General features: G+C 43.2%; 2 protein-coding genes across 2 annotated transcripts; one reads left to right on the forward strand and one right to left on the reverse strand.

Annotated features, from left to right (window-relative positions):
• Positions 1 to 20,278: 20,278 nt before the first annotated feature.
• On the forward strand, positions 20,279 to 50,061 carry LOC145350439 (tryptophan 2,3-dioxygenase-like). Its single transcript, XM_080199658.1, has 12 exons — positions 20,279 to 20,313; positions 21,475 to 21,574; positions 27,414 to 27,504; positions 27,635 to 27,705; positions 32,792 to 32,919; positions 37,639 to 37,825; positions 40,693 to 40,800; positions 41,364 to 41,475; positions 45,616 to 45,673; positions 47,893 to 47,972; positions 48,339 to 48,429; positions 49,908 to 50,061. Exons 1-12 carry the CDS (start codon positions 20,279 to 20,281, stop codon positions 50,059 to 50,061), a joined length of 1,215 nt encoding a protein of 404 aa, XP_080055784.1.
• Positions 50,062 to 51,862: 1,801 nt separating this feature from the next.
• Positions 51,863 to 105,151, reverse strand: ctso (cathepsin O). Its single transcript, XM_080199660.1, has 8 exons — positions 104,874 to 105,151; positions 92,232 to 92,349; positions 90,854 to 90,990; positions 86,524 to 86,691; positions 81,949 to 82,070; positions 69,921 to 70,084; positions 56,388 to 56,480; positions 51,863 to 52,794 (listed from the first exon to the last, which is right to left on the reverse strand). The coding sequence occupies exons 1-8, from the start codon at positions 105,075 to 105,077 to the stop codon at positions 52,760 to 52,762; spliced, it is 1,041 nt and encodes a 346-aa protein (XP_080055786.1). The 5' UTR covers positions 105,078 to 105,151; the 3' UTR covers positions 51,863 to 52,759.
• Positions 105,152 to 144,179: the final 39,028 nt, after the last annotated feature.

Here is a 144,179-nt window from a genome sequence, read left to right on the forward strand (position 1 = left end):
TCAGATGAGGTGTTAAGGTGAATCTCTCATTATCCTCAATTGCATGTTAAAGATTCTATGGCACTATTAGCCAATAAAAAAAAGTGTTGCTATTTTGCTTGAGATTGTTCCACTGATTAAAATGTCAATGTTGGTTCATTACTATTTTTATTTAAAATTATCCAGCTCTCATTCTTATTAGAGTAAGAATAATACAGTTAGTATTTACACTTGTGTAGTGTCTTGAATCTAATGACCAGGGAGAAGAAGTGACGGAAGATGAGCTGAAAGAAGAAGGTTTAAGTTGAGAGTGAAGGAGGAAATCTGAGGTTTAGGATGAAGTCCAGGTACAAGTGGCATAGTACAAGTGGTACAAGTGGACTAGTACTCTAGGGACTCAGAGTAATGTGCAGGGATCTAGGTTCAATTCCTGACCGTGGCAAATGGTGAACTTTGAATTCAATAAAATAAATCTGGAATTAAAGTTTAATAATGATCATAATTGTAAAAACCTATTTGATTCACTAATGTCCTTTTACAGAAGGAGATCTGTCATTCCTACTAGGCCATAGAACTATCTGTAACTCCCAATCCCATTAAATCCCATGTACTCATCCAGAAGTCTTTTAAAAGACCTCAGCGAGTCTGCCTCTACCACCACCGATGGCAGCTGATTCCACTCACTCACCACGCTCTGAACGAAAAACTTACCCCTAACATCTCCTCTGTACTTGCTTCCCAGGACATTAAACCTGAGTCCTCTCGGCCAGTTCAGCCCTGGGAAATAGCCTCCACCCTATCTATTCCTCTCAACATTTTATAAACCTCTATCAGGTCGCCTCTCAACCTTCGTCTCTCCAGGGAGAAGAGACCTAGCTCCCTCAACCTATCTTCATAAGGCATGACACCTCAATCCACGCAACATCCTTGTAAATCTCCTCTGCACCCTCTCAATAGCTTCCACATCCTTCCTGTAGTGAGGCGACCAGAACTGTGCACAGTACTCCAAGTGGGGTCTGACAAGGGTCTTATAAAGTTGCAGCATCACCTCCCGACTCCTAAACTCAATCCCTCGATTAATGAAGGCCAGTACACCATACGCCTTCTTGACCACATCCTCCACTTTCTTTTATCAAACAAAATTTATTTAAAAACACAGATCAAAATGAAGTAGCATAACATTTACCAGTTACAATACTTAAATAAGACGAAGTGCAATACTTAATACTTGTGATCTCTATTGTTCCAATTTAGCCATATCTCCCATATACATGAATCCCTTCTTTAGAACTAACTAGGACAGAAACCAAAGAAACTTATGTAGGCACTAGGTTTCTAGCCTTCTGATATTCCTGGCGAATATTTCGAACAGACACTTGTCTTCTAATTCTCATGCAGCAATTTTCAGAGAAAGCTCCACCTCCAGACAGTAGAATCTCAGAAGAAAGGCTTATTTCTTGGCCAATTCCAGTCTCTACTTCAGACAGGGAAAATAGCCTTTCTCTAACAATTCTAAGAACAGACTGCTTTGAGTTCTCTATACCCAGTTATATGACCTTACTTGCCAATAAATGTCATCAATCTAGGGCAAAATGCAAACCAACAGAACCCAGCATTAATTTGGATCAAAACAAATATTGCAACAATTAAGATCAAATATGTTGCTACAATAACAATACAGTTGCTGGATCCAGACAAAACTACTCCGATAAAATGGAAGGGATGAGTAAACACATTCAACACTGAAACATGACTATAATACATTTCACAAAGGCACAGAGTCTGTGCGTATGGAACACCTACCCCAGTGAGATTTTGGGTGCGTGGAATCTTATCCCGGGAAATTCTCTGGTGATTTCCCTGCTGATGTTTCTCCCCCCTCTTTTTCATGCCACAGTAACTGCATGATAGTATTATAAATCTTTACAGGCATATTTGTAAAATTACAATTTTACAATTTAAATTAATAGAACTGGAACTTAAAATGGCTCTTCAAGAGTTATGAGACAGTTTTATAGTTAAACCAATTTATCTCTCAAGAGGATTATGATACCTTTTCTGAAATTGATTCACCGTTATTTTAACTAGTGAGATAAATAAAAATCTGCTGACACCTTCGTTATCAAAATGCAAATTTGCCTTGTCAACCTAAAGGCTTTGGCTTCCTGAAAAAAACATATGTGGGAGAAGATTTTGGATTGTTCACTAAATTACCACAATCCTTTGTTTGGGAGGATGATTTGACACTGGGGTGAGATAGTGAGCTTCTTGGTTCCCTGTCGAAGATAATGCAGAAAATTCATACTGATTTTTGGAGATACAAACAGAATTCTTTGCTTCAGTCTTCACAAAGAAAGATATGAATAATGTATCAGAAGTGCTGAGAGAACCATGTTTTAGTGATGAGCTGAAACCAATAGGCATTAGTAGAGAAATGGTTTTGGGGAAATTGATGGGATTGGAAGTGGATAAATCTCTAGGTCCTGACAATTTTCATCCTAGAGTACTTCAGAAAGTGGCCCTGGAAATAGTAGATCCATTGGTGAGTATTTTCCAAAATTCTTTGGACTCTGGAATAGTTCCTACAGATTGGAGGGTAGCTAATGTAAACCCACAATTCATAAAGGAACGTAGAGAGAAAATTGGGAACTTTAGATCAGCGAGCCTAATGTCGGCACTGGGGAATATGCTAGAGTTTATTGTCAAGGATTTCATAACTCTGTATTTGGAAGGCAGTGGTGTAATGAGACAAAGTCAGTATGGATTTACAAAAGGGAAATCATGCTTGACAAATCTATTGAAATTTTTTGAAGATGCAACTAGTAGAGTTGACTGAAGAGAGCCAGTGTATGTGACTCATTCAGACTTTCAGAAGGCTTTTGACAAGGTCTTACATAAAATACTATTATGTAAAGTTAAAGCACATGGGTTAGCAGATAGGAAGCAAAGAGTTGGCATAAATGGGTTTTCAGTTAGTGACTAGTGGGGTCCCACAGAGATCTGTACTAGGACCCCATCTGTTCTTTTTTAATTCATCCATGGGACATGGGCTTCACTGGCTGGAAGCATTTATTGCCCATCCCTAGTTGCCTAAGAGCAGCTGAGAATCAATCACATTGCTGTGAGTCTGGAGTCCCACATAGGCCAGACCAGATAAGGATATCAGATTCCCTTCCCTACTGACCCAGATGGATTATCCTGATAATCAACAACGGTTTCATGGTCATCAGTGCTCTTAATTCCAGATACTTTTCATTGAATTCAAATTCTGCCATCTGCCATGGTGGGATTTGAACCTAGGATCCCAGAACACTGGCTGAATTTCTGGATTAATAGTCTAGTAATAATACCACCTAAGCCATCACCTTCCCCTGATCACATTATATATTAATGATTTGGAAGAGGGAACTGAATGTATTACTTCCAAATTTGCAGATGATACAAGTTAGGTAGGAGGGTGATCTGCGAGGAGAATACAGAGATGCTCCAGCGTGATTTGGATAGGCTGAGGGCATATGCATGACAGATGCAGTATAATGTGGATAAATGCCACTTTGGTAGCAATAATAGGAAGACAGATTATTACTTTAGTTTTGGTGCTCTTATCTGAGGAAGGATATTCTTGCTCTCGAGGGAGTGCAGCGAAAGTTTATCACACTGATTCCAGGGATGGTGGGACTGATGTAAGAGGAGAGATTGACTAGATTAGGATTGTATGCACTGGAGTTCAGACGAAGGAGGGGGTATGTCATAGAGACTTATAAAATTCAAAAAAGGACTAGACAGAGTCGATGCAGGGAGGATATTTCCAGCGGTGCAGGAGTCCAGAACTAGGGGTCACAGTCTGAGGATTGGGGTAGGCCATTTTGGATGAGATGAGGAGACATTTTTTCATCCAAGGAGTGGTGAGCCTGTGGAATTCATTACCACAGGAAGTAGTTGATGCCAAAACATTGAATGTATTCAAGAGGCGGCTAAGTATAGCACTTGGGGTGAATGGGATCAAAGGTTTTGGGGAGAAAGCAGGATTAGGCTATTGAGTTGGACAATCTGCCATGATTGTAATGAATGGTGGAGAAGGCTCAAAGAGCCAAATGGCCTCCTCCTGCACCGATCTTCTATGTTTCTATGTTTAATTGAATGGGTGTAAATTGAAAAAGGTGGACAAACAGTTGGACCTTTGTCCTTGATGTATGCATTGCAGAAAATAAATGTGCAGGTGTAGCAGGCGATAAAGAAGGCAAATGGTATGTTAGTCCTCACAGCGAGAGATTTGAGTCCAGGAATAGGGACATTTTGCTGCAATTATATTGGGCGTTGGTGAGGCCAGACCTGGAGTATTGTGTGCAGTTTTGGTGCTCTTATCTGAGGAAGGATGTCCTTGTTACAGAGGAAGTACAGTGAAAATTTACCAAATTGATTGCTGCAGGTCTGTCATATAAACAGAGACTAAGTTAATTAGGATTATATTTATTGGAGTTTAGAAGCGTGAGAGAAACTTATAAAATTCTAACAGAGTTAGATTCTGAAAGAATGTTCCCAATGGTGGGAGAGTCCAGAAGTAGGGGGGTCATAATTTTAGAATCAAGGTGAGGAGAACTTCCTTCACCCAGAGGGTGGTGAATGTGTGAAATTCACTACCACAGAATGTAGTAGAGGCCAAAACGTGTGATTTCAAGAAGAAATTAGATATAGCTCTTGGGGTAAAGAGATCAAGGGATATGGGGGGGGGTGGGGGGTGGAATCAGAATATTGAATTCAATGATCAGTCATGATCAAAATGAATGGCCTACTCCTGCTTCTAATTTCAATGTAATTCCATCACGGAAAGAGGTCCTGCAAAAAAAAGGCCAATGACCACTGCAGCCAAGTAAATACAGTATCTTGTATGAAAAGCAGGGTCTCTCTCTTTTAACCTGTTATATTCTCAAGTCTATTTGCAAAGTTAATTTTCAGGCAGATCAATTCACAATCTCTCTATTTTTTGAGACCTTCACCTCAGCTAAAGCAACAACAAAACATCCAGGTCTGCACCAAATAGAGGCAGATTGAAATTCCATTTCTTTGTAATTGGTGTTTTACCTTTAACCGTATCTAGAATTCGTGTGTTGGCAAGTCATGTGAGTGAGATGTTGGACTTGATTTTTCCAGCCATTCACACCCTGTTGCCACTGCTAGCGAGGGCAGAGATTTTGGTGCCTAGAAAATCTCACCAGCGTGCCTGGCCAGAATTTCCCAACTGTCATGCTTTACTTGATTGCTTGGGCAGGTTTTTGTGAGAAATAAACTAACCATCTGTATTTTAAAAATAAAAAAGCTTACTGCTGGATTATTTAAGTTGACTCAATCATTCTCACTCAGAGGGTGGAAAAATACTAATATTCACAAGAAATAAATTTGTTCATGGAAAATAAGAGATAAGGCCTTAAAATTGTCGGTAGCATGCTATTTGGAAATCTATAGAATACCTCCAGTAGTGTGGATACACAGATTAGATGGTCTAGGCTATTATTCCCTTGAGCATAGAGTTCAATTCAGGGGTTTAAGATTTGGTAGGATAGGGAAAATAATTAATCTGGAGGGGAATAACAAAAATTAGAGCTTGGTGGTTTAAAAATGATAGAGGGAGCATTTTCTGGAACTCTCTGCCCCAAATTGTTGTTGACCTAGACCTAGCTGTGCCATAGTCTTTGATAGGCCTGTGACAAAGGGTGGTAACTGGAGTTGTAATGCATTTCAGCCATAATCTAATTGAAAGGCAGATGAGGTTCATGGGGTTGAATAGCCTACTCCTCTTATCCCATTCAGGCTTACCAAACAATGAAAAGATTCCTTGACAACTTTGTGAGCAACTGCCAGTGTTCTCTTCAGAAGCAATGAGGCAAATAGACAGACTGGTGAGGCCGCAGCTGGAGTACTGTGTGCAGTTTTGGTCGCTGCACTTGTGGAAGGATATATTGGCCTTGGAGGGAGTGCAGAGAAGGTTCACTAGGCTGATACCGGAGATGAGGGGGTTAGCCTATGAAGAGAGATTGAATAGACTGGTCTGTACTCGTTGGGGTTTAGAAGGCTGAGGGGGGATCTTATGTAAGATAATGAAAGGGATAGATAGGGTAGAGGTAGAGAGTTTCTTCCTGCTTAGAAAGGATAGCAGGACTAGAGGGCACAGCCTCAAAATAAGAGGGGGGAGGGGTGCAGTTTAGATCAGAGTGGAGGAGGAACTTCTTCACTCAAAGGGTGGTGAATCTCTGGAATTCTCTGCCTGTTGGAGGCTACCTCGTTGAATATATTTAAGTCACGGATAGATAGGTTTCTGATAGACAAGGGAATTAAGGGTTATGGGGAGAAAGCGGGAAAGTGGAACTGATCCACTTCAGTTCAGCCATGATTTTATTGAATGCAGGCTCGAAGGGCCAGATGGCCTACTCCTGCTCCTATTTCTTATGTTCTTACGTTCTTATGTTCTTGTGTATGTTTACCATCCATTTGAACTACAAAGTTGCAATAGTCGTGTTGCAAACAAGTAAAAATGACACAACTAAAAAGCTGCATCACATGAACCATAGTGAAATGATAGGAGTACCTCCCCCTTTTTTAATTATTAGCTATCCATTTTCCAGGTGGGGATTGTTTTGAAGACAGTTTAGTGAATTTATTTACTTTTGTGTGTTTATTCATGGAGTGGACTAGATTTTATTGAACAGCCTATTGCGTCTAAGGGAACACATTTGCGAGTAAATAATCACATGATAATGGGATCATATTTTATTATTGCCAGTACCAGGTTCCAATTTATATTCTTTTCATTTTCATTTTGTCTTATGTTGTTCGTAGCTTCCCACTTCACCGTGTTGAAGTTTCCATTTGCAACAAACAGTGAATATTAGCTATCCCTCCCACTTATACTGTAGGTTGATTGGTACACTAACTGAACTTTCATATTGACCTTTCAATGTTATTATGTTCACGTTATGTAAACATGAACTTAGTATCAGATTTTGTACCATTTTGTTGTCCTTATTGTCAGAAGATCAGTGGATTAGGACAAGCAGGGATCTGACAAATAATGACATTGTTATTAATTAATTTAAACCATACCAATCCTTTTTCTGAAATAGTTGTATCTGTATCAAACTGCCAGTTATCCATGCTGGAAAGATACTTTTTGGCACTTAGTGTCAAATCAGTTTCAATCAGATCTGTAATTCCTTGGGGTTGGATGCAAAAGAAATTAAACTATGCATCATTAGTTGGAAAAGAATCATCTTCAGTGGCTTGATCTTCAAATCATCGACCTGGGAACGCCCATTAGATGTCCACAATGATCTGACTTGATAATCATCATGTCAGATCATGTTCATATAATCCCCACAGAAGAAGTCATTCAGCCCATTGAGTCTGTATCGACTCTCAGATAGACTACACTAACTAGGCCCTATCCCCGTAACCCCATAAATTTCCCATGGTTTATCCATCTAACCCATGCATTTTGGGACACTAAGGGACAGTTTAGCATGGTCAAACCACCTAACCTGCACATCTTTGGACTGTGGAAGGAAACCAGAGGAAACCCATGCAGTCACAGGGAGAATGTGTAAACACCACAAAGGCAGTCACCCAAGGCTGGAATTGAATCCAGATCCCTGTAGTTGTGAGGCAGCAGTGTTAACCACTGTGCCACTGGGCCGACTTGTTATCCTGCAGAAACACTGCTCATGGTGGTGTATAGCTTTGTTTTTGGAATGGTATGAAGAATTACATGAAAGCCCAATGAGAATGACCAGTCCAGTCCAGTATAACAATTATTAAAGACTATTTATTAAATTGAAAGGCAAATACACACACAATTAAATATATGAATCACTCAACACACACAGTTTATGTAGGAATTCCCTGGTTCAAAAATATATTTACAATCCTTGAACCCCTTAAGACTTCCCTCTCCTGAACAACATCCAAATTAAATAAATTTAGAAATCAAATCTAGCTTATAGTTACAGCACAATACAAGATTGAGAAACGTCTTCTCCTGACCCAGTGCAAATATTTAAACTGCCTTTATGAAGATTTCTGCACTGCCTTCATTCTGAGTTAGACGTGGGCCTAGCCTCCTGGCTGAGGATTCTGGACTGGCCTCTCAGATGAAAACTCGCTTCTCGGCAGCCAGATGTAAATTGGCCTGCCTGCTTCTGCGTGTGCTGGCCATTTTTACTCTTTGATTCTTCTTTTTGTGCATTTGGCTGTCTGCATCTCTCAAATCCCTTGACTCTAGAAATTAGCATGTGTATATACCTCTTGTGATCTTTCAATCGACTGGATAAGCTGTTTCCTACTGATAGGCAATTTATACCTGGTCCTGTCTAGAATTATAGAATCCCTACAGTGCAGAAGGAAGCCATTCAACCCATTGAACCTGCACCAACACCAATCCCACCCACACCCTATCAAAGTAATCCTTCTGACACTAAGGACAATTTAGCATGGCCAATCCACCTAACCTGCACATTTTTGGACACGAAGGGACAATTTAGCACGGCCAATCAACCTAACCTGCACATCTTCAGGCTGTGGGAGGAAACTAGAGCACCTGAAGGAAACCCACATAGAGACAGGGAGAACATGCAAACTCCACACAGACAGTTACCTGAGGCCAGAATTGAACCTGGGTCCATAGCGCTGTGAGGCAGCAGTGCTAACCACTGTGCCGCCGTGTGGTCCCACGATGTTAATCTCATTACAGGGAAAATCACATCCTTTAGAAGCTGGCTACTGCTGTTGCTCAGCAATTTCTGCTACCTGGTGCTGGGCAGATCACATCCCATCATGCCTTGTTAAATTCTTGTTACTTCTATTCCTCAATAAACCCATGCAATAATACTAATTGGACCGATTGCCAAATATTAGGTGCATTTTGGTGTTAAAAATTCATTTGGTTGATTCCCCTTCTTAGCTCATAGTTAGGTATGTTGTCATTTCCAGTCTGAAATCTCCATGCTATAGTTACCAGTCGTTGCTTTATGTACACGCTAATGGTTGTATTAGACTATGGGGTGGTTTCAGTTAGCCCAGAATCAGTTGCATTGCAGGCATTGTCTGAACAGTGCAAAAAGCTGCTCGTGAAGTTTATCATGTGTTCATCTACACAGGATAACCAAAAATTCTTTTTTCACAGTACACTCTACATTAAACTGAAAGCATATTAATAATAATGTTCAGTATTTTACAGCTCTTTAATGTAACACCCAACCTGTCACACCAGTAAGTTTTCAGTACAGTTATAGAGATGCAAGAGCTCCCAGAGGAAGAGGAATTCTGGCAGGACCCAGAATTCTGTGAACATTAATATTGAAGCCTGGAATTGCAGGAAATCTTTTCAGTCCCAAAAAAGGGCAAAGGACACGAGAGTGGATGGAACTGAAGGAAGGGATTTCCCACAATTAGCTTTCCTTGGCTCCAGTTTCTCTACCATATTTCAACCTACTTTCAGAACAGCAAATCTTGCCATTCATTTGGCAGAATCTTATAATATATTTTCAGTGTCGTCTCCAGTGAGAAAATCAATGTGAATCTACTGGTGGCAGGAAATCATATGGAATATTAGAAAAAAATTTCTATCTGCATGAATCAAGCCACATTTGTGGCAGTCTGACACTGATGCACTGGGACAACCTGGGACACCTTCAGAAGGCTTTCAACAAGGGCCTGGGTGGAACTGTGGTTGGTGCAAATTCGATGAACTGAATGTCCTCCTTCTGCTCTGTAGGGGCTCTATGGATCTCACATAATAGACTACAATGGAAAGTTAAAATGCATGGGATTGCAGGTAATGTCTTGAGATGGATAGAAAGCTGGTTAGCAGATAGGAAGCAAAGGGTTGGCATAAATGCCAACTAATTGGCAGTAGTGACTAGTGGGGTTCAGCAATGATTTGTGCTAGGACCCAACTGTTCACACCATATATTAATGATTTGGAAGAAGGGATTGCGTATGTTATCTCCAAATTTGCAGATGATGCAAAGTTGGGTGGGAGGATGAGCAGTGAGGAGGATGCAGAGATGCTTCATCGTGATTTGGACAGCTGAGTATAGAACAAAGAAAATTACAGCAGATTACCAAGTCTGCACCGACCGCACTGCCTGACTGAACTAAAACCCCTTCCAGGGACCATATCCCTCTATTCCCATCCTATTCAAGTATTTGTCAAGATGTCCCTTAAATGTCACTATTGTATCTGCTTCCACTACCTCCCCTGGCAATGAGTTCCAGGCACCCACCACCCTCTGAGTAAAAAACACTTGCCTCGTATATCTCCTTTAAACCTAGCCCCTCACACCTTTAAACTTATGCCCCCTAGTAATTGACTCTTCCACTCTGGGGAAAAAGCTTCTGACTATCCACTCTGTCCATCCCTCTCATAATCTTGTAGACTTCCATCAGATCGCCCCTCAGCCTCTGTCGTTCCAGTGAGAACATACCAAGTTTATCCAACCTCTCCTCATAGCTAATGCCCTCCATACCAGGCAACATCCTGGTGACTCTTTTCCGCACCCTCTCCAAAGCCTCCACTTTCTTCTGGTAGTGTAGCTACCAGAATTGAACATTATATTCCAAGTGTGGCCTAAGTTAAGATTCTATAAAGCTGCAACATGACTTGCCAATTTTTAAACTCAATGCCCTGGCTGATGAAGCCAAGTATACCTTCTTGACTACCTTCTCCACCTGTGCTGATACTTTTAGTGACCTATGTACCTGTACACCCAGATCTCTCTGCCTATCAATACTCTTAAAGGCGCTGCCATTTCTGTATATTTCCCATCTGTACTAAACATTCCAAAATGCATTACCTCAGGATGCATGACATATGCAGTAAATAATGTGGATAAATATGATGTTATCCATATTGGTAGTAATAATAGAAAGGCAGGTTATAACTTGAACAGGTGTAAATTGAGAGAGGTGGATACTCACTCATAGAGACCTTGGTGTCCTCATGCAGCTGAAAGTAAGCTGCACACGTACAGCAGGCAGTAAAGGCGGCAAATGGTACAGAATTTGAATATAGGGATAGGGATGTTTTGCTACAATTGTATAAGGTGTTGATGAGGCCCCACCTGGAGTATTGCGTGCAGTTTTGGTGTTCTTATTTGAGGAAGGATGACCATGCTATAGAGGGACTACAGCGAAGGTTTACCAGGCTGATTCCTGGGATGGCAGGTCTGTCATATGTGGAGGCAGTCAGTTAGAATTATATTCACTGGAGTTTACAAGAGTGAGAGGGGCTCTCACAGAATCTTATAAAATTCTAACAGGGTTAGGTAGGATAGATTCAGAAAGCATGTTCCCAATTGTGGGAGTGTCCAGAACTGGGGGTCATATTTTGAGGATAACCTTTTAGAACTGAGGTGAGAGAAATTCATTCAGAGGTTGGTGAATGTATGGACTTCACTAGCACAGAAAATGGTTGAGGCCAAAACATTGTCTGATTTCAAGAAGAAATTAAATATAGCCCTTGGGGCTGAAGGGATCAAAGAATTTGGGGGGAAGGAGTTATCAAGATATTGAATTCAATGATCAAAATGAATGGTGGAGCACGCTTGAAGGGCCAAATGGCATACTCCTATTTCTAGTCTCTATGGCAATTTAATCTCTGCAATCAGTGGGGCGCTCCATATCAATGCCTCCCCAGCACTTGTTCCACATCGAGTCAGGGGAATAGCTGCCAGGAAGCCTGCAACAAGAAACTCCTGAATGATGTGGAGAATAAACGTGTCTTATTGCCTGCGTTCCCACAGATGACCTTCCATCATGGTCACCATCCCTGCCTGGGAGACTGTGGCAGCCTTGGTGAGAGCCACCTCATTCCAGAAGAGGAGGTGACAACTGTACTACAAAAGAATGAATGATCTTCTTTGGACAGTTAGGGTAAGCCTGCCTCTTCGTGTCTCCCACAGCAACCCCTTGATACACCCTTCACATCTCCATTGCGATGCCTCACCTAGCCACCCCACGGGTTCCAATACAATTATGTGGATCTCAGCACCCATTCCCGACCCCCATCTCCACTCCGCATGTTCTCCCCAGTAGATAATATGTTCCTCACATCCCTGCTCCCACTCAAGTCCCACACGTGCCAAACTTCATCACTATCTGAACCAGTAAGACTGCCACTTTCATTTGCCCTCTCTGTCTCATTGCAGGATAAACTTAATAAACTTGAGCATAACGATGAGATGGCACAGCCAGCCGGAGACATGTTCAAGCTCAGGTGCCTCATGTCCTTTGGGAAGTAACCCTTGAATTGGCTGGTGAAGAGCAGGAACACACCTTCGCAGAGGACGAGGTGAGGCAGCCGACAAACGTGGGAACCTCAAGGCATGCAGTCATTGTTCAATCCTCAAGTGAAACTTGTCTCCATCAGTTGTCCTCCATGATTCACGAATGCCATCACCCTTCCCTTGCAGAGCAGTTCAAGCCCTATCCTCATGCCCTCTGGAGACCAAGACAAGAGCGGCTCCAAGGGAGGTTTCTCAGAGACCAGCATAGAAAAGGTTTCTGTCACCTGTACTCTCCACCAGTGCAGATACTCACCAATACATGGACTTCTGGGTCACTCACTAGTGAGCACCTGAAAATAGAAGATCTGTAGCAGGTAGAGGCAGGGACATCCCAGGGAACTGGCACTTAGAGAGATGCTGGAGCCCAGTACTCTGCTGAGCCCTGACCGATTATGTGTTCCTCTGTCCTATCGTCCCAAAGCTGCTAGGACTGTAAAGGCAGAGTCATGAGAATCAGGAAGGGAAGGTAGCATCCCTTCTTGGAATGTAAGGCCAACTGGAGGAGTCTGCTATGATGAGGCCCACGCTGCCACTTGATCCATCAGTGTAGATGCAGTTCTGCTGCCTGGACCTATCTGGTAGGCCCTTCAGTACAGGCCCCTGAGGATTTCCTGCATTCTGGTGGTCTGCTGAGTGCTCCACAACCTGTTGCAGAAGCAAGGAAACATCAAAGAACAAAAAAAGGTAAGGCATAGGAACAGGCCCTTCAGCTTTCCAAACCTGCGTTGGTCCTGATCCCCTAACTAAGCTAAATAAAAATCTTTCTGCCCTCTACTCTGTCTGTATTCTTCTATTCCCTCCCTATTCATGTACCCATCCAATGTGCCTGCTTTCACCACCTCCCCTGGCACTACATTCCAGGAACCCACCACTCTGCACAAAAAGCTTCCCTTGCACATCTCCCTTAAACTACCCCCCCCCTCACCTTGAACGTGTACCCCCTTGTAATTGACACTTCTACCCTAGGAAAAAGCCCCTGGAGGAGGAGGACCAAGCAGATGTCCCTGGAGAACAAGGCCAATGAGGAGCCAGAGGATGGAGGAGAAGTGGCTGCAATTGTCTAACTGTCATTTGGTTCTCCCACCAGGAGGCATGGGATCAAGCAACTCCAGCCATACTCCCCCCCCCCCCCCCCCCCCCCCCCCAGTCCACAGTCTTTTGAGTCTCACATCAGTGGTGGGGCCAGTGACCTCATAATCCTAAAGGCATTTTCGACTGAGCACTTGGAGTACCACAGCTGTCAGGGGTCTGACTCTAGAGCTGGCACTGGGATTTTGCACAACTCTGGCAGTAGGTATCTTTGGTACACACCCTGTGAGCAGAATTGCCTCCCTCATGCAGAACAACACACCGATTCTCTCTGGGTACAGTCAGGGTATAGAACTCCCTGTGGGGGGTGAATCACAGAGAGATGAGTAATAGTTGGGGGTACAGTGACATTGAATATTGATTATTTATGGTGCATATTTCTCTATCCCTGACTGCAGTGCATGCTTTCACCCCTGACCATACAACTTCTTAATTTTCCATGTTCTACCGCTACATCAAGTGACACCCCAGGATTCACATGAGGTGGAGGTTGTCAGCTGGTGGTTTTGTGTCCTGTGGCCTGTGATGCCCTTAGCAGACATCCCTTAGAGAGCCTGGACATGGAGGGCCCCGTCCGATTTTTGGATTTCATGGATGTAGATATGCCGTTCAGTCCGCTGCTCATGAAGTGCACTAGTGTCAGGAAGGGGGGTTTCAGAAGGGGTTGTGTCTCCTGGGTGGAAAGCCTCGGTGTGGACTTCAGGCTCTTGAGGTGCCCATAGATCCTGGGACACTCCATGGGACAGAGGGGCAGCTGGAATGAGTGCCAAAAGCCTCTACATCACCTGGTTCTGCCAGCTTTGGAGGTCCAACATTGCCTGCGCCATAACGTGCGAGCCCTCAGTGATAGCCCCCTATGACTGGGCCAAGTGCTCAGACCCCTCTGCGTTTGTCCACTGTGACTGGGCCATGTTCTCCAAGGCCGCAGCCATGGCCTTCTGTGTCTCCAGCATGCTTCCAGGCCCTCCACTATGGTCCTCTGAGACTCAGCCATGCCTTGGACTCTACTACCCATGGTGAACATTTCCTGCCACAGGCTTTCCACTGCAGTTGCAATCCTTGCAGTATTGGCCTGGGTACCATGCAATGTCAGCACCGTCTCTGCACCTGAAGATATGGGACTCCTTCAGTTGCCGCAATATTGCTGACAGCCCCACTTGCAATCCCCAGCTCTGCTGCTGCATTTCCAGCAGCTTCTGGAGAACTGATGCCAGCGGCCTGGCAACTGGCTGGGACCTTGTCCTGGCAGACTTCCCCCTGCCCGAGCCCTGGGAAGTTTCTGCCTCCACCTGATGTGCATCTGTGCCGTGAGCACCAAGAAGTGAAGTCTCACAACTAACACCTCCCGCTGAGGTAACTGTATCTGTGCTATGGATGGTGTGTGTGGTGCCTATGTCGACTGGTAGGATCTGTCCTGAGTGCTGTCTTTTCTCAAAACTGTTGTGCCTGAACCATACTTTATAGGAGCGATAGTGATTCACACCAGTGTGACATAATACTGGAGAGGTAGGAGCAATCTGGGAGGGCTGGGTTACATACCCATTTCACTAATGATATTGGAATGCGGTCAATTTCATGCTGATCACTCTCATACCCTTTCCGGGTGAGAATGGGTGAGATTTGTGCCATTAGAAAAGGGATGGCAGAATTGCAAACTGTTTGACGGAAGGGAAAAAGGGAATGTTAAGCTCGCAAACTATTTTCCGGCATTGGCGCAATCAAATAATGGTGCGGTGAGGTCAGAGATTCCCTCCATGGATTCCAGAACTGCACACAATACTCCAGCTGTGGCCCACCTGATGTTTTATATAGTTCCAGCACAAACCCCCATCTTAAATTCTGTCTCAACTAATAACGGCAAGTATACTATATGCCATCTTCACCACTTCATCTAACTGTCCAACCAGCTTAAGGGTACGTGCACACCAAGATCCCTCTGACCCTCATTGCTTCCCAGGATCCTATAATTCATCATGTATTCCCTTGTCTTGTTTGGCCTGCCCAAGTGCATCACCTCATACTTCTCTGGATTGAATTCCATTTGCCACTGATATCCCATCTAGGATCATAGGATCATAGAACCTTACAGTGCAGAAAGAGGCCCTTCGGCCCATCGACTCTGCACCGACCACAATCCCACCCAGGCCCTACCCCCATATCCCTACATATTATTACCCGCTAATGCCTCCAACCTAAGCATCTTAGAACACTAAGGGGCAATTTTAGCATGACCAATCAACCTAACCCGCACATCTTTGGACTGTGGGAGGAAACTGGAGCACCCAGAGGAAACCCACACAGACATGGGGAGAATGTGCAAACTCTACACAGACAGTGACCCAAGCCGGGAATTGAATCCAGGTCCCTGGAGTTGTGAAGCAGCAGTGCTAACCACTGTGCTACCGTGCCACCCCAGCTCTGACCAGCTTGTCGATATCCTCCTGTAATCACTATTGCCACCCTATCAATTTGCATATCATATGTGAATTTACTGATCAACCCTTCTATATTCAAGTGTAAATCATTTATATATACCACGCACAGCAAGACCCCAACACTGATCCCTGTGAGACCCCACTGGACATAGATTTCCCGTCAGAAAAACACTGATCAACCATCACCCTCTGCTTCATGTCACTCGGCCAATCCTGGATCCAATTTGCCAAATTTCCTTGGATTCAAAGGACTTTTATTATCACTATCAGTCTCCCATATGACATCTTGTCAAAAGCCTTGCTGATGTCCAAGTAGACTACATTATATGCATTGCCCTCATCTACACCCCTGGTGGGCGATTCTCCCATGTCACTGCGTTGATTTTTTTTATTGCGGTGGACCCGGACATTTCAGCAGGGCTGAATTTGTGTGTTCCGCAGAGGGCGTCTGGCCCCAAGCACTTCTCTCAGCACCAGAAATAGGTGTGGAGCTGCACTATGTATTCAAGAGAACATTTTAATGTCATTTAAATATAATTAGTGGGCCTGGAACTGAGGTTTCTGAGTTGGCTAGCTTCTTCCCTCTCCCCACCCCCTGCCAGGGGTATTTTATTCCATTGGGAATTACAGTAGGTCCCCACAAATGGCTAGCTGGTGGTCCAACCCTGCTGGAATGAATGGGGGGGCAATCAGAGCCCCCCAGAGAGTTGGTCGGTGGGGGGGGGGTGGTGCCTCTTAGGCATCGGCAACTTGACAGTGCCAGCCTTGACAGGCCCTGCCCAAGATGACACCTTGGCACTGCAGGGGGAGGGGGTTAACACTACAGGGAGGGTTCGCATTGTTGGGAGAGGGAATGGAATCAGGAGATGGGGGTTATAGAAGGCAGCGGAGATTGAGGCTGGGCCCTGGCATGTTTGTGGGGCCGGCAATCGGGCTGTGGGGCTGGCCAGTGATTGAGCAGGTCAGGAGGACTTGTGCTGTGGAGCATGTGGGGCTGGCCAGTGATTGAGCAGGTCAGCGACTGGGAGGCCAGCAGACAGGGGCAATTGCACATGTGCTGATCTCAGCACTGACAGATTGGCGCAAGTGTAGTGGCCCACTCAGTATTACGCTGTCAGTCTCTCCAGCGTGAATAGGCCCCACCCACCGATTTCCAACTTGATTTACAATGGTGCACTCAGCAGTGCACAAACTGTGGGAGATTTTTCTCCACTCGCACTGTAAAAACCAACATGATTTACCCCACTTTCCACATAAATTCAACACTTAGAATATTTTTGAAAAAAAATCAGTCAAGTTGGTCAGACATGACTTCCCTTAGCAAAGCCATGCTGGCTGTTATTGATAAATCCCTGTCTCTCTAAATGCAGATTAATTGTGTCTCTCAGAATTACTTCCCATAGTTTCCCCATCACTGAGGTTAGACTGACTGGCTTGTAGTTTCTTCCCTCTAGTTCTCTAGCACCTCTCCTATGGCCAGCAAGGAATTGAAAATTATTGTCAGTATTCCTGCTATTTCCCTCCTTGCTTCAATCAACAGCCTGGGATACATTTCATCCAACCCTGGAAATATATCTACTTTTAAATCTGCAAGATCACTCAAAACCTCTTCATAGAGTCGTAAAGGTTTACAGCATGGAAACAGGCCCTTCAGCCCAACTTGTCCATGCTGCCCTTTATTTTTTAAACTATTAAGCTAATCCCAATTGCCCATATTTGGCCCATATTCCTCTATACCCATCGTACCCATGCAACTATCTAAATGTTTTTAAAAGATAAAATTGTACCCACCTCTACTACTACCTCTGGCAGCTTGTTCCAGACACTCACCATCCTCTGTGTGAAAAAAATGCCCATCTGGACACTTTTGTATCTCTCCCCTCTCACCTTAAACCTATACCCTCTAGTTTTAGATTCCCCTACTTTGGGAAAAGATATTGACTATCTAGCTGATCTGTGCCCCTCATTATTTTATAGGCCTCTATAAGGTCACCCCTCAGCCTGCTACGCTTCAGAGAGAAAAGTCCCAGTCTATTCAACCTCTCCTTAAATCCATCAAGTCTCAGTAGATTCTAGTAAATCTTTTATGCACTCTTTCTAGTTAATTAATATCCTTTCTACAATAGGGTGACCAGAATTGTACACAGTATTCCAAGTGTGGCCTTACCAATGTTTTGTACAACTTCAACAAGACGTCCCAACTCCTGTATTCAATGTTCTGACGGATGAAACCAAGCATGCTGAATGCCTTCTTCACTACTCTGTCCACCTGTGACTCCACTTTCAAGGAGGTATGAACATGTACACCTAGATCTCTTTGTTCTGTAACTCTCCCCAACGCCCTACCATTAAATGAGTAAGTCCTGCCCTGGTTCAATCTACCAAAATGCATCACCTTGCATTTGTCTAAATTAAACTCCATCTGCCATTTGTCAGCCTACTGGCCCAATTGATTAAGATCCTGCTGCAATTGGAGATAACCTTCCTCACTGTCCACCATGCCGCCAACCTTGGCGTCATCTGCAAACTTACTAACCATGCCCCCATATTCTCATCAAAATCATTAATAAAAATTGATTCCTCTCTGTATTTGTCAAGAGCCCCTTGACAAATACATGAATAGGATGGGAATAGAGGGATATGGTCCCCGGAAGGGTAGTTCAGTCAGGCAGCATGGTCGGTGCAGGCTTGGAGGGCCGAAGGGTCTGTTCCCGTGCTGTAATATTCTTTGTTCTTATAACGTAGGCCCATTCAAAAGTCTGATGGCAGCAGAGAAGAAGAAGCTGTTCTGGAATCAGTTGGTACATGATCTCAGACCTTTGTATCCTTTTCCCGACGGAAAAAGGTGGAAGACAGTATGTCCGTGCTGTACGGGGCACCTTGATTATGCTGGATGCTTTTCTGAGGCAGCAGGAAATGTAAATTGTGTCAATGGATGGGAGGTTGGTTTGCATGATGGATTGGGCTATGTTCACAACCCTTCATAGTTTCTTGTGGTCTTGGTTAGATCAGGAGCCATATCAACCTGTGATACATCCAGAAAGAATGCTTTTTATGGTGCATCTGTAAAGATTGATGAGAGTAATATCTGACATGCCACACTTCCTTAGCCTCCTGAAAAGAAGAAGTGTTGGTGGAAGTTAATCTACTGCCTCTACCCTCTCTGGCAGTGAGATCCAGGCATCCATCATACTCTGTGTAAAAAAAATTTTCTCGTACATCTCCTTTAAACCTTGACCCTCACACCTTAAACCTATGCCCTCTAGTAATTGACTCTTCCACCCTGGGAAAAAGCTTCTGACTACCCACTCTGTCCATGCCCCTCATAATCTTGTGGACTTCTATCAGGTCGTCCCTCAACCTCTATCGTTCCAGTGAGAACAAGCTAAGTTTCTCCAACCTCTCCTCATAGCTAATACCCTCCTGGTAAATCTCTTCTGTACCCTCTCCAAAGCCTTCTGGTGGTTTGGCAACCAGAATTGAACACTTATTCCAACTGTGGCCTAACTAAGATTTTATAAATCTGCCACATGACTTGGCAATTTTTAAGCTCAGTGCCCCAGCCGATGAAGGCAAGAATGCCGTATGTCTTCTTGACTACCTTCTCCATCTGCATTGCTACTTTCAGTGACCTGTGTACCAGCATACCCAGATCCCTCTGCCTATCAATACTCTTAAGGGTTCTGCCATTTACCGTGTATTTCCTATCCGTGTTAGACCTTCCAAAATGCATTATCTCACATTTGTCCAGATTATACTAAGTTCATCTTTCTCTACACACTAGCTATGACTGTAACATTATATTCTGCACCCTCTTCTTTCCTTCTCCCTTATTTACCCTATGGATGGTATGCTTTATCTGTACAGCATGCAAGAAACAATATGTTTCACTGTAACCCAATATATGTGACAATAATCAATCAAATCAAAGGGCCAATATTAGTTATGGATCTTGAATTACTCATGAGAAGGTGGTGGCGAGGCTGCAGTCCAAGGAAGTTCTAATACTTTGACCCAATAACAATGAATGCAGTGTGAGAAGATTCCAGGTTAAGATAATGTGGGGCTTGGAGGGGAACATGCAGCTGGTGGTATTCTCATGCATTTTCTTCCCTTTTCTGGCCTAAGTTCACAGGTTTGAACTTAGAACAGAAGAGAAGGCTGATCATGCATGTTCTACCTATGTTAAAGTATCTGTCAATAACTTTATTTTTGCAGCTATTCTGGGTTATGACTGAACTTTGTGTAACTTGTCTTTCTCTTAATAATTGCCTAACAAATTTTACCTCCATACACAGATTTCAGTTCTGCCGTTGATTGGTCAGAACAGATTGGCAAGCCCCTTTTTTAAATAGAAGAAAGGAATTATTTACACAAATCTGTTGAAACAGCAGCAAAAACGAGAAGAATCGGTGTGGGACTAGGTGAGAAAGCGAGATCATGAGTGGTTGCCCATTTCGAGGGAGTAAATCGCTGTAAGTTTTATTTTAAGCTTAAACATTCAAAACTATAATTTTAAAAACCTTTAAAATCTATCTGCTTAATTTTAACTCTATATTTTTTGGGAATTGTGAATTTTTGGACCTCAATGTTGATGGCTATTGGTATATTTTTTGAGGAAAGTCAAACATGGAAATAAATCATCATTAACTGTTTTTGATTTGGTTCTTTTCAATTAAGGGGCAAGAGTTGGGCACCTCTAATTTGTTGTGTTGGCACAGACAATCAACAAAAACAACTTATATTTATTGAGTGCCTTTAACGTAATGAAACATCTCAAGCATTATGAAACAACACGCGACACTGAACCAATGGCAACAATATCAGGCCAAATGACCCAAACCTTGGTCAAAGAGCTTTCTTTTAAGAACTGTTTTACAGGAGCAAAGTGAGATAGAGAGATAGCAGAGGATAGGGAGAAAATTCCAGAACTTGGCAAATTCATGTTTAAATATATAATCAAGTATCAATTGGTCTTGTCACTCATCTGAGCCCCCATAATATGCTGTTTGCGTTATAAAATAGTTTGTGCTCACATTCAGGCATGAATAGGTAGTGGCTTTTAAAGTTAATTCTTCTAGGGATGAAAAGGAAGTGGAAATGGGGCCAGGTCCCCCAAGATAGAACCTACCCTTTCATCCAGCCTGACTTAAGCACACCACCTCAACTCCTGAACCACTCCCCCCAACTTGGTGAAACCCTCACGGCATGAATCCACTATATGGCCGTTTCCAGGGATCCATTGGGCCTTCTCTTATTATTGTGTAGCAGTCCGGGCTGTACCCACCAATGTGCTCTTGGTACCACTGTGACAGAGGGAGCTGCCAGCCAACTGGATTAGCTTGCAGCTTCCATGGATGTGGTAGTGGTGGGAAGGTGGGTGACACATCCTACTGAATGAGGAGCAGAAGTCCCACTCTGTTGTGAATAGCCCATCTACAACACATTGGGAGGGCCAATGTGGAGCAGATTGGCTTCAAGAAAGATGGGAATGGGTTTATGAGACAGCAATATCTTTAGGAACTTGAGCGGAAAGGGAAGTCTAATTATTTGAATAGAATACCCATTTCTCAGAAGAATATCCCATTATGAAATGGATCACCACATTATATTAATTTGTGGCAACTTTCTTTCAGACATGCGTTTCCTTCAGACCTACACGATAATTGTGATGGATCACAGGATGGAACAAACAAAGCCAGTAAAGGAGGTATAATATACGGTACCTATCTGCAGGTATGTTTTATGGATTCACTCCTTTTAAGTCAGAATTTTATTAATTTTCCTGTCACTGAAATGATGGTGACGAATCTATAATTTCCTGCTATGTTCTGCCCCCTTCTTAAACAGGGGAATTGCAGCACTTCTGACACTAAGGGCCAAATTTTACCATTGCGCGCGCCCATTTTCAGGCGCGAAAACATCGTAAAGTCATGCGTGAGGCCGTTAATGTGATCCGCGTCTGCGTTCGCGCAGGTGGCCACTTTACCGAGGTCCAGGAATGGCTGCCATTCAATTTGCACCCAAAGTGGGCACAACGGCGATTTAAATGTATTTGCATGCATTTCAAATAAATTAATGAACTGTCGCCCAACTTTATCAGCATTTCCCCCTTTGCCATTGCATTTGCCAATCCAGAATTGGGCCAAAATGGACATGTTAAATAAAAGTCTGATTTGGGTGCTTTATGGTTGGTGAGGAACTAAGTGCATGGCGTCTGATGGCTCTCTCATGTTGCGGCCATTTTCTATCTCAGGTTGGTGGTGGCACTGTGAGTGTATGGGGGAGTGAGGGGGCGGTTGCTCTGCAGGGTCTCTGATGTTTGTCTTGCAGCACGGACCCAGGTCTCAGTACGGACCTTGGGTCTTGCAGTGTTGCTATGTCCTAGCACACTGAGCTCTCTTCAGGCTGAATGTTGCGCACAAAGCCCTTGCAGATAGAATTACTGCAGCCTCTCAACTTTACTAGGAGCTATGATTGTGGGGAGCATGTGGCTGAGGGGATTGGGAGGCATGGGGGGGGGTTTAGGGGGGGCTGTAATTGTGGGGACCCTGTGGCTGAAGAGATTGGGAGGCATGGGGGGGGGAGCTGTGATTGTGGGGACCATGTGGCTGAGATGATCGGGAGACATGGAGGGTACTGTGATTGTGGGAAGCATTGGGGATTGGGGAGCATGGAGGGGCTGTGATTGTTGATGTGCTAGGGGCAAGCAGCATTGCATGGCTTCCACATTTGTTCATCTTCACCTCAATCCCTGTCCCCAACTCTCTTTAGGGTGACAAGATGGCTTTTGCAATGCAACCAATTGATCTTGTTGTTCTTTGGTTGCTGCTGGAGCTGAGGAGGATGAACTAGAGGAAGAATTGTGGGCCCAAGAGGCCTGGGCCTTATCACTTGCAGGATCAGAGGGAGACGACCACCAGAGGCAGGAGGTAGTCACCATTCACCCAGAACGGGGGCATAGAAGAAGGAGGGAGCAGAGACCCCAGCAGTCCCATGCATGAGTGTCCTCCGAGGAGATGTTGCACACCATATGCAGCTGACTTCTCCGACCCTGAAAGGATACCTGTTGCAGACCTGGCACCTAGGGGAGGGGGGCGGGGGGGCACCCACTCTCGGTGGCGGTCAGATTGATGGCGGCTCCGAACTTCTATGCGAGCCCGATGTGGCTAACACAGGTGGGCCGGGGTGCTCTGTGTTAGTGAGTTTTTTTGCCAGGCAGAAGGGTGATGACGACTCGCGAAGCACCATTCTGATGGGCCCTGAGCTCCCAATGCACACTGGCACCTGGGCCCACGTCTGTCTAGAGATAAAGGATCCAAAACCCCCGTAGAAGGCTCTGGGACAGGAGGTAATCGCTTGTGGGATATGAAAGACCAATGGCTTCCTTTTCTTAGTGACACTGCATTGAGGGGCCACCCCATCTGATATCACCATGAGGCATCCATTGAGTAACCATCAATGGGGCAGGAATCGTATTTGAGATAACTTGTTTGTAAGTGATTGTTGAGAAAAAAAACATTCATTTACAATAAAGACGTTCTGATAAGCTGTTGTAACATTAAAACTTGTGAAAAGAAAATGTTGGTGCTTACAATTCTTTCCAACTAGTGCAGCCCTTCACATGTACCATCTCAGTGCAACCACAACTTCCTATCACTATGTCTCAGTGACTCCCCAGAATGTACATCGGAGGTGGAGGGGGCCAGCTGCCTACCTCACTCTGTGGCCTGTGATGCACGTGGCGGGCATCCTCTGGAGGCCCTGGACCTTGAGGACCCTGGCCTGCTTCCAGCTGTCTGGGATTTTTCCACGATACCCTCTTCATCCTGCTGCCCCTGAGATGCGCTGGTGTCAGGAAGGGGGGAGTCAGAAGGTGTTGCCATAGCCGCAGTCTCTTGGCTGGAAGGCCCCGGCATGGGCTTGAACCCTTCCTCCTCCCTTGGGGTCCCTTTTGGCCCCTAGGTCACTCCATGGGACACTGGTGCTTTACATCACAGGAACAGGTCCTTCAGCCCTCCAACTCTGTACCTACCAGGCTGCCCATCTGATTTGTTTGACTCTACCCTTCTGAGGGCCATGTGCCTTTATTCCCATCCCATTCAGATAGCTGTAGAGATGCTCTTTAAATGTCTCTATTGTTTCTGCATCCATGACCTCCCACAGCAGTGAGTTCCAGGCACCCACTACTCTCTCTATGCAAATAAACAAGCCTCGTACATCTCCTTTACACCTTGCCCCTTGCACCCGAAACTCGTGCCCCCAGAAATTGCGTCAAGGTGAGTGTAGGAATGACAGGAGCTCATGTCTGGACGGCAGACAGACCATGCTGTCGCTGACAGCCCGTGTTTCCCCTTCTCTGGAGAGCTCCAGTGCTCGGTCCTCGAAGGGAATGAGGATCTGAAGGTTTGGTTCACCATCTCCTGTCTTCGCCCCCTCACGTATGTTGTCCTCGGTCTTCTTTTGTGGAGACAGAAGGAGCCATGAAATAAATGGTGGCGTGACTCATGCAGAGATCCTTAGAGGGCAAACAAGTGGGGCTCATTGCGGGGGGAAGGAAGGAGGTGCTTAGGGGTCAGGAACTGGAAGCATACAGGGTGCTGGGAATGGGAGGATCAGGGGGAGATATGGGGGAACGTGCTAAATGGGGTTCAGCACGCACTCTTGCTGCACGGATGAGGTAATTGAGTTTTTTCCGGCACTGCTTCACCGTTCGGGAGGGGCATTGACGGAGGTGGCGACTTTCTCCCAGGCTGCATTGCCATCAACCCCCCTTGGGTCTGCATCTCCCCTGGGAGGAAGAGAGTGTCCCACCTCACCTCTGCTGCATCCAGCAGCCTCCCCAAGTTGTCCTCAGAAAATCGGGAAGATGGTCGTGAGCTCGTTTTCTCCCTGCACTGCCCGTCTGCCGATCCATTCTGGAGTATTTTATGGAGCTGGTCCTTGTTAGGCAGATCAGCTGCAGGCAGTTTGACAGAGCATTCCAGCAAGTTCCACGCAGTTTGCTTGTTAGCATCGAGGGGAAACAAGGCGGGGGGGGCGGTTTGTGGATGGGTAAGGGGGTAGATGGGAGGGGGGGTGTGGGTTGTGGGGGGGGGGGGCATGGGTGGATGGGGGTTGTGGTGGTGGTGGATGAGTGCCTCGATGATTAGTGAAAGGGGAGAGAGAGAGGGCGGTGTCACGCAGCCATCGCAGCCCAGAGGAGATGGGGTCTTGTGTGGGAGGATCCGGGATGGGGATGAGGGGGATCACTCTGCCTGGTATCTGTAGGGAGGAGGGTGAATCGCTCTGTCTGAGTTCAGTGGGGGAAGGGGGGGGGGTCCGCTGCTACTCTGCTTGAGATTGGTGGAGGGGAAAGGAGGATGGGGTCCTGATTGTTCTGGGTGGCGGAGGGTGGGGCGATAGGTGGGTCTGTAATGTTGTGGGAATGGGGCAATGTCTGTGGGGGCTGGGGGGAGCATTATCCGGCCCGGGAGCAATGTTACAGGAGCGCGATTTTCACGTTTTTTTCTAACTGCCCATGCACAGTTCAGAGCTCCGGTTGTTTGAGGCGCGCCAAGGCCAGCAATTCAGACTCACAGTTTCTTTTTCAGGCTAAGTCCGTATGGGAGTGCCTGAAAACAGATTCCCAAGTTGGATCTGAATTGCGCCCAGGTTCAGCACTTAGAATGAAAATGGTAAAATCAGGCCCAGGGGTGTGATTTTCGCAGCTCACTGCGCTGCTTGAGTAATGCAGTGGGCCAGGAAATGCCAGCAGGGGGGATTGCAACAGGATTCACGGCCGGCATCCAGCCAATTGTGAATTTCCCAGACTCTTTTTTTCCAACATAATCAGCCTTGTGTTGATTTCCAGCATGAAGCTGATTACAAAATGGAAATCTCAATTTTCACATCATGAGTGAGCCTGGGACTGTATCACCCGGGCTTGCTAATGTTTCTCTCTGCCAGGAGAGATTCACACCAGCAGAGATTAAAACAGATCACATTGCTGGTGGGGACAGAAGAAGTTGAAGCTGATCCAGGTGGTTGAGGCAGAGGGTGCCCCTTTGGTAGTGCCAGCCTGGCACCCTGGTAGTGCCAGCAGGGCCTGAATGGGCAGGATCTACTGGGGGCGGCAGCAATCAATGATGGGGGGGGCATCCATTGCCACTCTGCATTAGGGATCAGTGGTCATAGGAGGGAGGAGAGCCTCTGAAAAACCTTGGCCAGATCCTGCCTAATTATGTTAAAATCTACCCTCCCCCAATCCAAAACCTTTTTCTGCAATGTGTCAATTTTTTTTATCCATGACAAATTTGAATTGAACCATGCTGTGGTGGCTATCATCAAAATGCTCCCCCACTAACACATCAACCATCTATCTGGCTTCATTTCCCAGAATTAGGTCCAGTACAACTCCTTCCCTTGTTGGATCCTCCACATATTGACTTAAAAGGTTTTCCTGTATACATTTTAAGAACTCTACTCCATCTAAGTCCTTAACATGATGGGTATCCCAATTAATGTTGGGAACACTGAAATTACCGAATATAATTACCTTCTTATTATTTTTACATCCCTCCGTGAATTGTGCACATATTTGTTCTTCAATTTCCTGTTGACTATCTGGAGGTCTGTAATAAACACCTCGAAATGTAACTATCCCTTTTTTATCCCTAAGCTCTATCCACAAAACTTCATTTGATGGCCCCTCCAATATGTCATCTCTCCTTACTGCAGTAACTGCCTTCTTAACTAATAATGCAATATCTCCTCCTCTTTTACCCTACTCTGCTGTCTCGCCTGAAGATTCTATATTCTGGGATTCTATGTTCTGGGATATTCTATATTCTGCCAATCCTGCCCTTGCTCAACCATGTCTCTGTAATGGCTATTATATCATAATTACATGTGTCAATCCTCGCCCTCATCTCACCTGTTTTACTTTTAATATTCTAAATTAAAGCGGAAGCCCTCCTTGAAACTTGCTGCCGTTGTATTCCTTCTGACCTGATTGCTTTCCTATGTTATACTGTGTCCCTATTCTGCTAACGGTCTGGGTTCCCTCCCCCTGCCAAACTCATTTAAGCTCTTCCAAACAGCACTAGCAAACCTGTCACAGGGGATTCCTGCACTGACTGCCTGCCCTTTCCATTGGTCATTCATCTATCTGCCTTCTCTTAGGTGTGACCAGGTCCCTGTAACTCCTGTCGATGACACTTTGCACCGTCTGCATCTCCCAAGTGCATCCAACTGCTGCTCCAACCGAACCAAGTGGTCTTTGAGGAGCTGCCATTGGATGCACTTCCTGCAGATGTAGCCAATCGGTTCGTTGGAAGTATCATGGACATCCCACATCTCACAGTTAGAACACTGCACCCTGCTGACTGACATTTTTAGTGTTAATTAATCAACCACTTCAAAATAAATAGTTTAACATAACAATTAAAGATTATAACTAGCCATTTGAGTTTACAACTATAACAAAACAAAACTACCAGACCTATGTAATCAGAATGCTTGTTATTGTTCAGTCTTCTTGTGCATGTACAACCTTTCTCTTCGTGCTGAAGTTCAAATGTTTTTTCTTTTACAGTTGGATAAAATATTACAAGCTCAAGAATTAGAGAGTGAGAAGAAGGGAAATAAAATTCATGATGAACACCTGTTTATTATAACTCACCAAGGTGAGCCACTAACATTATTATGTCAATACTAGAAAAGCAATTGACATTTGCAAATTATTCACACAATAACTTGACATTAATGTTGTAAATTATTGGTAATTTTGAATGTTTTTGCATATATAAATTGCAGCTTATGAATTGTGGTTCAAGCAGATTCTTTGGGAGTTGGATTCAGTTCGTGAAATATTTCAGAAGGGTCAGGTGAGTATTCATCGCTGGTATTTAATTTCAGTAAATCGTACAGTGGATGAAGGAAATGTTTCTGTAAAACAGTGGGTGAATTTTAACTCTACCCATCCAGTTTCTATGGCGGGTAGGCAATTAAAATGAATTAAGTAGGCACTTAACCTGCTGGGAACAGGGAATTTGAACTAAATAAAAAGCTTTCTCAAAGACCAGCACAGCCATGGTGGATTAAATGGCTTCCTTCCTGCCCTGTTTGATTCTGTGATGTTGCACTAGATCCAGCTGCTTCATATTTTCACTCGCACTTCTGATCAGATAGTAACCAGAAACTAGCTAAGCCGTTCCTTCAAATACACAGACCAGAATCCATTGATGTCACCAGCCTTGAATTACAATTTTAATTTCAACCTGAGCAGCAAAGTGAAGCAAAGTTTTCTGCCCGGTTTGGGCCTTTCAAAAGAGGATTGAAGCCAAGAGATCACTCTATAAACTTTTCCCTCTCATTTCTTAGGTTGTTAGGAGTGCTCCTCAGGGCCTACCTGATTGTTAACAAGTGGCCACGGCTACCCAATGTTGTAAGAATTCTCACAACACCAGGTTAAAGTCCAACAGGTTTATTTGGTAGTAAACACCACTAGCTTTCGGAACGCTGTTCCTTTGTCAGGTGAGTGGAGAGTTCTGATCACAAACAGGGCATATAAAGGCACACACAGTTTACAGAATGCTGATTTAGAATGTGAATATTTATAGCTAATCTGCTATTCAAGTCTTAAAGGTGCAGATAATGTGAGTGGAGATAGCATTAAGCATACGTTAAAAAGATGTGTATTGTCTCCAGACAGGACTGTAAGTGAGATGTTGCAAATTCAGGCAAGTCATGGGGGTTACAGATGGTATGACATGAACCCAAGATCCTGGTTGATGCCGTCCTCATGCGTGCGGAACTTGGCTATCAGTTTCTGGTCAGCGACTCTGCGCTGCCATATGTCGTGAAGGTCGCCTTGGAGAACGTTTACTCTAAGATCAGAGGCCGAATGCCCATGACCACTGAAGCATTCGCCAACAATCCTGTTATATAATCCATTATAACACTAAATATACTCGTTTAGAACGGAATAATCTCATTATTGATAGACAGCATGGTTTTGTAATAGAGAGGTCATGCTTCACAAATTTGGTGGAGTTTTTTGAGGAGGTGACAAAAACAGTTGACGAGGGTAGAGCCGTGGATGTCATCTAAATGGATTTTAGTAAAGCATTTGACAAGGTCCCTCATGGCAGGTTGGTGCAAAAGGTTACATCTCATGGGATAAAAGGAGAGTTGGCTAGATGGGTAGAGAACTGGCTTGGCCATAGAAGACAGAGGGTAGCAGTGGAGGGGTCTTTTTCTGGCTGGAGGTCTGTGACCAGTGGTGTTCTGCAGGGCTCTGAACTGGGATCTCTGCTATTTGTGATATATATAAATGATTTGGAAGAAGGTGTAACTGGTGTGATCAGTAAGTTTGCGGATGATACAAAGACGGCTGGACTTGTGGATAGCGATGAATATTGTCAGAGAATACAGCAGGATATACATAGGCTGGAAAATTGGGTGGAGAAAAGGCGATGGAATTTAATCCAGATAAATGCAAAGTGACGGATTTTGGTAGGACTAATGTAGGGGGGAGTTATACAATAAATGGCTGAACCATCAAAAGTGTAGACACACAGAGGGACCTGGGTGTGCAAGTCCACGGATCCTTGAAGGTGGCAGTACAGGTGGGGAAGGGAGACCTAATGGGGATGTATAAAATTATGAGGGGTATGGATAGGGTGAACAGTGGGAACCAGGTCGGAGGTGACGATCATGAGGGGTCACAGGTTCAAGGTGAGGGGGGAGAGGTTTAACTCAGATATCAGAGGGACGTATTTTACACAGAGGGTGGTGGGGGCCTGGAATGTACTGCCAAGCAGGGTGGTGGAGACGGACACGTTGGGATCGTTTAAGACTTATCTGGATAGTCACATGAGCGGAGTGGGAGTGGAGGGAAATAAAAGAATGGTCTAGTTGGACCAATGAGCGGCGCAAGCTTGGAGGGCCGAAGGGGCTGTTTCCTGTGCTGTATTGTTCTTTGTTCTTTGACACCATACAACCCTGCCACAGCAACCTCCGCCGGATCATCGACACGGATGCCATCATCTCACATGAGAACACCATCCACCAAGTACACAGTACATACTCTTGCAACTTGGCCAACATTGTCTACCTGATACCCTGGTATCTCCACATCACTTCTTTCTGTCCCAGTCTCTGGTTTATGCAAAATTCTAATTTTCCTTGGGTCCTTCTCTTTGTAGCCCCATCCTGCCTGTTCTAGCATCTTCTGTGAAACAGTGCTGTTTCACTTTGTTTTGTCCTTTCCTTCCTTGCGTATGTGCAGGAACCATTTTAATCTGAAAGAAAAAAAGAAACAAACTATATATGTGTGCAGGAACTAATTACAGGCCTGACAACGAAAACAGATCTGCGCATGTGCAGCCGTTGTCTAACTGGTGCTTGCTCAGACAGTGTTTGGGCTACTGGGAACTGTAGCTCTGAGCCTTAATCTCTTTGAAAGGTTAAATTTTAATTTTTCTTCTTGCATTACTCACAATAGGAAACAAATACTCACCTTGCTGTGATGTCAATATGTCCAATATCAATGGGATCTTGATCAATTGGGCTAGTGGGCTGACGAATGGAAGATAGAGTTTAATTTAGATAAATGAGAGGTGATGCATTTTGGTAGATCGAACCTTGGAGTACTTACTCACTTAATGGTAGGACGTGGAGGGAGTTATAGAACAAAAAGATATAGGGATACGGGTTCATAGCCTTTTGAAAGTGGACTCACAGGTGGACAGAGCGGTGAAGAAGGCATTCGTCATGCTTGGTTTCATCGGTCAGAACATTGAATACAGGAACTGGGACATCTTATTGAAGTTATACAAGACAATGGTAAGGCTGCACTTGGAATAATGTGTACAGCACTGGTCACTAGAAAGGGTACAGAAAAGGTTTACTAGGATACTACCGGGACTTGATAGTTTGAGTTATAAAGAGAAACTGGATAGACTGGACTGTTTTCCCTAAAGGATTGGAAACATGGGGGTGATCTTATAGAGATCTATAAAATAATGAGGAGCATATATTAGCTAGATAGTCAACATCTTTCCCAATGGTAGGGGAGACTCAAACTAGAAGACATAGATTCAAGGTGAGAGGAGAGAGATACAAGAGGGGCCAGAGGGGCAATTTTCTCAGATGGTGAGTGTCTGGAACAAGCTGCCAGAGGCAATAGTAGAAGTGGGTATAATTTTGTCTTTTAAAAAGCATTTAGACAGTTACGTGGGTAGAATGGGTATAGAGGGATATAGGCAAAATGTGAGCAATTGGGACTAGTTTAGTGGTTAAAAACAAAAGGGGTGGCATGAACAGGTTGGGCGGAAGGACCTGTTTCCATGCTATAAACCTCTATGACTCTATCCCATGAATGAATTAAAGGAAATCTGGATCAAAAGGATCAGACCTGAGGAATTGTGCAGAATGAAGTGTAAGATTCCCTGGAGGAAAGGTCTCACTGTTAATAAGTTGCTGATAGTTTGGAAGATTGCAACTTCTGCATGTTTTTAAAATTACTTTTATTATACTTGTTGCATTATAAATTTAGAATCATAGAATCATAGAAACCTTACAGTACAGAAAGAGTCATTTGGCCCATCGAGTCTGCACCAACCACAATCCTACACAGGCCCTACCCCCCTATCATAAGAACATAAGAAATAGGAGCAGGAGTAGGCCATCTAGCCCTTCGAGCCTGCCCCGCCATTCAATAAGATCATGGCTGATCTGTCGTGGCTCAGTTCCACATTCCCGCCCTCTCCCCATAACCCTTAATCTCCTCTCTTATCAAAAACCCATCAACCCGCGTCTTAAAAATATTTAGCGAATATTTATTTTTATAAAATATTTATAAAATATTTATCCCTCCGTATTTTACCCACTAATCCCTCTAACCTATGCATCTCAGGACACTAAGGGGCAATTTTAGCATGGCCAATCAACCTAACCCGCACAGTGGGAAGACACTGGACTGCCCGGAGGTGCTTCCATGATAGATGTTAGAGTTAGTGAAGGATCAGCATGACCATTCAAATGAGTTTTAAATGTTTTTGCAAAATCAAAATACTATGCTTGCTGGAAATTTGAAAGGGTAATCAAAAATACTGGAAAATCTTAGCAAGTCTGGCAGCATCTGTAGACAGAGAAGCCAAAGCTGGAATACTCTAGCTGTTCACATTGGCAGTATCTTCTAGTCTTGCTGACCTGGCTCCCACAGCAGCGTGGGGTGTAGTCAATGGGAAATCCCATTGACAGCAGTGAGACCAGAGGACCCCTATACCAGCAAATAGCATACCACCTCCCACCTCACTCATTTCAGGGAGGCCAGAGAACCTAGACTTAGGATGGGATTTTCTGGCCAGAAATTCCCATCCACGGTCATGAATCATAGAATCATAGAACCCTACAGTGCAGAAAGAGGCCCTTCGGCCCATCGAGTCTGCACCGACCACAATCCCACCCAGGCCCTAGCCCCATATCCCTACATTTTTTACCCACTAATCCCTCTAACCTCCGCTACCCTGGACACTAAGAGGCAATTTCTTAACATGGCCAATCAACCTAACCCGCACATCTTTGGACTGTGGGAGGAAACCAGAGTACCTGGAGGAAACCCACACAGACACGAGGAGAGTGTGCAAACGCCGCACAGACAGTTACCTGAGATGAGAATCGAACCCAGGACCCCGGAGCTGTGAAGCAGCAGCACTTACCACTGTGCTACCGTGCCGCCCACGTTAACACAGGTCAATGGAGCTTTGTATGATATGTCCCAGCCAGCTATGATTTCCTGTAACAAATGAGGCAGGAAAACTCCGCTCTTCACAATGTTTCCATTTGTTCTTCGTAGGTGGGAGATTGAGCAAAGGTGTTATTTATTGGCTATCCCAAGTATCCTAACTGTACTAAGTCTTGAATAGAACAGATATTGATATGTAATATATGAAAACTGTGTTCCAGGTGAGAAATGAAAGAAATATGTTGAAAGTGGTCTCAAGAATCCATCGAATTGCAATGATTCTTAAACTCCTGGTGGATCAGTTTGCAGTTCTTGAGACAATGACAGCACTGGACTTCTTCGATTTCCGGTAACAAAGATTTGAAGTTAGCACAAACAATGGAAAATTATTGTGCAATGCACCTTATATTGAAATAACAATTTATTATTGTTGACAAAAGCTATAATTCCCCTCAAATTCCACATAATGGTAAGTGCCGCAATAAATATCTCTGTTTAGTGAAACTGAAGATGCAACTTTAAAGGTTGGATTTTCAGCGAGTTAGGATGACTTGGGAGTCTTTAAAAATGTCAGACACGTCCCAATTCTGGGATTCCTGACCTCATTCCCAGGCTGGTGCTGGCTGTATCAAGTCACAGGTAAGGCCTCTGTACTCCTGATCTGGCTGATTTCATTGCAGGGATAGGCATATCTGCACATCTCTGCAATTTGTGTGGAGTCATGCAAGCTTTTTAAAGGATCGTGACTCACCGCATCTCAGAAATGTTCTGAACTATTGTCTGCATGAGGGAACCTTTTGAAAGATAAGTTTAAAAGGCCCTCATCATGCCCCCTAAGGTATGTGCCCCCAAACAATCTCTATGCTCCCATGACAAGATATGGCAATTCCATGTCCATTCATGCACAGTACACTATACAGAACCAATGGATCCTTGGGTGACAGTTAGATACTTTTATAAAAAGTGCCGAAAAATAGTCATCATTGATAATTTTGCATTTTCTTAACAAAAACCTTTTTTCCTACAGTGTAATGAAGTGTCAATCACCAGTCGCTTTAAAATATCAATGGTTGAAACCACAAGCACTAGAACCTGGTAGTCTTGTGTAAATAAACATTTCCCTGGGTTTCAGGTGTTCTAGTGCTGCAATGACTGTCTTGACTCTCAGCTAATCCTCACGGTATATTCTTAGCTGAGAGATCAAACATCCACTTGAGCATTGGCTTATCTACAGTACCACAATCTACTCAGTTACATGTCACTGAGACAGGAGGGGGTGATTTGTTTTTTTCAGTGGTCCTAATAGGCATTCCCCCAGCTATGTAAATGCCTGGTACAGGAAGTCCTAGTGACCTGCTGTTCCTCTTGAGCATCAAGCATGTGTTAGGTTGAAGGAAAAGGGGTGGGATGGTTGGGGAAAGTGCAGGTGGATGGGAGTGAAGAGCAGTAAAATTTGCAACCAAAGTTTTTATGATCTATTACAGATATCCAGGCAGACAAAATTTTAGGTATTAGAGACAGAAATTCTGTAGGGTGTTCAACTGTCTCACTCAAGTTTCCATCATTTCACTGCAGTTTCTGTCCATTTCTTACTGAAATTCCAGTGACAAGCAAGAGTAGCTTTCAAGGAATTTCAGCCCTACTTTGCATATTTCTGTGTTTATATGCAGCACCACCAGACAACACCGTGATACAATGACATTTGATGTGCACCTCACCTGAGATGAACCCCCAGTTTCCCTTGTGTCAAATCCTCCTGTCCCCCAGAACCATCAAACCCCAAGTCTTCCCGAGTCAAACACCTAGTCTCTCCTGGGTCAGGCTCCCCACCCGCACCCCCAACTCCCTCCCTGGCCTCCCCCGGGCCAGTCCCTCACCTGGCCTCCCCTGGGTCAAATTTCCTGATCTCCCAGGAAATCCCCATCTGGGTTTCCCCTGAGTCAACCCTCCTCTCCATCCGCCCAGGCCTTCCTCGAAGCAAATTTTCCCCAGTCTCATCCAGTCAAACATCCTCCCACCCCTCCAGTCAATGTCACATCATACATTGATACCCTGGGAATCAAACCCTGGTGTGCTCAAAGTAATGTCTTGGTACCCTCCAATTTTACCCTGGTGCCCTTGACTCTTCCCTTGACACCCCACATAAACCCTGGTGGCCCTCAGTCAGTGCCAGTACAGAAAGGACCAAGTATAAGTGGCAGAACCAAAAATTAATGAATAATCTGCATATAAAGGATGATTAGAGGCCTGGCGTTCTCTTCCACATTTGGTGTTTGATATTTGGTCAATTGTGAATTTTAAATCTGAAATTGAAGATTGCTTGTTAACCAGAAGTTTCAGACAAAGGTGTATCAATGAAGTTATGCCACAGATTATCCATAACCTCATTGAGTGGTAAAATAGGCTTGAGGGGCTAAATGGCCTCATCATGTTTCTGTGAACCCATGTTCTGAATGCTTTGGACATAGTTTGAATTTGTTCAGACTGAGCGAAATTCAATGACATTAGAAGCGTGCTTGTGAAAATTTCTATCATTTATAGAACAATGATTGGGTGAAATTTCCTGTTTGTGATGTAAAATGACTCAAAAATAAAAATTCTTAAAACAAGTGTTCACACAGGGTAGAATCTGTTGGTGACCTGAAAGCACAGAACTAATTGTAGCTTCAGCCTGTGCACAATTTCTTTTTGGAAAAGAAATGACCATAAATGTCAGAAAAGCCCAACATGGAGGTATGAAACAGTGTGGAGCCAGTTGTTAGAGTAGGCACACTACAAGTATGTGAAGAGCAAGTGGAAAGAATAGGACCTATCAAGTGTAATGATAGGAAAGTTGTATGGAACCAGAATAAATAGCAGAGATACATAATGAATACTTTACTTCAATATTCACTATGGAAAAGGATCTTGGTGGGTGTAGTGCAGACTTGCAGTGGACTGAACAGCTTGAGCATGTAGATATTAAGAAAGAGGATGTGTTGGAGCTTTTGAAAAGCATCAAGTTAGATAAGTTGCCAGGACTGGATGGGATATGCCCCAGGCTACAGTGGGGAGCGAGGGAGGAGATTGCTGAGCCTCTGGCGATGATCTTTGCATCATCAATGGAGATGGGAGAGGTTCCGGAGGATTGGAGAATTGTGGATGTTGTTCCTTTATTCGAGAAAGGGAGTAGAGATAGCCCTGGAAATTATAGACCAGTAAGTCTAACCTCAGTGGTTGGCAAGTTGATGGAGAAGATCCTGAGAGGCAGGATTTATGAACATTTGGAGAAGTATGATATGATTAAGAATAGTCAGCATGGCTTTGTCAAAGGCAAATCACCTGTTTGCTGTTTATTAATTATTGGTTTGAAGAATATGGTAGATGTTTGTAAGAGGACATCTGTTTTCTGTCTCTAGTCATTCAAACAATGTGGTCAGGGGTTCTTCATAGGAATAAGGGACTGATTAGGGACAGTCAGCATTGCTTTGTGAGTGGAAAATCATGTCTCACAAATTTGATTTGAAGGGGTAAGCAAAATGTAGATGAGGGCAGTACAGTTGATGTTGTCTACATGGACTTTAGCAAGGCCTTTGACAAGGTACCACATGGTAGGTTGTTGCATAAGGTTAAATCTCACAGGATCCAGGGTGAGGTATCTAAATGTATACAAAATTGGCTTCTTGACAGAAGCCAGAGGATGGTTGTGGAGGGTTGTTTTTCAAACTGCAGGCCTGTGACCAGCAGTGTGCCTTAGGGATCAGTGCTGGGTCCACTGTTATTTATCACTTATATTAATGATTTAAATGAGAACATAGGGGGCAGTTTGCAGTAAGTTTGCAGATGGCACCAAGATTGGTGGCATAGTGGATAGTGAAGAATGTTATCCCTGATTACAACAGGATCTTGAACAATTGGACCATTGGGTTGACGAATGGCAGATGGAGTTTAATTCAGACAAATGTGAGGTGAAGCATTTTGGTAGATTGAACCAGGGCAGGACTTACTCAATTAATGGTAGGGCACTGGGGAGAGTTACAGAATAAAGAGATCTAGGGGTACCTGTTCATAGCTCCTTGAAAGTGGAGTCACAGGTGGACAGAGTGGTGAAGAAAGCATTCAGCATGCTTGGTTTCATTGGTCAGAACATTGAATACAGGAGTTAGGATGTTTTGTTGAAGTTGTACAAGACATTGGTAAGGCCACGCTTGGAGCACTGTGTACCCTATTATAGAAAGGATATTATTAAACTAGAAAGAGTGCAGAAAAGATTTACTAGGATGCTACCCGGACTTGATGGTTTGAGTTATAAGGAGAGGTTGGATAAACTGGGGCTTTTTCCTCTGGAGTGTAGAAGGTTGGCGTGTGACATAGCAGTCTATGAAATAATGAGGGGCATAGATCAGCTAGATTGTCAATATCTTATCCCAAAGGTAGGGGAGTCTAAAACTAGAGGGCATAGGTTTAAGGTGAGAGGGTAGAGATACAGAAGTGCCTAGAGGGACAATCTTTTCACATAGAGGGTGGTGAGTGTCTGGAACAAGCTGCCAGAGGTGGTAGTAGATGCAAATACAATTTTGTCTTTTAAAAAGCATTTAGACAGTTATATGGGTATGATGGGTATACAGGGATAGGGCCAAATGTGCAATTAGGATTAGTTTAGGGGTTTAAAAAAAGGGTGGCATGGACAAGTTGGGCCAAAGGGCCTGTTTCCATGCTGTAAACCTCTACCTCTACAACCTCTAATAACTTGTTTGTCAGGTCCTTTTAAACACAATCATGCCATGTGCTATAACATTTTTTGATACGCATTATGTATCCGACAATTCAGAAAGTGATGTTATAGCCTATATCTGGTCATATGGTTGTACAATTAAATTCCTCATTGTGTCTCCTGGATAGGCTAATATTACATGTGTCCTTGCTGACCTATCTTCTGGTGGGAGACAGATAAATAAAATGAAGTCAATTCTAAGCTAACATTTGGATTAATTTCATAATTAATACAAGAAAGAAAAGAGTTTTATGAATTTTAATCTATTTTTGATTCATGTAATATGCTAACTATTTTTTCCATTTATTTTCAAAGGAATTATTTAGTACCTGCTTCTGGATTTCAGAGTCTGCAGTTTCGCCTTGTGGAGAATAAGATTGGAGTTCCAGACAGTTTGCGAGTCCCTTACAACAGAAAGCATTACAAGGACAACTTCAAAGGGAAGGAAAACGAGCAACTGCTTCAATCTGAACTGGAACCAACACTCTTACAACTAGTGGAGGTGATCACATTGAGATTCAGTCAATAATCAATCGTGTTGACTTTCTCAACAAGGTAACAGATAAGACAAATGACATCACAAAGAATTCAAGGATGGAATTGTGGAGCCGTTCTGACATCCTGCATCAGCTACATAATAAACACATTATCATGGTTTGAGTCACAGGACAAGAGGAGGAGACAACCACGTTATTCCAGACTTTCATAGCTACAGTGTTATTGTTGGGAATTCTGGTTAAGACAGTGTCTAATATTATCCAGCTGCTTCCTTTGTTGTTAATACATTATAGGAAGGCAGATAGAGTTTTAGTGAGTGAATCTGAAATAATCAATTTTATATTGGTATATTGACCATTAGGCAGATCTTATATTGAAGAGCTATTACTTTCTCTTCCTAGCATTCAGCACTACATTCATGCTGCTTGAGGGATCCTCCACTAACATATTTAAATAACTAAACTAGAGCTTACAGTTGAGATACATTTAACTTAATTTCGCCAGTGTCAAGTACTGTGTTGTGTTATTGGAGATGTTTTGTTAACTTCCTGGATTCTCAACGGTTTGGTTCTGGATCCTTTCAAGGAGGTCAGTGGAGTTGTTTGACTTGTCAATAGAATGGCTGTGACAGAATGGCACCAATTCTGTCTCCCCTTGGGATACAATGTGTCTTTGGAAATGGACTACAGATAGAAGAAAGGACAACTCACCTAGATGTAGTGCTAGTCCACACAAGATTAAGAAGACTTAGGGGAGCCAAGTGGGCATAGGTAAAGACAGACCAGCATAGTTAGGGGTAGGATCATTGATACTGTCAATAATCAGCATTAAAAAATATTGCCTTAAAGCCACAACTGCTCTCCCTTTATTCCATTTCCCATAGGGAAATTTCCCATCTGTATGCAGAATCTCCGATTGGATCTCCATGCAACCCCAACAGCGAGAGTCATGGAGACCCATGGTGGCAAACAGCCTTGTCACTCACTGAACCCGAGGTCTCACTACTCCCCCCACCACCATTCCCCACCACTGAGCATTGGATAAAACAATGGTCCCTCCAAATCTCTCTCAGACATGAGACCAGAGGCCTGTGCGCAGTCAGGGGACAGGCAGAGCAGAGAAGCTTCACAGCTTGTCTCACATCGAGTCTTCATCAATGTCCTGCCTTGACAAGCCACTCACTGGAAAAGTCAACCCAGTTGCCAGACATCAAGCCTCCTAATCAAAGCAACTGGCTGCAATCAGGGCCTCCCTGATCTGGCTGGCATGCTGGACTCTCATGGCTACCTGTCTTCCACGCTCCTGGTCCTCCTTGGGCTCTTCCTCCACTTCCTCCTTGTCTGCCTCCTCCCTAGAGGAATGCACATGGTGGTCCTATTCTAGAATATCACTCTGCTGCTGTGGAATGCTGTGGAGTACACAGCAGACCACCACATTGAGGGACACCCTCTAGAGGCTGTACTGAAGAGTACTCATGATGTGGATATGCCGGCGTTGGACTGGGGTAAACACAGTAAAAAGTCTGACAACACCAGGTTTCAGTCCAACCGATTTATTTGATAGTAAATTCACTAGCTTTCGGGTTAGCCCCTTCGTCAGGTGAATGGAGAGTTCTTTAACCATGACTAATCCATCTAACCTACATGTCTTGCGACACTAAAGGGCAATTTAGCAGGCCAATTCACCTAACATATGCATCTTTAGATTGTGGGAGGAAACTGGAGCACATGGAGCGGTGTCAGGGCATCAGTGGCCCTCATTTCATTATCTGTTTTGGTAAATGCTTAGAATGTATTTATAGAAGCACAACCTAAATGGATTTCTTTGGTCAGTAATGCAAAGTACTGATTGTCAAGATTTATTTGTGTAACTGACATTGGTAAAGGTCAAAATTTGAATTGTGCAATGAGTAGTAGCTGAAGTAAGTTTGTACTATTTCTACATATCTTCGACCTATAGATATTGTAGCCATGAAGTTGTTATTCTTTTAAAGAGGAACTTGCATTTATATAGCACCTTTTACAACCTTAGGACATTCCTAAGTATTCTACAATAAAATGTTGTAGTGCAGGAAATGCAGCAACCAATTTTCTTTAACCACAAACTTCCAAAAATGGCAATGTGATAATGAGCAAATTATATGTTTTTGTTGAATAATATGTGTGGAGTTTGCATGTTCACCTCTGCGTGTGCTTCCTCCGGTTGCTCTGGTTTCTTTCCACAGTCCGAAGATTTGCAGGTTAGATGGATTGGTCATGTTAAATTGCCCCATGGTGCCCCAAGGTGTATAAGTTAGGGGAATTAGCCATGGGAAATGTGTTGTGTTACAGGTTAGGACCTGGGTGGGATGCTCTTTCAGAGAGTCGGTGCAGATACTGTAGGGATTCTATAATTCTATATCTTTGCTCATCCAGATTCGAAACGTTAGCCCTATTGTGTCAGATGTGTCAGACCTGCTGAGATTTTCCAACATTTTCTGTTTTTGTGATGCTGATTGAGAATTGAACGTTGGCCTAGCCTCTTCTTCAAATCATTTACAGCTACCTTGGAGATCAGAAGGGGCCTTGACTTTCTGAAAGATAGTACCCCCTTAATTATTGCACTGGAGTGCCAACTTAAATTGTTGTGCTCAAGTCTCACACCCCCGTACTTAGAGGCAAGAGTGTTGTCAACAGGGCCATAACTAAGAAATTGTGCTCATGATTAGTTATTCCTGAAGGTAGGTAAAAGTCATGCACTACTCTTTGAAGTTGCAAAGGTGAGTTCATTTATCATTAACATTGAAGGTGAGAAAGGAAAGTCACTCATAATCCAGTATTTATTTTCTGACATGTTTATATTTTTATATTGGACCTTTAATTTTATTTTAAGCAATGGCTGGAGAGGACCCCTGGACTTGAACCTGATGGATTTGATTTCTGGGGCAAATTGCAAAACAACATTGAAAGAGGACTGAGGGAAGAATTTACAGATATCCAGGTAACGACCATAAACAAATTGAAACTAGCATAGGAGGGAAATATGCATTCATGCACTTGCCAGTAAAGCAAAGTGCAGATTGTTTAACTTTAGAAAAGCATTCTGCATAAGTCACGTTAATCCTTTCCAAACAGCACAGTGGGTTTCAAGACTGCACGGGCTGCAGAAGTTCAAGAAGGCAACTCAACTTCTTACCTTCTTAAGGGCAAATAAGGACGGAACAGTAAATGCTGGTGTTACCAGTGGCATCTGCATCCCAAAAGAGGATTTAAAAATGTAAATATACAATTGAAACTGTGAAAAGGTGATTGTAATTATAATACCAATAGAAGGAAATTCCTAAAAATGTTAAATATGCTCAGTAATAAATAACCACTTTCATTAAAATTTAAGATTATTATTTTACGCTATTTCATGGTGTTATTTTACAGGTGTCTCTGCATCAAAAACTATGCAGTAAGTTTATATTTGCAGATAGTGGGAGAGAAATTATTTTTGAGAGCATGGCATGTATCCAATCTTCAAATGATTAACAACTGTATAATTTTTATGTTTTGCAAAAGTCAAAGCCCATTTTTGAGGGAAAGGAAGATATGCTGTGCGAGTTGAACAAACGCAAGGAAATACTCACATCATTGTTCGATGAAAAACGTCATGAACATCTGTTGAGCAAAGGTAGGAACAAGAATTGTAGAATACATAAAGCGAATGTGTTTCCAAGAAAGCTGAAAATAATGAGAAGAATCTGCAACTAATAACATTGGGAACATGTTGGAGTAGAACATCCTTTAGGGTTCTATAATCTCTGCATGGGATGATTTTAACCCTACTTGTTTGAGGGAAACTGGCCAGTTAAAATTCTTTAGGTTCTAACTGGAGCCACCAGGAACCACTGTAGCTGATAACGGTGTCCAAAACCAACAAAGGCTTTTTTGATAGTATTTGCTTACCTGACAGGAATAAGCCCAAAAGACATCTCAAAGGTAAATTCCTTTGTTGGTGAAGAGGAGAAAGGGTGCTCCCTGGAATAGATAAATAAATCTCAGGCTGCCTCTGGTGTGCACTTGACCCCATCCATGCCACCCAAACCCGCTTCAGCCCTATCTCAGTGATCAATTGGACATCCTGAAAATTGCTGCTGTGTATTTACCTACCGGACCATGCAAATATGGGTGAAATCTTGTTGAAGCATTAGCGTTCTCACCTGCTGGCTGGAGAGCCAGTTAGAGACTTATGCTGCTGCTTCTTGGGAAGGCCAAATAAACCAATCAGGCAGTAAGCATGCCAGCATTGGGTATTCCTCTGGAATCAAGACCTCAGGGCCGGAAATCTCAACCAACAAATGCTGTCAGTCAATCAGAGGCTGGCAGCTTTTGTACCATTGTGGATGCCATAGTTTGGGGGCGTTTAAGAGATCTCTGGATAGGTTTATGGATGAAAAGGGATTGGTTTAGGCTAGTGGGTCATTGTTTTTGTAACTGGTCGGCGCAACATCGTGGGCCGAAGGGCCTGTTCCGCGCTGTAATGTTCTATGTTCTATGTTCTATGGTTGCAACGTGAAGCTATGATGTGGAGATGCTGGCGTTGGACTTGGATGGCACAGTAAGAAGTCTCACAACAGCAGGTTAAAATCCAACAGGTTTATTTGGTAACATGAGCTTTCGAAGTGCTCCAAAAGCTCATGCTACTAAATAAACCTGTTGGACTTTAACCCTGTGTTGTGAGACTTCGTACTTTGCAACTGAAAGGTCAGAACCTGGAGCTTCAGGATTGTGAAACACAGTTAAATAATGTGGTGGGGAAGAGGTTTTGCAGAGTAGGGGGCTGGTGGCAAGGGCAGGAGATGCTGGTTTTCAGCGTCATTTCCCCCGTCACCCACCCCCACTTCCCTAAACTCCAATATTCAATACTTGGATTGGTTTCAAGGTCCACCGGCGCCCTGAGACCCAACTCTGGGGCTGCATTAAATTCTGCCCAGTCTGTGCAATTTCAGAAATCATAGAGGTGTAGCTATTGTTTATTTTATTATATTTAATTTTAACTGCCAACGAATCAAGGATAGTGCTCCTATAATCCCCAAGGTGCACTCTCCATGAAACAAGAATCAGATCATGGAGCTGCCTTTACAATTAGCCTTCCACATTTGGCATTCGCTAATGGTTGAGATTTTCTGGCCGTGTGCGCCCCAAAACTAGAAATTCCCACCCAAGGTTAATGGGTGGTCCATCAAATTTTCTGTCCCGCCCACTACAATTCTCACAGCAGGTGGATGGGAAATTTCTGGCCAATATCTAGAGTCCCAAATTGCAGCCATTTTAGATTTCAAATGCTTGTGATGAAAATTCTTGATGGAGTTGATCCATCAATACATTGCTGCCAATTAATAAATGTGCACAGTCAAAGATCATCAATAAGTGTCATTTTCAAACAGTTCAGCAGGAGCTATTATGCTGTAGTATTCATGATATATAATTATAATAATGGACAATTTCATAATTTTTAGAATGCAGCTATAGATGGAATTTTTTCTGGTCCAACTGCAGTAAACAGAGATTTGGCTGAGTGCCAAGTTCTCTGTCCTTACTTGCAGTGGCAGTGGGCATGAACAGCTGAAAAATTCTGGCCGGTATGTTAGAATAACCAAATATTGGGAGCATTTCAGTTTACCATGAGAGAATCATTGTTCATTCATCTCAGAAATTATTTTGAACATTATTTTGTAGTTTATTGATGGGATGTGGATTTGTTGGCTAGGTTTATTTCCCATCCCTAATTGCCTTTGAAAAGGTGGTGGTGAGCTGCCTTCTTGAACTGCCACAGTCCATATGGTGTGTGTACATCCGCAGGTCCAGGATTTTTACTCAGTGTTAGTGAAGGAATGGCTAAATAATTCCAAATCAAGACGGTGAGTGGCTTAGAGTTGGAACTTCCAGGTGGTGATATCCTCATGTGTCTGCTGCCCTTGTCCTTCTAGATGGTGGTGGTTATGGTTTGGAATATGAATATATGAAGTTTCTCAGCCTTTGACTTCAGGCATTCAGTGTCACTTTTCTAATTAGAGCAGATTAATTCTGAACTATATTCATATAATGGTGTATGAACATGCAGATGAAATATTAAAGATCAAAGCTGGTTTAAAATTTGTTGTTAATCATGACTCTATGTATACAAAAACCTCCAATCATGCTTTCGTGTAATGGCTAATTTTAGTAAAAGGAAGATATAAATAAAATCTGGTGGAATATTAGCAGAGCAATTACTTTTTTGTTTGAAGCTTTGGCCTGAAGATTCTTTTATCTGCAAAAATAGATTAAGAAAAATCTAACAGAGATAGGCATTATAAGACGAGACAAATCATCCTAGACAGTCTAATAACTTTGAACCTCAGACAAATTTTCACTCGTTCCCTCTGTTCTTTGCATCCTACCCCACCCTCCTGCTCAATTCCCTTCAGTTGTGCCTCTGTTCCAACCTACACCCTCTTATTGCTGGAAGTGAATGAATGTTAAGTTTAGTAATAGTAGTGTTTGTGTTTTATATGCTTTGGTCCCATGATTCTTCTTTGTATTTGTAAACTCCTTGTGCTTGTACCTTACTGTAAATGACAGAACAATGCCAATGGAGAAGGTTATCAAGAGGGTAATATCTATCCTGCTGCCTTCAAATGTCACGTGTCATTTAATACATGACAGACTTGCAAAAGTTAACTAATTACTTAATATTTTCAGAGATTGAAACAACTGTCATTTCTGCTGCTTTACACAACAGCTTAGAACTGCTGGAAACAAGATGGTATGCAGATATTCGTTTCTATCTTGATGCCAAATGCCATTAATAGACTCTCAGGTTTCATTGCTGAAGGCTCTATAGTGGGGAGGTGGAGCTATCAATTTCAGTGAGTACTGAAGAAAACTAGTCTCCTCCCCACCAACGGCAGTACAGGACTACAACAATTTTAACCAGGAAGTGCGGATAGTGGTTTTAAAATGACTACCCATCTGCGGAGAATTGTGTTGCCAATTTCCCTCTACCAGCACTTGGTTAAGTGAAGAGATTCTAGAGGGGTTGGTATCTTCCTAAGGGAACACTGCTGCTCCTCACTGTCTGTCAAAGTGCAACCCCAGTATTCACTGATCCTGATTAATATATCTGGATTAGGATTCAGTCTGCTTTGAGAGAACTGGGCGGCGCGGTAGCACAGTGGTTAGCACTGCTGCTTCACAGCTCCAGGGACCTAGGTTCGATTCCAGACTCAGGTCACTGTCTGTGTGGGGTTTGCACATTCTCCTTGTGTCTGCGTGGGTTTCCTCCCACAGTCCAAAGATGTGCGGGTTAGGTTGATTGGCCATGCTCAAATTGCCCCTTAGTGTCTTGGGATACGTAGGTTAGAGGGATTAGTGGGTAAATGTGCAGTGATATGGGGTAGGGCCTGGGTGGGATTGTGGTCGGTGCAGACTCGATGGGCCGAAGGACCTCTTTCTGCACTGTAGGTTCTATGATTCTATGATGCTAATTTCACCACTCGTCCAGAAAAGTCTGTTTAATCAGAAAAAGACAACGTGGGAATTCCCATTCTTGCCCAAGCCAGGCCGTAAAATCCCACCAAGTACAACTTTTCAGCTGTCAAGTAACTGGGACATTTTAACTTTTCAACAAACCAGGCTTCTGCTAGGTGAGCAGAGTCAAAATCTATTTCACTGTCATATTTTCCATTTTTCCAATGGATATTTTAATTATCCTTTACTAAAATCTATGTGCAGAGATTGATTGGTAGGACATAGATTCAAACATGGCGACTTGTACTTTTTATTTCAGGTGAACGAAGAATATCATATAAGGCACTGCAGGGAGCTCTCATGATCTACTTTTACAGGTTAGTTATAATCGATACAGTACATGCAGTGAAAGAGTTGAGTGGGTTAATGGACCAGTATACTGTTCCTTTACCTCTGGGACCTGTGCTCAAATCCAGACCAGATTGATTCAACAAAAATGCTGATTTCTTACTGTTGCATGCCCAGCAGGTAATGTATGGAAAATCACATGGCTGTAAGCTTACATTTCCTTCCACAAGCTTCTTGGAAATGCCACTTACCTCTAGAAGGATTGGAGTACGGAACTGCAAATGGAAAGGTTTGAACATCCCAGATAAGCACTGACTGCAACAAACTACCACACAAGTTGGTAATCTCAGTACATAACGGTTGCTAGAAATGTTACAAGGTGCATAGAATTGCCCATTTGAAGTGAAGGTAAATGAAAAACAAGAGGAATTTTGATTGTCCACTGGAGTTTCCTTGATTTGCCGTAGTGGAAATAGCTGTAGAGTGGCATCATTGACTTTATACAGGGCTTCAGCAAGTTGCAATGAAAGATTTGGAGGTCAGCTAATACTTACCTTTATACAAGGTAGTAGAGGGTTTTACTTTGCTTATATACTTTGATATGGCCTTATATTATGCTAACTTGGAAGGGCTTGAAGTTGATGTGGAGCGTTCAAAGTAGAGCTTCATTCCTCAGATTGTCATCATTCTGAGAAACACTATCTAAGTCAATTTGCCTTTATATAAAGATAAAAGGACATGATATAGATGAGAGTCTGCTTAAGTACAGATGTTACATACTTGCAATTTGTCATATACATGCCACACACCCCAGATATCATGGCGATCAGATGGATTTCATAGATAAGAAAAGAACAGCGAAGGGGTGACTTACCTACGGTAATTGTCACTCACTTACAATGAGGAAAATATGTTCTCTAGAGGTCATTTTCAACTTGCACAGAGTAGTATAACGAGTGCCAAAACTAATTGTAGTTTTCCACCCTAGTCAAAGATTAATGTTAATTTTGTATCTACTTGGTACAAAGAAGACATTGCTCAGCCACACTTGGAATACTGTACAGTTCTGGTCACCCTATTATAGAAAGGATATTATTAAACTAGAAAGAGTGCAGAAAAGATTAATTAGGATGCTGCCAGGACTTGATGGTTTGAATTAAAAGGAGATGCTGAATAGAGCATGGGTGATCTTATAGAGGTCTATAATATAATGAGGGGCATAGATCAATTAGATAGTCAACATCTTTTCCAAAGGTAGGGGAGTCTAAAACTAGAGGGCTTAGGTTTAAGGTGAGAAGGGAAAGATTCAAAAGGGTCCAGAGGAGCAATTTTTCACAAAGAGGTTGGTGAGTGTCTGGAATAAGAGGTAGTTGTAGAGGTGGGTACAATTTTGTCTTTTAACAAGCATTTAGACAGTCACATGGGTAAGATGGGTATAGAGGGATATGGCTTAAATGCGAGCAATTGGGACGAGCTTAGTGGTTAAAGAAAAAAGGCCAGCATGGACAAGTTGGGCCAAATGACTTGATCCCATGCTGTAAACCTTTATGACTCTATATGGAATAAAATATAAGTATCCATGGGGAGAGTATGAGGCAGTGAATATCATTTCCAATTGTTCTATCAAAAAGCCAATAGACATATAATGGCCAGAACTTTACAACATCACCCATGAACTTCCTGTGAACTGGTCTGGCAGGAACGCAGGTTTTAAAATCAGGTGTAATAGCAGGCAGTGCCATGCCGCTTGCCCATCTGCCTCTGCAGGAGTTTTACAAGAGAGCATGGCGTCAGGGCCTGCCCCCCCTTTGGTTATTGAGACACTAATGTGCTTTGTCCTCCTGCCATTGGCATTTTACTAGTGGCAGGTGATGCCCATGCCATATGGCAAGGCTGTTGGGTACATCTTCCCTTGTAGCAGGCTAGAACTGAAGATTTGCTAGCCATTTCCTTGGCGGGCAGCCCTTGGAGGGGGACATAGGGACTGAAGCCATGACCTCAGGTAGTCAATTATCTGATAATTATAAGGTCCGGTTGTGGCACCTTCAGATAGAATCCTCACCAATTACCCAAATAGCCCTGGTAATAATTCTCAGGGAGGAGAAAGCTGATTGTTTACCCATTTGTTTGTCAAGAATTGGACCCAGACCTTTGAAGAACAAGGTTAGAGGATAATGACTGCATTAACTTTACAATGGAGATAAAACTGTAGAAGATAATCCAAAATGTTTACTTTTATATTCTCTAGAGAAGAACCACGTTTCCAGGTGCCATTCCAATTACTGAATTCACTCATGGATGTTGATTCCCTCATGACTAAATGGAGATGTAAGTTATAACACAAATTTGATTTATTTAAGTAAGACAAGCAATTATTCTTGTTATTGACAAGGGTCACTGTCTGTGTGGAGTTTGCACCTTCTCCTTGTGTCTGTGTTGGTTTCCTCCGGGTGCTCTGGTTTCCTCCCACAGTCCAAAGATGTGCGGGTTAGGTTGAATGGCCATGCTAAAAGTGCCCCTAGTGTCCTGGGATGTGTAGGTTAGAGGGATTAGCAGGTAAACGTGTAGGGATATGAGGGTAGGGCTTGGGTGGGATTGTGGTTGGTATAGACTCGATGGGCCGAAGGGCCTCTTTCTTCACTGTAGGGTTCTACGATTCTAATTAGTTTACAATTTCTTCTTATTTTCTCTAAGACAATCATGTTTGTACGGTGCAAAGAATGATTGGAAGTAAAGCAGGCACAGGTGGATCATCTGGCTATCAATATCTACGTTCTACAATGAGGTAGGATGAAAGGACAGCCATTTCTTTGTAGGCCTTGGACGATTCTTCTGCCAGCTGCAATGGGAAATTGGGAGAGTATCCATTGGAATATTTGGTGATCATTGGGGTTATATTTATACCTCCCCTTGAACACTGAAATAATTTTTCCGAGTTTTCTTTTTTGCAGAGTAAACAATCATGAGGCTTTTAAAAAACAAACTTTGTAGTCTTTTTCTGTACTGCCTCAGAGCAAGCCTGGATATACTTACTGTAGTATTGAGGCTAGAATTGTTTAAAGTATTTCAAGGTTGATCCTGACAATACTTTGTAGTGGTAATTTTAAAAAGTGGGACTTCACTTTCCCTACTGCAGCTGCATGTTGTAGTGTTGGTTTTGTGAGCTATTCACCAATACTGTTGAGTAAATTTTCAATGTGTGCCAAGACAGTAACTGTCTGTTCCATAACTCATTGTAGAACCCACAAGATGTATTTGTGTTTCGTTTTCCTGTTTTGTTTCTCCGAACAGGATGCATATTGATTTGCATCTTGCTGTTCCTGCAGCTCCATTCCTCTCTGCTGCACGATTTTGTACAGGACTGTAGACTACCATTATTCTGGAGGCCCTTGATGGGGTGCTTTCAATTGTGAAAAGGCACCTGAAGTGCATGAATAGCTCAATGGTTTGTATTATTATTGCCATTGCCAAAACTGTAATGGATCATAGAATCATTCGGCCCATCAATATTGCAGCAACTCTTTGACAGAGTATCCTATCTATGTTCTATGTTCTAGGTAGGGTATTCTGTCAAAGAGTTGCTACAATATTGATGGGCTGAATGACCTCATCTGCACAGTAGGGATTCGATGATTCTATGATCCACTACAGTTTTTTGTTCACTTGTGGGGCAAGGGCATTGCTGGATGGCCAATATTTATTGCCCATCCCTAGTTGCCTGAGGGCAGTTGAGAGTCAACGACATTGCTGTGGCTCTGGAGTCACTAATAGGCCAGACCAGATAAAGATGGCAGGTTTTCATCCCTAAAGGACATTAGTGAAGCGAATGGGTTTTTTTTGCACTCGATATCGTCATCAGTAGCCTCTCACCCAATCTTACCACTCACCTCGTCGAAAGTCAGGCAGGATAAGGTTGTAAGATTGCACCCTTTTAACTATATTTTAAGCATTAGTTCAATGACTGGAATTAATTGTAGAATCATAATCTTTTAGTCTTGCAAAGTATGTAGGTTTTCATCTGTCAGAAACTAAAATGCACTTACTAATATAACATGAAATGATATGGATCTTGAATGCATACATCTGAACACCCCACAAGGTATTTAATGATTCTTGTCAATTGTAATGCTATTCAAAAAATTCAACCATGTCCTGAAAAATTAACTTTTTATTTCCATAGATGCTTCCTGATCTTTAAATACTTCCAGCATTTTCTGAATAAAGCTTCAATATTTGTTTCTTTTCTTTAATTCTCTGTTTCAGTGACCGATATAAAGTGTTTGTTGACTTGTTCAACCTTGCAACCTTCTTGGTCCCAAGACAGTGGATTCCAAAGCTGACCTCTTCAATTCACAAGTTCCTATATATCGCAGAGTGTTGTGATAGCTCTTACTTCAGCAGTGAGGAATCTGATTAAAGCAAAAATCAACTCATTGTTTTATATACAAAGAACAAAGGAAAGTACAGCACAGGAACAGGCCCTTTGGCCCTCCAAGTCTGCGCCGATCATGATGCTTGCCTAAACTAAAACCGTATGCATTTACGGAGTCCATATCCTTCCATTCCCATCCTATTCACATATTCATCTAGTTGCCCCTTAAATGCTGCTATTGTACTTGCTCCCACCACCTCCAGGGCAGCGTTTTTTAGACATTCACCACCCTCTGAGTAAAAAAACTTGCATTGCACATCTCCTCTAAATTTCTCCCCACGCACCTTGAACCCTTGCCCCCTAATATTTGACTTTTCTACCCTAGGAAAGAGCATCTGACTATCCACTCTGTCCATGCCACTCATAATCTTGTAAACCTCTACAGGTCACCCCACAACCTCCGTCGTTCCAGTGAGAACAAATCGAGTTTCTCTAACCTCTCCTCATAGCTAATAATACCTTCCAGACTGGGCAACATCTTGGTAAACCTCTTCTGTACCCTCTCCAAAGCATCCACATCCTTTGGTAGTGTGGTGATATGTTGGAAGAAAAATGCATGAAGAATCAAAACATGTTTTAAAGCTTTTAATGTTCCATGTAAATGTTTTAAATTTTTGTTTGTACTTTATCCACTAAAGACTTTGGGGCAATTGTGACTTGTGTGACATTGTAAAATGGGTGATAGCAAGTCAACAGCTTGTTTTAGATCTCTCCTGATTTTTATTTGCATTAATTATAACATAAAATCAATAATTATCCTCCTTCCATGCTATAAGTTAGTCTAACGCCTAATATTCACAACTGGTTTCCTGTGACATATTGTATAGATGTGTATGGGGTTACATATATATATAAACGTATTTATATAAAATATTATAAGCAATATGTAAAACAATCTTAATTCTTCAGTTGATGTATATTACTAAATCATGGGATCATAGTTCAAAAGTGTAACTGATTTTAAAAGGGCAATCCTGCTCCTAATGAGCAAAGGATATATTTTGATAATATGGTTAAATATCAAATAATGGGCTTCTTCAGACGATTTTCTTATGCATAATGCCATGTATTAGAAATCATAGAATCCCTACACTACAGAAGAGGCCACTCAGCCCATCAAGTTTGCACTGAGAACAATCGCACCCCAGCCCCTATACCCACAACCCCACACATTTAACCTGCTGGTCCCTCTAACCTACACATCATAGGACACTAAGGGGAAATTTAGCATGGCCAATCCACCTAACTCACATATCTTTGGACTGTGGGAGGAAACTGGAGCACCCAGAGGAGACCCATGCAGACACGGGGAGGCACGTGGAAACTCCAGAGAGTGACCCAAACCGGGAATCGAACTTGGGTCCCTGGAGCTGTGAGGCAGCAATGCTAACCATCGTGCCACCCCAGTTGCTTGATTCATTTTTCCCTTTCTGAAAGGTAAATACTGAAGCAAATCGATACGCTTGACGACATAAAACAATATACATACAATTAATTACGGGCTGTAACTTCCTTGGAGTGTCAGATTACTGATGTTGATTTTCTTCTGGATCTTGAAGCACTCAGATTTTGTGGTAGGGGTGGGGGGTGGGTGGGGAGGATTCAGAGGTGGTTGGAAGCCTGCATAAGAACACCCCCATAAGAACATCCCACTGGATACTGATTCAACATTTACAACAAAGTACAAAACATAAATCTGTGAATTCAGCAGCAGCACTCAGATTCCTATCAAAGCCAGTACAAAAAGTAGTCTTGAACTCAATTTGAACATCCTTCAGGTGATCAATGTTAAATTTAATTCCCATCAGTACCATGAACAGCATCAAGGTTAACAAAAAATGTAAATATTATAATATTGTGGCAAATACAAAAATTGTTTAGAGTATTGTTTCAAGTTTTGTGGTTAGGAATGAAAATTGGCAACAATCATTTTGTTCACCAGTGTCATTTTAATGCATTGTATTATGTTGGAAGGCAAAGTTTTGTCACTCTACAAGGAGACAACAAATTTGAAACCCATGAACTGCTTGTACTTCTGAGGCACTGCCATGGAATATTGGCACTTCTGGAAACAATTCTGAAATGAAAAGACTATTTTATTGTAAATATGTAAATTTCTTGTCACAATAAAATATACCAAAGAAAATATTAAACAGCATCATAAATTTTGATGCTCGCACAAGTCATGAAACAAACGCATGGATGACTAAACTATCATCAGAACTTTTGGTGAAAACCAAATCTTACGGATTCTCAGACAATAAATGTTACAAATACTGATGAGAGATGTATAAATCTTCTGATCCTGTATGATGATGAGGTAGCTTTTCAATTCAATATCAGCCAGTGCAAATCAAAAAATAATGCACATAGCACTGATATTTTGATGCTTGATGATACAAGATACTCCACAAATCAGTGGAATTTCTGGAATATTGAAGGCAAAATGTTGTTGTGTCCAGGCTAAACTTAAGTACAGCAGGTACAGAGAAATCAGATTACACAACTGTGACAGTATCATCTCCTCCATTGATTCAAATGGAAGGGAAATCCAGTGGGTCTTTTTCTTTGATTTTCACTGAAGACCCAACTGAAACGTTACTTTAGACTCAAGTTTATCCGAAGGTAAAAGGCTGTCCCACAGGCAGGCCAACATCCAGGGAGCTATGTTCTAAAGCAATTCTCACACAATCGCTACTGCAACTGAATCAGCAATACCTGGGGGAAACAAAGCAAGCAACATTGAGAAATGGCATTTCCTATCTACAATAATTATTTCATGTCAGTTTTTCACCATTTGTTTTCCCTCTCTTTTACCCCATCTGAAATGAATATAGCAGAAGCCTACTCAGCCAGTTTATAAAACACATCTCTCTCTGATCAAAAACAAAATAGTGCAGATATTGTAAATCTGAAGTAAAAACAGAAAATGTTGGAAGTACTCAGACACAGAATCTGTGAAATGAGAAACAGAGTTAATGGGTGGAATTTTCTGACTGTTCTTGCCAGCGATGGAGGGTGTGAATAACGGGAAACCCTGGTAACAGTGGCAAGACTGGAAGATCCAGTCAGAAATGGGAGAATTCCTAACAGGGAATGGTTATTTGAATGGGTACAAATTGATAGAGATGTATACTCAGCAAGACCTTGGCGTACTCATGCATTTCAGCCCAATTTGTCCATGCTGCCCAGTTAAATATTCAGGGGTATCAGACTGGTGGGAAGGACAGACAGGAAGGTAAGGAGATGGTGTAGCTCTGATATTTAAGGATGGAGCGCTGCTCCTTTGTCGGGTGAGTGGGAGTTCTATCCACAAACAGAGCATATAAAGACACAAATTCAACCAGTGTGCCACCCATTGACCCAACTCTGCCAAAATCTGGCACAAAGTCTCAAGACCTGACTTCATTGGCCTCACCTGATGTAGGAGCAGTACTCTGAAAGCTAGTGGCATTTGCTACCAAATAAAGCTGCTGGACTTTAACCTGGTGTTGTGAGACTTCTTACTGTGTTTACCCCAGTCCAACGCCAGCATCTCCATATCATGACTACCGCCAGTTCCAAGTGGAGAGGATCTCCAAGAAGATCACGCATATCAACACAGACATCAAGTTTCTACAAATTGAGTTTGTGTCTTTATATGCCCTGTTTGTGAACAGAACTCCCACTTACCTGACGAAGGAGCAGCGCTCCGAAAGCTAGTGATGTCTGCTACTAAATAAACCTGTTGGACTTTAACCTCGTGTTGTGAGACTTCTTACTGTGTTTACGTCAGTCCAACACCGCATCTCCACATCCAGTCTAACAGAGTCAGAGAAGGATTCGCAGGCAACCTGAGATTTCAGGCTGCAGTCCAGCTCTCCTTCATGCATGTGGATAAAAACTTTTCTTGAAGTCTGACATGGTCTCCAAGGCTCGACTTGTTTTATTTTCCTCCTACAGCATGAAGGGTCCGGGTTTGATTCTGGCTCTGGGTGACTCTCTGTATGGAGTTTGCATATTACACCTGTCTGCATGGTTCCTCGGGTGCTCTGGTTTCCTCCCAATGTCCAAAGATGCGCAAGTTAGATGGACTAGCCATGCTTCTTAGTGTCCCAAGAAGTGTAGGGTGGGGGAATTAGTGGGGTAAATACATGGGTTATGGGGATAGGGTCTGGTGGCATTCTCTGTTGGAGAGTCAGTGCTGATATGATAGGCCGAATGGCCTTCTTCTGCACTGTCAGGATTCTATAATTCCAGAAATCATTATAGATACAGAAGCTCTGGCTGATCACATTTTCTGCTGGTAGAGGCAAGGGAGTAGGGTGTGAATCACAGAGGTGGGAAAACCAAACACAGCAGAGCTATTTAAACAGTCCACCTCTGCACCTGGTGGGCTCTGAACTGTTACTGGGGATGGCAGGCTTTGTTTACATCAACACTCGCCTCCCATCTCCTCACCAATTCTCCCTAGAGCAAAACCTGTGTGTGACAAGGTCCTTCACATTGTAGTGGATCTCCCAAATGGAAATTTTCCTGAGTAGGAGTATCTGCCTCAGGAGTGAAAATTTGACCCTCATGTTGATTTTTTTGCATTAAAAACAGACAGGTTTAATCTTCCCTTCCCTGTTGGGGTTGGCTGAAAACTTTTGTCAGATCTCGATTCACTCTATAGAAATAATGGCTCATGGGAAGAAGGGGCTTTAGGCAGGACCCAATTTCCCTCCTGACTATCCACTGGTCAGCACAAACGAATATACCTAATGAAAAGATACGTTGAAACTAACCAGTAGTGGATAACAAAGACTCTTTGATTTTTTAAAAATTTGTTCAAGAGGAGTAGGTGGCTAGGCCAACATTTATTGTCTATCCCTAACTTTACTTGAGCTGTCATCTTGAATTGCTGCAGTTCAGGTGATGTAGGTATACTCACAGTGCTGGTAGAGAGGGAGTTCCAGGATTTTGACCCGTGACCGTGAAAGAACAGTGATATAAGTTCCAAATCAGGATGGTGAGTGGCTTGGAGGGAAACTTCCAGGTGATGGCGCAATGCATCTGCTGCCCTTTTCCTTCTATGATGTGGAGATGCTGGCATTTTCCTTCTAGATGGTACTAGTTGTGGGTTTGGAAAGTGCTATTTCAGAAGTCTTGGTGAGTTCCTGAAGTTTGTCTTATAGGTGGTACACACCATGCATTGGTGGTGGAGGCAGTGAATATTTATGGATTGGGTGCCAATCAACTGGGTTGCTTTGCCCTGGATGGTGTCAAGCTTCTTGAATGCTGTTGGAGTTATTCTTAACCAGGCACATGGAGAGTATTCCATCACACTATTGACTTCTGTCTTGTAGAATGTGGACAGGCTTTGAAGTAGGAGGTGAGTTACTCGCCACAATATTCCTAGCCTCCTACCTGGTCTGGTAGTCACAGTATAAATGGCTTGTCCAGTACAGTTTCTAGTCAATGGTAAACTCCCAGGATGTGAATTTCACACAGTGTCACAGGAGGGGTCTTCATGTCGATGTACTGCTGCCCTGCTCTGTCCAATTCATTCTCAATGTGTGGGTATTACTGGTAAAGCTGGCACTGACTGCCCATCCTCGATTGTCCTGAAAAGGTGATAATGGACTAGAAGCAACCTGAGATAACTTATCAGTCTGTCTCTCTGTTGTGAAACTCACAACGCTTTTTCATTTATTTGTTTACTGACCCATCTCTAATTGTTCTTCCTCTTTTTTGTCATTATCAAAAAGCAAGGAAAGAAAGCCTCAAGTAAATCCTATGACTTGAGGGGCAGAAGTCTGCTAAATGAAACTTCAAACAAAAAACCTATTACAAGGCAATGACTGCTTCTGTTTCCATGACTACCTAGAGAGATCACTATAATTCAACAGACAGTAGCTAAGTGAGTGCTGCATTCATTGTAAAGGTCACCTACTCTCACTAGGTCTACCACATAACCTCCATGGGTTTACTTCCATGGACCCAAGCAGATGGAATGTCCTTTGGTGGATTACAAACATAAATCAGGTCTTGGCTTTTTCAGGTACTCCATATTCCTCTGGCAGCAAGTTTTCTTCTTCCTGAGATGGACTGCCAATACTGGACCTTAGTAGAACTGCAACTTCACTGTGAACATTTGATGTTGGAGGCAAACTGGGTCTCAGCTGGATTATAGCGCTGCGTGTAAATTTGATTGTGATACGGCTTTAATGCTAAATTGAATAAGGTGAAACATCCAATACAAAAAATACTATATTTGCTGTATTTACAAAAATTCCCCAAATGAATGAAATGTTCTTTTCCATGAACTGTACAATGCACAGAAAACTCACCACAAACATTCTTCCCCATTTTGATGTAGACATAGCCATCAATTCCCCATTTGGTTCCCCAGGAATTTCGTACAATCCAGTAAGGGATATCACCTGTTTTCACGAAAAAGACTGTTACTATTATTTCTTAATGGCCGCTTGTATCATGCAAAACCAATATCAGAAACCACTAATGCACACCTGATCAAAAGCTATTGGAGCAGAACCCATGAGATTGTTATGATCTTGAGTGCTATCCTTGGTCTAATTTTATTTTGTTGGTAATTATATGACAATAAAAATAATAATTCGAAAATTGGGTTTTTACTGTGATTGGCCATGATGTGCTGGCTTTAAACAGTGCTGAGTGTAAAACTCAGAAAATCAGGAATTCAATGATAGTGGTTGGGAGGATGTCCAGAAAAGCAGTGTAGGGGAGGGGATGCAATGATGATGATGAGGAGGAGGGGAAACATTGTGTGGTACTTGTAAGTAGTTCAATAATTAGGGGGATGGATTGCATCCTTTGTAAACAGGATGAGGTAAGTTGCCTTCTCGTAACAGAGTGGGGAGTATCTCAAATGGTTTGCAAGGGCATTGGAGAGGAGGGAGAGGGTCTGGTGATCCATGTTGAGGCAAACATACTTACTGAAGCACAGGCAAAAACAGCAAAATAAATCACAGAGTGGGAAAGATACAAAGAAGTGCAAATGGTGACAAAACAGATAATAGCTACAAAAAGGTAGCATGAAAAGTGCAAGTGATATCAAAGTCAACACAGACTATTTTAGAATAACATCATGTGGTCGGAAATTGAAAATCATAATACTAACAATGAAAATAAGGAAATGACGGGCACATTGAAAAGTTATTTTGCTTCAATATTTACTATAGAATAAGAAGTGAGCATGTTGGAAATCCCAAGAATTCTAATAGTGAATCAGGCTTGGGGTACGCCTAAATTAATGTCAACAAAATAAAAGAAATGAAGAAAATAATGGCAAAATCCGCAGGAAAAGATAATCCCCGTCCTAAGGTTTAAAAAGAAAGTGGATGTATTGTTCGCTTCACTATAATCATAGAACATAATGAGGGAACTTAATCTATTGAGTAAATTGGCTCTCTACAAGGACACCTCACACCATCATTGCTGAGGTGCAATGTCTAAACCGCAAGTAAAGCTGGCTGCATTGAGGTCAAGGCACCATGTTTATCGGGTGCACCGATCAAAGGAAAAAATAACCTCTCTCCCACCCTACCACAGAGTTCTCAGCGCTCCCCCCATCCCTCCCATTCCACGATCACAGCCTGGAGAAAGATAGACAAGAAAAGGGCTACTATAAGATTGCCAGCCTCTGCTAGGGTTTTTTGTTTAATCAATTCAGATGTAGAATTCATTTTATCAACGGCGAGCAAATTTGTTAGTAACAATAATTAGGTGTTTTAAATCACCTTGTAGTTTTAAAGGTACATGTAATACCTTTAATTAGTCCTTACATATAAATATATTTTCTGTACATTTTTTAAAGTTAAAGAAACTTTGATGCACAGTTACAGAGCGTCCTTTGATACTAAACATATGTTAGATATGTTTAAAGCACCCAAATGTTGGAATCACAAGGCCATAAAGGACACTTAATTGCCTCACCAGACATCTTATCAGAAATAACTGATACAAGAGTGAGTTTCAATGAAGCTGCCTTCACAGTTCCTAATCAAAACAGAATCAGAAAGACAATGTCACAGCCAATGAAAGAGTTATGGCAGGGGACTTAGTTGGAACTGACAAGAATTAATGATAACATGATGATGGTAGATTGATGTGGTAGATTGTGAGGAAGGGTGTCATAGTTTGCAGGGTGACTTAGAAAGGTTGCAGAGCTGGGCCGCGAGGTGGCGGATGGAGTTTAATGTGGAGAAGTGTGAGGTAATTCATTTCGGTAGGAATAACAGATGTGTTGAGTATAGGGCTAACGGGAGGACTTTGAATAGTGTGGAGGAGCAGAGGGATCTAGGTGTATGTGTACATAGATCCCTGAAAGTTGGGAATCAAGTAGATAAAGTTGTTAAGAAGGCATACGGTGTCTTGGCGTTTATTGGTAGGGGGATTGAATTTAGGAGTCGCAGCGTCATGATGCAACTGTACACAACTCTGGTGCGGCCGCACTTGGAGTATTGTGTGCAGTTCTGGTCCCCACATTACAGGAAGGATGTAGAGGCTTTGGAGAGGGTGCAGAGGAGGTTTACCAGGATGTTGCCTGGTATGGAGGGGAGATCCTATGAGGAGAGACTGAGAGATTTGGGGTTGTTTTCGCTGGAAAGAAGGCGGCTAAGAGGGGACCTTATTGAAACATATAAGATGATTAGAGGTTTAGACAGGGTAGATAGTGATAGCCTTTTTCCTAGGATGGAGAAAGCTAGCACGAGGGGGCACGACTTTAAATTAAGGGGGGGTAGTTATAGGACTGATGTCAGGGGTAGGTTCTTTACCCAGAGGGTGGTGAGGGACTGGAATGCCCTGCCAGCTGCAGTTGTAAATGCGCCTAGTTTGGGGGCGTTTAAGAGATCTGTGGATAGGTTTATGGACGAAATGGGATTGGTTTAGATTAGTGGGTTAGTGTTGTTTTTTTTTTAAAAGCTGGTCGGCGCAACATCGTGGGCCGAAGGGCCTGTTCTGCGCTGTAATGTTCTATGTTCTATGCCCCTTGAAATTGTAGGTAGTGATAAAAAATCTCAGTCATTGGATTGATAAGTAATGTATACATGTGTTTCATTATGTTGGCAATAAACAAACCAATCAGTGCTACAATCGGGGCACAACCTGAAGGCATGTTGAGTTGACCACACCCCTTAGAGATTCAGTTAACTTCACTGATATAAAATACTAATGGCTTTTGTAGGCCCCCTTTATCAATCAAAGGATGCCCATGTAAGACTGCTGTAGTGAAGATGCTTTGTAAGCTTGCCATCAAAATAGAAACTAGAGGACAGGCTTAGGGATGATATATTGGGGTGTTGTATGAGGTATCGTGATCTCATAGATCAGGGTGGCTTAGTGTATTCATTCTATTAGATCAATACGTAAAGTACGTCATTTGTACCACTGGATTGTGTCCAACTAACTGTGAGCTGTAGAATTGTATAAACCAGGATGATTTTCTCTGTCTGGTGGAGTGGTGTCTCTGACTCATTGTGTGAACACCTTCCCCTTGCTAGCAAGTAAATAAGTAAATAAATCGGTTGGTGAAGTATCTTGTGTTTATGTGTGTTTCGACAGTATTCCTTGGAGGTACCACTGAGATTGCTTGCTCTTAGCTGGTGAGTAAACAGACACAAGCACAGCAGCTCTCCAAACGGCTCTCTCACTGGCCAGTAAAAAATGATAACTTTAGTCATTAAAGAGGCCCTCCCTTGGATGGTTCAAAATGCAGTCTGTTTGTCCCGACTGCTGTACTGCAATATTTGACATTTCCAGAATGGGCTAACTTTTTTTAATCACTTCCTCTTTTTTCAGCTTGACGAGAAAGAGAGTCAGACAGTTGAAATTCCACTCCTGAACAGACCAGGCAGATTGTGCAAGTGAGACTAAAGGAAAGATGTTATAAGAAAGAGAGAAAGTCCCTGTTCCCTCAGAGAGGACCAAGCCCTTGTTTGATGGGGCAAAAAAGGGACAGGTCTTGTGTCATAGGACTGATCCTTGTGTGCTAGGATTATAAGCGAAATTAAGTAAAGTGCACTGGTAGAGTTTAAGATAATGTGTTAAGGGGTATACCATGGGTGTGTGTGAGAGAAAAGGGTATTGTGTGTGTGTGTGTGTGTGTGTAAGAGAGAAGGGTATTTTGTGTGCGTGTGAGAGAAATAGGTATAGTGTGTATGTGTGACAGAGAAAGGAATATAGTGGTGTAGAGTGTGTGAGAGAAAGGGGTATAGAGTGTGTATGTGTATGTGTGTGTGAAAGAGAGACAGAGAGAGAGAGAGAAAGGAGCATAGTGTGTGTGTGAGAGAGAAAGGGATATAATGAAAGTGGAGTCCCAGATGGACAAACTGGTGAAGAAGGCATCCTCCTTGAAAGTGGAGTTACAGGTGGCCAGAGTGATGAAGAAGGCATTCGGCATGCTTGGTTTCATCAGTTTCATGATGTGGAGATGCCAGCGTTGGACTGGGGTAAAACAGAAAGAAATCCCACAACACCAGTTTAAAGTCTAAACAGGTTTATTTGTAGCAAAAGCCAACAGCCAAGTTCTGCACACGTGAGAACGGCCTCAATCAGGATCCTAGGTTCATGTCACACTATCTGTAACCCCCACAACTTGCCTGGATTCGCAAAATCTCACTAACCTTCCTGTCTGGAAATAATACACATCTCTTTAACCTGTGCTTAAAGCTCTCTCCACTCACATTGTCTGTACTTTTAAGAATTGATTAGCTGTAAAGACTCACATTCCAATGATTATGCATGTAAATTGAGTTTGTGTCTTTGTGTCCTTTTTATGAACAGAACTCCCAGCCACCTGACGAAGGGACAGGCTGTCCCGAAAGCTTGCGGCTTTTGCTACAAATAAACCTGTTTGGACTTTAAACTGGTGCTGTGGGATTTCTTTCTGTTTCATTGGTCAGAACATTGAATAGAGGAGTTGGAATGTCTTGCTGAAGTTATACAAGACATTGGTAAGGCCACACTTGGAATACTGTGCGCAATTCTGGTCAGCTTATTATAGAAAGGATATCATTGAACTAGAAAGAGTGCAGAAAAGATATACTAGTGGGACTTGATGTATTGAGTTATACAGAGAGGCTGGATAGACTGGGACTTTCTTCTCTGGAGCGTAGGAGGCTGAGGGGTGACCAAATTGAGGTCTATAAAATAATGAAGGGCAGAGACAAGGTAGATAGTCAATATCTTTTCACAAAGGTAGGGGAGTCTAAAACTAGAGGGCATAGATTTAAGGTAAGTGGGGAGAGATACAAAAGTGTCCAGAGGGGCAATTTTTTCACAGAGGGTAGTGAGTGTCTGGAACAAGCTGCAAGATGGAGAAGTAGAGGCGGGTACAATTTTGTCTTTTTAAAAGCATTTAGATAGTTACATGGGTACGATGGGTACAGAAGGATATGGGCCAAAAGCGGGCAACTGGGATTAGTTTAGGGGTTTAAAAAAAAGGGCGGCATGGACAAATTGGGCTGAAGGGCCTGTTTCCATGCTGTAAACCTCTATGACTCTAGTGTGTGTGTGTGAGAGAAAGGGGAATAGTGTGTGTGTGTGTGAGAGAAATGGGTATAGTATGTGTGTGTGTGAAAGGAGCATAGTGTGTGTGTGTGAGAGAAAGGGGAATAGTGTGTGTGTGTGTGTGTGTGTGTGTGTGTGTGTGTGTGTGTGAAAGAACGGAGTATAGTGTGTATGTGAGAGAAAGGGGTATAGTATGTGTGTGTGAAAGAAAGGTATAGTGTGTGTGTGTGTGAGAGAAAGGAGTATAGTGTGAGAGGGGTAGGGGCGTAAGAGGCGGTGCACGCACGCAAAGCAGGGAAGGGGCATAGTGAGAGTGCGCGCATAACAGTGGCATGTGTGAAGGGCATAGTGGATGTGAGTATACACAAGAAGGGAAGGGGCATAGCGGGGACACGCGTGTGCGAGGAAGGGGTGTAGCCGGGGTGTGCGTGTGCACAAAGGGGAAAGGGGCATAGAGAGGAGTGTTTAAAGTTTATTTATTTGTCATAAGTTGGCTTACATTAACACAGCCATCAGGTTACTGTGAAAATGCCCTAGTCGCCACACTCTGGTGCCTGTTCAGGTACACTGAGGGAGAATTTAGTATGGCCAATGCACCTAACCATCACGTCTTTCAGATTGTGGCAGGAAACCGGAGCACCCGGAGGAAACCCAGGCAGACACAGGGAGAAGGTGCAAACTCCACAGTGACCCAAACCAGGGATCGAAACCAGATCCTTGGTACTGCGACACAGCAGTGCTAACCACTGTGCCAGTCCTGCTGCCCCAGTGTGCGTGAGAGAGAAGGGAGTAGGGTGTGTGTACTTGAGAAGGGGGTAGGATGTCTGTGCGTGAGAGAGAAGGGGTAGGATGTGTGTGCGTGAGAGAGAAGGGGGTAGGGTGTGTGCGCGTAGGAGAGAAGGGGACAGGGTGTGTGTACATGAGAGAGAAGGGGTAGGGTATATGTGCAAGAAAGAGGGTAACTTGTGTGTGTTCATGTGTGAGAGGAAACGTGTGTGTGAGAGGGAGATAGATATGTGTGTGTGTGTTCTGTGTGTGCATCCTATGTGTGCGGCCTATGTGTGTGTGTGTGTGGCATGGCATTTGTGTGTCATGGGAATGGCATTTGTGTCATGGGCATGGCATTTGTGTCAAGGGCATGGCGTGTGTGGCGCGTGTGTCACGGGTGTGGCGTGCATATTCAATATGAGTATCAGCTTTCCAGCATCACTACTCTCATTACAAATGGCAAAAGACTGAAATATTTTCTAATATGAGATTTTTTTATATTACCCTATCCTAAAGTGGATACCACTTCCAAAGGTTAATGTTAAAGGGCCTTGGGAAGGCAGTTTAGCCAGGGGTTATTGTGAGGGGTGGCATGTGGCTGGCAAAAGTATTTGTGAGTGGGTGCCTCTTCCTAATTAGTAACATGTGCATTGACATCGCTGAAGAGGACTTGTTACAATTGATTTTTGTGTTCGGTCCTATTTCGCTGAAAAAAGTGGTTTTGACATTCTAAGAATTCTTGAGGCTCCCTTATGCTTTTGGAGGGTCACAAGAGGTTCTGCAGCTGGAAAAGTTTGAGGAACCCTGGAGTAGGATAATGGACTGGTACTCTTATTAGCAGAATGCGCTGAGGTGTCCTGCAATGATTTGTGTTGGGGCTCAACTATTCACCATATTTATTAATGATTTAGGTGATGGGATAGAAAACCTTATATCCATATTTGCCAATGACACAAAAACAGCTGATACTGTGAGGTATGTGGAGAGAAGAGTAACTGTACAAAGATAAGGTAAATAAACAAACGTGGATTTCAATGTAGGCAGGTGTGAGGTCATCCACTTTGAAACTAAAAATGATAGAATGGTGTACTTTACAAATGGCAAAAGACAATGTTCCCTTAAAATTATTTTTCTTGTCTTTCCTTATTCAATTGTGGAATGCAGGTGTAGTTATCCAGACGAACATTTATTGCCAATCCCTAATTGCCCTTGAGAAAATGTGGTGGCAAGCTGTCTTCTCGAACCGCAATAGTCCCTGTGGTGTAGGTACACCCACTGTGCTGTTAGGGGGGGTAGTTCCAGGATTTTGACCCAGAGACAGTGGAGGAACGGTGATACGTTTCTAAGTCAGGATGATGAGTTTCTTCGACAGGGACTCCTAGATGGTGGTACTCCCAAAGGAGCATTGGTGAGTTCCTGAAGTGCATCTTGTAGATGATACACACAGCTGTCATTGGTAGTGAAGGGAGTGAACGTTGAAGATGGTGGATGGGGGTGTCAATCAAGCAGGCTGCTTTGTCATAGAATCATAAGAATCATGGAATCCCTAAAGTGCAGAAGGAGGCCTTTTGGATCTTCAAGCCTGTACCAGCAACAATTCCACCCAGGCCATATTCCAGTAGCCCCACATATATATGCTGGTCCCCGTGACATTAAGATGAGAAGTCACACAACACCAGGTTATCGTCCAACAAATTTATTTGAAATCACAAGCTTTTGGAGCACTGTTCCTTCATCAGGGGTAGTGGGGAAAGGTGTCAACAGCTAAGTACAGACAGGATGTAGTGTAGAGTCGACAGGCTGAGTAACAAGTCTTTACAGGTAATCACATGTGCTAATGGATAAGTGTAAGCTGGTAAGTATAATCAGGATGTGTAAAGTGGCAAGCTGTGTAACAAGTGAAGAGATGACCTAAGGATTGATACTTTAAGGCAGAGAGATAATTGCAAATAGTCAAAGAGTAAGATGGTGCTAAACACCATGCAAACTAATTCAGGCAGAGAGATCATACACGTGATCTGCACATCATGGCCCCTGACATTAACAGACAATTTAGCATGGCCAATCAACTTAATCTGCACATCTTTAAACTGTGGAAGGAAACCAGAGCACCCGGAGGAAACACACGCGGATGTGGGGAGAATGTGCAAATTCCATACAGATGGCATATTAAAACACCTAATCCCATCTGCCAGCACTTGGCCCATAACCCCAAATGTTATGATGTGCCAAGTGCTCATCCAGATACTTCTTAAAGGATGTAAGGCAATCTGTCTCTACCACCCTCCCCGGCAGTGCATTCCAGACCATCATCACACTCTGGGCAAAAAAGATTTTCCTCACATTCCCCCCCTAAATCTCCTGCCCCTTGCCTTGAACCCATGTTCCTTGTGATATAGGTTCAACTGAGGGGAATAGCTGCTCCTTTTCCACATTGCTTATGTCCCTCATAATCTTGTACATCTCAGTCAGGTCTCCCCTCAATTTCTCTGCTCCAATGAGAACAACCCAAGCATATGCAACTTCTCTTCATAACTTAAGTGTTCCATCCTAGGCAGCATCCTGGTGAATCTCCTCTGTATGCTTAGTGTCAGGGACAGTGGTTAGCACTGCTGCCTCTCATCAGGTAACATCTCCACATCAGGCCTCTCAGCACCAGGGACCCGAGTTCAATTCTGGCCTTGGGTCACTGTTTCTGTGGAGTTTGCATATTCTCCCTATCTCTGCGTGGGTTTCCTCTGGGTGCTCCGGTTTCCTCCCACAGTCCAAAGATGTGCTGGTTAGGTTGATTGGCCATGCTAAATTGACTCTAATGTCAGGGGATAAGCAACACAAATATGTGGGGTTACTGGAATAGGACCTGGGTGGGATTGTAATCAGTGCAGACTTGATGAGCTGAATGGCCTTCTTCTGCACTTAGGGATTCTACATTTTCCATATTCTATATCCCCTTCAGTGCAGATAGAGAGAAACTATTTCTGCATGTTGGGAACTCAAGAACTCAGAAACATGGGCTGTAATTCTCCCATGCCCCCACTGACAGATATAATGACAGAGAGAATTCAGTGAGAGGTCCAAAATTTCATGTCAGCATGAAAGGACAGCAACAACTTCTGATATTGCCCACCATGGTGGATCGCGATTTCCACTAGAGGCCTGCGGGAAACTGATTTACATTCTGCTACTGGATTGCAGATGAAGGTTTGGACCAATGTGGTGTGCAAAAGGCAGAAAGAACATAGAATCATAGAATCCTACAGTGCAGAAGGAGGCCATTTAACCCGCTGAGTCTGCACTGACCAAATTCCATCCAGGCCCTATCCCCATAGCCCCATGCATTTACCCAAGCTAGTCTCCCTGACACTAAGGAAGACTATGACCAATCTACCTGACCTGCACATCTTTAGACTACGGAAGGAAACTGGAGCACCTGGAGGAAACCCATCTGGTTCACTAAAGTCCTTTAGGGAAGGAAATCTGCTGTCCTTACCTGGTCTGGCCTGTGACTCCAGAGCCACAGCAATGTGGTTTACTCTCAACTGCCTCGGGTAACTAGGGGTGGGCAATAAATGCTGGTCCAGTCAGCAATGTCCATATCTCATGAATGAATTAAAAAAACCCATACGAATATGGGGAGAATGTGTAAACTCCATTTCGACAGTGACCCAAGCTGGGAATCGAACCTGGGTCCCTGGCCCTGTGAGGTAGCAGTGCTAACTACTGCGCCACCATGCTACACCCCGATTTACTTGAAGAATGCTTTGGTTAGCTTGCAGTCATCTAAGGAGAAGTTGGGCACCTCCAGTGACCCCGGGACACCACATGTACCACAGTGTGGGTAGAACTTCATCCCTGTGACTCCAAGGTGGCACAGTGGTTAGCACTGTTGCCTCAGTGCTCCAGGGACCCGGGTTTAATTCCGGTCTTGGGTAACTGTGTGGACTTTGCATGTTCTCGTTGTATCTGTGGGGTTTTCTCCAGGTACTCTGCTTTTCTCCCTTAGTCCAAAACACATGAGGTGCATTGGCCATGCTAAATGGGAGAGACAGCATGGGTGGGAAGCTGTTTTGGAGCATTGGTGCAGACTCGATGGGCCAGATGGATTTCTGCATTGTAGGAATTCTATGGTTCTGTGGTTACTCTGCAAAGCTACTTCCAGAAGGTGGAGTTCTCGATGCAACCTTCTCCAGGATTCACTATGGGTCTGGACCTTCTTCCAGGGATTTACTATGTGTCTGGATCATCAAGGCAGCAAGATGTACTATTGGGCAGTATGGTCTGTAGGGTGTAAGGGTTTAAAAAAGGCTAGGAGAGGACTGAAGGTGTGATGGGGAGTGGAGGCCTAGAATCATGGAGAGGAAGTATTAAGTAAATGTTGCCCTGCATATTATCAGGGAAGGGGGAGTGCAGGGTAAAGCTAGGGAGGTCAGACATAATGCTGGAGAGAGGGGACCAACTGCAATGGGGGAGAGGGCATAGTGCTGGAGCACGTAAAAAATGTGACTACCACCATCACAGGTCCGACTGAAACTAAGCAGAGCCTTCTGTTGGAGATACTGAGATGCTGCATGGGAGTAGGGTCAGTGTGTGGGCAGAGATACAGCTCATCCCAGCTGGAGAACTGAAAAGCATTGTTTGGAAGAGGGATCTGAATTACTGTCTCCTGATCTGCAGATGATACAAAGTTTGGTGGGAGGGTGAGCAGTGAGGAGGATGCAGAGATGTTTCAGCATGATTTGAACAGGCTGAATGTGTGGGCATATGCATGGCAAATGCAGTATAACATGAATAAATGTGAGGGTATTCACTTTGGTTGCAATTATAGGAAAACAGATTATTACTTGAATGGGTGAAAATTGTGTGAGGCGGATACCCAGCGAGACTTTGGTGTCCTCGAGCATCAACAGCTGAAAGTAAGTGCGCAGGTATAGCAGGCAGTAAAGAAGGGAAATGGTATGTTGGCCTTCATTGTGACAGGATTTGAGTATAGGCTTAGGGATGTTTTGCTGCAATTGTATAGGACGTTGGTGAGGCCACACCTGGAGTACTGTGTGCAATTTTGGTGTCATCATTGAAAAAAGGATGCCCTTGGTATAGAGGGAGTACAATGAAGATTTACCAGGCTAATTCCTGGGAATGCAAGTCTGTCATATGAGGAGAGACTAAGTCGATTAGGATTATATGCATTGGAGTTTAGAAAGGTGAGACGGGATTTCATAGATAATTATAAAATCCTAATAGGGATAGACAGGGCAGATTCAGAAGAATGCTCTCAGTGGTGGGAAAGTCCTGAACCAGGGGTCACAGTTTGAAGATCAGGGGTAAATCTTTTAGAACTGAGATGAGGAGGGTGGTGAATGTGTGGAATTCACTACCACAGAATGTCATTGAGGCCAAAACATTGTCTGATTTCAAGAAGAAATAGCTCTTGGAGCTAAAGGGATCAAGGAATATGAGGGTGGGGGGGACGGGGGGGAACAGGATCAGGATATTGAATGTGATGATCAGCTCAGTCATGATCAAAATGAATGGTGGAGCAGGCTTGAAGGGCTGAAGGGCCGAATGGCCTACTCCTGTTTCTAGTTTCTAATCCCAGCATGCATTGTTGACAATGCTAGGGAGTTGGGGTATCAGAGCTTTATGAATAAAGGCTCAGTTTGCAAGGAAGATGCATGCAGATGGCTCACAAAGGCCCTGCCATATACCCTTCACCCTGCAGATTCATTCAAGGGGGTTGGGTATTTGCAGATAGAAGGGTAAGGGGCATTCAGTAAGTCTTACGGACCATTCTCAAACAAGACAGTAGACATTATAGAAGTCAAAGTGCAGATCTTGAGCCCCTACCAGCTTTTGCATGGACGATGAACGTGGGCTCAAGATTGCCCCTACCTCTACTAATACTGATTTCCTTCAGTTCCTCCTCACTAAACCCCATGTTTCCCAACATTTCTGGTACATTATTTCAGTCCTCCTTTGTGAAGACAGAACCAATATATGTATTCAGCCATTTCTTTGTTCCCCGTTATAAATTCCCCTGTTTCTGACTGTAAAGGACCTACATTTGTCTTCACCAATCTTTTTCTCTCACATACCTGTAGAAACTCTTACAGTCAGTTTTTATGTTCCAAACAAGCTTACTCTGGTACTTACTTTCCTCTTCTTAATCCATCTCTTTGTTATCCTTTGCTGAATTCTAAATTCATCCCAATCCTTGTTTTTTTCTGGCCAATTTCTATGTCTCTTACTCGGATCTTATCAATAATGACTGGGATACAAGATTTGATGAGATTTGCCATTGCACTCAGCAGTGGGAAACACCTTCTCCCACCACGGATTGGATTGCTCCAGGATTGGAGCATTCTGTCCATGGTCTAAAAATTACAGCCAATCTTTCATGAATAAAATTAAAGAAATAAAATAAAATTAAGAAATAATTTTATATACAAAGGGTGGTAGACAATTGGAATACTTTTTTTTGTAAATGGCAATTAATACTGGATCAATTGTTAAATTTAAAACTTAGATTGACATTGGTTAATAGAATTCTAAAGATTTTGAATCAAGGGCTCATATGAAGTTAACAGACACAACAACTGTGATCTCAATAAATAGGTCAACAGACTCAAGGAGTGATGCTTCTAAATTCCCAGAAATATTTCAATCCCATTAGATTTTAATGCAATTGAATGTTATTTTTGAAAATTATTTGAAATATTCTGTTTTATTATTGCACAATTAACATTATTTGCCAGTAGTTTTAAAAACTCCATATTAACATTCAAATTAGAAATAAGAACAGCGCTCAAAATTGTGCATTTCTGAAAAATATTGTATCATGTTTCCCTCTTCAGGTGATCCAACAATGAAGTGAACAGAACACAATTTGCAGTTTGTTCTGAGCTACGACAATCAATTATTTGTGTTCGATTTACAGAGAATATATCTACCCAACAATAACAATTCCAAGGTTTCAACTGGTAGAAGAATGCAGGTAAATCAGGCAGTAAGGAATTGGCAATGTTAAGCTTGATTTACTTTTCTGCTTATTTTAACTCCCCTTCCAACGAAAACCACACGTTCCTCCAGATTAAAACTTCCCCTAGTCTTTGCAGAGATTAAGTTTAGAATTTATTATCTTCCAAGCACAGGCCATATTGTCTGGTCCAACTGTTTTGGAAAGGTATTATTGGCTGCTATGATCTATATTATTTAGTCCATTTAGAATTTCAGGTTCCCAATTTATACTGTGTGCAAGTCCCATATATTACTGAAAATATTCTTAATTTGTATGATGCAGAAACCAGGAGTATTGTGGTTTCATCATTGGAATTCATATTATATGCTTCCCAGAATTATCCAAAGAGGCCATAATTATGTAAAAGATCAGTATCCTAGCAATGTTCTTAATTGTTTACTTCATAACCTGCTTTTGAAGAACACCTTAAATTCAAATTAGAACTATAAAACCTCTAAATGGCTGCAATGAATGTTTTAGTCAAAATGCTTCTATATCAATAAACTGAAGATTAGGAATTTCATTTTGGAAATTATGTTTCACTTACCTGTTGTGTCATAACCAGTGATCACCACTGCATGGTTTGATTTTTCTTGGGAGCAGTGATGCTGTATAATGCCACCAAGGTAGTCCTGCCAACTTACTGCATCTACAACTGCTACCAAGGGACCCCATTCCAATAGCTTCTCCATCATAATATCTTCATTGTGCCTATACAAAATAATATTTACATGGGTGAGCTTTTTTTAAACATCTGAGCATAAACTTCGGAGCACATCAAAAACTTACTGATGCAAAATGAATCACAAAGGAGCATTTGATATTAGTACATGGGTATCTTTAGAAAAAAATATACACTATCTGAATAGTGGTTTGCTGGTGCAGAGCTTGAGTATGGCTGCAAAAGACATGTGTTGAAGCTTTTAATTTTGCATTCATCAGGATAATTCACAAGAATGTGAAATGTGAAAAGAACAGCAATTTATACTTCATAAGAGAATGTGGATTGGTTGGTAAGTAGAGGTGTTGCCATGGAGAATAGTCAAGTTGAGTTATGCATTCCTTCACTGTCGCTGGTTAAAAAATCCTGGAAGCCTCACCTTCCCCCTCCACCGCCAAACACTGTGGATGTACCTACACCACTTGGACTGCAGCTCACCACCACCTTCTCAAAGGGCAATTAGGGACGAGCAATAAAAGCTGAAATAGCCAGCAATACCCGCATTCCATAAATTAATTTCAAAAATTTAGGGTGGCATGGTGGCACAGTGGTTAGCCCTGCTGCCTCACAGTGCCAGGGACCTAGGTTCGATTTCCGGCTTGGGTCACTGTCTGTGTGAAGTTTGCACATTTTCCCTGTGTCAGCATGGGTTTTCTCCCACAGTCCAAAAATGTGTGTGTTAGGTAGATTGGCTATGCTAAATTGCTACTTGGTGTCAGGGGGACTAGCAGGATAAATATGTGGGGCTACAGGGGATAGGGGCTCGGTGCAGGCTTGATGGGCTGTAAGGATGGGCTGCACTGTAGGGATTCTATGAATGAGTTCGTGCATTTCTTTATGCCCAATCATATTTACTTTAAACAATATCCCAAAAAGTGCTTTACTATACGGTGGCATGGTGGTGCAGTGGTTAGCATTGCTGCCTCACAGTGCCAGGGACCCAGGCTCAATTCCAGCCTCGGGTCAAAAGAACAAAAGAACATAAGTAATAGGAGCAGGAGTAGGCCATCTAGCCCTTCGAGCCTGCCCCGCCATTCAATAAGATCATGGCTGATCTGAAGTGGATCAGTTCCACTTTCCCGCTTTCTCCTCATAACCCTTAATTCCCCTGTCTATCAGAAACCTATCTACCCGTGACTTAAATATATTCAGCGAGGTAGCCTCCACCACTTCAACGGGCAGAGAATTCCAGAGATTCACCACCCTTTGAGTGAAGAAGTTCCTCCTCAACTCCGATCTAAACTGCGCCCCCCCACCCCCCCCCCCCCCCCTTATCTTGAGGTTGTGTCCCCTAGTCCTGCTATCCTTTCTAAGCGGGAAGAATCTCTCTACCTCTACCCTATCCATCCCCTTCATTATCTTACACGTCTCTATAAGATCCCCCCTCATCCTTCTAAACTCCAACGAGTCACTGTTTGTGTGGAGTTTGCACTTTCTCCCCGTATCTGCATGGGTTCCTCTGGATGCTCCAGCTTCCTCCACAGTCCAAAGATATGTGGGTTAGTTTGATTGGCCATGCTAAATTGATTTTAGCAGGGTAAATGAGGAATAGGGCCTAGGTGGGATTGTGATCGGTACAGACTCGAGGGGTCAAATAGCCTCCCCTTGTATTGTAGGGATTCTACGAATCTCTCTCAATGGTGTTCTAGGACCATACGTAAAGGGGCATCTTATCAAAGTGGGCCCATGGCTATTCAAGCACGTTTAGACCTGTTCTTACCTAATCTAATCTTTATCTTTGGGTTTCATATTTCTGACGTACCAAAATCCCATTTCAGCGAAGGTTGACTGAAATGATCTGCTTCCTCCGAAAACCTGTGCATGTGATAACATCAGCTTAAATCCAGTCATACCCCCATAAAACTAGGAAATATCATGTCTGCTTTCAGGACTTAGTATTTCTGGCCATTTCTGCTATTTTCTGGGCCTTGGTGTATCATGGCAGCACAGTGGTTAGCACTACTACCTCACAGCGCCAGGGTTCAATTCCAATCTTGGGTCACTGTGTGGAGTTTGCATATTCTGCCCGTGTTTGCGTGGGTCTCCTCTGGGCGCTCTGATTTCTTCCCACAGTCCAAAGATGTGCAGGTTAAGTGGACTGGCCATATTAAATTGCCCCTTAATCTCCCAAAATATGGGGTAAATATGTAGGATTATGGGGATAGGGTAGATAAAATGCACTTTCGGAGAGTTGGTGCAGACTCAATGGGCAGAACAGTGAACTTGGGATTCTATGATTTCTATGATCACATGAGACAACATCAACCTAGGCTGCAACTTGGTCATTTTTTTTTTGCTGAATGCTTATTCGTCAAAGCAACAGGAGAATCCATCTGTTGCCCTTGCTCTTTAGGTGGCAGAGGTTATAGTTTTATAAGTTGCTCATAGATGCATAGATGTTTACACACAGGTGCCATTTGACCAATCCTGTCTATGCCAGTCATCAAAGATCTGACTACACTAATTCCATTTTCTCGCACTTCGCCCATAGCCTTGCAGGTTATGGCAGTGAATATCTCAATTCCTCTAAATGTTATATGAGCTTTTCACTCAACCACCCATTCAGGCAGTGCATTGCAGACTACAACCACTCTCTGAGTGAAATGTTTCTCTCCATCTCACCCTTGGCCTTCTACCTCTTACTTTAACTATGCCCTCTGGTTATTGACTCCTCTACTAATGGTAAAAATGCTATCCTAACCACCCTATCTATGGCCCTCAATCTTATACACCTCTATCAGGCCTCCTCTCTGCATTCTCCCCTCCAAGGAAAACAGCCCAGGCTATTCAACCTTTCCTTATAACTCAGACCCTTCCAGTCAGGCAACATCTGATAAATCTGCTCTGCATTCTCTCCAGTGTAATCCTATCTTCAGTGTTTTATCACAGTTCCAACACAAACTCCCTGCTCTTGTATTCTATGCCTCAGTGAATAAAGGCAAGTAATTCATACTCTTCCTTAACAACCCTTTCAAACTGCCCTGTAGGGGTCTTCAGGGATTTGTGGATATGCACTCAAAGGTTCCTCTGATTTTCAGTACTTTCCAGGGACTGACCATTCGTAGTGTAATCATTAGCACTCCCTACGTGCATTACCTCACACTTTTCTGGGTTGAATTCCATTTGCCCACCTGACCAGTCCTTCGATATCCTCCTGCAGCCTACAGTTATCCTCCTCATCCTTTATCACCCTCCCAACATTTGGACCATCCATGAACATCTTGATTATAACCTTTACATTTATGTTCAAATCATTAATGCACACAAATAACAAGGGTTCCAGCACCCAGCCCTGTGGAACGTCATTGGAAACAGGTCTCCAGTCACAGAAACATCCCTCTATCATCACCCTCTGCTTCCAGGCACGCAACCAAGTTTGGACACAATGGGCCTGACTTTACCACTGCATCGCACCCGTTTTCAACGCGAAAACTTGGTAAAGTTGAGTGTGAGGCGATTAGTGCAATCCACGACCGCGTCCGCGCAAATGCCCACTTTACCAAGGCCTGAAAATGAACTGTGCCTGAAATGGGCACCATGTCAATTTAAATGCATTTGCATGCATTTAAATTGACTTAATGAACTGGATGCCCAATCTTACCTGTATTTCCCTCTTTATCATTATGTTCGCCTGTCCAGATTCGATGTGAAACAGACATGCTCGGCAAAGGTCTGTTTCGGGCACTCCAGTGTCTGAAGAGGTAAGTTCAGAGCTTCCAGCGGCTCTCTAACTCGGAGTGGTGGCGGTGGCAGTGGAAGAGAGAGAGAAAGAGAGAGGCGGGCCAGATCATTCTCTGGTGGGGGGAAGGGAGGAGGAGGGAGGCCAGATCATTCTCTGGTTTTGTGTGGGGAAGGTGGGGGGGTGCAGGGGGAGTTCAGATCATTCTCTGGAGGGGGGGGGAGGGGGGAACGGAGGAGGAGGTGGGTCAGATGTATCTCTGGTGGGCGGTGGGAGGAGGAATGGAAGAGGTCAGATGGTTCTCTGGTGGGATGGGAGGAAGTGGGCCAGATCTCTATCTGGTGGGGGTAGGAGGGGGATGGAGGAGGGAGGTCAGATCATTCTCTGTTGGGGAGGAGTTGAGGGAGGAGGGAAGCCAGTTTGCTCTCTGGTGGGGGAAGGAGAGGAGGCCAGATGGTTCTCTGGAAGGAGAGGGGTGGGAGTAGGAGGTGGAGGAGGAGGGAGGCCGACCAGATGGATCTCTGGTGGAGGGGCGGGGGGGAGGTGGGCGTAGGGGGTCACGACCAGTCTGGGTAGTGGGGAGGGGTAGGTGGGTAGATAAGGGGGACAGTTATGTCGTGGTGGTGGGGCGATATCTGTGGGGGCCATCACTCTCAGGCCGCTTTATCCACTTTTTGTGGCCCAGTAGCAATGTGGCAGGGGAGTAATTTCCAAATTTTTTTTATTGAACATGCACAGTTGAAGGCTGTGATTGGAGCAGCAGCATTTCACGTGTGATAAGCCCACCTACAGTGCAATTCAGACCTGCGATTTTTTTTTGAAGACTAAGTGTGTATTCCCACTTGGGGGATTAGGGTTCAAAGTTGGATCTGAATTGTGCCCAGATTCAGCACTTAGAATCAAAATGGTAAAATCGTCCCCAATATATCACTTTGCCATGGATCCCATGGGCCTTTACTTTCTTGACCAGTTTGTTATCAGAAGTGTTGCTAAAGTCCATATGGACAACATCAAATGCATTACCTTTAATTTGCTACGTACATTGGTCTGTTTGAGGTTGTGCAGTTGTTTGAAGGCAAGATTTGGGGTGTGGGGATGGCCTTGGCGAGATGTTCGTCTTCATTGATGACACGTTGAAAGTTCCGGAGAAAATGTCATAGCTTCACCCGTGTCCAGAGAAGACTTGAAAATTTCCACCAATATCTCTCCCCTTTCCTCTCTCATTAGCCTCGGCCTGTCGATTTATCCATTCTAAAGGCTGCCAAACCTACTACCAGTTCGTCTCTCTTTGGTGATTTCCTCTAATGTTTTGCAGTCCTTATGTCAATCACTGTGTCATCCTTTTCCATTGTGAAGACTGACATTGTTGAAGGAACCAGTGAGTTACTGCAGTGCAACTTGTACGTGGTACACACTGCTGCCATTGTGCACTGCTGGCGAAGCAAAGTCAATGTTTAAGTGGTGGATGGGATGCCAATCAAGTGGGCCGCTTTGACCTAGATGATATCAAGATTTGAATGCTGTGGGAGCTGCACAGATCCTAGCAAGTTGTGCAGCTCCCACAGCATTCACAGTCTGACTTCTGAGTGACTTGCTCTTCACAGAATTCCCAGGCTCTGACCTACTTTTGTAGGTGTTGTGAGCCTTCTTACTACTTTTGTAGCTACAGTATTTATATGGCTGGACCAGTTCACTTTCTGGTCAAGTGTAAATTCCAGGATGTCAATGATGGGGGATTCAGCGATTGCAATTCCACTGAATGTCAAGAAGAGATGGTTCAATTCTCTCTTGTTGGAAATGTTCACTGCCTATCACATGTGTGGCATTAATATTACTTGCCACTTATCAATCCAAGCCTGAATACAGAGCAACTCTTGCTGCATATGGACATGGACTGCGTCAACATCTGAGGAGTCACGTGGTGCTGAACATTGTGCAATTGTCAATGAACATTCCCACTTTGACTTTATACTGGAGGGAAGGTCATTGATAAAGGAGCTGAAGATGTTAAGCTAAAGGAAGTCCTGCAGCAACATTCTGGGGCTGAGATCATCGACTTCCAAAAAGCACAGCATTCTTTGTTTGTGCTAGGTATGAATCAAACCAGCAGCTCAATTCATACCTCTCCCCACAATTCACACTGACTTCAGTTTTTCTAGTGCTCCTTGTTGCCATATTTAGTCAAATACTGCCTTGATGTCAAGGGGGTCAGTCTGGACTGAGGCTTTAATGAGGAGCTGACTGGTCCTAGTCAAATCCAAACTGAGCAGCAGTGAGCAGATTATTGCTGACTAAGTGTCACTTAATAGCACATTGATGACACCTACCATCATTTTACTGACAAGAGTACTTGATGAGGCCGTAATTGGATTTGATTCTGTCAATCGAGCTGACTTGGACAATTTTCCACATTTCCAGGTAGATGCTAGTTTTGGAGCAGCTTAGCTAGGGTCACCACTAGTTCTTGAGCACAAGTCTTCAGTAGTATTGCTGGCATTTTGTCAGGGCCCATCGCCTTTACAGTATCCACTTCTTCAGCCATTTCTTGAAATGATGTGGAGTGAATTCAATCAGCTGAAGACTGGCATCTGTGATTTTGTGGACCTCAGGAGGAAGTCACTCAGCACATCTGGTTGAAGATGGTTGCAAATGCTTGTATAATGCACCAATGTACTTGGCTCACTCATCACTGATGATGGGAATATTTGTTCTTCTTGTTTGTGGTTTAATTGTTCACCACCATTCATGGTTGGATATGGTGGACTGCACAGGTTTGAACTAAGCCATTGGTTTTACGATCCTTTTGCTGTGCCTACCATATGCTGATTTTGCTCCTTGGCATTCAAGAAATCTTGTGTTGTAGCTTTACCTGGTGAAGGTATGTCTGGTGCTCATATCATCATAGTATCCGTACAGTGCAGGAGGAGGCCATTCACCCTTGCACCAACAACAATCCACCCAGACTCTATCCCTATAACTCATATTTACTCTGCTAATCTCCCCAACAGTAAGAGGCAATTTAACATGGCCAATCCACTTGACCCGCACATCTGTGGACTGTGGGAGGAAACCAGAGCACCCAGAGGAAACCTGCGCAGACACACTGTGAAGCAGCAGTTTGATACTGTGCTGCTCTGTATGCTTTCCTGCACTCCTCATTGATTCAGGATCAATCACCAGCTTGATGGTGGTGGTGTGCATGTTGACCAGACAAGTAAGGATGGAAGATTTCTTTACTGAAAGATCATCAGTGAACCAGATGGCTATTTACAATATTCCAATAGTTTTGTGATTACTTTGAGATGAACTTCCAGATGTTTTGATTAACTGAATTTAAATTCCACTAGTTGTCATCTTGGGATGGCATGGTGGTTAGCACTGGTGCCTCACATCGCCAAGGACCTGGGTTCAATTTTGGCCTCAGGTGACTGTCTGTGTGGAGTTTGCACATTCTCTCTGTGTCTGCATGGGTTTCGTCTGGGTGCTCTTGTTTCCTTCCACAGTCCAAAGATGTGTGGGTTAGGTTGATTGCCCAGGATAAATTGCTCCTTAATGTTAAGGGATCAGGAGGGTAGGTATGTGGGGTTACGGGGATACGACAGTACCTGGTGGGATTGTTGTATGTATGAACCCATAATAATGGAGCATAGATCTGAACTTCTGTATAGCTCATCCAATAACATTCCAACTGTACTGCTAATTCCCAGCTATAATACTCTAGTCATGGTCAAGCCAAAGCTTTATAAAGGTTCAGCCTACCTTTCCTTCTATTTTACTTTATGTATTTATTTAAGAAGCTCAAGATCACATATGCTCCGAACACATTATGCCATATGCAATGGTCGATATATATGAACTCATGGGTCCAGCTATCTCCTTTAGACACTTTAAAACAGTGCCATTAAGTATACAATCATAGAATTCCTACAGTACAAAGGGAGGCCATTTGGTCCATCAAGTCTGCCCTGACAACAATCCCACCCTATCCCCATATCCTCACGTATTTACCTAGCTAATCCCCCTGACATTAAGGGGAATTTAGCATGGCCAATCAACCTGACCTGCACATCTTTGGAGTGCCTCTCCTGTTCCCATGTTTAAAAGTCTAGAAGTTGTCAGACTTTCTATAAACAAGACACAGTGAGCTTCAGCTTTGCTGCCAAGATCTGCTATTTAAAGCACAGGAAAGCAACAGACACATGGTAAATTACTTCTTCCCATTTTTGGAAGAGGAGAAGAGAGATTTGGTAAAATAGTCCCAAGCTATCAAACTAAAACAGCTAAAGAATTCACATCATGTCTTGTCTCTAAGTGCTTTTCATTAAGCTTTGGAAAAAAATTGGAGACATGCTGGGTATGGCAGACATAATAAGCAGTTCCGATCGCTGTTACAGTCACATTGCATAATTTTATATTTAACAATATACACAGAGAGGAGCGATACATAATACAGTGTTTTATTCTTTGTATCAAATAAAACTGACAATAAAAAGACAGTGGAATCTAATATGAATGCAGTGTGTTCAAGAGTGCTGCACAGAAATTATGCATCATACTTCCTGGAATGTCAGGTTGTTAATGAATATAGGCCATAAATTCCAGCCTGTAGTATAAAGTGATGGCCTGCAGGAATTACAAGAGTTCAAAGTGAATTTAGCTGCTCTGAAAACTTAATTGAAATCTCCACTGGCTAGAGTTGCTTGGGATGTGCAGGTGCCAGCACAGTCGAGCGCTGGCAAACTCAGAGGTCAGACCCCTTTCTTTTATAGCAGTGGCCCACACAAACTAACCTCCCATCCATTGATACTGTCTACACTTCCTGTTGTCCTGGAAAAGCAACCAGCATAATGAAGGACCCCATGCACCCTGGACATACACACTCTTCTGTTTTCTTCTGTCGGGAAAAAGATACAAAAGTCTGAGGACACATACCAACCAACTCAAGAGCTTCCCTGCTGCCATCAGACTTTTGAATGGGCCTACCTTATATTAAGTTGAGCTTCCTCTACACCCTAGCTATGACTGTAACACTACATTCTGCACTCTCTCCTTCTCTATAAACAGTATGCTTTGTCTGTATAGTGCAATAAACAATACTTTTCACTGTATACTAATACGTGTGACAATAATAAATTAAATCAAAGAACTTGACAAGTCAGATAAGAAGCAGGGATTTGACTGGTCAGAGTGGGTAATTTGGTTCAAGGGTGGGGGTGTCGAATCGGGATGGCAGGTGGGCGGGCAATGTGTCTAGTGTGGGAGGGCTGGATGGCAGGGGATTTTGGGTCGAGTTGGCTAGGCTCCAGGAGATGAGGGGCTGTGGGTTGCATTTGCCATAATTGAACTTGGAGTCAGCCTCGTGGATTGAAGGGGCGGGGGATGGTGGGGTGGTTGCAGGGGAGTCCTGTGTGGCTGGGGGAATCCTACAGGGAAGGGTTTTGGAACTATCCTGGATGGCTGATTGGTCGGGGGATGGTGATCGCAGTATTGGGGGCAGGGAGTGTCCCTCGATGGGTTCAGTATGTGTGTTTCAAATAGTTAGGCTGAAGTTTATTTTTTCTAACTTAAGAGTAACCAACAGGGTAAAACTGGAAGAACCATCCAAAGTTAGTGATTTAAATCACTTTGTCAGATGATTTCCTAGCTCACCAAGAATGTTCAATGGAAGCTGGCCCTTCTGGACAATTGCCAGGTAAGCCCTTACATGGGAGCTTACAAGAGGGATTCCCCAGTGCATCACTGGTTACCCCCTAAATCTGATGCTGGAATGCCAGTAAATTAGGGGCCAATGATATAATCTCTAACAGATATATAGCTAAAGCTAATTATCCTTTAGCATTTAGAATAGTTACATGTCAATTTTCAAAAGCTATTCAATAACATTCAAGCCAGTCCAATTTACCAGTTTCCCCAGTGACATGAATCCCTTCTTCAGAACCAGCCAGCACTTAAACCAAAGACGCTTACATAGGGACTAGTGTTTCAGCCATTTGCCACTTCTGGAGAGTGATCCAGACAGACACCTGTCTTCTAATTCTCATGCAGCAGCTTCCAGAGAAAATTCCACCCCCTGACAGTATAATCTCAAAGGAAAAGGCTTATTTCTTGGCAGACTCCAGTCTCCAGCTCTCAAAGAGAGCAAGGAAGAGGCATTTCTTCTTCTCCCAAAAAGCAGACAATCTTATGTTTTCTGTGAAAACCTGGCTGTACTCAGTCATATGAATTTAGCTGTCAGCCAACCTAATCAAGTCCCACTCTGAAATATCCCAGGGGAAAACACAAAACAGAATTCCGCATTAGTTCAGATTAAAACAAACATTACAGCCATTAAGATCAATTATGCTGCTGCGCAAACAATATAGTGCTGCTGGATCTAGACAAAATTGTCATAAAGGCAATAGGCTAGATTTTCACATAATCAAGAGACTCCATAGAGGTGTAAATCTGGTGGACAGGTCCCAATTCTGGGATTCCTAATCTCATTCTCATAGCCCCCAACTTTTACCAGTTTGAGTTATGGGTGGAGAGTGTAAGTCCACAACCTGCATGCCTGATGTGGCAGACCTCATAGTGAGAATGGGTATGTCCAAAATTTTCATGGTGTTATGCTAGCTTTTAGTGGACTCATGGTTCACAAGCCAAGTCTCATAATGCATTTTTGGCTGAGAGCCCAGACATCTATTCAAATGGTTGTGCCCCAGAGATAGCATTGCGTAATTAACAGCTCTTGCTCTGTGACCTATTGCACAATGTTTATTTATAAAAGATAAAAAGTCATAGAGGTTTACAGCCCTTGTCCATGCCACTGCTTTCTTTAACCCCTAAGCTAGTCCCAATTGCCCACATTTGGTCCATATCCCTTCTACACCCATCTTACCCATTTAACTGTCTAAATGATTTTTAAAAGACAAAATTGTACCCCCTCTACCACTACCTCTAGTAGCTTGTTCCAGGCACTTACCACGCTCTGTGTGAAAAAATTGCCCTCTGGACTCTTTTGTATCTCTCCCCTCTCACCTTAAATCTATGCTCTCTAGTTTTAGTCTCCCCCACATCTGAGAAAAGATATTGACTATCGAGCGGATCTATGCCCCTCATTATTTTACAGACCTCTTGAAGATAACCCCTAAGCCTCCTATGCTTCAGGATAAAAAGTCCCAATCTTTCCAGTCTTTCCTTATAACTCAAGTCCCGGTAGCATCCTAGTAAATTTTTTCTGCATTCTTTCTAGTTTAATATAATAATATTTAAATAATATTTAATAGGTTTCAAGCTCTTGCAGTTTCTGCTCTTAATGCTTTAAAAGGTTTGAGAGATTGACACTTTTCCAGGGCTGCAGAGAAAACCATTATTAGAAAGAAAGTTATGAATGAATGACGCCTTCTTAAAGTTTTTCACACATCCTGCTGTTACTATAGGTTGCATTGGTTCTGTACGATGTGTTCAATGGGTGAATGAGCATGGAAGTGCTATAGCATGCCATGGAAGTTATATGGGGTCATGGGTGGGTGGCAGGGTATAGCTTGGAGAGGATGAAGAGAAATAAAGGCTAAGGGCAGACATGAAGTGGCACACTTTGACATGAGAGGTGTAGATATGAGGGCTTTGAGGAGTGTACAGGTTTGTCCCTTGTTTTACTGTCATTATTTTAATTGGGATGAAGTCCCAGGACATTGAGGCAGGTCTTTTAAACAGCCTGTCCTGGCACTCCAGCCCGTGTGGCTGTCTCTTAACTATTGCAAGGGGCAGCAGGCTGACTCCGATTATCACCAACCCCTTACAGCCACTGGAACAAAATATCCTGCTGTTACTTGCATTTTCCCTGAGCTGGGAAATTTCCCACCTCATGCCACTTGCCTCAAAGATGAAAATCCAGCTCAGTCTCTGAAACATATAAGACCAGATTCAGTCTTTCCTTGCCCACAGTTGGGATTCTTTTGGTTGTGCTGCACTGAATGGAGATTTCTTTTATTGAATGGCAAAGTAAAGTGAGTCTGAATGGCCTACTTCTGCTCCTAACTCTGGTGTAACAATTTAGAACAATGCAGAACATCTTTATTGCAATCACTTTCTCATGATCAGATTGATAGTGAATAAATTGGTATCCAGCTCTGAAAAATAATTTTCCAGTTTTTCAACTTTACAAATAGGAATGATTGAAGGATGCAGGATTACCTGAAGCTGTATGCTTTATAACCTGTGATTGAGACACCAAATGTACACCTTGAAAAATAATGGCACATTCCAGTTTTTGCATTGAAAGGATAGACTGATTCTTTCACCAGCTTTGCCTTGCTCTGTAAAGAAATAATTGTGTACAATTTAGCAAATATACATGATTATTTTTCAGTCTTGATATAATTACAGTTTCTTGATATTTATATTTTGTTTTGGTCACGATTGCTAACAGGTTATATTCTTTAGCACCAGAAAACATTCAATTCCTCTTATTTAAAAGCAAATTACTGTAGATACTACAGATGCTAGAAACTGAAAAAAAACCCCCCAGAAAATGCTGGAAAATCTCAGCAGGTCTGACAGCACCTGTAGGGAGAGAATAGAGCCAATGTTCGAGTCTGGATGATGAAGGGTTGGAAAAGAGATGCACTCAATTATTATTATGATCCCAGTTACATAAAATTCCACTGGCAATGTCCAAGCTTTTCTGGGGGAAAGCTGTCAGTTGTGAAATTGTGTGTGTAGATCATCATGTGTGATTTACAGCAAGGTATATCCTATGGCAAGTGAAAATACTGGCATTTTTGAGATGATTTGATTTATCAATGTATGCCTATTAACCATTCAGAAAAACAATTAAATTGCTCCCAGAATTAACTTTCTTGCCACTATCTCACCAATAGGGCTGCTCACCCATGTGAAGTGGGTTCAATGGCGCATGAACAGCCTTGCCTGCAGCAGTAAGCTACCTAATGGGATTCCCACTTTTGGAACTGTTAGCTGGAGAGCTTTTGAGGTAGAAAACAGCACAAGACCATTTTCAAGAACATACTTCAACTTAAATAAGAGCAATTATGAGTGCATGAAAACAGAGCTTTCTGAAGACACTAGCAAATGAGATTTAGGTCAACAGAGATACAGTGGCAGACATTTAAAGGGACATTTCAGGATACACAGAATAGATACATTCCAATGAGAAAAAAAAATTCCAAGGGAAGACCCACTGCCTGTGATTAACTAAAAAATTAAAAAGACATTTAATTGCAGAAAGGTTGATAACAGATCAGAAGATTAGGCAGAATATTTAAAAAATGTGAAATTGATGAAGACATTAGGGATGAGATTTTCCCAGATACTGGCAAATCTGATATCGGGCCACACGGTGGCACAGTGGTGAGCACTGATGTCTCCAGGGACCCAGGTTCAATTCTGGCCTTGAGTCACTGTCTGTGTGGAGACTGCATGTTCTCCCCAGGGGTTTCCTCTGGGTGCTCTGGTTTCCTCCCACATTCCAAAGATGTACAGGTTAGGTTGATTGGCCATGCTAAATTGACCCTAGTGTCAGGGGATTAGCAGAGTAAATATGTGGGGTTAAGGAAAGAGGGCTTGGGTGGGATTGTGGGTCGGTGCCGACTTGATGGGATGAATGGCCTCCTTCCACACTCTAGGGATTCTTTGATTCTATGAAAAGTGGCACTGAGGTCACCAACGGAAATGACAGCCTTCTCTGCCACCTGGTTCGTGGCTGTATAAAAAATACTTCAAGGACCGAATACTTCATGGGCCGAAGGACCTGTTTGCATGCTGGAAACTTCTATGACTGGGTTCCATGATGTATCGCTGGTCTCTGATTCGCCTGCCTTACCAAAAACTTTGAAATGCTAGCACTGGAGCACTATTTTTAAAGGACCCCCCCCCCCCCCCCCCCCCCTCCACCCCAGTCCGTGGCAACAAAACGACAGAATCCTGGGATCCAGCCCTAGGATACCACTTGGACTTACCCAGGCAGCGAGTGGGCATTGCCAGGAGGAGTGCCCAGCCAATGGCCCTCTCCCCACAGATATCCCCTGGGCAGCTGCTTGGCAGCTGCATGCATTCGGAGACCAGTAGGCCTTCACACCATTCAGCTATCATGCCATTGTCAATGGATGTTTTGATGGGGGCAAAAGGAGATGATTCCGGCATCGAAGCCCGATAATTACATGGTAATGTATTCAAATGAGAAACATGCCTCGTCACTGGCAGGGAGAGGGGACAATGGTATCACACATTTACATCAGTGTAAAAGGTGACTTGCACTTCTTGCAATATTCTCTGCTTCTGTAACGGAACCAACCCAATGCAAACAGGAGCGGAAATTCCGATCCTGAGAGAAAAATTAGAGCATGAGAGAAACATTAGAACACAATAGTGAGTGTTGGTCCTATAGAAAGTGAGTTTGGGAAATTAATAATGGAAAACATTAGATGACAAAACAAAAGACAAACAGAAAACAAAAGATGACAGATGAATTGAATTGATATTTGGCATACATCTTCATGATAGAGGATACAAGTAGCACCCCAGAAATAGATGTAATCAGGAAACAGAAGGGAGGGAGGAACTCAGGAAAATTACAATCAGCAGGGAGGTGGTACTGAGCAAATAGCTGGAGCTACAGGCTGACAAATACCCCCCCAATCCTGATGGACATCATCTTTGAGTCTGAGGTGAAATGGCGAGTGAGATAGTTGAGGCATTGGTTCTAATTTTCCAAAATTCACTAAAATTAGGGAAGATAGATTGAGAAATAGTGAAGTAACCCTTTTATTCAAAAAGGGTTACTTCAAAGACATTAAGCCAAATTTTCCACCCCCTTTAGCGCAGGGCAGGAGCAGAAGATATCCTAAGAAGTCAAAGTGGTATTTTATGTCAATGTGAAAGCTTCCTGAATCATCCCCTCTGCTTGTTAGTGGTGGGACACGATTTCCGACATTCAACATTGGAAACATCAATCTAATACATTTGTTTTTATTATTGGATGGCAGGGTGATGCAGTGGTTAACACTGCTGCCTCACAGCGGCAGCATTCAATTCTGGCCTCAAGTGACTATCTGTGTGGAGTTTGCACATGCTCCCTGTGTCTATATGGGTTTCCTCTGAGAGCTCTGGTTTCCTTTCACATTCCAAAGATTTGCGTGTTAGGTTGATTGACTATGCTAAATTGTCCTTTCGTATTAGAGGTATTAGCAGGATAAATATGTGGGGTTATGGGGATGGGTGGGATTGTTGGTGGTGCAGGCTCGATGGACTGAATGGCTCCTTCTACACTATAGGGATTCTATGATTGGGTCCACATGCAGGAATCCATATCCCTCAGTCAAATAATTCATCCGGAGTGGCAAGATATCAGAATGGCGTGAATCATCACTGACTTGAAAGGGCTTGACTTGGCGAGAAGACGCAGCATTCATGGAGCAGCTCCACCCAATAAGGGGTTGACTCAGTGATACCAGCCCTGATAGGGTGTGACCAAGTTAACACTGAAAGGGATCTGCAGTAACCTTGGGAGGATACCGTGGGGTTGACTGCTGTGTACCAGGACACTAGTCGGAGTAGACAGGAGAAAGGTTCCAGCATACCGGGGCTGAAGCCTCCTGGTAACCCCACTTCTCCATTCCGTAACCCAGATAGGTTACTTGAGGTATCAGGAAGAAGCATTCTCTGTTCTTAGGCACGCACCGGCCCTTGAAAAATGATTAAGAATTTCCTCAAGGTTCTCGAATTGTTTCTTCTTTGTTTTACCTGTAATGAGAACGTCATCCAGATAAACAGCAACCTGAGATAAACCTTGTAACACGTTCTACATTGTTCACTGGGCGGTCAAAGAGGCTAATGATACCCCAAAGGGTAGCCTCATATATTGGTAGAGGCCCTAATGAGTATTGATTGTGAATATTTCTACGAATCCTCCTTCAGCTGTAATTGCAAATAAGCATGACTTGTATCCAGTTTTGAGGAGAAGAGTCCTCCTGACAACTCCGCATATAAATTCTTGATCCAAGGAATTGGGTATTTATTCAGCTGTAAGAAGTGATTTATTGTTACCTAACACAAGCCAAGGAAACTGCTGAAAAGGATAGACATGTCCAAATAAATGCATGGTTTTCTAGGTATTTTAGTATAGTCATATATTCTGCCATTGGCAGACTAAAAGCAGTTTTGGATGGAATGCTAAATTTTCTGTTCTTGCAACGGATCCCACCATGGATGAGACCAGAGAATCTGCCCATAGCAAATGATGAGAAGGCTGGTTGTGTATGTATCGATATATCATCGCAGTTTGACAAACTGAGATGGACCAGGTGTTGTACATTTAAAGAATAGGAATAGACATTGTTCTTCTTTGCTCAGACAGTAGTGATCCTCTGGAATGCACTGCTGGTATGTGTGCTGACTCTCTAAATGCCTGCAAGAGAGAAATGGACTAGTTCTAGGCTTGGGCACAGATTGCAGTTTATAAAAGTTAAACATTGAACATAAGCATGGTCAATATGATCACTGAAGATCACAGAAGAGAGTTTTTTTAAAATTTTCATTGATTTTCTCTCTTTTCTAGGCGATTATACAGATTACAGATGCAGGGAGGAGGGATTAGGAAATGTTCAGTCAAAATGCTCCAATGATCATGAGTGTGCAGTGAGTTAATAAAACAGCTGGTCTTCTCTTGTTCATCATTTTCATATTCCATAAAAGGTATGGCTATGAAATCATTGACAAATAAATGCTGGCAGTTTAAGAAACATTACTAACCTGATTTAGCCACATCAGGGCACTGATAGGTGAGCCACCCTTGCAGCCAGCATCCCTGTAAGAACAATCAATAACCTCTTGTGCGCTCAGCAACTCCAAATGTCCTCTTTTGATTGCATATGAAGATTCAATACTCTCCACAACACTGAACGCCCAACATCCACCACACTAAAACACAAAATGCACAGAGGTTAGTCTGACAATTGCATAACCCAGTTTACTCCCAAGAATTTTTACTCTTCAGACTTGTGAGATTACCATTTAAAAATAATTACATACATTAAATATAAATGCAGAAAATTTGAAACAGGGTTAGTCAATGATAGAGCTCATAAGTTACCATTCACCTTTTCTGGCACCGAGGATTTCAAAGGAGCAAAAAATGTTTGCGTATGAAAACGTTTAGAACTTTCACATCATTATTGGGACATCAACATATTCACAACATCCAGCAGTCTTTAAAGAAAATTTTATTTTATCTAAGTATGATTAGAAATTCTTTGATCTTACTTTTGGAATGGGAAATCTTTGGGGAAAAACTCCTGGATTTTCTGGACATATTGCCAGCTTTCTGGGGAACTTAAAAATGTTAATCCTGTAAGTGCTTTAGCAGATAAATGATTCACTCAAGCACACTTCATGTCCATAATTGTACATTTTGACACCAGACTGAGCTAAGCAGCCAAGGAAGCAACCCAACAAAATGATGAATGCATTATGGTTCTTTAACAAAAAAGGCTATTAAACCATAGTACTTAATAAAAAAAATATTCATTTAGAATTAATCATTGGCAAGGAACTAGTAGATAATGTTACATAAGGCATATCATAGCAAATAATTTATCACTTTATTCATTTAGCTTCAAGGAGCAATACGTAAAAAAGTGTTGATTTAAAAGTAGATTCAAGGAAGCAAAGATTTCATGAAATGCCAGACCTCACAATCAGTGTGCAATTGTAAATCTTAAAAAATTACAAGGGAATTACTATCTCCTTTATAAGGTAGCGCTGTGCTACTATGATTAAAAAGCCTATTTTGGCAGCTACAACACTTCACTCTATAGGTTGCTTTATTCTCTACTACAGCATATGCTGATATCTATTGGCTCATACAACTGGATGGCATGGTGGCACAATGGTTAACACTGCTGCTTCACAGCACCAGGGACCCAGGTTCAGTTCCGGTTTCAGATGACCATGTGTGGAGTTTGCATATTCTCCCTGTGTCTGTATGGGTTGCCACCAAGGCTCCGGTTTCCTCCCATACTCCAAAAATGTGCAGGCTACACGGATTCATAGAATCATAGAATTCCTACAGTGCGGAAGGAGGCTATTCAGCCCATCAAGTCTACACCAACCACAATCCCACCCAAGTGCTATTCCCATAACCCCACATGTTTACCTTGCTAATTCACTAGCGTCAATTTAGTATGGCCAATCAACCTAACTGGCACGTCTTTGGACTGTGGGAGGAAACTGGAGCACCTGGAGGAAACATATGTAGACACTGGGAGAATGTGAAAACTTCACATAGTGACCCCAGGCCAGAATTAAACCCGGGTCCCTGGCACTATGAGGCAGCAGAGCTAACCAGTGTGGTTTGGCCATGCTAAATTGTCCCTTAGTGTCAAGAGAATTAGTGGGGTAAATACGTGGGGTTGTGGGGTTGGAGCCTGGGTAGAATTGTTGTCGGTGCAGGCCCAATGGGTCGAGTGGCCTCCTTCTGCACTGTAGAGATTCTCTGATTCTATTCTATACAACTGCTTTTCTAGTTGAAATGCTAAATGTCATAATAAGAAGTCTCACAACATCAAATTAAAGTCCAACAGGTTTATTTGGTTGCACAAGCTTTCACAGCGCTGCCTGTTCATTAGGTGACTCCACATCATAGCAACATAATAACAGGATTCTTAATAATCGAGCTGTTCTTTCCAATCATCTATTTTGATTGAGATTATTTTGAAGGTTGCAATATCAAAATGTTTTTGCTATTTTTCAAAAACAAAAGTAAGGAACAACTTTTAAGAATAACCCTTGGCCATGTACCCAGAAGGTTGTTGGCACCTACTTAACAGAAGCTGGGGTTAAAGAAGGATGGATCAGAGGCTGTGGTTGTGACAAGGGGATGAATCAGAGGCCAGGTGACAGGATCGAATACTGAAGAGAAGGAAGAAATTGGAGGTCAGAATTCAGGATCAGAGTCCAAGAGTCAGGAAAGAGCTGCACAGCGCATGCAATCTGCACACTGCACACAGCTGATTCACTAAATAGCAACTAGTCACAGGACTTAATATTGTATACGGAAAGACAACATTATCAGAAAAGGGTGGGTGTTCTAGCTTCCCAATAAGCTTCTTTTACAATACCGATGGTTAGACAGGCAGTGGCAATGGCACGCTATGTTCTTCTACTGTTCTTGGGTTGCTACTGCTTCATTTCCACTGGCAGAACTAGTGATAATTTCTCCCCTTGCCTCACACGCTCCCTGAATATATCCAGACTTAATGTTAAAATATTCCTATTCATTTCAGCCCACACTGAGATAGTTACCAAGACTCCATACTTTGCATTGATGAGTCTATCAATGAATTGCCGAAGACTGAAAGAATTGTAAGAGCACCTCTCCAAGCTTGCTCACATTCCCTATGAGGAGAACCCTCATAGAAGGTGGCATGATGACACAGTGGTTAGCACTGCTGCCTCACAGCGCCAGGGACCCAGGTTCGATTCCCAGCTTAGGTCACTGTCTGTATGGAGTTCACACATTCTCTCCGTACCTGCATGAGTTTCCTCCGGGCGCTCTGGTTTCTTCCCACACTCCAAAGATGTGCAGATTAGGTGAACTGGTAATGCTAAATTCTCCCTCAGTGTAACTGAATAGGCACTGGAGTGTGGTGACTAGGGGATTTTCAGCAGCATCATTTCTCTCATTTACCCACACACTGGTTTCTTTATCAACTTTACTATCAACATAAATTTCATGTGATGGCAAATACTTGCTACCATATATCATCATCTTCAGTTCTGTGCCCAAAGGCATTCGGCACCACGATCTCCACCATGGATAGCGTAAGGTGAAAGGTCCCAAATCCACCCCAGCTGGAGCAGGGATTGAACTCAGGGATTTTGGCATCAAACTGATCAACACCAACCATCCTGAGCCAAACCTCCCCTCCAGGAGTCAGAATTGCTGTGGCAACATACACTTTTCCGTGCATATTTGTAGCCTGAAGCTATAGATAGTGATTTCCATCACATGATTGACCAAAAATTCTTACCCATTCTTACCACCTGCAGTATGTTAGGAGATTTACAAGTTGATAATCAATCTGACGAAGATGCTGTCAGACCTGCTGAGATTTTCCAGCATTTTCTGTTTCTGTTTCAGATTACAGCATTCACAGTATTTTGTTTTTATATTAATAATCAGTCTGTTTGTCCATGTAATGTATGCACTTTCCTCAGTCATCAAGTTTCCTAAAAGAATTCTTTTGGTTAATGCAGAACAACCAGTTCTTTAGGAATCTGTGTTGACTGACGCTGAATGATCTGCACTTTTCCTGAATGTGTTGGAATTTAATGTAATATTGAACACTAATAGTTAATCTTAGAAACCATAGAGACCATAGAAAATTACAGCTCAGAAACAGGCCCCTTGGCCCTCCTTGTCTGTGCTGAACTATTTTTTGCCTAGTCCCACTAACCTGCACTTGGACCCTATCCCTCCACACCCCTCTCATCCATGTACCTGTCCAAGTTTTTCTTAAATGTTAAAAGTGACCCCGCATTTACCACTTTATCCGGCAGCTCATTCCACACTCCCACCACTCTCTGCACGAGAAAGCCCCCCCTAATATTCCCTTTAAACTTTTCTCCTTTCACCCTTAACCCATGCCCTCTGGTTTTTTTCTCCCCCAGCCTCAGTGGAAAAAACCTGCTTGCATTCACTCGATCTATACCCATCAAAATCTTATACATCTCTATCAAATCTCCCCTCATTCTTCTATGCTCCAGGGAATAAAGTCCTAACCTATTCAATCTCTCTCTGTAACTCAGCTTCTCAAGTCCCAAGTCCTTAAAATGAACTAACCTTTAATATCCTTATTATCAGCTTATTCTTGTTGCCATTTTTAAAACTCCATTACATTTTCACTATGGCCAAAATTTGGAAAATTATAGTCAGGACATCAACTCATACATTGGAAAATATTACTGTGTGATCTGACAAGATCCATTTTCTCTAATAACTGTGCTGGCAGCATTACTGAAATAACTACCAGTTACAAAGAATTTTTAGTACTCATCCATGTAGGGAGAAACAGAAACTTACAGATTCTTGATTTCGCACAGGTGTAATAACATTCTTGTCCCTCCAGTCAAATTTTGGTGGTAAAGTTGATTTCTTGGCATTCTTGGGAAATGAAGTGTATTCGGGAAGTTGTACTGATCTTGACCCTAAATATGTTGCTGCAAGTTTAATTATAAAATATTATTTCCTTCTTATTTCATATTAATCTTTTGCAAAATGTGAACATATCATTTCAAACATCCTAATTTGCCCATATTCATCTGCAAAGACATTAAATAATACTTCCAAAAAGCAAAGTTCTGCATGGATGCTTAACATATGCTATACACCTGATTGTGCTGTTGCATTTTAATGCATTGAGTTCATTATAAATTCCGACACCTTTAGCAAAGCTGCTTTGAGCTGGATTCATTGTGCACTCAGTCTAGCAAAAGAGCATGTGAAAGCAAGATAATGTTCTCTGGCACTACCTTGTGCTACACATTCATGTATTATAAATTTCTCTTTACACATGTAATTAACTAGAGGTGATGGTTTGGGAAGAATTCAGATTGGAAGTTTCCTCAGTTCACTATTTGCACGAAAATCAAAACCAAGGAAATCTTTCCTGGTGGTCTGATGGCACAACAAAGTAGTGAGAAATAAGATATTCGCTACTAAGTTGTTTTGCTACAATTTGTCAAATGACCAGTTTTCACCAGGCTGTCAGGGCTAATATGCAGAGAGAAACGAATATACACCTTCACCTAGAATGGATAACTACACGAACAGGCTTTTATGCTTCTACTACCAAACCTGCGCTGGTAGAAACATACAACCTGTAAGAACTGCCACCTTTTGCATATTTTCAGTTCTGTAATCTGTACTGCACACTGACTATCCGTAGAACTCCTACAGTGCAGAAGGAGGCCATTCTATCCATTGAGTCTGCACTGACCCTCCAAAAGAGTACGCTACTTGGGCCCACTCCCCTGTCCTATCCCCGTAACCCCATTCTTTTGTCATGGCCAATCCATCTAACCTGCACATCTTTGGACTGTGGGAGGAAACCAGAATGTCCGGTGGAAACCCACGCAGACAGGGGAGAATGTGCAAGTTCCACACAGAAAGTCACCCAAGGCCAGAACTAAACCCGGGTCCCTGGCGCTGTGAGACAGCAGTGCTAACCACTGTGCCACTATGCTCATGGTAGGCTCATCCAGAAGATTAAGATGCATATGATCCACAGTGACTTGGTCGCTTGGATTTAGAATTGGCTTACTCATAGAAGTTAGAGAGTAGTGGTGGAGGGGTGTTTAGCATTAATTATGCAAAATGTAGTGCATTGAGCCCAGGTATAATAATAATGTTTTAATATTAATATTCTGACTGTATTGAAATGTTACAATTGCAAATTCACCTCTGAAAACTTCAGATGACATATCAGAAAACTGGTTGATTCCATAAATAGCAGAGTCACTTTCATTCGACAGGATTGAAGAAACAATATTCATGGTGTAATGTCTCTGTATGCTTTCCTACAAAAGAAAAAATATTTTTTTCCAATATCAAGATTCAGAAATGGGACAAAGTTATAATACTATTATTTTCCTTAAAGTCTATGTATAAATTTAAATTTGTGAAATTTTCCCTTTTTTGAAAAAAAATAGCTAAAAGTGATTAGCTTTCATCTTTAAAATTATGCTGTTTGAAAACATTCTGATATATCAGTGCACTCAACGTGTTGAATCTCCCACTGCTCAAGATGCTTTGCTAGCACAAGGAAACACTAATATGAGATTACAAATGTCTGTTGTTTGATTTTTAAAAAGAACATGCATCAAAATATGATGCTTCACCATCAAAGTAATTGTGCTTCACTTTCAAAAATTGAGACTTGATAAAACTGAAATAAGCAGCACAGAATCAACTAATTGTAATGCAAAATGTATGAAAGAAAACAGGAATTAAATCAATCGATTGCATAACATACTTAAACCACAGGCCTAAATCTTTTGAACACTGAATCATTGGAGATCAGACATACGATCCAAGATGCACATTGGGACCCCACGAAAATCCCAATGCACTAATATTTGAGGGAATTATCCAGGAAGCTTGTACTTCCAACAAGTAACTACTCTGCTTCTGGGACCCTCTAGAAACATCTCTCACTCTGAGTTCAGACAGTTCCAATGTAGTTAACTGAATGGTTATCCCAGGAAACGTCAGGCAGAAAAATCTTAGTCTGACACCTGGGTAACAGAACTGATCACAACCACCTCCCCCCACCCCACCCACGCACCCCACCCCCCCAACCCTCCACCACCACCACCACCCCACCAACATTCATTCACTTTGATACCTCACTAACCTCTCAAACCCGATTCCCCCTGAACCCCCAACTGACATCCCCCTCCCACCATCTGACCACTCCCAACCCAACTATCCCTCTTGACCACCTGACTACACCCCCAACCACACTAACCCCAGACCGCAAGATTGTACCTCTGACCTGATCTATCTAACCCCCACAGCCTGACATTCCCCTACAAACCTTCAGACTGCCTTCCCACCACCAGGTTACATCCCTGATCTGACCCAACTACCCAACCACCACCCCCCACCGACCTGACCTGTCTAACCCCCACAACCCGACTACCTCTATACAAACGTTAGGAATGGGTTAATAGACTTCCAATGAAGTCCTAATTTGATGTCAATTATTCAATAGAAGTCACTGATATATAAAGGGATCATAGGTGGCACTATTTTGTTGGTGGAGTTTTGTGTGTGAAGTTGGATCAGAGAACCAAGGGTATTTTGTGAAGAAGCAGAACTCATGTCTCCTTTACTCTACAGCAACTGTAAAGCTCAAACAGTGGTAGTAGAGGATGGTTGTTGGTTCCCAGTAAATGACTGCAAATGACAACTTTTTTTAGGGGAAAAAAAAGATATTCAAATTCTAAATCAACAATGGTGTGAGTACGAGACAACAAAATGGCTGAACCCAGAATAAGAATGTCAGGATATGACTATCCACTATTATTTTCAGAAACTGAAGCTTATGACCAATGGAGAAGTGAAGTCCATATGTGGAATATGGTTACTACTTTGGGGAAAAGGAAACCAGGAATGGCATTGGTTCTTTCCTTACTTTTTTTATAGAAGTAAAAATCAGATGCAAAGTGTTTCCTGAATTTTTGAATTTGAAATTTGGAACATTTGAATTCTGAAGGTCTGGATAACTTATTAAATTTTTTGAATAAGATTTAACAAAAAGATAGTTTAAGAAGGATAGCAAGAATAATCCAGGCAATTATAGGCTTGTGAGTGGTAGGGAGGATTCTTCACGACAGGATTTACTCCCACTTAAAAATAACTGAATGTATTAGTGAAACAGCATGGTTTTGTGAAGAGGTCATGTCTCACTAACTTGATTGTGTTTTTTTTTGAACAGGTGATGAAGATGATTGAGGGTAGGGCAGTGATGTTGTTGACATGGACTTCAGTAAAGCCTTTGAGGTCCCTCAGACTGGTGCAGAAGTGAGCTGGCAAGGTGAATACAGAACTGGCTTCATAGAAGAGAGGGTAGCAGTAGGAGGTTGTTTCTGAATGGAGGGCTTGACAAGTGGCATTCCTCAGGGATCAGTGCTGTTTGTAATATATAAATGATTTTTGGAGGAAAATATAACTAGTTTGATTGCATTTGAGGACACAACAAAGGTTAATGGGCTTGCAGAGAGCTATGAGGGCCATCAGAGGATACAGATCAGTTGGAGACATGGCAGATGGTGTTCAATCTAGGCAAATGTGAGGTAATGCCTTTTGGAAGGTCTAATACAAATGGAAAATATACAGTAAATCTCAAACCTTGAATATTAATGGGCAGAGGGATCTGGTGCACAGGGTATACAGGTTACAAAGTGGCAACACAGGTGAAGGAGGCAGTCAAGGTGGCATACAGCATGCTTGACTTCATCAGCTGGGGCATTAAGTTTAAAAGTTGGCAGTCATGTTGCAGATTTATGGAACCATAGTTAGGATGTACTTGGAATATAGTATTCAATTCTGGTTGCCATGTCATCGGAATGACATGGAGACTTTGGACAGGGTACAGAAAAGATTTGCCAGGATGTTTCCTGGTATGGAGGGCATTAGCTATGAGAAACTTGTTTGTTCTCACTGGAACAACAGGTTGAGGTGATTTGATAAAGTCTACAAGATTGAGGGGCATGGATAGAGTGAATAGTCAAACTTTTTCCCAGGGTGGAAGAATCAATTATTAGGGGGCCTAAGTTTAAGGTGAGGGGCAAGGTTTAAAGGGATATGAGGCAAGTTTTTTTACATAAGTGGGTGGGTGCCTGGAACTCACTGGGGGAGGTAGTGGAAGTAAATAAGACTTTTAAACAGCATCTGGACAAATACATGAATAGGATGGGAAGAGGGATATGGTCCTCAGAAAGGTAGGGAGTTTTAGTTCAGTTGGGCAGCATGGTTAGTACAGGCTTAGAGGGCTGAAGGGCCTGTTCCTGTGCTGTAATTTTCTTTGTTCTAACAGATCAGAAATTTTTGAAAATGTGATTGTGTGGATAAGGGCAGTTCAGCTGATGTAGTTTGAATTTTAGCAAAGCCTTTGACAAGGTCCCACATGGGAGACTGAAAATGAAAGCACATGGAATCCAGGGAAACCTGGAGGTGGATCAGAAACTGGTTCAAAATAAGACTCATTGTGTTGGTGGAAGGCTGTTAGTGACTGGAGGCTGGTGTCCAGAGTGTATTGCAAGGATCAGTGCTGGGACCCTTGTTCGTTTTGTGATAGATGATGGGGAAAAATTGAGCAATTTTGCAGATGACACCAAGATTGGTAGGGTGGTAAATAGTGAAGAAAGTCATGGGTTACAGGAAAATGTAGACAGATGGGTCAGTGACAGATGGTATTTAACCCTGATAAGTGTGAATTTATGCACTTTGAAAGAAGTAGCATGACAATATTTAATGAATGGCAGGACACTGGGAAGCTCAGTGGAACAGATGGATCTTGGGATACTTATTCTCTGATACATGAAGGTGGCAGATCAGGTGAATGGGGTAATTAAGAAGGCATATGGGACACTTGCTTTTATCAGTTGTGGCACAGAGCAGAAGGGCAAAGAGGTTATGTTGAAACTGTACAGAATGTTGATTGGGCCATAGCTGGACTACTAATGCAGTTCTGGTCACCTCACTATAGGAAGGGTGTGATTGCACTGGAAGGGGTACAGAGGAGATTCATCAGGATATTGCCTGGATGGAGCATTTAAGCTATAAGGAGAGACCTGTGTTGAGCCACTTCCTGACACCCTCCAATCCCCAGCACTTTCTGTCAATCCCTGTGGCACTCTGCTTGATAAACCCCTGCCTACTGAGGCACAGCCCTGACATACAGTCTGCATCCTTCTAGCCATCAGGGTTTCAAATTCTCCTCCCCACCTCCCCCCCCCCCACCCCCCCCTTCCCCCCCCCCCCCCCCCCCACAACCCCCCACACTTCTGTCCCCACAGGAGAAGATCATCCATAATTGCCAGGAATGTGAAGACTGCAGGTGGAGTCCTCACTGTTTGAGGAGCGACTTTTGGAAATGTTTGCAAAGTCAGGATAGTGGTGACAGACACACAGGTCAGGTGAGACACAAACCTTCATTTGTAGGATTGTAGAATCTTACGGTGCAGGAGGCCACTTGGCCCAGTGAGTCTACGTTGACCACAATACTACCCAGGTCCCATCCCCATAACCCCACACATTTATCTTTGCTAGTCCCCTGACATCAAGGGGCAATTTGGAATGGCCAATCCACCTAACCTGCACATCTTTAGACATTCAGGTGACTTATCTCAAGCAAGTTGCAATCTGTCTAGATACTTGCCCCTGCCTTGCACTTACCCATGTGCCACCTTTTGCAGGAGCAGAACTTGATGAGCCCAGGCCTTCAGGAGTTCCCCTGCTAACCCCACAGAGACCCAGCCAACACCTCAGAGGAAGGCTGTGATAACTCCAGTCACCAGGGGTGGGACATGTTAGTGTTGGGGGGTTCTCAGGCACTTTCTGGTGAGAACAATACAGCCATTGATGCACATCAGGTGCAAGTGGGAATATCATGGGCTCAGGGAAGCGAAAGTCACCAGAGCCAAGGAGACAGCTGGCCTCCAGCCAGGTGCCAAGCCACTGAGATCAGTTCTCCTGAAGCTGCTGGAGTTGCAGAAGCAGGGAGGGGCTGTGTTAATGAGCCATGGCTGCAGGCCTCCAGAGCTTGGTCAGTCTTAAGGGCACTTGCTGAAGGGATCTAGAGCTTTTTCCAGACTTGGAGGCCTATTGCTGAGGGCTTGCACACAAGACAGAGTTGGACCTCCAGGTCTAGCAAAGCCAAGTGATGCTTTAGGCCTCAAGCTCACTCCAGATGCCCCTCCATCCCATAGAGTGGGGGAAGCACTGAAACCTTTTCTGGCACCTTCTACCCAGGTGACCCTGGCCGCCCTCAGCTCCTTCAAATCCTCCTTCCCAACACCAGTACACCTCCTGGGCTGCCTGAACTTTGAGTCCTTGGAACTCTTCAAAATACAGTTAAAACAGCGCCAAAGTAGTAGGTAGATTCTTGATGAGCAGGTGATGGAAGCACATCTAGGATAGGTGGTTCCAATTAGATCAACTATGATATTGAATGACCAAGTCAGTGATCTACTCCTGCTCCTAATTTGTATTGTGAGAAGTTTACAGCATGGAAACAGGTCCCTGGGCCCAACTTGTCCATGCTGCCCTTTGTGAACCTCGAAGCTAGTCCCAATTGTCCGCGTTTGGCCCATATCCCGCTATACCTATCTTACCCATGTAACTATCTATATTCTTTTTAAAAGACAATTGTACCTGCCTCTACTATTACCTCTGGTAGCTTGTTCCAGACACTCACCACCCTCTGGAAAAAGTTGCTCCTCTGGACACTTTTGAATCCCTCCCCTCTCACCTTAAACCTATGCTCTTGTTTTAGACTCCCTTACCTTTGGGAAAAGATATTGACTATCTTTCTGATCTATGTCCCTCATTATCTTAGACCTCTAAGATCACTCCTCAGCCTTCTACGCTCCAGAGAAAAAAGTTCCAGCCTCAAGTCCCAGTAGCCATCAAGTCCCAGTAGCATCCTAGTAAGTCTTTTCTTTCTAGTTTAATAATATCCTTTCTATAATAGGGTGACCAGAATGATGTACAGTATTCCAAGTGTGGCCTTACCGATGTCTTGTACAAGATGTCCCAACTCTTGTATTTGGTGTTCTGACCAATGAAACCAAGCTTGCTGAATGCTGCCTTCACCACTCTGTCTACCTGTGACTCCACTTTCGAGGAGCTATGAATCGGTACCCCTAAATCTTTGTAACTCCCCCTAACACCCTACCATTAACTAAGACCTGCCCTTGTTCAATCTACAAAAGTTTAATTTTAAATGTGAGATTAAAACCTCATTTATCTAAATTAAACTCCATCTGCCATTTGTCAGCCCACTGGCCCAATTAAACAAGATCCTGCTGCAATCTGAGAACATTCTTCAGTGTCTGCTATGCTGCCAAACTTATTGTCATCTGCAAATTTACTAACCTTGCCTCCTATATTCTCATTCAAATCATTAATATAAATGACAAATAACAGTGGACCCAGCACTGATCCCTGAGGCACACTGCTGGTCATGGGCCTCCAGTTTGAAAGACAAATCTCTACAACCACCCTCAGGCTTCTGTCATCAAGCCACTTTTGTATCCATTTAGCTATCTCACCTTGGACCTGTGAGATTTAACCTTATGCAGTGACCTACCATGCAATATCTTGTCAAAGGCCTTGCAGACAACATCAACTGCACTGCCCTCATCTACCTTCTTGGTTACCCTTCAAAAAACTCCATCACATTTGTGAGATGTAATTTTCCACTCACAAAGCCACGCTGACTGTCCCTAATCAGTCCTTGCGTCTCTAAATGCCTGTAGATCCTGTCTCTCAAAATATCTTCTAACAACCTACCCACCACAGATGAGAGGTTCACTGGCCTGTAGTTCCCAGGCTTTTCCTTGCAGCTCTTTGTAAACAAAGACACAACATCTGCCATCCTCCAATCTTCAGGCACCTCACCTGTGACTAACGGTTATGGAAATATCCCTGCTAGGGCAATTTTCTCCCTAGCTTCCCACAATGTCCAGAGATTTGTCTACCTTAATGCACTTTAAGATTTCCAGCACCAACTCCTCTGTAATATGTAGACTCTTCAAGGCATCACTATTTATTTCTTCAAGTTCCCCAACATCCGCGCTTTTCACAACAGTAAATACTGATGCGAAATATTCATTTAGGATCTCACCCATCTCATGTAGATCGGCACATAGATGACCTTGTTGATCCTCAACAGGTCCTACTCTCTCCTTAGTTACTCTTTTGCCCTTAATGTAGTTCTAGAAGCTCTTTGGATTCTCCTTTGCCTTATCTGCCAAAACAATCTTGTTGCCCTCCTGATTTCCCAACTTTACACCTACATCTCCTAAACTCTTCAAAGGATTCAATTGATCTCAGCTGCCTAGGCACATCATATGCCTCCTCCTTCTTCTTGATCAGGGCCTCAATATCCCAAGTCATCCAGAATTCCCTACTTCTGCTAGCCTCCTCTTTTACTCTAAGAGGAATGTGCTTACCCTGAACCCTGGTAAACACACTATTGAAAACATCCCACTTACCAGACATCCCTTTGCCTTTCCACAGACTCCCCCAGTTGAAAGTTCCTGTCTGATGCCATCAAAATTGGCCTTGCCCCAATTCAGAAGTAACTTTTGGGCCATAGCTATCTTAAAACAAATGGAAATATGGTCACTGGTCCCAAGTCTGTTGCCTGCCCTTCCTGATTTCCCAAGAGGAGGTTAAGTTTTGCCCAAAATTATGGAGTTTGATAGGATAGAAAGAAAAAATGTGGACCTCAGGAGGAACATTACCAACAAAGGAGTTAGAACATGGAACTTGCAACTGCACAAGGTATGTGGGATGGATAGCATAGATGCATGTAAGAGAACAAAAATCAGAGGTGCCGAAAGGGTTAAATGAAGTAGCATGGGAGGATGCCTTTGTAGTGCATGCAACACTAGCTGAGCCAAATGCTCTGTTTTGGAATGTAATTCAAAGCAGTTTCTATGATTCCAAAATTAATTTTGACAATTTTATTTCCTTGCATTTTCCATGAGGGCCTGGATGTTGCCATGGTAATTATGGTGAAACTAGCTAGCACTGCTGTACTGAACTGCAATCACAAAGACATAGAATCTGCTATCTCTGATTCTATACTCTACCAGGGGAGGTGCTATTGAGACCCCTGCTAGCATCCCCTACAATAACCACATGCAATCTTTTAGCAGTCAGTGAACTAACAGAAACATTGTCAAAATCCTCAAGTTATACCCAGTTGAATGAGATGTAATCGGGTGTTTAAAGTGTCACAGCAATCTTTCATGATAGTGTCACAAATTTCAAAAGAAAAATGCATTTTGAGAATACCATTAAGTAATGTGAATTTTGAATTTAAATCCTTGTTTTAATCTTTTTGTAAAACATTTCAATCAGGATTCTGATCACATGATTTCTTGTTGAATCAACCACTACCACACATATGTAAACAAGACCATGGTTAACTCGAGGGTTAACAGGTGATAACTGGTTTAGTTATGGTGAGCAGCTGATGGAAGATCATCTGGGGTAGGCAGGCATGTGGAGTTGAGGCTGTGGTTTCATCCAGGCAATAATAAAGTTTTTTAACACCTCGTAACAGTATAGATGTTGCCTTGGGTCAAACAAATGCTAATAACCGCAGCTGCCAGAAGGACTGTTTTAAGTATCGGTGCCTTATTTGGAAGATGATCTGACATTATGTACAGGTCACATGATAACTAGTCATCTTTCATTTCCTGAAAAAAAACATTGAAATGGATGGGAAGCTGGCTGCAACACAAAGATCCACCTTGAAGATACATCAGTCCAGAGAAAGACAGCTAGAAATGGATTCTGCTGTAAGTGACTAGGCAGTTTAAAAGTGTTACCCTTGCAGAATCAAAAGGAAGGAACTTTCTCAACTCTGCAAACTTCCATTCACCAATGAGACTCATCTGTTAAAACCATCTCTGGTAGTTCAACAGTGGAAGTCATTGCAAATGCAGGGACACCAGTACAACTTCAGGAACTTCGCTTCAGATAATACAACATCTCAACTTCAAAACATACTGGGCCTGCACCAACAAATATGTTTATGTGTATTGTATCTTTGTGTTAATAGCATCAACTAAGGACTGCATGGTGGCAGAGATGTGCCACTATTGCTGCCTCAGTGCCAGGGACCCAGGTTCGATTCTTGGCCTTTGGGTCAGAGTCTGTATGTTTTCCGTGTATCTACATAGGTTTCCTCCAGGTGCTCCAATAACATAGAACATTACAGTGCAGTACAGGCCCTTCGGCCCTCGATGTTGTGCTGACCAGTGGAACCAATCTAATGACCCTCTAACCTAAACTATTCCCATGTTATCCGTATGTCTATCCACTGACCATTTGAATGCCCTTAAAGTTGGCGAGTCCACAACTGCTGCAGGCAGGGCATTCCATGCCCTTACTACCCTCTGAGTAAAGAACCTACCTCTGACATCCGTCCTATAATTACCACCTCTTAATTTAAAGCTATATCCCCTTGTGTTAGCCATCACCATCCGAGGAAAAAGGCTCTCACTGTCCACCCTATCTAACCCTCTGATCATCTTGTATGCCTCAGTTAGGTCATCTCGTAACCTTCTTCTAACGAAAATAACCTCAAGTCCCTCAGCCTTTCCTCATAAGACCTTCCCACCATACCAGGCAACATCCTGGTAAACCTCCTCTGCACCCTTTCCAATGCCTCCAACATCTTCCTTATAATGCGGCAACCAGAACTGTACGCAATACTCCAAGTGCAGCCGCACCAGAATTTTGTACAGTTGCAACATGACCTCACGGCTCCGAAATTCAATCCTTCTACCAATACAAGCTAACACACCGTACGCCTTCTTAACAACCTTATCAACCTGGGTGCCAACTTTCAGGGAGTTATGCACATGTACCCCGAGATCTCTCTGTTCGTCAACACTACTCAGAGTCTTTCCATTAGCTCTATACTCTGCACTCCTGTTACTCTTACCAAAGTGAATCACCTCACAGTTTTCTGTATTAAACTCCATTTGCCACCTCTTGGCCCAGCTCTGCAGCTTATCTATGTCCCTCTGCAAACTGTAACATCCATCCTCACTGTCTACAACTGCTCCGACTTTGGTGTCGTCAGCAGATTTACTAACCCATCCTTCTACACCCTCATCTAGGTCATTTATAAAAATGACAAACAGCAGTGGCCCCAAAACAGATCCTTGAGGTACACCACTTGTAACTGAACTCCAGGTTGAATATTTCCCATCAACCACCACCCTCTGTCTTCTATCAGCTAGCCAATTCCTGATCCAAACTGCTAAATCACCCTCAATCCCGTGCATCTGCATTTTCTGCAGTAGCCTACCATGGGGAACCTTGTCAAATGCTTTGCTAAAATCCATATACACCACGTCAACTGCCTTACCCTTATCCACCTCTTTGGTCACCTTTTCAAAAAACTCGATAAGGTTTGTGAGGCATGACCTACCCTTCACAAAACCGTGTTGACTATCCCTAATCAATTTATTTCTCTCTAGATGATTATAAATCCTATCCCTTATAATTCTTTCCAAAACTTTGCCCACAACAGAAGTAAGGCTCACTGGTCTATAATTCCCAGGATGGCCTACTCCCCTTCTTGAACAAGGGGACAACATTTGCTATCCTCCAGTCTTCTGGCACTATACCTGTAGCCAATGACGACATGAAGATCAAAGCCAAAGGCGCTGCAATCTCCTCCCTAGCCTCCCAGAGAATCCTAGGGTAAATCCCATCCGGCCCTGTGGACTTATCTATTTCCATACTCTCAAGAATTGCTAACACCTCCTCATTATGTACCTCAATCCTGTCTAGTCTACAACCCTGTATCGCAGTATTCTCCTTGACTACACTGACTTTTTCCTGCGTGAATACTGACGAAAAATACTCATTCAGTGCCTCTGCCATCTCTTCAGGCTCCACACACAACTTCCCACTGCTGTCTCTGACTGGCCCTAATCTTGCCCTAACCAATCTTTTATTCTTGACATACCTGTAGAAAGCTTTAGGATTCTCCTTGACCCTATCTGCCAAAGTCTTCTCATGTCCTCTTCTAGCTCTTCTTAACTCTCTCTTTAGATCCCTCCTGGCTAATTTATAACTCTCCAGTGCCCTAACTGAGCCTTCACGTCTCATCTTTACACAAGCCTCCTTCTTCCTCTTCACCAGAGATTCAACTTCCTTAGTACACCATAGTCTGAAAGATGTGCTGGTTAGATGTGCTGTCATGATGTGGATATGCCGGCGTTGGACTGGGGTAAACACAGTAAAAAGTCTGACAACACCAGGTTTCAGTCCAACCGATTTATTTGATAGTAAATTCACTATCAAATAGTAAATTTACTATCAAGTAAATTGGTTGGACTGAAACCTGGTGTTGTCAGACTTTTTACTAGATGTGCTGTGCCACGCTAAGTTCTCCCTCAGTGTGCCTGACCAAGGGATTTTCACGGTACTTCATTGCAGTGCAATCTATTTGTGACACTATTAAATAAACTTGAGAATAGGAAGTTTTTTTAACTTACAGGTGAAACAAACATTTTTCTTTTAAGTAAAAAGGCTTTGTTTGCTGGGTTATTTTAAATTGAACACTCATTCTGAGGATAAAATTACACCCACTCATTCAAAATATATTGTTCATGTGCAACTTTGCAGAAACACCTTTCTAAAGCATTTGTAATAAAATGATACACTAACTTTATGGTGACTTAAACAGCATTACTGTCTTGGGAAAATTAATGGTATAATTGTGAAATGTCAAACCTCTCCATTATGATCAATTCCAAATTATTTTTAGAAGGTATATAATTTTTCAGCCTCTATCTTGATCTAATCATAAACATGTATCTTAAATGTTGAGTTGCATAAGATACTCAGTGATTTTAACATCCTAGTCTGCTGTTCGTGAGAATACTTCAATGTGATTTGATGCTTATCCTGCTTGCTGACATCACTTATGAAGTTAGACACTTCATAATCCCCCTGACCTGATGCCATGTTCAAACTGACATCGGGAAAGAAGAAAGTTATAGCACAGAAATCACTAGTTCTTTGTTGGTAGCTTTCTTCAACATTAGCAGAGGGAACTGCTGACTGGAAAATCCAGCCATTACTTTAGTCCTAATGTTTTCTTCTCTTTGGTATGTTCTAACATCTTATCTACTATTTTCCCTCACAATATTTATTTTTGTTTTGCTGTGTTTTTCAAAGCAGGAAAGCTGAGAATGCATCTTAAGTTTTAAATACCCCATTTTGAAGTTTGGGTTGGAGAGAGGCCTTGTGGTGCTGTGGTGGCAGCTGGCTGGCTGGCTCTCAGCCCTAAGCTAGGGGTTTGCGTCCTGCTCTTGGATTTGATGGTCACAGAGCATAAACCTGGCCCTAGCAGGTTCATCAATCTACACATCCTTCCACTGTGCCTTTTGGCAGGCGATAAGAGTGGGAGAATCTCCTGGTCAGTCAGAACCCACAGAAGGCAATGGCAAATCATTGCAGTACCATGCCAAGCACAACCACTGGCCAGCACATGCAAGCCAATGTGCATGGTTCAAGACCTGATGGAGGAGTTTGTTATTAGGCAGAGAAAATACATCCCAAAAGCTAATGTGGCCAGATTTCAAGCAAATCTGTTGGTTTACTGCCAATGCCAGTCTTTGAATTTGCTCCACTGTTTACTGCAGTTACTTAAACATGACCTAACATTGCAATGGGCTTGCAAGCTGAATCGTAGCTGATTAAGAACAAATTTCCTGTTACGATCTGACTTGGCTGATTGTGATTGATAGGAAAGCAGAAGGAGACAGTACTCTACCTGGAATGCATGGTATTTGTGAATGAACCGGGGACTCCCTGCCGGGTAGCTCCGATTATACTTCACTACAAACCGCTGGAAAAGTTTTTCTGCGTGAGCGGCAGCTGCCTCCTCACTCTCGTTCCCCGGCTGGTGGAAAAGCAGCGGTCCGGAGACAGCGAGCTGGCTGCTACACAAGCACCAGAGCAGGAATGTCCAGGACATGCTACTGGACTCAGGGATCAAACAACTTGTGAACCCTCAGTGTGTCAGTCAGCCTGCCTGTAACTACTGCTCCAACCAGCTCACATCCGGAACATGTTCACATCTCAACCAACATCCTGTTAGTTTCACTTTCACTTTAACATGGCTTAAAATGAAGGCACATCGCCAGTTGCAACTTTGAAATTGTCCTGGACACTTCCTGAAAGGGTGATGATAACAGATTCAAAAGTAACTTTTAAAAGAATGAGTTTATCAATTTGAAAAGGAGAAATTTGCAGGGATTGCTATCAGGAACAGAAAGCAGAACTAATTAGGAAGCTACTTGAACAAGCCAGCACCCTAAGCAGCATGAAATCCTGCTCAAGGGTGTACTACTAAGCAGAGTACTTGGTGCAGTGAGGGGAGAGGTGGGGTGGAATCCTGAAATCATAAAATCCTGCCTAAGGTCAATGGACGTTTCCACGGTCCATCTCTCGCCTGCTCCAATTACAGTCACAGGCAGAACCGTAAAAGTCACTCCGTGATCTTCTACAAATCTAACCTGAATGCCTTTTACCCACATTATCTCCATAACCCTTTGTTATTAATCATAAATCTACTCAATGACTAATTTTCCCCTGTTCTCTGGGATAGAGAATTCCAAAGATTCACAACCCTGTGTGTAAAGAAATTTCTCCTCAGCCTGGTCCTAAGTGGCATGCCCTTTTCTTTTGGAATTGTTCACCCCTAGTTCTAGACTCCCCAACCAGGGGAAACATCTTACCTGCATCTACCTTGTCTATTTCTTTGTAGATCTCAATGAGATCATCTTTCATTCTTCAAAACTCGAGGGAATACAGGCCCAGTTTGTCCAATCTCTTCATAAGACAATTCCCACCATCTCCTGAACAATCTGTGAACCTTTTGTTTCACTCTCTCTGTGGCAATAATATCTTTTCTGAGGTAAGGGGACCAAAACTGTACACAGTACACTAGGTAACCAAGCTTCAATATAATTGTACACAAATCCTCTTACAATAAACAGTGGTAAGGTGGCACAATGGCTGGGACTGCTGTGTCATTCCAGGGACTCAGGTTCGATTCCAGCATTGAGTGACTCTGTGGAGTTTGTATGTTCCCCAGGTCTCGACATGAGTTTCCTCTGGGTGCTCTAGTTTCCTCCCACTGTCCAAAGATGTGCAGGCTAGGTGGATTAGGAAGACTTCAAGCTCTTCAGACCGCATGAAGATCAAAGTGACGTCAAAGGTTTCAGAGGACAGAGACAATAATGAGTCTTTTATCCCAGGATAGTGTTTGAATTCACCACCTTGAAACTGAACAACACTTTTCCTTGGAGTAGAAGGTGCAGTCCAGCCAAGAGACCCTCTTCCCCCTCCCTCCACATCCCAGAGGAGAGTGGCCACCAGCTGAGTCCACCAAACCTCCAGGACCTGGCAGTGGCTGAGGGCGCGTAGGTATTGGGCTTGCCTCCTTTACCTCCCTTGGTGTCCAACATGCCAAGTTCACGGTTGTGAGGACCTGTACCAAAGCCTGTCTAATGCAGATCCCACTGGGGAGGAGGGTGAATTGCAGGAAGGAATTGAATTAGGCTTCAAGCCCGCTAATTGTTTTTTAAAAGAGGCAATTTGAATAACAATCAGGTTTCCGCCTACCCTGAGCAGGAACTCGGTCGGGGTGAGCGTGGCAGGCCTGGAACATTGAGTTAGGTTTGCCACCAGGTGAAAAACCTGTTTTTTGCCAACACTCGATTCTCCGGGCCAGTGCAAATCCCACTGGGAGTTGGCGAGCCCAGTGAGTCCCCCATAAATGTGGCACCCATGAGAAGTAAATAATGAAATAAAAAAGCTAGGAAATCACCAAGGGAAGAGGTCCTGCAAAAACCATTCAGTGGTTTACATACAAAATAGGAGCAGGAGGAGGCCATTTGGCCCTTTGAACCTGCTCCACCATCCATTATGATCATGGCAGATCGTCCAACTCAATAGCCGAATTCTGCTTTTTTCCCCATAACCTTTGATCCCATTCACCCCAAGTACCATATCCAGCCACGTCTTGAATACATTCAATGTTTTGGCATCAACTACTTCCTGTGGTAATGAATTCTACAGGCTCACCACACTTTGGGTGAAGAAATGTCTCCTCACCTTCATCCTAAATGGTCTATCCTGAATCCTCAGACTGTGACCCCTGGTTCTGGACTCCCCCACCATCAGGAACATCCTCCCTACATCTACCCTGTCTAATCCTGCTAGAACGTTATAAGATTCTGAGATTCCACCACCCCTGCACCGCTGCCACCGCACCCCCCCCCCACCTCATTTGTCTGAACTCAAGTGAAAACAATCCTAACCTAGTCAATCTCTCCTCATATGTCGATCTGGCCATCCCCAGAATCAGCCTGGTAAGCTTTTGCTGTACTCCCTCGCGAGCAGGAGCATCCTTCCTCAGAATAGGAAACCAAAACTACACACAATATTCTAGGTGTGGCTTCACCAAGGCCCTGTACAATTGCAGCAATGCATCCCATCTCCTGTGTTCGAAACCTTGAGTTAGGTAGGGAGCTAAAAAGTAGAACCTCTAAGGTAATAATCTCAGGATTACTCCCTGTGTTACATGTTAGTGAGGCTTGGAACAAGGGAGATAATACAGTTGAACATGTGGCTGAAGAGCTGGTATAGGAGGGAGGACTTTAGGTATATGGATCACCAGGAAGCCTTTTGGGAAAGGTGGGACCTGTACAAGAAGGATGGGTTGCACCTGAACTGGAGGGGCACTAATATCCTCAGCGGGAGGTTTGCTACTGCTGTTTGGGAGGGTTGGAACAGCAGCAGAGGGGTGGGAATCAGAACAGCAGATAAGCAAGTGTAGGGACTGGGCAAGAAAGTGAGACTGAGATAAACATAGCGCAGAGTAAGAGCAGGCAGAGGGAGGCCACGGGGCTCGGCAGGACTGGAGGTCTGGAGTGCATTTGCTTCAATGCAAGAAGTACAACAGATAAAACAGATGAACTGAGAGCCTGGATTACTGCATGGAATTATGAAGTTATTGGAAATACTTGGAAATGCATGATAAAATTGGACTGAGTCAAGGGGAGGTCTTGTCTGACAAATCTGTTAGAGTTCTTTGAGGAGGTAACAAGGAAGTTAAATAAAGGAGAACCAGTGGACGTGATTTATTTAGGTTTCCAGAAGGCCTTTGACAAGCTACCACATAAGATACTGTTAAATAAAGTAAGATCCTGGCATGGATAAGGAATTGGCTGACTGGCAGAAGGCAGAAAGTGGGGATAAAGGTTTTTTTCAGGATGCAGTTGGTGACAAGTGATGTGCCTCAGGGGTTGGTGCTTGCCCACAACATTTCACAATATACTTTAACAATTTGAAAGAAGGAACTGAAGGCACTGTTGCTAAGTTTGCAGATGATATGGAACATAGAACATTGAACGCTACAGCACAAACAGGCCCTTCAGCCCATGAGTTGCGCAGATCATATCCATACTTACCAGACCATAAAACTATCTGTAATTCCCAATCCATTAGATCCCATGTACTCATCCAGAAGTCTTTTAAAAGACCCCAGCGAGTTCACCTCTACCACCACCGACGGCAGCCGATTCCACTCACTCACCACCCTCTGAGTGAAAAACTTACCCCTAACATCTGCTCTGTTTATATTTTTTAACTTTTTATTTCTAGTTTAAAGTCGCGAGTATCGGCGGTTTTTTTTAAAATTAGTTAGAAACCGGAAGTCGTCACTAGGACGCTTACCAGTAGTTGTTTTTTTTTTCTCGGGTCCCTGACCCTATAAATTAGTGCAGAGGGGATACCCGATCCTCTACACTGGTAGAGAATCCCACCCTCCCACCTCCTCTAACCTAATTATAAGTGTGTGGGAAGTTTTTTTTAATATTTTTTCTTGTTTTTTTTTCCTGCTGGTAATTGTTTCAGGGATGGCAGTTCAGGCAGTAAGCTGCATCTCCTGTGGGATGTATGTGGTGAGGGACTCCAGCAGTGTTTCTGGTGATTTTACCTGTAGGAAGTGTGTTCGATTGCAGCTTCTGGAGGAGCGTGTAAAGGAGCTGGAGGTGGAATTAGAGGAACTCCGCATAATTCGGGAGGCGGAGGCGGACATCGATAGGAGTTATAAGGAGATAGTCACTCCTAGAAATGAGTCTTGGGTAAATGCCAGGAAGAGGGGAAAGAAGCAATTGGGGGGACATTCCCCTGGGGCTGTTCCCCTCCAAAATAGGTTTTCGGTCCTGGAGGCTACAGTTGAGGAATCAACTGGAGATAGCCAAAGGGAGCAGGTCTCTGGGGGTGAGCCTATTGTAAAAGCTCCGGTGGTTAGGGGATGTAAAAGATTGGGCCTAGTGATTGGGGACTCCACAGTTAGGGGGACGGATAGGAGAGTCGGAAGTAAGGGTAGGGACTCAGGGCTGGTGTGTTGCCTCCCAGGGGCTGGGGTCCGGGATGTATCGGATAGGATATTCAGGACTCTTAGGGGAGAGGGAGATCAACCCCAAGTTATAGTTCATGTGGGGACGCATGACATAGGGAGGTTAAGGGAAGGGGATATTAAGCAGAAATTTATGGAGTTGGGGTGGAAACTAAAGGCCAAGTCAGAAAGAGTGGTTATCTCGGGACTCTTGCCTGTGCCACGGGATAGTTTAGAGCGGAATAGAGAGAGGGAAAGTTTGAACTCGTGGCTGAGGGGATGGTGCAGGAGGGAGGGGTTCAGGTACTTGAGCAATTGGGGCTCATTCTGGGGAAGGTGGGACCTCTATAAGAGTGATGGTCTACACCTGAATCAGAGGGGGACCAATATCCTGGGGGGTAAATTTGCAAAGGCTATGCAGGGAGGTTTAAACTGATTCGGAGGGGGGGTGGGATCCTGAGTAGAGGGGGTGAAAGTGAGGGGGGCATAGATGGGGACTGCAATGCACGGCATCGTGGGGGTGGGGCGGAGCAGGGTTTGAAATGCGTATACTTTAATGCGAGGAGTATTTGCAATAAAGTGGATGAACTTGCAGCGTGGATCAGTACCTGGGACTTTGATGTTGTGGCCATTTCAGAGACATGGATAGAGCAGGGTCAGGAATGGTTGTTGCAGGTTCCAGGGTTCAAATGCTTTAGTCGGAGTAGAGAAGGAGGTAGAAGGGGGGGAGGGGTAGCATTATTGGTCAAGGACTGTATCACAGTGTCAGAGAGGAAGTATGATGAGTACTTGTCTGTTGAGGTAGTATGGACAGAGATTAGAAATAGGAGAGGAGAGGCCACCCTGTTGGGAGTCTTTTATAGACCTCCTAAAAGTTCTAGAGAGGTTGAGGAAAGGATTGCGGAGACGATCCTGGTTAGGAGTGAAAGTAATAGGGTAATTGTTATGGGGGACTTTAACTTTACTAATATTGATTGGAATTGCTATAGCTCTAGCTCGTTAGAGGGGTCAGTTTTTGTACAAAGCGTGCAGGAAGGTTTTTTGACTCAGTATGTTGATAGGCCAACTAGAGGTGAGGCTATATTGGATTTGGTGCTGGGAAATGAGCCAGACCAGGTGCTAGACTTGGAAGTTGGTGTGCATTTTGGTGATAGTGACCACAATTCAGTTACGTTCACCTTAGTGATGGAAAGGGATAGGCATGAACCTCCAGTCAGTAGTTTTAGCTGGGGGAAGGGTAATTATGAGGCTATTAGGAGAGAATTAGGAAGCATAGGTTGGACTAGGAGACTACAGGGACTGGGAACGTCTGAAATGTGGAGTTTTTTCAAGGAGCAGCTACTGCGAGTCCTTGATAGGTATGTCCCTGTCAGACAAGGAGGAATTGGTAGAGCTAGGGAACCGTGGTGCACTAAAAAAGTTGATTCGTTGGTTAAAAAGAAAAAGGAGGCTTATGTTCGGATGAGACTTGAGGGCTCAGGTAGTGCACTAGAAAGCTTTAGATTGGCTAGGAGAGAGTTGAAGAGTGAGTTAAGAAGGGCTAAAAGAGGACATGAGAAGACTTTGGCTGATAGGATCAAGGAGAATCCTAAGGCGTTCTATAGGTATGTTAAGAACAGAAGGTTGGTTAGGGCAAGATTAGGGCCAGTTACAGACAGCAGAGGGAAGTTGTGTGTGGAACCGGAAGAGATTGGAGAGGCATTGAACCAATATTTCTCTTCAGTGTTCACGCAGGGGGACATGAATGTAGCTGAGGAGAACACTGGGTTGCAGGGGTGTAAACTAGACAGTATTGCAGTTGATAAGGGGGATGTGCTGGATATTCTCGAGGGTTTGAAAATAGATAAGTCCCCTGGTCCGGACGGGATTTACCCTAGGATTCTCTGGGAGGCAAGAGAAGTGACTGCAGAGCCTCTGGCTCTGATCTTCAGGTCGTCGTTGGTCTCAGGTATAGTACCGGAAGATTGGAGGATGGCGAATGTTGTCCCATTGTTTAAGAAGGGGAACAGAGACTTCCCTGGGAATTATAGACCGGTGAGTCTTACTTCTGTTGTGGGCAAGGTTTTAGAAAAAATTATTAGGGATAGGATTTATAGTTATTTGGAGAGTAATGAATTGATTGGAGATAGCATGGTTTTGTAGCGGGTAGGTCGTGCCTTACTAACCTTATTGAGTTTTTTGAGAAAGTGACCAAAGAAGTGGATGGGGATAAGGCAGTTGACGTGGTATATATGGATTTTAGTAAGGCGTTTGATCAGGTTCACCATGGTAGGCTTCTGCAGAAAATGCAGATGTATGGGATTGAGTGTAATCTAGGAAATTGGATCAGGAATTGGCTAGCAGATAGGAGACAGAGGGTGGTGGTTGATGGTAAATATTCGTCATGGAGTCCAGTTACGAGTGGTGTGCCTCAGGGATCTGTTTTGGGGCCACTGTTGTTTGTAATTTTTATTAATGATCTGGATGAGGGTATAGTTGGGTGGATTAGTAAATTTGCTGATGACACCAAAGTCGGAGGTGTGGTAGATTGTGAGGAAGGGTGTCATAGTTTGCAGGGAGACTTAGACAGGTTGCAGAGCTGGGCCGAGAGGTGGCGGATGGAGTTTATTGCGGAGAAGTGTGAGGTAATTCACTTTGGTAGGAATAACAGATGTGTCGAGTATAGGGCTAACGGGAGGACTCTGAATAGTGTGGATGAACAGAGGGATCTAGGTGTATGTGTACATAGATCCCTGAAAGTTGGGAATCAAGTAGATAAGGTTGTTAAGAAGGCATACGGTGTCTTGGCGTTTATTGGTAGGGGGATTGAATTTAGGAGTCGCAGCGTCATGTTGCAACTGTACACAACTCTGGTGCGGCCGCACTTGGAGTATTGTGTGCAGTTCTGGTCCCCACATTATAGGAAGGATGTGGAGGCTTTGGAGAGGGTGCAGAGGAGGTTTACCAGGATGTTGCCTGGTATGGAGGGGAGGTCCTATGAGGAGAGACTGAGGGATTTGGGGTTGTTTTCGCTAGAAAGAAGGCGGCTAAGAGGGGATCTTATTGAAACATATAAGATGATTAGAGGTTTAGATAGGGTGGATAGTGATAGCCTTTGTCCTCGGATGGAGAAAGCTAGCACGAGGGGGCATGGCTTTAAATTAAGGGGGGGTAGTTATAGGACGGATGTCAGGGGTAGGTTCTTTACGCAGAGGGTGGTGAGGGATTGGAATGCCCTGCCTGCTGCGGTTGTAAATGCGCCTAGTTTGGGGGCGTTTAAGAGATCCGTGGATAGGTTTATGGATGAAAAGGGATTGGTTTAGGTTAGAGGGTCATTGTTTTTTAACTGGTCGGCGCAACATCGTGGGCCGAAGGGCCTGTTCTGCGCTGTAATGTTCTATGTTCTATGTTCTATGTTTTATGTACTTGCTTCCCAGCACCTTAAACCTGTGTCCTCTCGTAGCGGCCATTTCAGCCCTGGGAAATAGCCTCTGAGAATCCACCCTATCTATTCCTCTCAATATTTTATAAACCTCTATCAGGTCGCCTCTCAACCTTCGTCTCTCCAGGGAGAAGAGTCCCAGCTCCCTCAACCTATCTTCATAAGGCATGCCTCCCAATCCAGGCAACATCCTTGTAAATCTCTTCTGCACCCTCTCAATAGCTTCCACACCCTTTCTGTAGTGAGGCGACCAGAATTGCACACAGTACTCCAAGTGGGGTCTGACAAGGGTCTTATACAAAGCAATGCAGAGGGACAGGTAGTATTGAGGAAGTGGGGGCTGCTGAAAGGCTTGGACAGGTTTGGAGAGTGGGCAAAGAAGTGGCAGATAGAATCAATATGGAAAAGTGTGAGGTTATGCACTTTGGAACAATGAATGGAGCCATAGACTCTTTTCTTAATAGGGAAATGCTTAGGAAATCAGAAGCACAAAGGAACTTGGGAGTCATTGTTCAAGATTCTCTTAAGGTTAGCATGAATGTTCAGTCAGCAGTTAGAAAGATAAATGAAATATTAGTGTTCATATCAAGGGGGCTAGAATACAAGAGCAGGAATGTACTTCTGAGGCTGTATAAGGCTCTGGTCAGACACCATTTGCAGTACTGTGAGCAGTTTTGGGCCCCGTATCTAACGAAGGATGTGCTGGCCTTGGAAAGAGTCCAGAAGAGGTTCACAAAAAATGATCCCTGGAATGAAGAACTTGCTGTATGAGGAACGGTTGAGGATTCTGGGTCTGTACTTGTTGAAGTTTAGAAGGATGAGGGGGGATCTTATTGAAACTTACAGGATACTGGGAGGCCAGGATAGAATGGATGTGGAGGGGATGTTTTCACTAGTAGGGAAAACTGGAACCAGACGGCACAACCTCAGGCTAAAGGGACAATCCATTAAAATAGAGATGGGGAGAAATTTCTTCAGCCAGAGTGTGGCGAATCTGTGGTACTCTTTGCTGCAGAAGGCTGTGGAGGCCAGGCCATTGAGTGTCTTTAAGACAGAGGTAGGTTCTTGATTAACAAGGGGATCAGGGGTTATGGAGAAAAGGCAGGACAATGTGGTTGAAATAAATATCAGCAATGATTGAATGATGGAGCAGACTCGATAGGCCAGGTGGCCTAACTCTGTTCTGATGTCTTATGGTCTAATTGCAATTACAGAGACTTGGTTAAAGGAGGGACTGGCAGCTTAACATTCCGGGATATTGTTGTTTTAGATGGGACAGAAGGGGAAACAAAAGGGGTGGGGGAGTTGCATTGCTGATTAGAGAGAACATCACAGCTATGTTGAGAGAGGACACATTCGAGGGATCTTGTAGTGAGGCATTATGGATGGAGCTCAGGAATAAATAGGGTGAAATTGCAAAGTTGGGAGTGTACCAATAACCTGCAGGAAACAGAGCAGCAATTATGTATTCCAAAACTGATAAGATGTGAAAAAAGCATGGTAGTTGTGGTGGATGACTTTAACTTCCCCCATATGGACTGGGACTCCCTTACAGCCCGGGTCTCAGATGGTGAGCGATTTGTTAGATGTGTCCAGGAGGGCTTTTTGATACAGTACGTGGACAATCCAACCAGGGAGGGGGCCACACTAAACTTGGTATTGGGGAATGAGCCGGGCCAGATGACCAAATTTTCAGTGGGGAAGCAATTTGGGCTTAGCAACCATAATTCCATAAGATTTCAGGTAGTCATAAGGACAAGAGTGGCCCTCAGTGAGGGTGCTTAATTGGCCAAGAGTCAATTACATCCAAATTAGACAGGAACTGGGGAATGTGGATTGGAAAGGCTATTTGAGGGCAAATCTATGTCTAGCTTTTAAAGGCTAGTTGATTGAAGTGCAGGACAGGCATGTCCCTGCAAAAATGAAGGATAGAAAAGGCAGGATTTGGGAACCATGGATGAGAAGAGAAATTGTAGGCTTAGTCAAAAGGGAAAAGGAAGCATATGATAGGTTTAGGTATCGAGAAGCCTTTGAGGAATATAGTGAAAGTAGGAAGGTATTTAAACATGGAATTAGAGTTAAAGGGGGCCATGAAGTGTCTTTAGCAACCAGAGCCAAGGAGAATCCTGAAGTTTTTTATGCGTATATTAAGAGGGTAGCAAGAGAGAGACTAGGCTCACTTGAGGACAATGGAGGGAAGTTATGCATGCAGACTCAGGAAGTGAAGAGATCCTTAATGAGTACTTTGTATTAGTATTCACTAAGGAGGACATGGCAGATGTTGAACATAGAACATAGAACATTACAGCGCAGAACAGGCCCTTCGGCCCACGATGTTGCGCCGACCAGTTAAAAAACAATGACCCTCTAACCTAAACCAAACCCTTTCCATCCATAAACCTATCCACGAAACTCTTAAACGCCCCCAAACTAGGCGCATCCACAACTGCAGCAGGCAGGGCATTCCAATCCCTCACCACCCTCTGGGTAAAGAACCTACCCCTGACATCCGTCCTATAACTACCACCCCTTAATTTAAAGCTATGCCCCCTCGTGCTAGCTTTCTCCATCCGAGGAAAAAGGCTATCACTGTCCACCCTATCCAAACCTCTGATCATCTTATATGTTTCAATAAGGTCCCCTCGCAGCCGCCTTCTTTCTAATGAAAACAACCTCAAATCCCTCAGTCTCTCCTCAGTTGAGGTCAGGGATAGATGTGTGAACACCCCAGAGAATGTCAATATATCGAAGGAGGAAGTGTTGAGTATCCTAAATTGCATAATGGTAGATAAGTCCCCAGGACCAGATGGGATCCAGCCCAGGTTGCTGTAGGGACAAGGGAAGGACTCGCTGGGGCTTTAACAAATATCTTCACATCCTCTTTGACCACAGGTGAGGTTCCAGAGAACTTTTGGGTGGCATGATGGTTAGCATTGCTGCCTCAGAGCACCAGGGATTGGGTTTCAATTCTGACCTCAGGTCACTATCTGTGTGGAGTTTGAATATTGTCCCCATATCTGCATGGGTTTCCTCCGGGTGCTCTAGTTTCCTCCCGCAGTCCAAAGATGTGTGGGTTAGGTTGAATGGGCATGCTAAGTTGACCCTAGTCTCAGGGGATTAGTAGGGTAAATGTATGGGGTTATGGGAATAGGACCTGGGTGGCATTGAGGTCGGTGCAGACTCAATGGGCTAATGGCCTCCTTCTGCATGTAGGGATTCTATGATTCTATTACTGGAGAATAGCCAATGTTGTTCTCTTGTTTAAGAAATGAGGTGATGCATTTTGGTAGAATGAACCAGGGCAGAACTTACTCAGTGAATGGTAGGGCGTTGGGGAGAATTACAGAACAAAGAGATCTAGGGATACAGGTTCATAGCTCCTTGAAAGTGGAGTCACAGGTGGACAGAGTGGTGAAGAAGGCATTTGGCATGCTTGGTTTCATCAGACAGAACATCAAATACAGGAGTTGGGATGTCTTGTTCAAATTGTACAAGACATTGGTGAGGCATATTTGGAATACTGTGTGCAGTTCTGGTCATCCTATTATAGAAAGAATATTATTAAACTAAAAAGAATGCATAAAAAAAAGGTTTGAGTTATAAGAAGAGGTTGGATAGACTGACACTTTTTTCTCTGGAGCATAGAAGACTGAGGGGTGATCTTATAGAGGTCTATATAATAATGAGGGGCACAGATCAGCTAGATAGTCAATATCTTTTCCCAAAGATAAGGGAATCTAAAACTAGAGGGCATAGGTTTAAGATGAGATGGGAGAGATAGGGAAGTGTCCAGAGGAACATTTTTTTCACACAGAGGGTGGTGAGTGTCTGGAACCAGCTGCCAGAGGTAGCAGTAGAGGCGGGTACAATTTTGTCTTTTAAAAAGCATTTAGATAGTTATATGGGTAAGATGAGTATAGAGGGATATGGGCCAAATGCAGGCAATTGGGATTAGCTTAGGAGTATAAAGAAAAAAGGCGACATCAATAAGTTGGGTCAAAGGACCTGTTTCTGTGCTGTAAACCTCTATGACTATAAAGGAAACGGGGTAATCCAGGAAATTATAGGTCAGTGAGCCTGACATCAGAGGTGGGGAAGCTTTTGGAGAAGGTACTGAGGGACAGGATATTTAGAAGAAAATGGTTAGTGATAGGCAGCATGATATTTTAATGGGGAGGGTCATGTCTCACCAACTTGATTGAGTTTTTTGAAAAGGTGACTAAGATAATTGATGAGGGAAGGGCTGTGAATGTAGTTTATATGGACTTTAGTAAGGCATTTGACAAGGACCTACGTGGCATACTAATGTAAAATCTAAAATTAGATGGGACTTGGGGTGGGCTGGCTAGAGAGAAACAAAACTGGCTTGGTTCTGGAAGACGAGTAGCAGTGAAAGGATGTTTTTCAGAATGGAGAGCTGTAGCTAGTGGTGTTCTGCAGGGATCAGTGCTGGGACCTCTGTTTGTAATATGTATAAATGATCTGGAAGAAAATGTTAGGGGTCTAATTAGTAAGTTTGCAGATGACACAAAGATTAGTGGGGTTGCTGATAGCGCTGGGAATCGTCAGAGGATACAACAGGGTATGGACAGATTGGAGACTTGGGCATAGAGATGGCAGATGGAGTTTAATCCAGCCAAGTGCGTAGTGATGCATTCTGGATGATCAATTTTGGTGTAAATTATACTTTAAATGGCAGAACCCTTAGGAACATTAACAGACAGAGGGATCTGGGTTTGCAGATGCACAATTCCTTAAAACTGGCAACACAGGCGCCCAGGGTGATTAAAAAGGATTGTGGCATGCTCACTTTCATCAGCCAGGCATTGAGTACAAGAGTTGGAAAATCATGTTGTAGCTAGATAAGACCTTAGTTAGGCTGCATTTGGACTATTGCATGCAGTTCTGGTCACCACACTACCAGAAGGATGTGGAAACTTTGAAGAGAATGCAGAGAATGTTTATCAGGATGTGGCCTGGTCTTCACAGTATTGACTATGAGGAGAGGTTGAATAAACTAGGATTGTTTTCACTGGACAGTCAGAGCTGTGGGGAGACCTGATAGAGGCATAGACAGGGTGGATAGTCAAAGGCTTTTTCCCAGGGTGGAAGTATCAATTACAAAGGGGCACAGGTTCAAGGTGAGAGGGGGCAAGTTTAAGGGAAATGTGTAGGGGAAGTTTTTCATGCAAAGAGTGGTGGGTGCCTGGAATGCGCTGCTAGAAGAGATGATGGAAGCAGGCACGTTAGCAACATTGAAGGAGCATCTGGGATGAGGATATGGACCGAGTAAAGATTTTTTTAGTTTAGTTAGGGCATCATGATCACCACAGGTTTGGAAGGCTGAATGTCTGTTCCTGTGCTGTACTTTTCTTTGTTCTTTGTACTCTGCAGCAGCACCATCGAAACCTGTGACCTCCACCAACTAGAAGGACAAGAACAGGAAATGTATGGAAACACCACCTCTCCAAGCCACACACCATTCTGACTTGCAATTCCTTCAATGTTGCTAAGTCAAAATCTTGGCACTCACTTCCTAACAGTCCCTGTCTACTCAACCATTGTTTCTGTGTACCTGAGCAGCAACATTCAGAAGCTAACATGTAATGTGAAGACCCCCTCCCTCTCTCTCCCTCCCTCTTCCTCTCTCCTCTCTCTCCAAGTATCCCTATCCCTCTCTTCCTCCTGTCTTTTTCTCCTTTCTCCACTCTTTTGTTTTGATTTGATGTATTATTGTCACATGTGTTAGTATTTAATGAAAGGTATTGCTTCTTGCATGCTGTACAGTCAAAGCATATCACACATGGAGAAGGAAAGGAGAGAGAATGTAATGTTACCCCTCTCTTCCTCTCTATTTTCCCCCCACTTTGAGAGTTAATGCACTATACAGCAATGCAAGATTCAGATCTGTCAAACTAATTCCAGCTGCTTCTTCAATTTAAAAAGTCAATGAACAATAGTTTGGGGTCAGCAGTGACAACATTGTGGAAGTTCTATTTAAAATAATATAAAAGGGATAAGTGCCTTGAAGCTAGATGGCACTGTCTACCAGGAGTACCATTTTGTATGGCTTTCTGCTGGAGTATTCTAAGACTCATCACATGTTAACAAATGGAGTGACCTTTCACTGAATTTTTAGTGCTGTTCATATTGGGACAAAACACAAAGGCAGCTCAGGTTTAGTCATTTTCTCACAATATATAGCAGAGGGTACATGAGGAAAAATAACTTGATGCCATACTCTAGAAGTTTAAAATGACTAATTCATGTCAAGTACTGTGCTATTAAAGCATGGTGGGAGAAAATCTGGTCTTTTTGAATTTATACAATGCTGTCCATAATATTGGATTTCATTCCCATTGTGGTTACTGGGAATGAAAATTGTGAGATGTGTAGTGAGTAGATTATTCAATATCGTCTGTTTTAATGTTTATCATCCAAAGTAAAAATTAACACCAAAATGTGGTCATCTTTAATCCCATAGATTAAATATCAGACTATTGACAATATTACAAGTAATTTATGTAAAAGGTAATTGATCAACATCTCACAAAGTAGGAAATGCAAAGAGGTCATGGGTTTCAGATGTATCTCAGCCAGGTAACTCAGTGGATTCGGAATGATTGAGGAGCCATTCAGATTAATGAGGCATTGCATTTTAAGCATTCAGTCATGTCGTTAATGAGTCAAACCTCTAATCAAAACTTCTGATCTTTGCTGTAGTTTGGTTGAGTAATTTATTACACGCTCTCAAAGAACAGTTTTTGGGGGAAAACGTAAGGCAGCCCTTATCAATTTTCCAGCCACACTATCCATGCACATTAAAGGTGAACAAGTCACCTTTGACAAATACCGTATTACACATGTAAATCTAACAGCAACAGGAGAAACAATTCCATTTTAAATTTGGTGAGGGTAACTACATAACTTCAGAAATTAAATTAAAAGGATTTTCTTTTTAAATGGAGCAAGGATTCTTTCCCTCCAAGCAAAAAACAAAGACTGTATGAATGTTATTGTTTTGTGATTTTTATGGCTTAGCATGTGTATGAATTTTAGTGTGAACATGAATATTTAATTACAAGTTATCATTAAGAAAATCAAAATATAATTGAAAGAAACTAATGCTTTGATTTAAGTATGAATTCAGAAGTAAATATCTTTCCCTTTTCACTTCACTTCCTTGGCAAATAAAATAAGTTTGCAATAACCTTAAGGTGCTCATTTTATTGTTTTTTCTGAGGATAAGAATTACTTTACTGAAACATAAGGCTGAATTTGGGAGCAAATATAAAATAGTAACCATGCTTGAATTATACATATGACAAAACAAAAATGGTATGAACTGTGTGAACAAAATAAAAGCAAACCCAGCTTGATGCCAAGTTAGTATACTGTATGATTGTCCTATCCTTCCACCAGAAGCTTTGGCACTTCATTGTTGGCTTCAAAACTTGAATAAGACAAAGTAACTGCAGCTGGGTTGAACTAGAATAATGCTGACAGTTGCAGGCAGCAATGTTGGATAGGCCAGAAAAACCAACATAGGAATTACAACAAATGATTAACTGTTGGCCCATTCCTTCCGACGTAGACTGCGAGCAAATTTTGTGCTACCTACTTTTACAATTGTTGTTGTATACAGCCTGTAAAAACCACATTCTTGAAGGGCTGCATTCCTCAGCAGTGGGCCCAAGTTTGTTTAATAAGAGCACCTTTTACAGTTAGTGTGAAGTCAGTCTAGAGTTCTTATAAACTGCCGCAGCAGTTTCAAGAAAGGGTATCTGAGCAGAAGAATAATGGCACAACAGTGCAGACATTCCAACGATCCCCAGTGCAGCACCAGAGGTCTTGCTGCAGGACATGAACAGGAAGGCGATGAGGGCCCCTCACAACAAAGCAAGAAAGCATCATACAGAACATTGTGAAGGCAGTAGGAGCAGATGACCACTGAGACCGGCCAGCAACAGGGCAGACAATGGTATGCTCATATCTAATCTTCCTTCCCACTTCCTGATTCCACATCTTACACTTTTGTTTTTATATTATTTCATAGAATGTGAGCATTGCTGCAAAGGCCAGCAATTCTGAATTGCTAGCTGCAGATGGTAGAAATATGCGCGTCATGCGTCACCTCCCCCTCCTTACCACAAGTCTATCTGTGTGCTTTTCTCCTTTCAGGTACCTAAAAGCTGCCAACTAACCAGACAGTGACTGTAAGACATAGGAATAGTAGAAGGCCATTCAGCCCATTGAGTCTGCTCCACCATTCAATGAGATCACGACAGGCCTGTTATTCTCAACTCCACTTTCCTACCTTATTCCCATAACCATTGATTTCCTTATGATTAAAAATCTATATATCTTAACCATTAACAGCCCAAACTCTGCAGTACTGCAAGGAAATGAAGAAGAGGAGGAAGAAGAAGAGACTATTGACAGAAAACAGCAGCATCCACTATTGCACTAATAGGATAGAACCTTCCACATCATCCGAGAGCCAGGGACTTGGTGGGTGAGAGAACTGGATTCAGTGGGAGGTAAAAAATCCTCCTGGGATGGGATGAATATTTACAGTTCTCAAAATTTTAGAGGCATGTTGAGCTTCCTGACACCCTTTGGCATGCTAATGCATGTTGTGCATGCTAATTTATAAGGCCAGCTTGCCAGAATCAAGTACCCCCTCAGGAAGTGAGTGCATGGTTGCATATAAATGGTTTGCATCTTTCAGGGCAGACTACTTCCCAGACTTTGGAGTGAGTAATCTCTGCTTTGTCCTTCATGAGGACCTCTCAGCCTATTGGTTGAGATTTATACTGGTAGTTCAAGTGACAAGGAAGCTGGACACTAGAGCAGCATCAAATAAGAAAGGTCAGAGTGAGGAGTGGACAAAGGAGGCAGGGTTCATGGAGAAGGGGGGGCAGAAGTGGGGCTGGATAAGCAAAGCAGTGTCTGTGGTCAGGTTGCACACCACCATCATGGTTGCAGGGTTTTTTTCAGAGGCTTAACTTCAGCTAATACAAAAACTTGTGACGAGGGTATCCTGGTGAAAAAAGTTTCTTTACTAACCAACATATGCTGAGAGAAAAGGGCTGGGCGATCCAACACTTTCTGAAGTTACAGCACATTGGCAATGTAATTATACAATTTCCAGAAGTCATTTTACCTGTCCCCTGGCTCATGAACTGATCATCATTAGTACAGGTCAATCATAATTACTAAATGTCATATACCTTGTCCAATCATAGTTATCCTCTGGCAGCTAGGAAGTCATGAGTTCTAATGATTTCTGCCTGTTTTTCCCATGGCTATCAATTGCTCATTCAAGGTCCTCTTCTCTGGTTGAAGGCTTTGTCTATTCATTAAGCCGTCTGAGATTGCCTGCTTTGCTCTTGACTTATGAATTTTCTATTCATAATAACTGTCTCGAGTCCATGCAGATAACAGCTATGTATCTGAGTGTATTGTTATAAAGAACGTGATTCACTTTACTTGACTATTTCCCATTTATGCCGTCAAACTCTTTAGCGAAGCTGTAACACACTTTTCAAACATACTTGTTTAAATTCTCTAACTGTGGTTATATGTGTTTCTGGGCAGACGGTACCTCTAAAATATATGTGTAATGCAATCTGTGATTATTATCCTAAGTTAATCCACTCTGTTTTAATAGTTATTATTAGTGTCTTAGTCCCAGGGTGTTTTGAATTCCTCTGATAATGGTTATGTTCTTTTGGACAGTTGGTGCAGACTTGATGGGCTGAATGGCCTTCTCCTGCAAGGGTTCTATGATTTATATAAAGGGCTTCCCCACCACATGTTGGACCTTAAAAAGAATTCCCCCTCTCATGTCGGTGAAGTTTACAACAGGCATTTTAAAACGTAAAGCAACTGAGAGGAATCCGCTGGGAGTTCGTAGGTATGTTTAGCCCTCAGGGTGAGCCCATTTTCTCAGCAACCTTTCAGTTCTCTATCAGACCCCACCCCACCAGCATGACAGTAAAAACTCTGCCCCCAGATTTTTTTTACACTGAGTGCAGGAGAATCTGGAGAGAAAACTCAACTATACAGCTGGAGAGCTATATGCCTCAGCAAACACTTTGTGTACAAAGTGCAAACTTCTGCCCAATATATCAACAAGGTTACATACTTCACAAGTCAAATTACTATTGGCTGAATTAAATATCTTCTTTGGGTTGTTACAATGAAGTGTTAGATAGTCTGATTTTACTACAAACTGGCAGATACGTTCCAATATATCTTGACTAGAAAAATCTGTTTTCAAACAAACATTCGTCCAGTACAATAATTGCATGATTTTTTCCAGTGGCAGCTTTAATAGCGAAAATTTAATGAAGTTCCTTCAAAATATATTGACTGGAAATTTGGTCTATGTAGGTTCCATTTTACAGGTGCTACTCAAAATACTAAGGTGTAGGTTTGTTACGCATATGTGGGCAAGAAGTGCATGCACATTTCAACACAAGTACTATATTTTATAGAATCATAGAATCTACAGTGCAGAAGGAATCCATTTGGCCCATCGGCTGCACCAACAATCATCCCACCAGGTCCTAAACCCTATAACCCCACGCACTTACCGTCCTAGTCCCCCTGACACTAAAAGGCAATTTATCATGGCTAATCAACATAACCCAAGTGTGGGAAGAAACTGGAGCACCTGGAGGAAACCCATGTAGACACAGGGAGAACCTGCAAATTCCACACAGTGACCCAAGGCTGGAATTGAACCCGGGTTCCTGGCCCTGTGAGACAACAGTGCTAACCACTCGCCACCCATGTTTGTTAAGGATGAAAAGTTTGTGTCCTTTCTAAAGCTTAAAGTAAGGCACTTTACATGTGCAAGTAGGGGGATTATGCCTGTAAAAGATCTCACCTCTAAGATTGGTTTGCCCTAAAACAGCCAACACTAGTACTATCTTAGGGAAACCATGCCCAGGGATTGTCTGTTAAGCCCAATCAAGAAGGTAAATGCAAAAGCAAAATATTGCAGATGTTGGAAAACTAAAATAAAAGCAAAATCATTATTGTCACCTTGCCCTCCTTTTTAACTTTCCTGTTTTTCCTGGTGGCCAGGAACATTAAGTTCCTAATCCACCCCTTGTTTAAGTGAGGTCAAGGTTAATGTCACTATATCATAGTCCCAAGTGTACATATAATCCAAACCCACCTTGGACTGCCTTAATGTTTAATGTCTCCTTTTTCTAAATTATTCCTTAGTGATAATTGCCATCCCTGGTAAATGTTCTCTTCTCTAATGCGTAATCCTGGTGTCTAACTCAGGGCCCTGTTCTTTGCAGACAGAGTCTGCATACACATTGAATCTGTTTCAGCTAAACATGACAAGTGAGAACCATTTGAGTCATAGAATTATACAGCATAGAAGAAGTCATTTGGCCCATTGAGTCCATAACAACATATTAGAAACACCCAAACTCCCACTTAATCCCATCTGCCAGCACTTGGCCCATAGTCCTGAATGTTATGATGTGCCAACTGCTCATCCAGCTATTTCTTAAAGGATGTGAGGCAACCTACCACCCTCCCAGGCAGCACATTTCAGACTATCACCGCACTCTGGGTAAAAGGTTTTTCCTCATATCCCACAGAAGCCTCCTGCCTTTAAATTAAATTAAATGGCTTTAAATTAAGGGGGGGTAGTTATAGAACGGATGTCAGGGGTAGGTTCTTTACCCAGAGGGTGGTGAGGGATTGGAATGCCCTGCCTGCTGCAGTTGTAAATGCGCCTAGTTTGGGGGTGTTTAAGAGATCCGTGGATAGGTTTATGGATGAAAAGGGATTGGTTTAGGTTAGTGGGTCATTGTTTTTTTTTAACTGGTCGGCGCAACATCGTGGGCTGAAGGGCCTGTTCTGCGCTGTAGTGTTCTATGTTCTATGCCCCTCACCTTGAACCTTTGTTCCCTCATGACTGAGCCTTCAACTAAGGGGAACAGCTGCTCCTTATCCACTCTGTCCATGTCTCTCATAATCTTGTACACTTCAATCATGTCGCCCCTCAGTCTTCTCTGTTTGAATGAAAACAACCCAAGCCTGCGCAACCTCTTTTCATAACTTAAATGTTCCATCCCGGGCAACATCCTACTGAATCTCCTCTGCACACCTCCAGTGCAATCATATCCTTCCTATAATGTGGCGACCAGAACTGCACACAGTACTCTAGCTGTGGCCTCACCAAAGCTCTACAAAACTCTAACATGACTTCCCTGCTTTTCTAAACTATGCCTCGATTGATAAAGGCAAATGTCCCAAATGCATTTTCCACCAGCCTACTAACATGCCCTTCTGCTGATAGACCTGTAGACAAATACGCCAAGGTCCCTCTGTTCTACAGAGCTTCCTTAGTGTCCTGCCATTCATTGAGTACTTTCTTGTCAAATAACTCCTTCCAAAGTGTAACACCTCACACTTTTCAGGGTTAAATTCCATCTGCCACTTATCTGCCCATTTGACCATTCTGTCTATTTTTTTTGTAGCCCAAGACACTCCACCTCACTGTTAACCACCAGTCCAATCTTTGTATCATTCACAAATTTAATAATCCTATCCCTCCACATAGTCATTAATGTCATTCATATAAATGATGAACAATAGGGGCCGAACATTACATCTCTGGTATGCAATTAGACTCTAGCTTCCAGTCACTAATGCAGCCTTCTATCATCATCCTCCGTCATCTACAACTGAGCCAATTTTCAATTCACTTTATCAAATTGCTCTGTATCCCATGTGAATTTACCTCTTTTATAAGTCTCCCATGTGGAAGCTTGTCAAAGGCTTTGCTGAAATTCATATAGACTACATCAACTGCACTACTCTGGTCTATACACATGGGCACCTCAAAAAATTCAATGAAATTTGTTAGGCTGGTTCATAAGCAATCAGAATCAAGGGGACTGATTTAAATTATTTAACAATGCTTGTGAGTTAACTGTCAGACACCATTAACTGATGCAGTCCACTTGCCAACTGCTCATAAAGTATGAATTATTATTGTTTACTTTACATTTGGTATTCTTGTGAATTGCCTGATGAGTGCAAGATGAAAAGTTTCAACAATAGTGGCTGAAATCTTTCCAAAAAAAATGTAGGTTGACTCAGGCTAGATAATCAGAGTGAATTTTGCAAGTTGCACAGCCAGCTTTTCTCACCATATTGAACAACACTTTGTGCAATTTCACAGGGAAGATTCACACAGTCATTTGGAAGAATGAGGCCTAAGAAAGTTGGCACTGATGGTAATTTCAAAGGTGCCATGATTTCCAATTTAAAGAAAAATCAGCCCCCTCCTCCATGGACACCAAAACTCCACAGGGACATAGGGAACAACCCACTCCCTCCCACACAAACACACTGGGAGAAAAATTCGCCCAAAAAAAATGGATCTGGAATTCTCTTGTTTTTCATGCTAGCTGGACACTTAGAAAAAATCTCGTAAAATTCTACCCCGATGTTTTTAGATTAACAAATAATCTTTTCATTACATTGAAATAATCTCAATAAATTATGATAGTTGTCACAGAGAAAGCACAGATTTCTTAATGTGGGAGGGCTTCACACTCCCTTGGACTTTGATTTGACCTATCACTGTCACACGTATTCATTTATAATGAAAACTATTGTTTCTTGCATGCTATACAAAGCATACCATTCATAGAGAAGAAAAGGAGAGGGTATAGAATGTACTGTTGCAATTACAGATTACAGGTGTAGAGGAAGACCAACTTGATATAAGGTAGGTCCAGTCAAAAGTCTGATGGCAACAGGGAAGAAGGTGTTCTTGAGTTGGTTGGTACATGACATCAGACTTTTGTATCTTTTTCCCAATGGAAGAAGGTGGAAGAGAGTATGTCCAGGATGTATTGATTCTGCTGGCTGATTTTCCAAGGCAGCGGGAAGTGTAGACAGAATCAATGGATGAGAGGCTTGTTTGCGTGATGGACAGGCTTCATTTACAACTTTTTATCGTTCCTTATGGCCTTGATCAAAGCTGGAGTCATACCAAGCTGTGATGCATCCAGAAAGGGTGCTTTTTGCATTTGTAAAAGCTGGTCATTGGAGTGGACATGCCAAATTTCTGTAGCCTCCTGAGAAAGTTCTTCATCAAGGAGCATGTCTTAGTCAAGATTCACAGTCTATGTGGAGTCTGCATGTTCTCTGTGTCTGCATGTGTTTCCTCCCATGGTCCAAAAACGTGCTGGTTAGGTGCATCGTACATGCTAAATTTTCCCTCAGTGTACCTGAACAGGCGCCGGAGTGTAGTCTCTATGGGATTCTCACAGTAACTTCATTCAGTGTTAATGTAAGCCTACTTGTGACACTAATAAATAAACTTTAATGAAATGTCACATTGAAAATGAACAGTTAAAAATAATAGGTCAGATACATTTTATCACTTTTCTCGTCTTGAAATCAGCTCTTTGAACATTAGCAGACATCATTTTTGTTAAATAAATTGGCAACATATTTCATAGGGATTTCACAAAGTTATTCAGAACTAATATTCAAAATGTTACATTTCAAGCCATTTTCAATTGTTCCAGTTATATTTTGCTCTGTTTTATTTGCCACAGTTTCTGCTCTGCCCCATTGTTTCAGCTAAATAGTGATTTAATCAGTATGATATCTGATAGCACCAGTTATTGTTTTAGGATATGCAAATAAAGGCCAGCCCTACATTTCCTGCTGCAGTTAGGTTTGTGATGCTGAAGTACAAATTGCTAATAAGCTAACTTCAGTGACATGATAAACATCACTTTCAGAAAAATTAATTAAAGCTCTGGATAGAAACACCAGCTGTCTGAAATATTTGCCTTGGTGAAAAGAATTGATTTTTCTTTATATCAGAGAAGTAACAAGATCAATGTTGCATTTAAAAGTAGTAAAAATCACAGAACTTTAGCCCCCAGAACAGTGTCAGACCACCAATTCCTTCAGCACTCCTCAGGCCCTGACTGGGAAGAGGTATAAGCGGCTCAGTATGAATGCTGCGAATGCCCACGTCTGGCTTTTTGCTCCAGATCAGGTTTCTCATTCTGGTGTTGGAGAATCTTCAATGAACATGCTGCACTTAAGGTGACAGAGTGAATAAAGTCACTGGATAATTAATCTAAAGGGCCAGGCAAATGCACTTATTCAAGTACCACTATGGCAATTGTTAGAATTTAATTTCTAGATAACTAATGTCTAGAATAAAATGGCTGGCCTCAATAATGCTGTAAGAAATCTCTCAACACCAAGTTAAAGTCCAACCAATTTATTTGATAGTAAGCTCACAAGCTTTTGGGGTGAATCACCTGACGAAGGGGCAAACTCCAAAAGCTTGTGAATTTATTATCACATAAATTGGTTGGACTTTAACCTGGTGTTGTGAGGCTTCTTACTGTGTTTACCCCAGTCCAATGCTGGCACCTCTACTCAATAATGCTGGCCATGAATCTTGCAAAATGCATTCAGTGTCATAGAGTAATACAGCACAAAAACAAGCCCTCTGGCTCAACCAGTCCATGTTGACCATGGTGCTCTCCCAGCTAGCCCCAGTTAGAGAGTCATAGAGGTTTACAGCATTTACCTTTTGGCTCAACTTGTCCATGCTACCCAGTTTTTAACACTAAGTCCTAATTGCCCACATTTGGCCCATATCCTTCTATACCCATCTTGCCCATATAACTTTCTAAATGCAATTTAAAAGATAAAATTGTATCCATCTCTACTACTACCTCCGGCAGCCCGTTCCAGGCACTCGCCACCCTCCATGTGAAAAAAAATTGCTTCTTTGGGCCCTTTTGTATCTCTTCCCTTCATCTGAAACCTACACCCTCTAGTTTTAGACTCCCCTACCTTTGGGAAAAGATGTTGACCATCTACCTTATCTATGCCCCTCATTATTTCATAGACCTCTATAAATTCATCCCTAAGCCTCCTACGCTCCAGGGAAAAAAGTCCCAGTCTATCCAACCTCTCCTTACAACTCAAACCATCAAATCCCCATAGCATCCTAGTAAATCTTTTCTGCACTCTTTTTAGTTTAATATTTTTTATATAATAAGGTGACCAGAATTGCACACAGCATTTCAAGTGTGGCTGTACTAATGTCTTAGACAACTTCAACAAGATGTCCCAACTCCTGTGTTCAGGGTTCTGACCAATGAAACCAAGCATGCCGAATACTGCCTTCACCACTCTGTCCACCTGTGACTCCACTTTCAAGGAGCTTTGAACCTGTATTCCTAGATCTCTTTGTTCTGTAACTGTCCTGAACACCCTAATCTAGTCCTGCCCTGATTCAGTCTACCAAAATGCATCACCTCACATTTATTTAAATTAAACTCCATCTGTCATTCATTGGCTCATTGATCCAATTGATCACGATCCCATTGTAATCAAGACAATCTTTTTCATTGGGCTAGATTGGTAGCATAGTGAACGTAGTGTCATAGTAACCTGGGTCATATTATCCTTTAGGGAAGAAAACCTGCCATCAGGCATGAAGGGAAATGAATATAAACATAGGTGGCTGTAGTTTGAGTCAAAATACAATGAAGCTCTCAAAAGGAATCCCTTGCAAAGCACTGTACTTCGTGATTGACAGATGTCAAGAATTTCCAATAGGATAGAGGGGGTTGCAGCTTGCTATGAAGACCCAGAGACTTCACATTAAAGCTGTGTGAATACTTTGGGGTTGAGTGCAGAGCTGTGGAGAATGGCACTGCCCCCCCCCCCCCCCCCCAACCAGGTAAAATTGACATGTCTTCTCTATCAGGGGACATAAAATGTGTGTGCACGTAGCCACAGCTTCTGAGAGGGAGAAAGAAACATCTCTGCTGCAGAATGGAGTTCTGCAATTAAACTAAAAGCTGACATGTGACTAGGGAATGGAAATTAAGCATTCAGAATTTTCACAGCTGACAGGAAGAAATGAAAATTTTGATCACAGAGCTGCAATTGCCATGCGAGGGGTGATCTTCAGGTATGCTAGGACTAGAAGGGCAGTCCAGCCACAAGACCCCCATCACAGGGGAGAGTGGTGAGGTCAGCCCCTTGCACCAGCCTGAACCCTCCCAACACCCTTGAGGGAATTTTCCTCTGCAGCCTGGCAGCAGCAGAGGGGAAAATTACCACTAGACTTACCTCCTCAGGACGCCTTGTGGCCTAAGGTGCCAGGCCAGGGTGTGAGTACCAGGATGCTAAGGGGCAGTGAACTGTTACTTTTATGGCGCATGATCTGACGGGGGCCTGAGAGAGAGGGGGGCAGTGGGGGGCTCAGAGGGTGGACAAATGAGCGTCTGAGGGGGAAGGAAGCTGAGTGAGCATCTGAGGAGGGAAGAGGACTGTAGGTGGCCTTGGATGTCTAAGGGGAGAGTGGGACGAGTGGAAGCATGAGGGGGAAGGGGGCCTGAGGGGAGGTTTTGTGTCCAGTCCCTCTCATGCCTGTGTGGTATGGAGGGGAGGGTGACCACTCAATTGAATGTTGGGGAGAAGATGCCCTTCTTCTGAGGTGGTGCTCTCCTGGATGCTCAGGATCCAGTTTGACGGGTCACCTTGGGCTATCAAATCCGTTAATTGTGTTACAATTTGTGGGTTTTCATATTAATTGTCAGTTGCCTGCTCTGAGCAGGAACCTGATTGGGGCCAGCAGGATGGGCTGATGAATCCTAATACCCCCACGCCCAGTAAGTACCTCAATTTTAAGCCTTGATGTCCAATTCAGCATGCAATCTGGATTCCCACCAGGAATTGGTGAACGCGACAGGTAAATCCCCCACAAATGAAAGGGAAGTTTAGTGATCGGGCAGAAGATTGGGATTGCCCCAGAAACTTGCAAAGATAGCTAAAAATTAACAAAGAGGGAGAAATTGAATTTAGATATGTGAAAACAGATGGTAAAAGCTTTGATAAGTTTGGGGGTGGCATCGTGCACAGTGGTTAGCACTGCTGTCTCAGGGTGCTAGGGAGCCGTGTTCAATTTCAGCCTCAGGTGACTGTCTGTCTGTGTTGAGTTTGCATGTTCTCCCCAGGTCTGCGTGGGTTTCCTCAGAGTGCTCTGGTTCCCTCCCACAGTCCAAAGGTGTGCGGGCTAGGTTGATTGGCCATGCTAAATTGCCCCTTAGTGTCCTAAGGTGTGTAAGTTAGGGAGACTAGTGAGGTAAATACTTGGAGTTATAGAGAACAGGCTTGGGTGGGATTGCCCCTTTGTGTCAGGGAGATTACAAGGATAAGGCCTGGATGGGATTGTTGTTGGTGCAGAGTTGACAGGCCGAATGGCCTCCTTCTGCACTGTAGGGATTCTATGATTCTATGAAGTACTCTTTTTAAAAAGTAGATCTTGTGAACATTGATCTCAGTGGGACTGGGAAATTAATAATGGGAAATAAAGAAATGGCAAAGGCTTTAAACAAGTATTTAGTAACATGACATTAAGAGACACAAAATCCCGAAATTTGTAGAAAGTTAACACTTCTTCTTTGCTATTATCAATTCACCTGCCTCATTCAGCAGAGGCCCTACATTTACTTAGTTGCCTGCTTCTTAATTATATATCCATAGAAACTCTTACTGTTTGGTTTTAAGCCGCATAGAAATTTTGTTAGATAAGGTGACTGAAATTGTTCACAGTATTCCAGGTGTAATCTAACTATTCTTATGTCAGTTATTGATAGAACACTGGAATACATTATTAAAGAGAAAGTAGCAGGATATTTAGAAAATCCTAAATTCACAATCATGAAGTCAACAAATTTCTATGAGAGGGAAATTGTGTTTGACTAAATTTATTAGAGTTCTTTGACATTGTAAAAAGCAGAATGGATCAAGGAGAATTTGTAGATGTAGTGTATTTGGATTTCCAAAAGGCATTTGATAAGGTGCCACATGAAAGATTATGACACAAAATAAGCAGTTCTGGTGTTGGCGATGATATGGACAGAGGACTGGTTAATTAATAGAAAACAGATTCAATTAAAGACCATTGTCAAAATGCAAGCCAATGGACAGCCATAGGGATCAATGCTGGGATCTCAACTATTTACAATCCATATTAATGGCTTGTATGATTGGACCAATTGTATTGTAGAAAAACAAAAAAACAGTACTAACATGAAAGAAATTAAGACCAAAAACAATTGTGATATGATTGATGTACATGTGCTTCTGAGGATAAAGAAATATTTTAGTTGGTCCAATAATTCAATATATACATGCATGGCAGAGTTTGTTCTCATTTATCATTTGTTCAGGCTGAGTTTGTTCTTCTTTTTCATTTTTCTTCTTATTATTTTGATACTGTCATATTTTATATTTGAAGCTATTACATTTCAACAGTTTAAGTTGTAAAACATTGCGATTGATAAGTTGGCTTAATTGGCCCTGGCTATTTTGTTGCTGGCTATTTTATTAGAATTGCAAAAACAGAAATAAATTGGTTGTTGCCCTTGAGATTTGGGATATACTTAATCATGCCAAAAAGAAAAACATGTGCAAAACGTTCAGGAGGAGCAAAAATATAAAACATATATGTAAAGTTCTTGGGAAGAAAGAGTAAGATTCAGAAAGAAGCAGAGCTACTGTGCATACCGTTAAAACACAGATCCCTTTATTTTCCTTCTGTTGATATGTGTGTGGCGGCCTTAAGTGAATAAGCCATAGACTTATAGAATCCCTCCAATGCAGAAGGAAGCCACTCGGCCCAAAAAAACCTGCACCAACAACAATGTTCAAACTGGAGGCCTGTGAACAGCTTTGTGCAGTGAAAAGTCTGACAACACCAGGTTTTAGTCCAACCCATTTATTTGATAATATACTCACAAGCTTTCGGGTTAGTCCCTTCGTCAGGTGTTGTCAGACTTTTCACTGTGTTTACGCCAGTCCAACGCCGGCATACCCACATCAGAACAGCTTTGTGCCTCAGGGATCAGTGCTGGGTCTACTGTTATTTGTCATTTATATTGATGATTTGGATGCAAATTTAGGAGGCATGGTTAGTAAGTTTGCAGATTACACCAAGATTGATGACATAGTGGACAGTGAAGAAGGTTATCTCGGATTGCAATGGGATCCTGATCAATTGGGCCAGTGGGCTGACAAATGGCAGATGGTATTTAATTTAATAAATATGAGGTAATGCGTTTTGGTAGATCGAACCAGGGCAGGACTTAATCAGTTAATGGTAGGGCAGTGGGGAGAGTTACAGAATAAAGAGATCTAGGTAGATCTAGGGATCCTGGGTAGAGGGGGTGAAAGTGAGGGGGGCATAGAAGGGGATGGCATTGCACGGCATTGTGAGGGTGGGGCGGAGCGAGGTTTGAAATGTATATACTTTAACGCGAGGAGTATTCGCAATAAGGTGGATGAACTTGCAGCGTGGACCAGTACCTGGGACTTTGATGTTGTGGCCATTTCAGAGACGTGGATAGAGCAGGGTCAGGAATGGATGTTGCAGGTGCCAGGGTACAAGTGCTTTAGTCGGAGTAGAGAAGGAGGTAGAAGGGGGGGTGGGGTAGCATTATTGGTCAAGGACTATATCACAGTGTCAGAGAGGAAGTTTAATGAGGATTTGTCTGTTGAGGTAGTATGGGCAGAAATTAGAAATAGGAGAGGAGAGGTCACCCTGTTGGGAGTCTTTTATAGACCTCCAAAAAGTTCTAGAGAGGTTGAGGAAAGGATTGCAGAGACGATCCTGGTTAGGAGTGAAAGTAATAGGGTAATTGTTATGGGGGATTTTAACTTTACTAACATTGATTGGAATAGCTATAGCTCTAGCTCGTTAGAGGGGTCAGTTTTTGTTCAAAGTGTGCAGGAAGGTTTTTTAACTCAATATGTAGATAGGCCAACTAGAGGTGAGGCTATATTGGACTTGGTGCTGGGAAATGAGCCAGACCAGGTGCTAGACTTGGAAGTTGGTGTGCTTTTTGGTGATAGTGACCACAATTCGGTTACGTTCACCTTAGTGATGGAAAGGGATAGGCATGAACCTCGGGTCAGTAGTTTTAGCTGGGGGAAGGGTAACTATGAGGCCATTAGGAGAGAATTAGGAAGCATTGGTTGGGCTAGGAGATTACAGGGACTAGGAACGTCTGAAATGTGGAGTTTGTTCAAGGAGCAGCTACTGTGGGTCTGTGATAGGTATGTCCCTGTCAGGCAAGGAGGAATTGGTAGGGCTAGGGAACCGTGGTGCACGAAAAAAGTTGATTTGTTGGTTAGGAAGAAGAAGGAGGCTTATGTTCGGATGAGGCTTGAGGGCTCGGGTAGTGCAGTAGAAAGCTTTAGATTGGCTAGGAGGGAGTTGAAGAGGGAGTTAAGAAGGGCTAGAAGAGGGCATGAGATGACTTTGGCTGATAGGATTAAGGAGAATCCTAAGGCGTTCTATAGGTATGTCAAGAATAGAAGGTTGGTCAGGGCAAGATTAGGGCCAGTTACAGACAGTAGGGGGAAGTTGTGTGTGGAACCGGAAGAGATTGGAGAGGCATTGAACCATTATTTCTCTTCGGTGTTCACACAGGACGATATGAATGTAGCTGAGGAGGTCACTGGGGTGAAGGGGTGTAAAATAGAAAGTATTGTAGTTGATACAGAGGATGTGTTGGATATTCTAGAAGGGTTGAAAATAGATAAGTCCCCTGGTCCTGACGGGATTTACCCTAGGATTCTATGGGAGGCAAGAGAGGTGATTGCAGAGCCACTGGCTCTGATCTTCAGGTCGTCGTTGGTCTCTGGTATAGTACCGGATGATTGGAGGACAGCGAATGTTGTCCCATTGTTTAAGAAGGGGAGCAGAGACTTCCCTGGGAATTATAGACCAGTGAGTCTTACTTCTGTAGTGGGCAAGGTTTTAGAAAGAATTATTAGGGATAGGATTTATAGTTATTTGGAGAGTAATGAATTGATTAGAGACAGTCAGCATGGTTTTGTAGCGGGAAGGTCGTGCCTTACTAACCTTATTGAGTTCTTTGAGAAGGTGACCAAAGAGGTGGATAGGGGTAAGGCAGTAGATGTGGTATATATGGATTTTAGTAAGGCGTTTGATAAGGTTCACCATGGTATGCTTCTGCAGAAAATGCAGATGTATGGGATTGGTGGTAATTTAGGTACTTGGATCAGGAATTGGTTAGCAGATAGGAGACAGAGGGTGGTGGTTGATGGTAATTATTCATCATGGAGTTCGGTTACGAGTGGTGTGCCTCAGGGATCTGTTTTGGGGCCACTGCTGTTCGTAATCTTTATTAATGATCTGGATGAGGGTATAGTTGGGTGGATTAGTAAGTTTGCTGATGACACCAAAGTCGGAGGTGTGGTAGATTGTGAGGAAGGGTGTCGAAGTTTGCAGGGTGACTTGGACAGGTTGCAGAGCTGGGCCGCGAGGTGGCGGATGGAGTTTAATGCGGAGAAGTGTGAGGTAATCCATTTCGGTAGGAATAACAGATGTGTTGAGTATAGGGCTAACGGGAGGACTTTGAATAGAGTGGAGGAGCAGAGGGATCTAGGTGTATGTGTACATAGATCCCTGAAAGTTGGGAATCAAGTAGATAAGGTTGTTAAGAAGGCATACGGTGTCTTGGCGTTTATTGGTAGGGGGATTGAATTTAGGAGTCGCAGCGTCATGTTGCAACTGTACACAACTCTGGTGCGGCCGCACTTGGAGTACTGTGTGCAGTTCTGGTCCCCACATTACAGGAAGGATGTGGAGGCTTTGGAGAGGGTGCAGAGGAGGTTTACCAGGATGTTGCCTGGTATGCAGGGGAGGTCCTATGAGGAGAGACTGAGGGATTTGGGGTTGTTTTCACTGGAAAGAAGGCGGCTAAGAGGGGATCTTATAGAAACATATAAGATGATTAGAGGTTTAGATAGGGTGGATGGTGATAGCCTGTTTCCTCGGATGGAGAAATCTAGCACGAGGGGGCATGGCTTTAAATTAAGGGGGGGTAGTTATAGGACGGATGTCAGGGGCAGGTTCTTTACCCAGAGGGTGGTGAGGGACTGGAATGCCCTGCCTGCTGCAGTTGTAAATGCGCCTAGTTTGGGGGCGTTTAAGAGATTGGTGGATAGGTTTATGGACGAAAAGGGAGTGGTTTAGATTAGTGGGTCAATGTTTTTTTTTAAAATAAGACTGGTCGGCGCAACATTGTGGGCCGAAGGGCCTGTTCCGCGCTGTAATGTTCTATGTTCTATGTTCTATGTTCTATGTAGGGGTACAGGTTCATAGCTCCTTGAAAGTGGACAGGGTGGTGAAGGAGGCATTCACATGCTTGGTTTCAATAGTCAGAACATTGAATACAGAAGTTGAGACTTCTTGTTGAAGTTGTACAAGACACTCATAAGGCAAAACTTGGAATACTATATACAGTTCTGGTCACCCTATTATAGAAAGAATATTATTAAACTAGAAAGAATGCAGAAAAAGATGTCTTACCAGGGATGTTACCAGGACTTGATGGTTTGAGTTATAAGGAGAGGCTGGATAGACTGGGATTTTTTTCTCTAGAGTATGGGAGGCTTGGGGGTGATCTTATAGAAGTCTATAAAATAATGAGGGGCATAGGTCAATTAGATGGTCAATATGTTTTCCCAAAGTTGGGGGAGTCTAAAGCTAGAGGGCATAGGTTGAAGGTGAGAGGGGAGAAATCAAAAGGGTCCAAAGAGGCAATTTTTTTATAGAGGATGGTGAGTGTCTGGAACAAGCTGCCAGAGGTAACAGTAGAGGTGGGTACAATTTTGGCTTTTTAAAAAGCATTTAGACAGTTACATGGATAAGGTGGCTGTAGAGGGATATGGGCCAAACGTGGGCAATTGGGACTAGCTTAAGGGTTAAAAAAGGGGCAGCATGGGCAAGTTGAGCTGAATGGCCTGTTTCCATGCTGTAAACCTCTATGATTATACACTTAGCTTCATGTATTTACCCTGCTACTATCTGTGACACTAAGGGGCAATTTAGCACGGCCAATCCACTTAACCTGCACAACTTTGGACTACGTGATGAAATCGGAATACCTGGAGAAAACGCATGCAGACACAGAAAGAGTGTGCAAATTCCACACAGAAGTCAGAATTGAACCTGGGTCCCTGATGCTGAGGGTGATATGCCAATATATCACCCAATTGAATACAAATCCCACTATTTGTGGTGATGGGATTCAAACCTAAGTCCTTTGGGTCTCTGGAATAACAGTCCAGCAACAATACCCCTTTGCCACCACCTTCAATTCTCAATATATAATAATCCAGATTTTCTGACTTCTTCAGGTGGCTAACAGGAATCCCAATGCCCCAGTGAATGGGGCGTCAGCCAAAAATTGGTATTCGCAATGTACGTGAGACCTATGGGATTCACCCAGCCTGCCTCACCAGCCCTGATCTGATTCCTGCCCAGAGGGGGTGGCCACCCGATAATTATGCAAACCTGCTAATTTGGATGTGATTAGCAGGTTTCACCAGCCTCCTGCCATTTACGCATCCTGCCAGCAGGAATGGCAACAGATGGGCTTTACAAATCCTATCCACAAGCAGGGACACGATGTCCCACAATTCCTACCCACAAGCTGGACCCTGGTACAATGGGGTGCTTGAGGTGCATTCAAACATGAAGGGAAATGAAACTGAACACACGTGGATGGAGGATGATATTATTATTATTAGGAGAGAATTAGGAAGCACAGGTTGGACTAGGAGACTACAGGGACTGGGAACGTCCGAAATGTGAAGTTTTTTCAAGGAGTAGCCACTGCGAGTCCTTGATAGGTATGTTATATTCGTTGGTTAAAAAGAAAAAGGAGGCTTATGTTCGGATGAGACTTGAGGGCTCAGGTAGTGCACTAGAAAGCTTTAGATTGGCTAGGAGCGAGTTGAAGAGTGAGTTAAGAAGGGCGAAAAGAGGACATGAGAAGACTTTGGCTGATAGGATTAAGGAGAATCCTAAGGCGTTCTATAGGTATGTTAAGAACAGAAGGTTGGTTAGGGCAAGATTAGGGCCAGTTACAGACAGCAGAGGGAAGACATGAATGTAGCTGAGGAGAACACTGGGTTGCAGGGGTGTAAACTAGACAGTATTGCAGTTGATAAGGGGGATGTGCTGGATATTCTTGAGGGTTTGAAAATAGATAAGTCCCCTGGTCCGGACGGGATTTACCCTAGGATTCTCTGGGAGGCAAGAGAGGTGATTGCAGAGCCTCTGGCTCTGATCTTCAGGTCGTCGTTGGTCTCAGGTATAGTACCGGAAGATTGGAGGATAGCAAATGTTGTCCCATTGTTTAAGAAGGGGAACAGAGACTTCCCCGGGAATTATAGACTGGTGAGTCTTACTTCTGTTGTGGGCAAGGTTTTAGAAAAAATTATTAGGGATAGGATTTATAGTTATTTGGAGAGTAATGAATTGATTGGAGATAGTCAGCATGGTTTTGTAGCGGGTAGGTCGTGCCTTACTAACCTTATTGAGTTTTTTGAGAAAGTGACCAAAGAGGTGGATGGGGGTAAGGCAGTTGACGTGGTATATATGGATTTTAGTAAGGCGTTTGAAAAGGTTCACCATGGTAGGCTTCTGCAGAAAATACAGATGTATGGGATTGAGTGTAATCTAGGAAATTGGATCAGGAATTGGCTAGCAGATAGGAGACAGAGGGTGGTGGTTGATGGTGAATATTCGTCATGGAGTTCGGTTACGAGTGGTGTGCCTCAGGGATCTGTTTTGGGGCCACTGCTGTTTGTAATTTTTATTAATGATCTGGATGAGGGTATAGTTGGGTGGATTAGTAAATTTGCTGATGACACCAAAGTCGGAGGTGTGGTAGATTGTGAGGAAGGGTGTCATAGTTTGCAGGGAGACTTAGACAGGTTGCAGAGCTGGGCCAAGAGGTGGTGGATGGAGTTTAATGTGGAGAAGTGTGAAGTAATTCACTTTGGTAGGAATAACAGATGTGTCGAGTATAGGGCTAACGGGAGGACTCTGAACAGTGTGGATGAACAGTGGGATCTAGGTGTATGTGTACATAGATCCCTGAAAGTTGGGAATCAAGTAGATAAGGTTGTTAAGAAGGCATACGGTGTCTTGGCGTTTATTGGTAGGGAGATTGAATTTAGGAGTCGCAGCGTCATGTTGCAACTGTACACAACTCTGGTGCGGCCGCACTTGGAGTATTGTGTGCAGTTCTGGTCCCTACATTATAGGAAGGATGTGGAGGCTTTGGAGAGGGTGCAGAGGAGGTTTACCAGGATGTTGCCTGGTATGGAGGGGAGGTCCTATGAGGAGAGACTGAGGGATTTGGGGTTGTTTTCGCTAGAAAGAAGGCAGCTAAGAGGGGACCTTATTGAAACATATAAGATGATTAGAGGTTTAGATAGGGTGGACAGTGATAGCCTTTTTCCTCGGATGGAGAAAGCTAGCACGAGGGGGCATGGCTTTAAATTAAGGGGTGGTAGTTATAGGACGGATGTCAGGGGTAGGTTCTTTACCCAGAGGGTGGTGAGGGATTGGAATGCCCTGCCTGCTGCAGTTGTAAATGCGCCTAGTTTGGGGGCGTTTAAGAGATCCATGGATAGGTTTATGGATTAAAAGGGATTGGTTTAGGTTAGAGGGTCATTGTTTTTTAACTGGTCGGCGCAACATCGTGGGCCGAAGGGCCTGTTCTGCGCTGTAATGTTCTATGTTCTATGTTCTATGATAGAAATCCTGTCAATGGAAGTCTTTTTCAAGGCAATGCATGTTGAATTTGTTAGAAATCAAAGGGTTCCATTGAAGTCAAATCCCACCATCTGTCATGGTGGGATTTGAACCTCAGTCCCCAGATCATTACCTTGGGTGTCTGGAATACCAATCCAACAACAATAACCCTTCACCACCACATTCTATTTGCAGAGGGACCTCGGGGTCCTTGTGCATGAGTCGCAAAAACCCAGCCTGCAGGTGTAGCAGGTGGTCAGGAAGGCGAATGGGATGCTGGCCTTCATAGCGAGGGGGATTGAATATAAAAGTAGGGAGGTCTTGCTGCAGCTGTATAGGGCATTGGTGAGGCCGCAGCTGGAGTACTGTGTGCAGTTTTGGGCGCCGCACCTGCGCAAAGATATTTTGGCCTTGGAGGGAGTGCAGAGGAGGTTTACTAGGCTGATACCAGAGTTGAGGGGGTTGAGCTATGAGGAGAGGCTGAATAAACTAGGCTTGTACTCGTTAGAGTTTAGAAGAATGAGGGGAGATCTCATTGAGACGTATAAGATGATGAATGGGATGGATAGGATAGAGGTGGAGAGACTCTTCCCGCTCAAAAAAGACAGTAGGACTAGGGGGCACAGCCTCAAGATAAAAGGGGGGCGGTTTAGAACAGAGTTGAGGAGGAACTTCTTCACTCAAAGGGTGGTGAATCTCTGGAATTCTCTGCCCGTTGAAGTGGTGGAGGCTGCCTCGCTAAATATTTTTAAGACGCGGGTTGATGGGTTTTTGATAAGAGAGGGGATTAAGGGTTATGGGGAGAAAGCGGGAAAGTGGAACTGAGCAGCGACAGGTCAGCCATGATCTTACTGAATGGCGGGGCAGGCTTGAAGGGCTAGATGGCCTACTCCTGCCCCTATTTCTTATGTTCTTATTATGTTACGACCAGATTCACTGAGTCTTCAGAATGCCAGCGGGAATCCTAGTGCCTCAGTGAATGGGACGTCGGCCAAAAACTGGGATTCCCAACATACATGAGAGCAATCCGATTTCATCCAACCTGTCATTCCAGCCTTGATCTGGTAGAGATTAATCTCTTAAATCCCTAAGAGTGACTTCAATCACATCAAACAAATGTTGTGTCCTCTCTGATAACTGTCTTATTCCCAGTTAGCGAAACTTTCAAACACATAGAATTATATAAAGTACATTGTACAGAAATAGGCCATTCAGCTCAATCAGTGTATGTTGTACAGTCTTTTTTTTAATCGCCCAAATCTACCCCTAGCAGCATAACACTCTTATTTGCTACCCCTCCAGTGAGGGCATAAGGAGAAGCAAGCAGAAGAGGACGGCTGTCTAGAGACAGCTATCCTATGGCTCACACAGGTGAGGAACATCCTGCTGTGCAGGGGCCTGCAGAGCAGGGATAGCTATAACAGGCAGGTAGGGGTAGGAGAAGACAATACTCTGCCTCTCGAATGTACATTCAAAGAATAATTAGCAGCTGAAATCAGAGTATCAGTGTCTTTGAACACTGTGCTTCTCCAGGGAGGCGATGACATCCCTTTGTGACATGCTGGCTGGGGAATGTAGTTCCAATTGTGTTGTTCACTTTGAAGCTACAGTAGCCTTAGAATTTTTGTGTCAGGACATTCCAGGCATCAATCTTGTGGCTTCTCATAACCAGCCATGCACCATGCATCAAGATAGTAACAGTTGCAGTGTTCAGGTGAGCCAAATAATTCATTATATTCAGTGCAGATAATGCTAGCTAGGCCAAGAGAGCCAGAGGCTTAATAATTATAGCTCTATTGCCAAAAATACAAGTGGTCTTTGATTGCGTGCATGTGGCCATCAAATCTCCAATGAGATGGCTCGGGGTCTTTGTTAATAGAAAAGATTCCCTTTCATTCCACGTTCAGCTTCTCATTACCAGACACCAGGAACTTAAAGATGCTTCCATCGTACACCTCTGCAAGAGGAAGGGCAATCGGCAAGTACGCAACAACCACCGAGGAAACTTGTTGCTCTCCATCGCAGGAAAAACCCTCGCAAGAGTCCTGCTAAATCATCTGGTCACTCATCTGGAGCTGAGCCTGCTAGAGTCACAGTGTGGCTTCCGCAAAGATTGCAGGACTATTGACATAATTTTTGCTGCGCGCCAACTTCAGGAGGAGTGTCAGGAGCAGAATCGTGAGCTCTACACAACCTTTGACCTTGTGAAAGCCTTTGACACGATCAGCTGACAAGGCCTGTGGAGGATCATGTCAAAGTTCGGCTGCCCCCTCCCCCTCTCCCACCACCAAATTCATTCAGATGGTATGCCAGTTCCATGATGGCAGGATGGTCAGTGTATTGGATGGCAGAGAATCCTCTGAGGCATTCCCAGTCGCCAATGGCGTCAAACAGGGCTGTGTGCTCGCACCCACACTGTTCAGCATGATGTTTACTGCCATGCTGAGTGATGCCTTCCAGGACAGTGTTACTGGAATCAGCCTCAAGTACAGGGTGGATGGGAAGCTCTTCAACCTGAGGAGACTTCAAGCTATTACCAAAGTGAAGGAGACTGCTCTGAGAGTCTTCTTCTTTGCCGATGACTGTGCCCTGTATACTGGCTCAGAGCCAGAGATGCAAGTCAGTATGGACAAATTTTCCACAGCTTGTGACAACTTTGGACTCACCATCAACATTAAAAAGACCAAAGTCATGCGCCAACCTGCTCCTCATGCACCGTATACAGAACCCATAATCACAATCAAAGGGCAAAAACTACAGGCAGTGGACCAGTTCACTTATCTTAGAAGCACCTTCTCCCAAGCACTGACTATTGGTACAGAAGTTAACTGCAGAATAGCAAAGGCAAGTTCTGCTTTCGGTAGACTGTGTTCCGCCGTATGGGAATGTTAAGGAATCAGCCCTGCAACAAAGCTGAAGGTCTACAGTGCCGTGGTACTCACTACTCTCCTGTATGCCTGTGAAACATGGACTGTGTATTGAAGGCATGCAAGACAGCTCAATCATTTTCACGTGGCTTGTCTTCGCAGAATATTAAGCATCCAATGGCAAGACAAAGTACCAGACACTGAAGTTCTCCCTACGGCAAGTCTACCATCAGTCCACACCCTGCTGACAAGAGCGCAGACCCGGTGGGCAGGTCATGTCACCCGTATGCCAGACGAGTGCATACCCAAGCAGCTCCTTTTTGGGGAATTCTCTGCTGGAAGACGCTCGCATGGAGGGCTGAAGAAACATTTCAAAGACACACTCAAGGCCTCCCTGAAGTCACTTGACATTGACATGACCACCTGAGAAACACTGGCACAAAACCGCCCTACCTGGCAGTGCCTCATCCACAAGGGCTGTCAAGCTTATGAAGCAAGGTGCATTGCTGAGTGCTAAGCGAGATGCACAAGTCCAGAGCCACCAGCACAACAACTACAGTGCCTACACAAGTCTGTCCAATATGTGCCAGGACATTCCGTGACCAAATTGGCCTCATCAGTTATCTTTGGACACACCACATCCAACCTCAAAATGACTAATGGTGTTGAGGTCCTCATCAATGATGATGGATGAACAACAACAACTAGACACTACACCATGCAGGGTGTGTATCTGCTATCCTGGAGTAGCCATTCCCGGAGCAGAGAAGCTATGACATCTTCTCTGGAGCCTTCAACATGTCATCGATGAAGATGAACATCTCGCCAAAGCCATCCTCACACCCCCATTTCTTGCCTTCAAACAACCGCACAGCCTCAAACAGACCATTGTCCACAGTAAACTACCCAGCCATCAGTGATTACAACACTAAACAACCCTGCCACAGCAACCTCTGCAAGATGAGACAGATCGTCGACATGGATACCACCATCATGTGAATCTTTTTCCTTGGACGGAGATGGCTAGCACGAGGGGATGTAGCTTTAAATTGAAGGTTGATAGATATAGGATGGATGTTAGAGGTAGGTTCTTTACTCAGAGTAGTAAGAGCGTAGAATGCCCTGTCTGCAACAGTGGTGGATGCACCAACATTAAGGGCATTTAAATGGTCATCTGGATGACATTAGAATAGTGTAGGTTAGATGGGCTTTAGATTGGTTACGGTATAACATTGAGGGCCGAAGGGCCTGTACTGCGCTGTAATGTTCTCTGTTCCATCACAGGTGAGCACACTACCCACCAGGTACATGGTACATATTCTTGTGGCTCGGCCATGATATGCTGCAGGAAAGGATGTTCTGAGGCATGGTATATTGGCGAGACCATGCAAATGCATTGACAATGGATGAATGAATATTGCTCAACGATCACCAGGCAGGAGTGTTCCCTTCCTGTCAGGGAACACTTCAGCAGTCAAGGGCATTCAGCCTCTCATCTTCAGGTAAGTGTTGTCCAAGGTGGCCTTCACGACACACGACAATGCAGAATCGCTGAGCAGAAGTTCCGCACACGAGGATGGCCTCAACTGGGATCTTGGGTTCATGTCACACTATCTGTAATCCCCATGACTTGCCTGGGCTTTCAAAATCTCAACAATTATCCTGGCTGGAGACAATACACATCTCTTTCACCTTTG

The sequence above is a fragment of the Carcharhinus amblyrhynchos genome, chromosome 1, assembly GCF_965287045.1.
Source record: "Carcharhinus amblyrhynchos chromosome 1, sCarAmb.v2.hapA, whole genome shotgun sequence".
NCBI lineage: Eukaryota > Metazoa > Chordata > Chondrichthyes > Carcharhiniformes > Carcharhinidae > Carcharhinus > Carcharhinus amblyrhynchos.

What these genes read in the sequence shown, in the direction of transcription:
- LOC145350439 (XM_080199658.1), top strand. Translation starts at nt 20,279, where the DNA reads ATGAGTGGTTGCCCATTTCGAGGGAGTAAATCGCT. An exon ending in AAGAATTTACAGATATCCAG is followed by an intron (nt 40,801 to 41,363) that starts GTAACGACCATA and finishes GTTTTGCAAAAG; the next exon opens with TCAAAGCCCATTTTTGAGGG. An exon ending in TATCTACGTTCTACAATGAG is followed by an intron (nt 48,430 to 49,907) that starts GTAGGATGAAAG and finishes TCTCTGTTTCAG; the next exon opens with TGACCGATATAAAGTGTTTG.
- ctso (XM_080199660.1), bottom strand. Translation starts at nt 105,077, where the DNA reads ATGTCCTGGACATTCCTGCTCTGGTGCTTGTGTAGCAGCCAGCTCGCT. An exon ending in ACAAATACCATGCATTCCAG is followed by an intron (nt 92,350 to 104,873) that starts GTAGAGTACTGT and finishes TTTCTTTTGTAG; the next exon opens with GAAAGCATACAGAGACATTA. An exon ending in CTGTGCGAAATCAAGAATCT is followed by an intron (nt 86,692 to 90,853) that starts GTAAGTTTCTGT and finishes TTTGTGTTTTAG; the next exon opens with TGTGGTGGATGTTGGGCGTT.